This window comes from Ursus arctos, unplaced genomic scaffold, assembly GCF_023065955.2.
Source record: "Ursus arctos isolate Adak ecotype North America unplaced genomic scaffold, UrsArc2.0 scaffold_32, whole genome shotgun sequence".
Lineage (NCBI taxonomy): Eukaryota > Metazoa > Chordata > Mammalia > Carnivora > Ursidae > Ursus > Ursus arctos.
This window is the reverse complement of record NW_026623008.1, coordinates 26,947,379-27,081,016: the sequence shown is the minus strand read 5'-3', so window position 1 is coordinate 27,081,016 and position 133,638 is coordinate 26,947,379. Positions and strand designations below refer to the sequence as shown.

The window sequence follows — 133,638 nt, the reverse complement described above, 5'->3', positions numbered from 1 at the left end:
GTTTTCTAAATTTGTACGTGCACAGAAATTCTTTCCATTCCTCCCTGAAGGCTAGGCTTTTGGAATTCAGAAGCTAAAAATGAGCTCTGCATGCTGTTGTATCGTTTGTTTCCCGAAGTCACGAAGGAAGAGTAACCTAACTATCTGCATAAGGGAAGGGAGGGACACCAAGGAAAAGATGAAAAACATATTTCCAAATGGTATCGCCCCATCGGATTTGGTGTTTTGCTGCTCATTGCCGTGGCCTTTGTTCAAGCATGTGCACACACCAACATGGGGGGGCCCAGTTGATGACTGAGCCCCTGGAAATTCTGATTGCTCAGGTGGCCTGGTGGGTCCCCATCTTGCCCTGCCCTCCTGGAGAGAAGAGTGCAGGGGGTGTCTGTCATTCGGAGGAGGGGACTGCCAGGCTGGGCCATCCAGCTCCCTGAGCTCCAGTCTGGTATCCCCAGTTGAACAGCCCCTTCCCGAGGGCAACAGGGGTCCCTTGAGCTCCTGTCGATATTCCACAAAGGACCCAGAGAAACAGCACATAGTATGTGAGGGGTGACCAAGCTGGTGTGCTCACTGCTTCGGGCTGGAATTACACGAACAGAGCCGTGGTCACGCTGACTGGCTCCCCCTGATCACAAGCCCTAACGTCTGTAAGAGGCTTACGATCAATAAAAGGGAAGAAATGACTTGATGTAGGTTGTATGGGAGACAAAATCTTAACCAAATAAGAGGTTCGTGTGGAGGGAAAATACTAAGAGAAGCTTTGATGGCAAGAAGATTGGGAACCACTGATCCAATCCAACGCCATCATTTTACAGTTAAGGAAACGGAGGCCCAGCTTCTTCAGCGTGAAGGGGAAGGGCTCTCCCCAAGTCCCATGGTGAAGTTAATGGCTGAATGCCAAGACAGTCATCATAAATAGCTACCACTTGCTGACTCTGACCGTGGGCAAGGGCCTGTGCCAGGGGCGGCAGGAGGGCAGAGCCATGGTCTGTTTGGTCCCCCTGGGCCCCCACCGTCTAACTCAGGGCTCTGCACGTAGCAGGCACACCGTAAATCTTCACGGAATGGAAGAATCATCTCCTTTCATCACAACAACAAGCCTCATGTTCCAAGTGGGTCGACAGGCCCAGAGAGGTTCCGTGCTCAAGATCTCAGGATCGAGGAGCCAGGGAACAACACAGTGGGGATTTGAACTCAAGTCTGTATGACTCCAACTCCATGATCTTAACTACCACACCGTTCTGCTTCCCAGCACTCCTGACAGCACACCAACGGCAAAGAGAAGCAGTGCCTCTGCTCACCTCCATGGTGGCCCCCACCAAGCGTGGGGCTGGCCCTCGAAACTTTGCGTACCCAGGCCTTGGGGCTTGGCCACAAGGAGAAGCCTGAAGCCAGCAGGAAGTAGGGTGTGCTGGGTCACAGCAGCCTGAAGAAGTTCCTCAGGGTTGAAGGTTTCTTCCTCTCCTTCTGTGACAGGCAGACCTGCCTATGCCTCGTCAGGCAAGCATCTCTGCTGTTGTGACAGGCGTCGCTTTGTTATGGCAGTACCATCTGCCAGCGTGCCCAGAGTTGGAGAGCCAGCAGGAGCGTGTGTCACCGTGTGTGTGTGTGTGTGTGTGTGTGTGTGTGTGCGCGCGCGCGCACGCGCGGTATGACAGTCTCCTCATGTTGGTGTCCTGACAACAGTTTTGCATTTCCTCTGGCTGGCACCTTTCGTTTCTATTCATTACCTCTTCTCCCCTCTTTTTTCTTCCTCCTCCTCTTCTTTGTTAAAATGCTATATTGTGAAGCAACTGAAAGTCTCTGGGGGTTGGGGATGGTGGTGTCAGCTCCAAGTGATTCATCTAGCTGATAATTAGAGCTCTGGAAAACCCAAAACTCATTCCTGGCAGAGTCAGGGCTTCCGGAATCCCTAGGCTTTTCCCTTTGTCAGAGACAGAAGCTGCAGGGCCATGGCCTGGCTCCTTTGTGCCTGACTTTCAGGCCCCAACTTTACCGAAGTGAGCGTGAGCGCTCTCACTGGCCAGGTCCTGCGAGAAGCTGTTTCCATCTTCACCGAATCCTCTCCGTGAGCCCATGAAATGCGATCCCTATTCTGACAGAACGGTAAGGTCAGGGAACTCACACGGAGTCACTCAGCTTGTGAGAGACGCAGCAAGGACTCAAATCTAACCTTTCTGGAATCTGCCAGACTTGGTTCAAATCACAACCCTGCCATTATTAGCTGTGTGTCTTGGGAGAGGTTACTTCCCCTCTCAGAGCTCTAGCTGCTGCTTCTGTAAACAGACTCCCAACACTGTTGTCTCTCATTGCTTAACACAGCATGTGACACAACAGCAGGAGCTGTTTTGATTCCTGTTGTCACTTAGCCCTGTCAGCTCAGTGAGCTCACACCAGGCATTGAGAGAGACAAAGAGATGGACACAGGAGGAGGCGGCCAGACTCACTCACACCGACTCTCAGGTCCTGGCACTGCCTGTATGAAGACAACAAACGCACATACACGGAAGCGCCTGGCCACACGCCCCTCGGAAAACCCAGCAGTGCACACAGGCTTGGAGACGTGTGCCCGCACGTGGATACAGAGTGACGCAGGAGACAGCTGGAAAGACACCCGGGAGTTAGTCACATGCGGCCAGCACACTGGCTCACACCTCTGAGACAAAGGAGTGGGGCCACGGTCATTGGTGCGGCTGCCACTGAGCCCTTCTAGCCGCTTCTGGATGCCAGAGGAGGGAAGCCAGGTTCTCAGAGGGCCCCAGTGAGTCACCCGCCTGATGCAATCCCTTTAAAGGGCTCATCTGCTGGTGCAAGAAGCTGATTCATGGAGGGCGTGGTTGCTGGAGGAGGAGGAGGAGAAAGGGACCGAAACTGCAGCAGGAGGGACTGAGAGGTTAGATGGCTGGAATCGTTAGTAGGACCTCTTCACTGTAAACCTCCCTGGTCAAGGCTCCAGGGATCTTCAGGTTGAAGCAGGGTTTCTACAAAGGCGAGGGGCCCAGAGTGAAATAAATTGTGAGGGCTGAGACAGGAATTCCTGTCACTTTATTGAGCCCAACTGCAGCGCTTTCTGCACAGAGCTCCAGAAACCGAGAAATGGGGATCAAGGAAGAGCCATTTTTCTGACAAATACAAGGCAACTGGCCGATCTTCCAACTGCGGGAGACTTCTCCCAATCCGGCAGGGCGAGCGTAGGGCACGCGAGGTCCTGCGGAGTCGGGGCGGGGGCGGTGTGAGCGTCCCAGCCTCACCGCAGACGTAGATAAGCGGTAAGTACCGCCCCTTTAGGGTCTCAGCCTCCAATCGTTTCACAGGTTTCGGCCCAGACCCCACCCTGAGCCAATCCTCAATCGGATTCCGGCCTCCTGCCTGAAGGCTTCCGCCCATCCTCAAGATGGCGCCCCAATCCCGAGGCCGCGGGGCTGCAGACACAGGGGAGGGGCGGGGTCCGGGGAGAGGGGTGGGGCTGCGGCTCTGGCCCGAGAGGAGGGGGCGGTGCGTCACTTCCGTTGTCAGGTGGCGGCGCCGCAGCCATGGAGGGAGGCGGCGGCGGCGGCGGCGGCTCCGGTGGCTGCGCTGGGAGGCGGCGGTGAGCGGCTCCCACGCCCCCGGCCCGGCCCCGGCCCCCCGGGACGGAGCGCCGAGCAGTCCCGGCTCCGGGCTACGGACTATGGGCGAGCAGCGCTGAGCACCGGGGGAAGGTGAGGGCGAGGGTCCCGGAGCGGGGAGCCAGGCGGGGGGTGCGGGTTGGCGGGGCGGGCCTCAACGGCCGTGGCGGTGGGACCGGGTTGACAAACCCGGGGCCGTCCGGGTGCTACAGAAATGGCAACAGCGAACGCCCCCTCCTTTGCTGGGGTCTGCCCTTCCCGGGCGGTGGGGGCGGGGGCTGCTGTGCGCGGGGTGCTAGGCGGCCGCGGGGATCCTCCGTCCGGCCGCGGTTCCGGGAGGTGGGCATTGCCAGCCTTGCCCGGAGTCAATCGGCCAGTGAGTGAGGGCACCGGCGTTTGAACTCAGCCAGGTTTTCCCCCAGGAGTCACCCTCTGCCTCTCCATGCTTCCTTCCCGATCCCGAGAGGGACTTGAAAGTTAGAACGAGTCCCCAGGGCGGGCCAGCCTGGGCTTCCTCCAGGAGTTCTCACCCGTCGCAGCTGGGGAAATTTGGGCATCGCGGGAGATGTTCAGGTGCGGGTCAGAGCTACCTGGTTGCCAGTGCTACGTTTGGCCGGTCTTTTCCTAGGAGATAGCACGCTCCTGTGGTCAGTTTCACCTGCCGTGCCCGGTCAGGCCTGCCCATTCCCACGCCACTCGGCCACACCTTCCGGGCAGTAGGTAAGGGCTTTGAGATTTCCGACGCTGCGTTCTCTGCCAACCCCCACTCCCTAGGTTTGATGCCCGTTTGTTGGCGGAAGGAAGGTTGACAGCTGCCTTTGGTGGCAGGATAGACTTTGCTCTGTTTTAAGTCACGGGAGAAACCGGTTGGCTTTGCTTAGTTTTGAGAGCAGTGGAGAAGAAGGTAGTCACTCTGGGCTGGGCACATTTCCCTCTTGGCTTAGTTTTGCATGAGATAAGGCAGAGCAGAATATGTAACTGTATGGCCAAAGAATCCTTGTTTGTAAACAGTGCTTGTGAGTTGCTCCGGGACTCCCTGACGACCCTGCTGTGCCAGTGATTTGTGGAGGCCTTCATTTATTCATTCATTCCCCACATGACAACAACAGTGTCGTTGCCTGGAGAGGCAAGGAACCTCTGGTATAGTGGTGAAGAGTGGGCTGTGGAGCCAGACTCCCTGAGTTCAAATTCTGGCTCTGCAGCTTTCTAGCTGTGTGACAGTAGCCGAGTGGTATTAACCTCTCTGTGCCTCAGTGTCCTCATCTGTAAAACAGGGGTGATAACATAGAGTTGTGAAGATTAAGAGTTAATACATGTAGGGGCACGTGGCTGGCTTAGTCGGTGGAGCTTGCGACTTTTTTTTTTTTTTAAGATTGTATTTATTTATTAGAGAGAGAGAGAGCACCTGCTTGCGCGCACAGGTGGTGGGAGGGACAGAGGGAGAGGAAGAAGCAGGCTCCCCGCTGAGCCAGGAGCCCCATGCAGGGGCTTGATCCCAGAACGCTGAGATCATGACCTCAGCCGAAGGTAGATGCTTAATCAGCTAAGCCACCCAGGCGCCCTGAGCTTGTGACTCTTGATCTCAGGGTTGTGAGTTCGAGCCCCACACTGGGTGTAGAGATCCCTTAAAAATAAAATCTTAAAAAAAAATGTTAACACGTGTAAAACACACAGAACCATGTCTGTCACATGATAACATGTAGCTATTATTCTTATTTCAAGAAGGTGGTGGTCTGGTTAAGGGAGAATGACCTGTAAACAAGTAGTTGAAATAAGGTGTAAAAAAGCTAGTAGCAGCAGACACAGAGGGCTGTAGGAGCCCAGACTGGGTTGGGGGAGCCGGTCCTGGGAAGGCTTGGCCGAAGTGATGACAGTGGAGCTGTGTCTAGAAGGATGGGGAGGCTTAGCCAGTGAGAATGAGAGGGTAAGGTATTCTACTTAGAGATAAGTACATGCATAGTTTGTTTTTTAAATTGAAAGTTTTAATTAATTTATTCATTTAAGTAATCTCTACACCCAATATGGGGCTGGAACTCAGGACCCCAAGATCAAGAGTCACACGCTCCACTGACTGAGCCAGCCAGGCACCCCTGAGTACATGCATAGTTTATTCCAGAAAGCTCGGATTGTTCCATATGGTGGTATGAAAGTCAACATGGTGCAAGGTAAGGCAGTATAGGTTGACAAGGAAATGCCACGTTAACAAGTTAGGAGCTTATGCCAAGGGCAGTGAAAAGGGTTGTGGAGTGACATGATTGGATCTGTGTTTTAGAATGATCTGTCTGGAGTCAGTCCTAGCAAAGGAGGGCAGAGGAGGGGAGAACCTAAAGGACTGGATGCCTCTCAAGAGGCCACTACAGGCCTCTGAGCGGGGAGAGTTGGTGCCAGAGTGGGGAATCTCTGCTGAGAAAGTGCTGTAGGCAAAGGGTGGCAGGTGTCAAGCTTCCTGCCTTGCTCTGAGCTTCTCCGCCCAGCACAGAATTGCTTGGTGCATGAGCCCCTCTCTTCCTGGGGTCGCAAGTCACTTGAGCAGCTGGGGAGGTAAGGCTTCCCTCTCAGAAGGCCTGTCGTAGGGGTGCTGCTCTGACTCCCCTGTGTCTTCCATTCGACCTGGGAAGGCAGCAGCTTGTTGTCATGAAGCCGGTTTGGCTCTGCAGTAAGACAGGTCTGAGTTCCAAGCCCAGCCCTGCTGGTCACTAGAGGTAACTTATTCTCTTCATGACCAGCTTTGTCATCTGTAAAGTGGGGACAGCAAGGCCCCTCCCTAGGGGGGCAGTTGTGAGGATTAAGTAAGCTGTTGCGGATGGAACATTTAGCGCACACCGAGTGAGAAATACTTGGTAAGTGTTATTACAGACTGTGGGAGAGAACTTCCAAGAAAGAGTTGAAGCAATTAGTCTCCACTGGAACCGCGTCCCATGGAGCTGTCAGAAGTGTCCTGAGGGAACACAAGATCACAGAGTTGTATTGTGTTCTTTCTGAAAAGGCAATCTGGGGGGAGCTTACCCAGTCTGTATGGGTGCCCTGTGGATGATTCAGCTCAGCTCTTTGAAAGAACCTTTAAAAAAAAAAAAAATAGGAGTGCTGAGGGAAAAAAAAAAAATCATATTTTAAAGTATTCACGAGAGAAAAGGTAATTTAGCGTTTCTTCTGTGTGTGTCCCTCTTAGTGACCCTGGTCTGGTCTCTGAATTAGTACCCTCAAGAAGCATCGCATACACGGATGTGTGTAGTGGCTCAAAATCCAGAGCCCCAGTCGCACATCCACGAGCCCCTGTGCGGCAGGAGGAGGACAGAGAGCAGCGCCTGGCCGGGAGGAACCTGCGGGCGGCAGGGGCAAAGCGGGCCCCTGAGCAGTCAATACTTGCAGTTTGGCAAGTCTCTCACAGCAGGCTGGGTAGCGCGTAGTGGAGGAGGAGGAGATTGGGGAGAACTTGGGAGAGCCCTTAGAGCTTATCTGGCTCCCAAAGAGGGGGGAGAGTTTTCCGAGGGTTCACGAGGCACCCCGGCCGGCGAGCAGCGTGGCACAGGCCGGGATGCGTGCTGTTGTGGGTGCGACTTTAGAAACCACAGAGGCTCTGGCACAGGGCGTGAAGGGACCTAGCTGTGGCATGTGTTGGAGAGGTAGGCGCCAGCCTAAGATGATTGAACTTCTTATTCTCTTGCGATGGGATGCTTTGGTTTAAGTGGAGGAAGCACCGTTAGACCTGGAACTTCCCAAGAGCCCTCTAGCTGCAGGGAGAGAGTGGCATGGGGAGAGAGACTGAGGCTGGAGTCCCGTGGGAGGCTGCTGCAATCATCAGAGCGAGTGCTCGTGCGGGCCTGGATCAGAGCAGAGGCAGTTGGGATGGAGAGGAAGGCCGGAGATCAGAGCTGTTTGGGGAGAAACCAGTCAGACTCTGGGACTGTTTGGAAGTGATGGATGAGGGAGGAGCAGTGGTGGCAGGTGACCGGAAGGTTCCTGGTTTGGGTGACAGAGTGAATGACAGTGCAGAGATAGGGTGGCTTGGAAGACAATGGCTGGTGAAATCCACCAGCTCCATTCACAAAGACCCAAGCGCATCGCACGGGAGAGGACCAGTTACAAAGTCTGTGGCACCCTGTCCAGTGTCGGGCCAGGCTTCCCTCTGGTGGTGCCTGTGTCAGCACCTGGGAGAAAGGCATCTTCCCTCCCTTTACCTTTCCGCTGCCCAGATTTGCCCAGGAAGGTGACCTTGTACAGTGTTTCAGAAACTCAACTGACTGTGTGCAAAACTCCTATAATTTCTCCAACCTTCGGATGGCGCTACAGAGCAGCTCTTCTCCACGCTACTTCAGCTCATGGGGTCCTGGACAGCAGGGGAGAGGTATCTTTCCCAGTCCCCCCTGGAGATCTTATCTGGAAAGAGAACTTGAGATCGGATTTACTCCCTAGGCTGGGTTAGCAGACTCCGTCCCTCTTCTCAAGAAGGAGAGGTGTCTGCCAGAGGCCACCTAGGGCTCAGAGCCACCAGAGAGGTGAGAAGGAGCTGGCCCAATGCCCTTGTCCCTCTGAGCTCTACAGGAGTGAGCTAGACCAGAATCTGATTGTGCTATGGAGAGGGTGTGCTGGGGGACAGGGTTTCAAACAAGCCCTTTGGGACTGGGGAGATTTTTACAGGATTTGTCCTTGGGTTTGTGGGGGTTAGGAAGGTGGAAGAGAAAGTGGCCTGAAACAAGAGCATTTCTTCCTCCTCCATCTGCTCAGATGAGTCTGGAGCCTTGCGGTGGCGGGGGGGGGGGGGGGTGGCAGGTCCCACAGTAGCACTGCGTATCCTCTCAGGCTCTGTAATCAAGATCTGGGAGGGGAAGGGATGGAAGTGCTTGCTTTGATTTACTTATTGCCTTAGCGATGGTTCCATCCTGGCACGTGGATGTTTGGGTCATTTTTCATTACGCGTCTGTGTAATTTATTCAGCAAGCCCTGTGCTGATGAACTTAGGTGATTCTCTGTCTTTTGCTCTCCAAACAGAGCTGTAGTGACCGTCGGCATGCATACGATTTTTGCCCACCTTAGGAATCTGCAGGAATCCGCAGGTTTCTAGAAGAGAGGTTGCTGCTTCAAGGAGGACCATTTATTATTATTATTTTCTAAAGAATTTCTAAGCTCCCTTTTAATACACTGGAGCGGCCTGACGTTGCTGCAGCAAGCAAAGATATTCTTTTGGGTTGAGGGGCCCCTTCCTGAGGGGGCCCTGAGGACTCCTCCCCTTAAAGAGGCTGCAGCCCCGTGGTGGTCATTCTCTTCGGATTAATGGCAGTCTGCCTGGGGAGTGAGTTCAGGCTCCCCAGAGCTTACACAGTACAGTCACATACAGGCCTGACAATTTCAAAGAAACTCTAGTTGTTGGAAGGCCCCAGAGAAAACTGAGAAGGGCTCTTGTTATTCAGAACGAAGCTGTCCCCTCTAAATATGTTTACAGACTGCTACCTACTTGGCAAAAGAGGCAGAAGATGTTTAATGTTTAAAGAGTCTGTGACCCAAGCATCCAGGAGGAAGAAAAAGGGGCCTGGACGTTGTAGCGGGAATTGACAAGAGCAGGGCTGCTGTGCCTGTCATTTGTCTTTCAGTTTGGGGCAGAGCTAGTTTGAGGTTTGATAAGGCGACAGCAGGTACTTCTAGAGAGAAGCTCGGTTCCTCGGAAGACCTTAGGACTGGCTAGCCCGAAATTCTGTGGATCTTTTGGAACCCCGTTTCTGGCATCTTGCCAGCTCTAGAGAGCAAGAGTCCTGCTCCTTTTTGCAGTTGGCATGGAGCTCCTGGGGGTACTGCTTTTGGTGGGAGTTCCCAGGGTACATTCTCTTCTGGCTGCTCTCCCAACGTGGTCCCTCCTGAAGGAACAGAAAGGAGACCAGCCAGAAAAGGCAGATTACCACCACCTTCCAGGTCTTTTGCCAAGTGCTCCACAGTGCATATTGAATACTTCTCAGAATCTAAGGAAGGAGGGGCTGTCTCTGTTTTATAGAGGAGAATCCCCAGGCCCAGAGGGGCTAAGTAACCTGTTGACTGTTTCACAGCCAGTAGGAGCAGAGCCAGACTTCCGGCCTACACTTGTGTGACCTTAGGGCTCATGCCATGCCATTCATCCTGGGTCGGCTCTGGCCCCAGGGAGTCCAGCCCACATGGAATCTTGGACTTGTGGAGTTGTAGAGCTGGAAGGGTCTTTGGCAAAGCTGAAGCAGTCCCTTCTTTGCCAGAAGAATGGAAATGCCACTTCCTGGAGGCAGGTCCCTCCCCCTCCTGCCCTGTGGGTAGTGGGTAAGAAGACTTCCAGCCATATCACCTATAAGTTAAGGGCCTAGGCTCAGATCAGACCTGGCTTCAAAACCTGGTTCTGCCACTCGCTAGCTGAGTGACCTCGAACTGCCTAGCTTCAGCCTCATTTCCTCTGTAAAATGGACACAATGCTGCTTGCTCCTAAGATAGTGATGGGGATTAGACACGAAGTGCTGCTGTCTGTAGCAGGTTCAGCCTAGTGCCTGGCCTGCAGTCAGGACCCAGGGGCCAGCTCTGGTGAGGTCCAGGCAAGCTGTTCGCTAGCAGGTCTGGAGTGTTCCGAAAGAGGTGTCCTGAGCCAGCTCCCAGGTCTCCAGTTTGAACGTTTTGGTGGTCTTCCCAGCCTGTCTGGATGCCAGCTGGCGAGCAGGAAGTTGCTTATGGGCATGTGTGCAAGCTGCCTGAGCGAGCCTAAGTGTACCAGGAGCGGTGGTTCTGTCCCTTCTGCCCGACTGTCCTGATGCAGCCTAGCAGCAGCCCACAGGCTGGTATGCTTGGGACACTTCCACACGCAGCCCGTGCCGTACTCCCTCAAGTGTGCCTTCTCTGAGGCCCGGCCTCCCTTGAGCCCATTACTCCTCTTTTTTTTTTTTTTTTTTTTTAAGATTTTATTTATTTATTTGACAGAGATAGAGACAGCCAGCGAGAGAGGGAACACAAGCAGGGGGAGTGGGAGAGGAAGAACCAGGCTCAAAGCGGAGGAGCCTGATGTGGGGCTCGATCCCATAATGCCGGGATCACGCCCTGAGCCGAAGGCAGACGCTTAACCCAGGTGCCCCCCATTACTCCTCTTAACAATTCTAACGGGTTAAAGAAAAGTTTAGATTTTAAAAAAATTATTATTATAGTAGTGTATGGTAAAAGAGTTAAGCAATATGAAAGAATATAAAATAAAACTCTCCCTCCCCTCCCTGGGCCCCTCATCCTGCCTGGAAGTATCCACGTTGAGTTTCTTCTAGAAATTTCCTGTGCATATTCAAGGGTGTGTATAATCTTTTTTTCTTTACCCAAATGGGATCATATTATACAAATAGTATAATATGTTGTTTGTTGTTTTTTAATGTCGTAGACCGTAGGCATCCTTATCAGCAGGTGTGGGCCTAGTGTTATAGGCCGCACAGTATCCCATAGAACGGAACGTGATGTAGCGAACCAGTCCTTTCTTGGTGGACATTTAGAGTGTTTCTGTCTGGATATCTGTGCGCATGCATGTTGTGATTTTGTGGTTTTATCTTTTGTGGTCTTCTGCGGCTTCGTACGGTTCTGCAGGGGACCTTGTTTGTGAACTCGTGTGGGTATGCGTGTAGGATAAATCCCTAGAACTGAGGGGCTGGGCCCGAGGTGTGCCTTTTTTTTTTCTTTGTTGGCTGTGGTTTCAACACATACTTTCTGTGCACCTGCCAAGCCTGAGCCAGGGATTCTGAAGTGGCCGAGGCCCAGGCCTTGCTCCTAGGAGCTCACCCTCTCAAGAGACAGATGGGCAAGCAGACGTGATGAGCGTGTTCCCACCATTGCATGCACTGAGAGTCTGTCGGTGGCGGCTCATGGATCTCAGCATTGGCCCTGGCTGGCCTCTCGTTGGCTCAGAACAGGTGAGATTCTCGTGCAGGCCTACCCTCTGAATGGCTCGCCAGGCAACACTCTGATGGCCCCCCTGCCATCAGCCTCTGGAGTCCTGCCCCTCTGGGTAGCCACAGCCAGCAGTATTTTCGAATTGTATTGTTCGTTGTGAAAGTTGTAAAATTTAATTGACTTTAATTTTTGATAGAGGCAGTTAAGGCAAGGCAGTTTGCTGACCCCGGGCCAAATTGCCTGTCTTACAGGATGATGGTATAGTGATTTTGGCTGTTAGAAACAGTATAAAGAAAGGGGCGCCTGGGTGGCTCAGTCGGTTGAGCATCCAACTCTTGATTTCAGCTCAGGGCATGATCTCAGGGTCATGAGATCAAGCCCCGAGTTGGGCTCTGCGATGGGCATGGAGTCTGCTTAAGATTCTCTCTCTCCCTCTGCTCCTTTCCCCTACCAAAAAAGCAACAACAACAACAGTATAAAGAGAGAGCATCACATGTAACTGGGCCTGGCGCAGGCTTTCCCGTCTGTCGCTCTGGAAATCTGGGGTGGAAGGAAGGAAACTTAACATTTGTCTAGCGCCTCCCCCACGCCGGCTCCCAGCAGTCCTCAGGGAACCCTGTGCAGGGGCGGTGCCTTCCCTCTCCTCTAGGTGAGCCGAGGGCGGCCCGAGAAACATGCTCGGGTTGCCCCGTGGACCCGAAGTTGGCTCTCAGACCGAGCCGGCCTTCCTTCAGCCACTTGCTCTTTTCTCCTGGCGTGATTTGGGCCATTGTGGGCGGCAAGAACCCGAACTCCACGTGGGACTCCGTGGCAGGCCTGGTTTCCTGGCTGAGTCAGCGCACAAGGCTGTCATCGATGGTTTGTGCTGACGAAGGGTCCCCTTAGTAGCAGAGCAGGCTGGCATGAAAGGGGAGGGCTGTCAGTGACCTGGTCCGGCCTCGCTGCACAAGGCAGAAGGCCCCCCGCAGAGCCAGGAGGCCACCAGGAAGTCCCCGGAGCCAGTGTGCTTGGCTGCTTCCCCAGGCTCCCTCTCTGGATGGGAGATACCAGAGCAGCACGGCCCCAGTCTGTCCCTTCCTCCTCTGACACCCACACACAGTGACGGATTATTTGTTGTCACATCAGCTGCTTCCGGAGGCCCTTGGGAGGGGCGAGCTGGTGGCAGGGCTGGCGTGGCTGCCCTTGATTCTGCTCTGGGAGCTCTCAGAGTGGCTGCCAGTGAAGCCCTCTGCCCCATCTGCAGGGACTGGTCTCTCTTCCATTTGTCTTTTCCCCGGAGGGGCCCACAGGTCCACATCCGCCTGTACAGCCCTGGAGCCCTTTCTCCCAGAATCGTTCGGGAACACATCCTTCTGGCCAGAGGCCTCTCGCCTCCAGTCTCGCCGCCCCAGCCGTCATAGAGGCCGCAGAGGGGTCTGGTGGGGACTTCCTCAGGGCAGTGGGGTGAAGAGGGACATCACTGATTACGTAATCTCCTTGTATGGGACTCTGGCCTCCTAAAGGAGACCGGAGCTGGACCTCCGAACTGCAGACACTGGGCTTCCCTCGAGCAGTGGGGTCTTGGCCCCCAGGGCTGCCGCGCTGGCCACACTGTAGTCCTGCGAGGGAAAGGACAGAGGATGGGGCTGGTGCGGATGTGCTGGGAGAGAGCGGGCTGGGCGCAGGGCCCTCTCTCTGACCGCCCCTCCCACTTCCCACTGGGCTGAGTCACTTCCTCTCTGGCTGCCGCAGGTACTCTCCCACATGCCCGAGAGCAGAAGGGCTTCAGGGGGTGGGGTTCACCCTGGGCCACGAGAGGGAGCAGACGCTCGCCTTAGAAGCAGCCAGTTCGCTCGGTACCCCCGAGGCGGTAAAGCACGACGTTTAGGGAATGATGTGATGTTATGTGTTCTTGACAAATCGGAGCTATACATATCCTGCATTTTAAAAATGAGCAAAATCATCACACTGTTTTGGAACAGTGAAGATGACAGCGCATGCATGAGTCTTTGTCGGCAGGGAGTCCTGGCTGAAGCCAAGGGATTACTAATCTGCCTCCCCATCCCCCCGCTCCATCCTGAGCTCCAAAGCAAATGGCTTCCAGTGGGTTCCTGGAGAGGTTCCTTATAGTCTTCAGGCTCCCAGGGAGAGGGTTCATGCCTACTTCACGGGTGGCTGTCATTAAAACTCAAAGGAAAAGCTGACAAACAGAGCCCCCTTCCCTCCAGCTAGCAGGAGATGAGGAGAGCAGGCCTCAGGCAGCCTCCTGGGGGCCTGGTAAGCTGGCCAGGGTCTCTAGGCTTCACCCTCACAGAGGGTAGGTGACTAGTTCAGGGAAACAAAGCAAGCGAGTGACGGAAGCTGGAATTTGAACCCGGACCTGCCTGACCTCAGACTCCATCTTGCTCTCCCAACTGGCATTTGAGTCGCTGGTCTATGGTTTGAAACACTTGGTTCCATGGGCTGTGAATTCCTCTTGGTTCCCTGAGTTGACGTTGTGGTTGGAGAGCAGGCCTGTGGGGAAGTTGGGAGCACTGGTAGAAACACCTACATGGGAGTGTTGGGGTGCAGTGGGGGTGGCTCCCAGAGTGTTTGGGTCACGGAGGGGTGGGGGGCACTAACTTGTTGGCTGGTTGGAGGATATCTCAGTAACCCCACCTCAACTCGGCCCCTCTCTCCAGAGAGACCTGCTTGGGGGCCGGAAACACCTTCTCTAGGGACAAGCACAGCTCCTCTCTCCCTGCACGCCTGCAGCTCCCCGATTCCAGGAGAATGATTGCTTATAAGGAATCCCAGAGGGTAGTGTCCTATCTCTGGTTGGCATTCCTAGGTCCGTAGCCATCATCAGGTGGGGAAGGAGCCGTCGAGAAGAACGAATATGGGATTCAGAGCTGGAAAACCTGCGTCCACATCCCCCCTCTTTGAGCAACCAGTCAGGTAACTTTAGGCAGGTCTCAGTATCTCTGAGTCTCGATTTCTTTTTCTAGAAAGTGCTGTGTTTGGTGGTAGTGGTGGTGTTGGGGGTCAGTTACAATCATGTGTTGGAAAGTGCTTTGTAAGCGACAGAGCCGTGTGCAAAAGTTAGTTGTTATGAGAGTTCATTGAGGGTGTGGGCCTCCCACGTGGGCTCTGAGTCCGAAACTCACCATCCAGGAATGAGCACGGGGAGTTTTCGAGGGAATTGGCAGACCTCTAGTGTGGAGGGGTCCGGTCAATAAAGCAGATCCACAGATCTTAGTTGGGTCACATTTCAGATTTACCACTGCTCACGTCAAGCTTTGGTATTTCTTTGCAGGTATGGTCAGATAAAATGCAGAGTCGAGCCTGGGGTTCTTTTCTCTGGGGGTAGCCAGAGTGCTAGGAATTTTTCTGACCAGTAGAAGGACCTTCACACTACGAGCCTAGAGTGACCCAGAGGACCTATCACTGGGGTGAGGGGGTAGGCCACGCCATCATTCACATGCGCCCACATCTTGCTACAGGAAAGCGGATCTTTTTGCTGGATTCAGCCAAAAGAGGACTAGTCTGTCCCTTTGCCAGTGATAGGTTGGGCCCAAGCTTCAGGCATGCTATGAATGAGTCCACTCCTCAGTGGGGGCTGCTCTTGGGCAGCAAACACTGTCTAAGCACAACACCTGGCGATCAGCCAGCCTGGCACCCTCCCTGCCCCAGGCATCCAGGCATTTCTGACATGGGACTTTGCCTGGACAGATAGTTTCCAGCACCCTTGCAGCCCAGTTACCTACAGCTGGGATCCCCTGTCTCTCTGATCCTGGATGCTGTCTCCTGCCATGAGCTGGTGGACCATCCGTCCCTACTTCTGGGTCCCACTCCAGCCCTGGCCTCCAGTTGGGTGATCTCTGTCCCCTGCCCCAATGTGGCTTTTTATGCATTCTGGATGCATAACAAACAGTTCTACGCTCCGTTCGCTCCGTTTTCTCATTCAGCGGTGTGCCAGGCCCTGGGCAGGGTGCAGGGAAGCAGCAGTGAGTGGGAGTTGCTCCCTCAGCAGTGGGAGGGAGTCAGACTGGACGGTGGGAGGGGACAGAGGTACGCTCAGGTGCTCTGGCAGCTGGAGGAGGAAAGGACTCGCTGCAGTGAGGACCGAGGGAGAAGGATGAGCCAACCAGGGAGAGGACGGCAGGGCAAGGGTGCTCACAGCACACTCAGGGGGTTGTGGGTCATTTGGTGTGGCTGGATTTAGGGGCCTACCAAGGCAGTGAAGCTAAACAGGTAGCTTGGGTCTGGCCAGACTCACCAAGGAGTTAGGGTTAAGGACAGAAGGGCATCAGAGGACCCCCAGAGCAGAGACAGACAGAAACACTGCAGGCCCAGGTCCCGGAGCAGAGGAGAAAGTGGACGGTGCTAGAATCTGTTACTCAAGGCCCCAGTGACCCAGGTAGCTGCGGTGGGGTCTTCTGTGGAGTCGTTCCTGCATCCTTCCTGAGGAGCCACGGAGAGCAGTGCCCAGCTGTCTGGCACCTGGCGCAGGGAGAAACCCTTTGAAGAGGCGCTGCAGGAAGACGCCACCAGGTGGCAGCCCTGGACGTGGCACCAGGGCCCCTTTCCTTCAGCACAGTGTTTGCAGGGGAGGAAGGGGGGCATTCAACACCTACCTCCTGTTCCTGCCAGCCTGCCTCTGCCCAACAAGGATGAGACCCCACGTCCTGCCACCGTGGACTGTGTTACCCACAAGGAGTCCCTTTGAATCTGTAAATCTGGACAACAGATTCTTCCAGAGCCTTGGGCGCTATTCCATCCAGCAGTTCTCACTTTCTCCTCTCTCTGACCTCAGAGTAAACTGCAGGCATGTGACCCTTCACCCCCAAACTCTTCAGCATCTCTCACCTAAGAGCAAGGATGTTCTCCCACGTAACCATAGTGCAGTTTTCAAATTCAGGAAATTTAACATCCATACAGTCCGTATTTAGATTTTGTCAGTTGCCCAGTCATATCCTTTATGCCTGCCCCCCACCCCCAGGATCATACACTGCATTTACTTATCTTGTGTCTTTAGTCTCCATTAATCTAGACTGGCTCCTCAGTCTTTATCCGTCACTGTGTTTTGTTTTGTTTTAAATTTTTTTTTTTTTTTTTTTAAGGTTTTATTTATTTGAGGGCATCCCCCTCGGGTCCCCGCCCTCCTTGGGAGCTTTGTACTATCACTTTGCTGTAGCTCAATAAACCTTGCTCTACTGCCCACCAAAAAAAAGGGGAGGGGACTTTATTTATTTGAGAGACAGAGCACAAGCAGGGGGAGGGGCAGAGGGAGAAGGAGAAGCGTATTCCCTGCTGAGCAGGGAGCCCAATATGGGGCTTCATCCCAGAACCCTGGGATCATGGCCTGGGCCGAAGGCAGATGTTCAACCGACTGAGCCACCCAGGTGCCCCGTCACTGTTTCTGAAGCATACAGGCCTGTTTGTGTTGAATGTCCCTCAGTTTGGGTTTGTCTCATGGTCACATTCAGGCTATACGTTTGGGGCAAAATAATAACCGTAAGTCGATGTTGCATCTGGAGTAATATGGTGTCAGTTCTGTTATTGGTGATATTAACGTTGACCGTTTGGTTAAGGTCACAGCTTGCTTTTTTAAAAAATAGAGGTGTATATACACACAGTGAGTTTCACAGATCCTTTAATTATACAATTCAGTCATTTTGACAAAAGCACATCCTGGACTGGAGGCACCAGGTCTTAATTCCAGACTCCTGGAGAGTCCCTTGCTGTGCCCCGGGTTGATAACTGCCAGCTGGTCCTCCAGCCTCTGCTTCCCCCTGGACCCATGAACAGAACAAGAGCCTGAGATGCTGTGCGCCTCTGCCCTCTCCTGCTGCCCAGCCCCCACTCCCCAACAGCTCCGCTAGCCCCGGGGTGCTTCCCCAGGCCAACAGCCCAGTGGCAGGTTCAAGGCCTCTTAAACTTTCCCTCTGGGTACCTGCTTTCTTCTACCCATCCCCTCCCCCCATTCAGTGCCTATTAAGTAACAATCCCTTTCTCTTTGGGCAGGAGAAGTACAAAGCTAGTATGCTTAAGCTAATAATAGCACAAGCTAGCAAATGCTTGCAATATGCTGGTAGGTACTCTGCTAAGCCTTTTGCATGGGTTCTCACTGAGTCCTTTGCCCGGCCTGGTAAGGTAGGTGGTGTGCTCTGTTTTGTAGCTGCTGACGAAGGAACTTGTCCAGGATCTTGTCGCTACTAAGTAATGGTGCTAGGGTGTGAAGCAGGACTGACTGAGTCCAGAACGCTTGCTCTGACTCAGAGGTCCCAGCCCCTGCGGGTTGTGTGGATCAAGATGGAGGTCCCTTCAGCCTGAGGGTGGCTGGGCACGGGACGGCTGGGGTCCCATGTTCTTTACCCCCAAGTGTCATACTGTGAAAAAGCCGGTGACCCATTGCTCTAACCATATGATTGTGCACCCTTAGTGTCCTCTCGGCTGAGACTCTGCTCCCTCCCTCCTGGGGTCCGGTGTGGGTCTAGACACCCAGACCCTTAACACATGTGTGGCCAATAGCGTTGAGGCCAGGGATGGGTGGGAGCTCTTCGCTCACTTGTAGTGCCACGTGAGCTGAACGAGAGCAGGACCCCTGCCTTCGTAGACACTGCCAAAGGTAAAGTCCGGAAGACAGAGGTCTGCACAACTCAGGGACTTTGTGTTTGGTTGGTTGGTTTGGTTTGGTTTGGTTTGGTTTGGTTTGGTTTGGTTTGGTTTGGTTTGGCTTGGTTTGGTTTGACAGAGCCGGAAAACATGGGGGTGGGTGTCGGGGCTGCTGACAGGGACAGCTTGAATCTTGACACCACTGGTTCAGCCTGACCCTGCAGTGTAGACGCAGTCCCTTGGCTCCTGGCAGGCAGGGGAAGCTGCTGACACACTGCAGCCACCAGCTGCCGTTGTCGTCATACACAGGCGGACACACAGCAAGCAGCGCACCGGGCCAGGGTCTGCTGCCGGCTCCTTGCAGAGACTGGCCTTCACTGGTTCGGTGTGCAGGGTCACCGTCTCTCCAGGAGCCCAGAGGTTGCAGCAAGAAGCCCAGGCAAGGTTGAGTGCAGAGCTTTCTGCACCGTGGGCAGGCTCCTTCGCTGCCCCTCATGCTTGTGGGGGATGGGAGGCTCGATCTGGCTCTGTGCACACGTGCGTGTCCGCTGCCTCGGGCGTCTGGGAACCTTCGTGGAGGAGATACTTCTGGGTGTGAGTGATGGGCCCCTCCTTGGTCCCGTCAGGCTTCAGCTGCTTTGTAGTGGGTGGAACTGAGGGAAGGCTGAGCTGGGGGAGCCTCAGCACCATCTCTTTGCAACCCACCTCCTTTTGTGGTTGATGGTATGTCCACCGTGTTGAACCATGTCCTCCTGTGGAGTGCCCTGCCTGGCCCTACCCTGCCCAGCTATCTTGTGTGTACACACTGCACCCCTGGATTTGGCATCATGGGCCTTAGAACCTTATGTGTTGCTAATGGCCCAGCCTTCATTGCCTCCGGGGAGAGTTGGGCTCCCATCATCAGCAGCTTTGGAGTGAAGTGACCTTAACCCCGAAGTGACAGGGTAGGGCAGGCATCCCCCTCCTCTGGACATGGCATGGTGGCTGTCACAGAGCTTCAGCCCTCCCACTCCCCAGGCTGGGCCAAGCAAGTGAACCCCCAGCCTTTAGGATTGAGGCATACAGCTGGCAGCTGGGGGATACCAGGCTGGTTCTCTTTCAGTGCCTGCCTCCTGGCCTCCTCCCTTCACCCCCATTGTTGCCTCACTGAGCTTCCCGGTGAATGCAGGTTCTAAGGGAACTGGTGCTAACCCAGGAGCGTAACACACGGAATAGTTGACAGATTTAAAGCCCCAGAGACTGTTAAGCTAGGACGGCTGAGTTCCTGGAGAGCTGAGCAGCAGTAGGCCCAGGAAACACCCAGACAAGTGGCTACCCCTTAGCCAGACTGGGCCTGGGCCCTTGACCCCAGACCAGGGTAGCTAGACCTTCCATTCGCAGATCTCACCATGAAGCCGGGATCCCTCAAAGCAGCGTCCCCCATGGGAGCATTGGTGGACCATTTGCAGGTGTGTCTCTGGGAGGGGACCCATCAGGATGATTTGAGGTTGGGGCACATCCTTCCTGTACCTCAGCAGGGGGATGGGGGACAGGCGGGTCTGTCCTAGGAGGTTTGTCTTTGCTCACCCCCCCCCCCCCCCGCCCCCAGCGAGCCTGAGGCAGCTTCCCATTTTCCAGGCCTGCCTATTCACACTGTTTCCCCTGCTCCCCAGCCCTGGGTGGCAGGAATGGATGTTCAGAAGGGAAACTGCCTTGCTACCACTTCCCCTGCCAGCATCTTTTCCCTCTCCCTGCCCGTCTGCTCCTATCCTTCTGTCAGCCTACATGTTGGAGCAGTTCCCAAGCCATTTGCTTGTGCTGAATCCTGAGTGGGGTGGGTGGGGTCAGGCTGAGCCCACTCAGTGTCTGTGCTGCAGCTGCTCCCCACAAACTGTTGTCTAGACCATGCCGGTGCGGAGGCGTCCAGGCGGTGTCTACACAGATACGAGGGAGCCTCCGTGCTGCTCTCCAGGGAACCAGCAAGAGAGGGGGGCTTAGTGCTGCAGGGAAGATGGCGAAGAGGGCCCGAAGGGAAGTGAAACCAGCTTATCTCCCGGGGTGGGAGCAGCTCCAGCACTGGGCTGCTGACCCAGGGAGAACCATCACCAACTGGTGGGAAGGCGTCCAGTCATTCCAGAGTATCTGCTGGGCCAGGAGCTGGGGGTGCAATGGTTTCATATATATATATATGGGGTGCAGTGGTTTCATACACACACACATATTTTTTTCCTTGTGTAATTTTTAGTCTAATGGTGGGGAAAGACATTAAGCATGTAAACACACAAATAACTACATAATCACAAAATATGGAAAGTGCTGTGAATGGGAAATTCCACCATAGGGTAACTGGGACCCAGTGGTGGGGGAGATATCAGGGAAGGCTTCTCTGAGGAGGTGATATCTAAATTGAGAAGGATGCATAGAAGTTAGCCTCACAAAGAGCAAGAACACTGTTCCAGACACATTACTGCCCAGCTTTTTATTTTTCTAGAAGCAGTTTCATTCCTCCCTGCTTTTGTATGAATGACTTTGAATCTGTTTCCACCATAAGCCTCTTTGGCAGAAGTCGTGGCCGAGCCTAACTGTGGCTTCTGCTCCATCTGGGGACTATCAAGGCCTACTGAGTTACATGGTCCTAGTTACTCTCAGAATGAAGTCATGGGTCTGCTCCTCCGTGGCACAGCTCTGAAAACAAACTGGGGCTTGATGGGAGGCAAGCCTGGTAGATTGGACTAGAGGTGTGCCAGGTCGTCTCTCCTGCTTTCCATCTCACTGCTAGAGTCAGTCTCCTGGGTCTAGAATAAGGGCCAGACAGGCAGCACGTGAAGGCCTAAGCTAACTGGTGAACATGCACCTGTCTCAGAGCAGAGGGGGCGGCCTTCCAGGATTAACAGCAAAACAAACTGAAGGAAAAGAGAACTATTTAACTACATCAACATTTAAACTTTTTTTTTTTTTTTTAAGATTTTTCTTTATTTATTTGTCAGAGAGAGAGAGAGTGCATGCTCGCAAGCACAAGCAGAGGGAGCAGCAGGCAGAGGGAGAAGCAGGCTCCCAGGACCCCAGGATCATGGCCTGAGCTGAAGGCAGACCCTTAACCGACTGAGCCGCCCAGGCGCCCCCTTTCGTACCGGGGAGACTGTGTAGATACTTCAAGTGGTGCTGTAGGGTACACTGTCAAGTAGGGATGTTCACATTTTTTTTTACAGCTTTCCTGAGATACATTTCACCTCCCATAAAATTCGCCCTCATCATGTATTTTAGGTGGGAGAAAAGGAGCTTACAAAATGGTACCACAGTGTGGTCCAAACGTTGGTGGTAATGAAAGCTAGAAGCGTGCTCACGTGGGCACATGGGGATTCTGCTTGAATGTTAACAGTGACTGCATCCGGATGCTGAGGTTATCGGTACCTTGTGTTCTTATTTCTGCACATCTGTATTTTCTAATGATTCTGCAGGGAATGCCAATGACTTTGGTATGAAGGAAAAGATTATAGAAGTTTAGGGTTCAGTGTCCCCAAGCCTTTCATGGAAGGATAAAGGCTGCAGTCCTAACTTGGCCATTAGGTCCCCTAGATCTGGCCCTTGTCTCTCCCTCTGGGTCACCTCTCGCCACCCCTTGCTTCATGCTGTACGCTCCGGCAACACGAACTCCTTGGTTGCTTATGTGCCATTTCTTACCTGTGTGGGTTTGCTCACTCGGGTCCTTCTGCCTGGAATGACCTTGCCCCTTGCCCAGCCCACTCCGGTATCACCTTGGCAGGGAAGATTTCCCTGAGCTGCCTGAGGGCCAAGGGCCCCTCCTCAGGGCTGGGCAGCTGGCCTTCCCTGGGCATCCCTGAGGCCCTCTGCCCTCCCTGTGAGGGACTCATCTGTGCACATCTGTGCCCTTGCCTCGTGTCCAGGACACTGCCTCCCCAAGCTGTTAACTGTAAGCAGCTGAAAGGAGCAAGTCTCTTGTCTTACTTAATCCACATCCAGAGGTTATATTCTAGAGTCTGGCTCCTGTGTCCCTCTTTCATCTTAACCCTGGAGGAGACAGGGATTTCCAGGTAGACCCAGGCGCTCAGTGACCTCCGTCTGCGTCCTTTCACTGGCCCTTAAATGCACCATCTATGTTTTCCTTAAAAGTAATCAAAGAAAAAATTGAAAATAGGATAAAGAGAAGAGAAAGTAGACCCCCCCCCCCGCCCATTGACAACTTTGGGTGTTGAGGACCTAAGAGCCAGGGGAGTTTGAGAGAGGAGATCCCCAGGGCAGCCATCTTCCCACTCGGCGGGCGTGAGAGTCCCCAGGCCCTCTCCCCACCGTGCCCCAGAGATCAGATCAGTGGCGGTGCAGGGGGACCCAGGATTCAGTACCTCTGGTCGCTGGGCTGCAGGTACTTGAGGGGAAGGCCTCACTTTGGAACCAGTCGCTTCTGGGCCATCTCTCCTCTCAGTCTCTGGGGTGGTCTCTTGGGGACCCCAGTTTGCATCTGCACAAAGCCAGTGTCCTCTTCTCTGCGTGTGACTGGCCCCTTGAGGCGGGCTGGCTGCCCACTCCATAGTATATGCTGCCTGGAAGGACATCCCGTTTGAGCCCCTGATTAATGCCAAGGAAAGGAGCTGTGATTCTTTGTCATGGGGAACCTTCGGTGCTCCTCCGGGAGGGGGAGGAGGTGGCAGCAGCAGCAGCGGGAGCAGCAGCAGCAGCTGTGTGACACATCCCCAAGTCAGAGACTTGCAGGCTGGGTTCGCCTGAGGAAACTCGCCGACTTGCTCAGCGAGGAGGGCTCTTCTCTGTCTTGTCTAGAGCTGAGAATGAAGCGGAGAGCATCAGACAGAGGAGTTGGGGAAACGTCGGCCAGGGCGAAGGCTCTAGGAGGTGGCATTTCTGGAAATAATGCAAAGAGAGCTGGACCATTCATCCTGGGTAAGCCTCTGACCGCCGGGTGGGCCGGGGTGCGGGGCGCAGGCGCAGTGCCACACCCACCGCAGCGCACGTGCGGGGCCCTCGCCTTGCGACTCTGAGGGCAGTCGCTTTGTGCCAGTGGAAGATCCAGAGCCTTGGGTCACGCCGTACCCGAGTTGTCATTTTTGTTGTAGCCTCACCAGCCTTTGATCAGCTCCAGCTGAGAGCTAGACTGTCTCTTCCCCCAGAGCACCCCATTTGCCCCCCACCCCATGTGTCCCCCAGGAGGCACACAAGCTGCATCAGAACCTGAGACCCATAATCCAGGGCACTTCTCTGACCTTTCTCGGAGGGCACAGTTCATTCCACACGGCGTCTGGTGTAGCCCCCCCGATTTCTTGTAAATTGGCACAGAAGTCGTGCAGAATTGGGTGTGCCCAGTGGTCCAGAAGAGCAGCAGGGCCTTTCTGCCTGATGTTGGAGGCCCAACAAATCAGGGGTGCTGTGCTCAGGGTTGCAGGGGTGAAGTGGGCACTGAGGACACCAGAGACTGGGTGTGAGTTTTGCTTTGGGGCAGCGTCTCGGACTTATGGGCCCAGGACAGCTCCAGCCCCAGTTGCTGGGCAGATGGCTCCCGGCGCCTACCACGTGCCAGGCCTGGGCTATTTGCTGGGGGCGCAGCAGTGAGCAGGGCAGACAAGTTCCGGCCCTCACAGAGCTTAACGTTAGTTGGAAACAGAAACCGAGTAAAGAGCACGCAAGATCATCAGTGGGGCGGTGGGGGCCGTGAAGGAAGTGAACAAGACAACGTGAGAGCGGGACGGCCTACAGGGAGCGTGTACCAGGAAGGTTCCTGATGAGGAAGTGATGTTTGGGCTGACCCCCGAAAAGGAGAAGGCTCCAACCATGTGAAACGCAGGGGAAAAGCATTCCAGACGGAAGAAACAGCAAATGCAAAGGCCCAGAGGCAGGAAAGGGCTTAACAAGTTAGTACATAAGAGCCCAGTGTAGCTGCAATATTGGCGAGGGGGTGGGGGAGCGTCATCAGTGAGGTGGGCAGGTACCAAACCATACAGGACCTCTGAAGCTAAGAAAGAAGTTTCGACTGTATGTTGAGAACAGTGACACACTGTGATGTGACACTGTGACCTTGTCTGACTTCTGCTCTGAACGCTCAGGCGGGATGCCAGCAGGGGACAGTGAGCAGTGTCCATCTCCAGGAGTACAGAAGTGCCCCAAACCTGGGCCCCAAGAGGGGCCAGGCGGTCACCGCCGCCGACCAGGGGAGCTCCCAAAGCTGTAGTTCCTCAGCCTGGAGATGCTGATTCGAGGCTCCAGGTTGCCGCAGGGACCTCTACTTTTACCACCGGCTCCTCAGAGGTCCCAGCACGCCCCCGCCGTTGAAAACCCCTCCGTCTGGGAGCCGGCCTAGAAGAGCCAGGTGTCCCTCAGGCACACGCGTACGTGCCCCTCCACTGTTGGAGGGAGACGGAACTCTCCACCAGGAGACGTGGGGGGGGCCGTGAACTGCAGAGAGACCACGTGGTGCCACGAGAGACAGGGCTCCAGAAAAGTCAGCCCCAGGCTCTGTGTGCCGTAGGTCCCCGTCTGGGCAACTCCCCGGTGCCGAGCATTGTGCAGTGTTTGGCGAGGAAAGACGGCACAGATGACTTCTATCAGCTGAAGGTGAGTGAGGCGCCCGGGGCGGGGAAGGCTCGGGCCCCAGGGGCTGGCCTGCCAGCCTGCTCTGCCCTCTTCTCTACCTTCACACCCGCACCTCCTGCGAACATGAGTAGCACCGTTTCTTCCCGGGAAGCGGTCGGGCTCACGCAGTCGCGCTCCGAACAGGCCTGATCTCAAGAGCGCGATCAGAGCAGAAGTCACACTGCCGTCACTTCGAGAAAAACCTCGCACGTCGTACGTGCCTGTGCGAGTGCGCGTGCCCGTGTTGCGGGCCCGACCGCAAGCCCCCTGCTCTTCCTGCTCGAGTCATTCTGCTTTGTAAAGTAAGGTTTATTTTTGGGTTTTTGGTCTTTTTATGTGTGTGTGCCTTCCTAAAGATCCTTACCCTTGAGGAGAGGGGGGACCAAGGAATAGAAAGCCAAGAGGAGAGGCAAGGCAAGATGCTGTTACACACCGAGTACTCTCTGCTTTCCCTCCTCCACACGCAGGACGGCGTGGTTCACCACCACGGGCTCTTCCAGGTGAGTGGCAGAGGGGGCTGCCTGTCCCCCCTTCCCCCGCCCCCCACTCCTGGCTGGCTCCTGGGGCCGGCCCCTGCTGGGGCCACGTCTGTACGTGGAGCAGCTCACCCACATGACTGCCTGGGACCCCTGCATGCTGGGTGTGCCAGGACTTGCCGGGGTGTGGGCTGGAGGTCAGGCTGTGGCCACACCAGCTGCTGCAGCGCCCCGGCCACGAGGCTCGCCGGCCTGTGGCAATGCCCCTTTCTTTGGAGAGCCACTTTTCCAAGAAGGGAGGAAGACATGAAGTCTTTTAAAGACGCCCAAGCTCTTTCCTGTTGTGTCGTGTCAAGAATTGGCCCAGGCCAGGGTGGAAGGAGGGCAACGAGGAGGGACAAGCCTTGTGGGCCACCTGTGGATCCCACGGTTGGTTTTGGTACCGACAGTCCTTTCGCCTGCCCCGGTGTCCCAGTTAGTTGAGGAAGTATCCCTGAGCCCCCCGTGCTCAGATGTTCCAGGTCCCTTAGGGAAGGTAGTAATGAGTAACTTGTACCCTGAACAGAGGCCTCCTCGAGGCCGAACCAAAATTGTGTCTCCAGAAACGCGGAAGGCCCGGCTCAGGGTACCCGGGAGGCCTCCTGCTCCACCCTCCAGCAGAGCTTCTGCAGGGCCCTCAGCTAGCCACGCTGGCCAGGGCCGCTCTTGCTGGATGGACCCGGCACCCGAGAGGCCATGTGCTGGCAGGGAGGCACAGAGGTTTTGGAGCCGGTGGTCCTGGAGTCAGGTTGTATGACCTTGGCCAAGTCACTTCCGGTCCCTACGCCTCAGGTTCCTCATCGGTTTAATGGAGGCGGCGATGGAGGCCGGCCTCGCAAGGTGGTCAGGACAGTGAGCGGGCGTGTGTGCGGCCACACTCATCACGGTTACTTCCTTGTCAGCTTGAGTTCTTGGATAGAATAAAGGGAAGATGCCCCCCCACCCCGCCACACACACACCCAAGGTCTTTTATTCTTAGATGTGCGATTAGAGGTGACTGAACGTCAGTTTCCCTTCCACGTGACACCAAACCGGGGGGTCGTGAGCGTCATCTCTGACAGCTACCAGAGCTCGGCCCTGCTTTATGTCCTCTTGGATAATAGAACCTGGGTGCTTAGAAACATTTCTAGGGTCCCCTGTGTGCCAGACACTGCTGGGCCTCTGGGGAGGAGAGAACAAGAGGTATGATCGCGCTTGGAAGGAGAAACGTGGCTCTTCAGTCCCCAGCAGTTCCCTGGGAGGCAGGCGTCAGTCTGCTGGGGCTGACACCGAGCATCTCCCCAAGCTGGCTCATCGGTAGAGCATGCAGCTCTTGATTTCGGGGTTGTAAGTTCAAGCCCCATGCTGGGTGTAGAGATTACTTAAAACAAAAATTAAAAAAAAAAAAAAAGAAAAACTTAAAAAAAAATAAAGGAAAAATGTCTTTTCGGCAAGGAACACAGGCCGGCACTTACTACCGCGCGCTGGTAGCAGGACGCACTCCCTGAGCGCCGGCATGGTTGCCGTGTTCTCTGAACAGCCTGTGAGGGAGGGTGCCAGCTCCCTTTGACAGATGCGGGACCAGAGACTGGGAGAAGTGAGGTGAACTGCCCCGCGTCCCACAGCTGGGATGAGCGGGACCTGGGGCCCGAAGCCCGCCTTTTCCACGGTTCCGTGGCTGCCCAGGAGTCTGGCTTCCATGGGAAAGCAGTTGTCTTGGACACACAGGACACCTCACTTCTACTGTCGCGGACCTTGGTCATGGCTGGAACCTCTGGGAGTGGCGTGGAGGGAAGATGCACCGGGGCCCCGGGTCTGCTGCCCGTACCCGGGGCCCAGAGGTCCCCTTGGCATTACTCGCTCAGCCCTGATACGAACCCTTTGCACTGGGATCAGAGCGAGAAGCCTTTAACATCAGCCCCTGGTCCCGGCTGCCCAGGCCTCAGGCCGCCACCCCGCACATGTGCAGCTCGGTCCAGGCTCTCCCCTTGGTGTGTGTCTCCGGCTCCAGAGGAGAGTCCCCGACCCGCGACCCTGGACCGGCAGGCCCACGACCAAGCCCTGGTCTGTCCCCTTGCCTCCCAGGACCGCACCTGTGAAATTGTCGAGGACGCGGAATCCAGCCGAATGGTGAAGAAGATGAAGAAGCGCATCTGCCTTGTCCTCGACTGCCTCTGCGCACACGACTTCAGCGACAAGACCGCCGACCTGATCAACCTGCAGCACTACGTCATCAAGGAGAAGAGGCTCAGCGAGCGGGAGACCGTGGTCATCTTTTACGACGTGGTGCGCGTCGTGGAAGCCCTGCACCAGGTGAGGCTCTGCCCCCCTGCCGGTCCCTCCTCCTCTAGCTGGCCCGTCCTGGGCTCCCGGTGACCAAGAAGCGTCCGGGCCCCACTGCCACGGAATGCCACCCTTCTTGCCGCTGCTCAGCGGAAGCAGCTCTGGTTCCCGCCCCCGCCACGCCCAGACGTGCTCTGCAGCTGGAATGTCCAGAAGGAAAGTGGCTAGATGACCTGTGTAGCCAGTGAGGCATGGGGCTGCAGGCCTCAGCCCAGGTTCCTGGGGAGGTGCTGCCCCGGCAGCCCAGCGGCACCCAGCGTAGCAGCTGCCTGTCTGTCGAGAGGCTAAGCTGTAGTCTCCCAGCAGAGGTGACAACGGTGAGATCCCCCCGGGGCAGCCGCAGCTTGTCTCTGAGCTCTCCCTAGGGTAGGGCTGTCTGGCACCCCGAGGTCCAGGTGAGGAGAGCCTGCGCCTCTTCCTGGCACACAGCGTCTGCGGACTGAGCCTGCGGTACCTGGTCCCCAGAACCGTGAGAGTTCACCTCTGACCGCAGATGTGGGCAGATGCTAGTGTTTTTCTCAGCGGGATATTACCTGGAGGTGGAGAGAGGAGTGGTGTTCCCCCTTGGCTCCTGTCCCGAGGGGAGAAAACTGGGGAGACCGCCCCTGGTAGGACAGAGACTGCCTGGGTCCACGTATTACCCCATCCCTACCGGTGGTTGATGAGGCCTTAGAACGGTCCTGATCTGTCTGTGGCTGGCAAATCAAGGCATGGGCCTAAAGCGACAGTCGTAGGGCTTTTTCCTGCCTCCCCAAACCCCTGGAGAGCCCACATCTTACAGGCTGGGCCCAACCCTGGCGCCATCCTTCATGGTCCAAACCACGTGCCTGTTGCTTTTCCAGAAAAACATTGTGCACAGAGACCTGAAGCTTGGGAACATGGTGCTCAACAAGAGGTAAGACCCTTCTCTGTCAGGACGTGACCTTGCGGCTGGCACGGGCTGCATGCTGCAGCGACCCCATGCCCTCCAGTGCCCCCCGTTTCTGACTCACAACAGCCCACTTCCCCAAGAATCCCGGGGATGCCTGCTTCTGCCTTTTGCTACGTGGGAATATGGTGCTTGCTCAGAAGGGGGGACTCTTAGGGGCGCCGGGGTAGCTCCGTCAGTTGAGTGTCTGACTCTTGATCTGAGTTCAGGTCTTGATCTCAGGGTTGTGAGTTCAAGCTCCACGTTCGGCTCCTCACTGGGCACGGAGCCTACTTAGAAGAAGAAGAAGGGGAGTCTAACAGGCCACAGGGCACGGAAAGGGAGCTCTGGGAAGGATTCCAAAGATCCTCCTTGGGCCATTCATTTGGTGTGTGTAGTGGTGCTCAGTAAATGACTATAAAACATGGGAGAAATGAGTGAAGGAATGACAGGTGAGCAAAATGAGGCCTCGTCTTAGGTCGGGTTCCCAGGAAACAGACTCTGAGATGCGTGTGCAGCAGGCTCACTGGGAAGTGCTCCTGGGGCAAAGGGCGGGACTGGGCAGAGGGAGAAGCTGAGCTGTGCTACAGTCACAACGGGGCCTCAGCCTGGAAAACTCAGGAGCCAGGGAGCTCTTCAGATGTCCCAAATTGAGGCAAGGGGGCGCATGGCCTTGGGTGCATGGCCCTGCCCTGGGCACAGCCTCAGAACGCTTCCTTTGGCTAAGGGGGTTTCACGGAAAAGGATGCAGCTACGAGTGGTCAGAAGCCGTCACTCAGCAGCAGGGGGAAAGTTCCTCGATCCTGGGGGGGTCTGGACGGCTCACCCTCGCACCCTTGGTCCATCTGTGGCAGAGGGAGATCACACAAGGCCCCTGCTACAGGCTATCACTCCCCCCACACCGGGTGGAGGGGCCCCAGCCTCATAGGGGCCCAGGACCACCGGCAGGCACTGCCACGACCATAGCAGTGCAGGGCTGAGAAGGGCTTGCCACCTCCCCTGCTCTCCCTGGGCCTCTCACCCTTGCCACCACCTCCAGGAGTTGAAGTGGGTCAGAGGGCTCGCAGATGGCAGGCACCAGTCTCACAGCAGAAGCGGTGTGGTCATGATTTGTTCCCTGATGTGGCCACCCACTCAAGAGGGGGCCCGCTGTCCCTATGAAGTGGCCAGAGCCACAGCAGTCACAGGAGAAGAAGCTGCAGGGAGCGAGGCCCCTGGGGAGGGCATGGGGGAACCAAACCCCCGCCCCACGCCATGAGGAGGTCACCGCCCTTCTGCCACCACCAACCGGCACCGGTGCTGCAGACGGGCAATCTCCCAGAGTCACCGTGCAATGGGGTGCTGACCAGAAAGCACTGGGTGGGGGCCTGTAGAGGAGGGCGGAGGCTCTGGCCATCTGAGTCAGTTCCCTGAGGGATGAGTAAAGATTGGCCAGCTGGAGAAAGTGAAGCCATGAAAACCTGACCCTGTCATGCTCCACAGTGAGGAGGGAAGGAAGCCGAAATTCCAGGGCTGCTGGAACGCTTGACGGGCCAAGTGAGAGAGCTGGGGAAGCTTGGGGTCAGACCAGGCTCTGAGCCCAGCACTGCCTCTTCATTCCCCTCGAGACCATGGGAGTTCATTTGATTATGTATTGGTTGATTGCTTCATCGTGTCTTGAGAGGCCGCTGTGGTAGCAAGCACTTCTCTGAGCTTCCGTGTCCTCGGCTGTGGCAGTGGAGGGGACTAAGCCTCCCTGCAGACATGGAACTGCCTCACGGGCTGGGTCCATCGCAAGCGCACCCCATGCTAGACGGCCCGTAGCTCGCTTCCCCGGGAGACGAGGCCTGCTGGGGGTTGAGCGGCTGGTGAGGGCACCAGCGGGGAGCCCAGGGGGCTCTGGCCCCAGCCCTGAGTTGCACTGGGGGGCAGGTGCTAGAGAACCCGGACCCTGCCAGCCCTGAGAGCGTGTTGTCTTATTTGGACTTGAGGCCCTGGCCTTCTGTGGGATGCTGGCCCGGTACCCTCCTGCTCTGGACAGCAGGCGTGCTGCTCACACAGAGGGGGCTTTTTTTGTTTGTTTGTTTGTTTGTTTAAAGACTTTATTTATTTATTTAACAGAGACACATCAAGAGAGGGAACACAAGCAGGGGGAGTGGGAGAGGGAGAAGCAGGCTTCCCGCTGAGCAGGGAGCCCGATGCGGGGCTCGATCCCAGGACCCCGGGTTCATGACCTGAGCCAAAGGCAGACGGTTAACGGCTGAGCCACGCAGGCGCCCCGCGGGGGCTTAGTTTTTGACCACCTAAGTGCGTCTGGCTGCAGAGCCCATGTGCCCTGAGGCCTTCTACGCAGCCACGCGCTGCCTCCGAGCAGCCTAGGGGTGCCTGTGGGAGCGCGCACTTGTACGCCTGTGCCGCTGAGCCCAGAATGCGCCCGGCCTCTGTGCGCCAGGCGGGTCTGCTCCCCTAACTCCAGGCCACTGCGGTTCTGGGAGTCTAGGCAGGAAGCCCGGCCGCTCTCGAGTAATGGCAGTGGAGCTACGGCCGTGGCTCCATGCGTGTCCGTCTGTCTGTCTGGGTGTGCATGTGCACGCGTGCCACATGTGTTTTCCTCAGATAGAGGAGCACCGGTACCTCACTCAGCCCCTGATCTTAGCTGCATCGCTTCTCATCTGATGATCCCCTTTTTGGGGTCTTGCGACAGACGGAGTGCTCCTGGAGGGGGCGGCGGTGCAGAGGGACCCAGTGCGAACGCCATGCCCTGCCCCGGGCGCGTCTGCAGCACACCCCTCCCTTCTCACTCGCACCCTTGCAAAGTTCGAAGGCGGGCCTGGAGGAGCGCCAGCCCCCGCCTGCCTGCCAGGCCGGGCCCTAACTCCAGCTGCAGAGGCAGGCAGCCGAGCTGGAGGCCGCCTCTGGGCCTCGAAGAACAGAGCGGCCCCAGGGGAGGACACAGGGAGAAGGGTTTGCTAGGCGGCTATCGTGCTGAGTTCACCCCACTTGGGAGAAAAGGCAAGGGTTGAAACCTGAAATACCCTTTGGGGTTATATGAGGTCTGCTGTGGGTTCTTTTTCCTTCCTCCTCTCTTTTTGGGTAAGCAAGTTGCACACCAAGTTCCTAGAAAAGGAGAAAAACGCTGGTAGCCCAAAGGGCCATAACTGAAGAGTGACTCACGCAGAGCGGGTTCTGCTGACGCAGAGCTGCCTCCCTTCACCCCCACTGCCCTCGCCTCCTGCCGCAGGACGAATCTGGGCGGTCTGGGGCTCCCAGGGATCTGGGCGCCACCCGCCAACTTGGGTGGTAGTGGCAGGGCAGGGGAGCGCGGCCAAGCTTCGGGAGGTCTCGGAGTTGACCGTGTGGTTTCCCGTGGGACAGCCTCCAGGATCGTCGGCGGTGTGGGCCGGCTCGGCCCTGCTGCCCGCCGCCCAGCCACACACAGCGTCCTCGAGCCCCCTGGCCCGGCCCAGGCCCAGAGGGCAGCACAGCCCGTGGCCTGCTCGCTCCCAGGCCTGTGGCCGCAGCGTGGTTCCCCTCGCCCGCCGCCTCAGGTTGGGTCTTTCCTGGGGTCTCCCGTTACTAGCCCTCGCCTGCTGTGCCCGCTGTGTGAGGAGGAGAGGATAATCCAAGCTAGCAGTCAGTTACCGGTCGCCAGGCCCCCGGCTCTGTGCCTTCCCTGGGCTTGTCTTCCTGTCACATCCTCACACAGTCTTGGGAATGGGGTGCTAATAGTCTCCATTTGACAGATGAGGATACAGGTTTAATGAGAGATTAAATGAGGCACCCACGGTCACACAGCCAGGGAATGGCCAAGCTGGGCCTGGGGCCTGGGACTCTAATGCCCAAGCCCCCCAGACCGCCCTGAGCAGTCCCTTCCCAATGTCTTGCGCCTCCGGGAACCCCTGCAGGACACACTGCCAGCCGCAGCAGCCATCTGATGTGGGGGGACAGACTGTGGGCCTTCAGCTCTGTGGATGCACAGTCCCACATTCAGGGCGGTGACGTGGGCGGCTCAGAGGGGGAGCAGTCCACTTCTTGACATGGTATCCTTGGCCAGACCCTTCGCCTGCTCTCTCAGGCCCTAGCTGCCCTGGGGGCCACCAGGCAGATTTCTGTGGCATCTGACGGGGCAGGCCTGTATGCAGAGCGAGAGTCGAGGCCTCCATCCGGAACGCAGAGGACAGACTGACCTTTGTTTTATACCGAGCCCTTTGCCAGCAGAATTCCCCGAGATAGCTGAAGGGCTCGCAGGGCCTGTTGGTCACAGCTCCTGGGGAATTCCATGCTCAGCCCCACACACCCTGTACCTCTGAGCCGACCCCCTCTTCAGCCTGGAGACTCAGCCAGTGAGAGGCGGCGGGGGACCCCTCACGGGGCTGCCCTTCCTGCCGTCCCCCTGCTTCTCTGCCCAGCCAGCTGACACGGAGCTGGGCAGGTGACCCCTGCCCCCTGTGGGTGGAGAGGCGCCCTTCCTCACTAGCCTTCCTCGACGGGGCCTCTTGGGGGGGCCTGCCCACCGCCACCGCCTGGGTGGGGGTAAGGCCCCCTCCCTCGGCCTCTTCCTTCTGTGCACACTGTGAGCGTCATGAAAGGATCCCAGCCCTAAGCGGCTCTCACCCACGATGCTCAGATGGGAGTCTGTGGTCTTCTAGGTCAGGGGGGAGTCTGAAGCCCAGGACAAGGGCTGAGTGAGCTGTGGTGGGATTGGAGGGAAATTCAGGGGCTGGGCACTGCCCAGGGACACGGGCACGAGCAGTGGCCATCCAGAGTACAGGCTTGGGGTCAGGCGGACCCAGGCCTGGGTCCTGCTCACTAGCCCCCTGACCCTGAGCAGGTCCCTTCGTTTCTCTGCACCCTAACTGCATCACCTGTGAGAACGGGGCAGCGAGAAGCCTCCCTCCTAGACTCCCGTGAGGGCGAGTGCGCACAGTCCGCTCGAGACAGAAGCCAGGGCCTCCGCCCGCTCGGTGCTCCGTCAGCGTTCGTGTTCAGTACTGTCCCCGGGACGCTGATCCACAGTGACCAGGGTCATGACCACAGGGATTGGCCGAGGGGAACAAAAGTGGCCCCCGTGGGTGGACTCCAGAGCCCTGCCGAACTTCCTTTTCTTTGTACGGAAGTGAGGGAGCTGAGCTCGATCTCCCGTCGTTCCAGATGTGCATGTTCTGTGAGGTGGTTTTGGGACATCGCCGCAAGTCGTCCTGAGTCCTGAGCTGCGGCCCCAAGGCTCAGCCTGGACGGCAGGTTCCGGGGAGCCCCTCTGGAGCACTCACTGGGTCGGAGGGACTCACATTCCTCTGGTCCCGGGTGCTGAGGGGACCGCTCAGCAGGTGCAAGCAAGGGTGAGCGGCCAGCGTGAGCGCCGCGATGGCACCGCTCACACAGCCGCGGGGGCCCAGGGAGCAGAGGAGGGTGTGGGTGTGATTCCTTTGCTCCCTGGGCGAGACGGGGGCAGCCGGGCGCGCGCGGGCACAGACACGACGTTTGTTCCTTCTCTGCCCCCTGCTCCCAGGACGCATCGGATAACCATCACCAACTTCTGCCTCGGGAAGCATCTCGTGAGCGAGGGGGACCTGCTGAAGGACCAGAGGGGGAGCCCTGCCTACATCAGCCCAGATGTGCTCAGCGGTACGTGCGGTGTCCAGGCAGCGGGCCCCAAGGGCTACGCGGCGCCGGGCTCCACCGCGGCTCACACCTTCAACAGAGCGTGTCTGGGGGCGGGCCTGGGCCAGGTGCCGGGACTTCAGTGGGGGTCCGAACCAGTACTGTCCGTCTGCGTACAAAATTTGGGGTCTTATGGGGGAGGAGGATGGTAACCCTCACCCTGGCTCAGGGTTAGTGGCTCTCTGAGATTGTTTCTCCAAGTGTGAACAATGGGCACTTGAAGGACTTTCCTGAGGAAGTGACATTTGAGCTGTGATTGCACGGACAGATAAGGACTTGAGGGGGCGGGACAGGGCAAGCTGTGGCTGCTGCCCAGCCAGACAGGGAGCCTGGGTCAAGGTGAGGCCAGAGAGGTGGGCAGCGGCCAGACCAGCAAGGCCCGAGGGAAGCCCCATTGAGAACACCATCCTGCGTTTCAAGTGCGCAGGCCGCCATGAGCAGGTCTTCCCCGGCTCTGGCACCGCGACAAAGACAGCTCTCCCTTTGTTCTGTTCCTTCAGTAGTTCCTCCTTCCTTCCCTCCTTCCATCTCCAAGCCCTCCCTCCCTCCCTTCTGCCTGAATTTTCCCAGCGCCTACCATGGAGAAGGCCCTGTTCTGGACGCTGGGGGTACGACAGCAAATAGGCACACAGACGTCCCTGCTTCCTGAGCGCTGAGCTGACCTTCTAGTGGGGAGGAGACAGCCAGCACCCAAAAGAAAAAGCCAGTTACACACTGATCACGCGCCGATCCCACCGCCGGGCATCCGGCGCCGTGCTGTGCACGTGACCTGCGTCATCTGCTTAGACCACATGGCGACCCTGGGGGGGAGATCCGAAGTCCCTTTGTCGTAGCTAATAGTGAACCTGAGAACTGAGGCTCACGTCCTGGCCAGCCTCCTGCCCAAGCCCACGTTCCCCGGGACACTTTCCTTTCCTTTCCCTTTTTCTTTGCCATCTTACCACACGTTGGCCGCCTCCCCCGGCTGAAGCTCTCCCAGGCCGTGCTGCCACTGTCCCCCCAGGACCTCGAGGTTTGGGTTGGAGTCGCCGTGGCCTCTGCTAGAGGGAGCCACGTGCCAGGGCTGCACCCCAGCTCCCCGGGGACCAGCCCAGGCTGGACACCCTCCATGAGATTCCCCAAAGCATCCTTGTGGGTGACAGAGCCAGGACGATGCACCGGGCTCTTCCCTCAGCGCAGGCCCATGAGGTGGGGCCTGTGACCGCATGGCGGGAATAGAAGGGCTGGCTCTGGTCAGGCCGCCTCAGCGATGCCAGGCCAGGGGGGCCTCCACGTGCACACACTTCCTGCTCCTGCCCGTGGCCTCTCTCTGGCTCTTCCAGATTCGTGCCGGTCTTAGAGGATGAAACAGAGGAACCCAGTGCTTCAGAGAGAGTCCTAGACCCGGAGGCTGGAGAGCCGGCTCTCATCCTGGCCTTCAGCCCCCTTCTCTGAGCCCCAGTCTCCTCCTGCGTTAAGAGCGGGACGCGTTACTGCCTCCCCACGTGGTTAAGAGGTTGAAGCGGGATTATTGACTATGAGTCCGGCCACGCGGGCTCCGAGTCGAGGTCTGCCACTTGGTTTATTCTGTGTTCCAAGCACAGCCTCCGGCATCTGGTCTGGAGCTGTGAAAAGGCAAACATGACCTTGCCCGCATAGGGTTTATAGACTGGTTAATAACTGTGTCACCTTGGAAAAGTTACTGACTTCTCTGGGCCTCAAGTTTCGCATCTATAAAACAGGGATGATAACAGCCCCTGCTTTATAAGGTCCTGTGCGATTAAAGAAGGCCTTTAACCTGCTGTCTGGTAATAAACATTAGCCGGCATTATCATTACGGGAAGGAAGGCTTGAAGTTCAGTCCTCTCCGAAGCCAAAGCTCAGGGAAGGGTCGCCGGCCCAGGCAGAGCTCCTGGGGGAGCTTGTTGGCTGGAGGGGGCTGTTCAACTCCCGTCCAGTCAGGGCAAAAGTCCTGGGGCTCAAGCTGAGGGAGCCCACACCACCTTGGCAGCGGGGCCCCTGCTGCGGGGGCCCCTGGTCCTGTCCTAGGCATCTCAGCAGGAACCGCGTGTGGCCACTGCAGCTTAGAGTCGTGGCACAGTGGGCTGCGATGATGACCCCACGTGGCAGAGCAGGGTCCAGGAGAACGGGGTTGCCCTGGCGTTGACCGTGGGGTCAGCTGCACAAGGTCACCCACGTGCTGCTCTTTGGCACTGGGGGTTAGACAGGGGCTGGGGTGACACAGCCTTGGAGAAAGCGTAGCAGAGACCGATCTCCACAAAACCGCCTACTGTAGCAGCCAGGGCGAAACCCTGCGAGGTCAGCATCCTGGCCCCATTTCACAGATGAAGTCATAGGCTAGGAGAGGGGGGCCCGTGGTACCTTCTGGAGGCACAGGCCGAGGCCTGTAAGGATACTTCCATGCACATGTGCAGTACACACCTGGTTAAGCTGCTTGACCTTCGGTGGGCCTGGAGAGCCTTCCAGAACCAGTATCCCCTGACCCAAAGGCATCTGTCGCCACCCATGCGGCTTCAGGACCCAGAGGAGGGATCCTGGTTGTCCAGGCGCTGCCTGGTGCCCGGGACAGGACATTGGAGTGCCCTTCCACACCCGTGGGGAAGCTGAGTCATAGTCTGTGAGCTGGGCTGCTGCTGGGTCTGCTGTCCCAGGGACGGGGCGGGCAGGGAATTTCCAAAGGCTTGAGGTGCTGGACTTGCGGGAACGGGCCAGGCAGCGGCCGGCGCACCGGAGGAGCTCTGGCGCGGGTGGTAGGCGATGGCCTTGCCCCGAGAGTGGGAGTAGCAGGGCTCCTCCAGTCAACTGTGTGGTGTTGGACCACTGACGTCCCTGCACCTCATTTTGGAAAAGGAGAGGAAATACCTAATTCACAGAGTTTGGCGGAGACGAAATGAGAACATCTCTTCCGGTGCCGTCACAGCGTGGCGCTCGCTTAAATGCTCGCTCCCTTCTGTTCTGCAGGGAGGGAAACAGCACGGAGGTCACTTAAATGGATGCTCATTCCTCTAGCAAACGTTGGGGTCCCTGCTGGGCACCGGGGCTCAGCAGTGCGCCAAGCAGAGCAGCACCTGCGTCTGAGAACTTACCTTCTCTCGGGGGAGATAGGAAGTAAACAGGGGAGGGGATCCTCACAGACGGGTCGAAGCGCTCTGGGGCGAGGGGACAGGGATTGGGCAGGGCTGGCCGACTAGCTCTTTGTCCCGCACACACGCTCCTGGCCACCTGCTCTGTGAGCTGCTTGGCTGGGCGCCGGGGCCGTAGACCCAGGCCGAGCCGCCAAGAGCTTGCGGTCCGGCAGAGCAGGGCTGGTGTGCCGGCAGGTGGCCTGCGCAAGGCCAAGGGTAGTCCCTTCTCCTCGGGGGTCACTCCTCGGTGGGGCATCGTCCTGGGAGGAGGTGCGGGGGGAGGGTCCCGCGGATAGGATGTCAGGCACGCAGCTGGTGAGCTGAGGGAAGCCCAGGCCGGGGCTGAGCGCGCCTGCGTCCATGTGCCCCCCAGGCCGGCCGTACCGGGGCAAGCCGAGCGACATGTGGGCCCTGGGCGTGGTGCTCTTCACCATGCTCTACGGTCAGTTCCCGTTCTACGACAGCATCCCCCAGGAGCTCTTCCGCAAGATCAAGGCCGCCGAGTACACCATCCCGGAGTGAGTCCCGCTGCCTGGGGAGGGGCGGAAGCGGCCACGCGAGGCTCGGAGTGGTGGGCTGGGGAGCGGGCAGCAGCCTGCCCCGCCTGAGCCCTGGTCCTCTCCCTCACCAGGGATGGGCGCGTGTCCGAGAACACCGTGTGCCTCATCCGGAAACTGCTGGTCCTCGACCCCCAGCAGCGCCTCGCCGCCACCGACGTCCTGGAGGCCCTCAGTGCCATCATCGCGTCGTGGTAAGTGGGCCGGTGCCGGCTGGTGGAAGTCTGCGTTCGGCCCGCGCTTAGGCCCTGCCCATCCCACCCAGCAAAGCAGCTTGAGATGGGGCCCGTTCCTTTGCCAGACAGAGTCTGATTTCCAGATATTCCCCCACGGGCGAGATGGGAAGGGTGCCGCCAGAACTCAGGGCCGAGCGTCCCCGGCGTGCCAGTTTTTGCCGACTGTGGGACTGGCATTAATTACCTCACCGATTTTCCACCACAGCCTGTGAGGTAGAAATGTCCCCCATTATCGGCTGAGAAAACCGAGGCTTGGGAGACAGAGTCATTCATGTCGAGAGGGGGCTGAGTCGGGACCCAGTGAGTGCAGCCAAGTCTTAGAGCCGTGGGGCTCCCGCCGGCCAGGCCTGGGGAGCCGGCCTGACTCGTCTGCCTTCCCGCAGGCAGTCCTTGTCATCGCTGAGCGGGCCTTTGCAAGTGGTTCCTGACATCGACGACCAGATGAGCAACGCAGACAGCTCCCAGGAGGTGAGTTGGGAAGGTCAGACCGGTCGTCACCCAGTCCCAAGGGACCAGCATCCAGGGACGGCAGGCAGGGCCGGGGCAGAGGGGGCAGCTCCCGGCAGGCTGCAAGGCCCCCTCCGTCTCAGCTGCCCGGGGCCTGCCTTGCCTCCGTAGCCTGCAAGAGGGGCCATGGGGCAGTGGAGGCGGGGCCCAGCCTGGGCCTCTCTCAGTTTCCTCCTCCTGCCCGAGGCCTGGTGCTGCCCTGTGCTGGTCCTTTAAACGGCCACATTGCTCTGCCTCTGACGCACTGGGTCTCTCTCAGCCTTTCTGCTCTCCTTTTCCAGATGATTCATTTTCTCCCAGTTTTCTCTCATTTCCTGTTCCCTGCACCGGAGAAAGTGCTGGGCCTGGCATGGAGGCAGACCCGGGGCCAGGCAGCAGCTGGCAGGCAATCTTAGGGTGCCCCCTGGAGGGCAGGGCTTGGCGAGCAGAACCATGGGAGGAATGCCATGAGGACCTTCCCTCCCTGTCCCTGCCCCTCCTCCCCCTGCCCCAGAGCTCCACAGCCTTCGCTGGGCAGGTGGGAGCAGGAGGAGCCTCCTGGCCCTGGGGAAGAGAGTCGGCAGGCCCTCCCTCGCCTCCGTGTCACCCGCAGTGCATCTGTCCGTCTGCACCACAGGCCTGTGTGGCCATGTTCTTCTCAAGAGAGGTGCAGTGAATTTGCTGGTCACATAGCCCAGACCCCAAGTCTGAGCGCAGAGCGCTGCTCTCCCCCATGACAATCAGCACAGGGACCTGCCACTTCCGAGCGGCCCTGCTGGGCTGCCCAGGCCCCCGCCCCCTCGGCTCCCTCCCAAGAACAGCTCTGAGGGGAGATTGCTGCCCCGGAAGCTAAGGCTTCCAAGGTCATGCGACCTCCCCCAAGGTCAGTGTGTTAGGAAGCAGGGGATCCGCTCCAATCCCAGGCCTGTCCCTCTGCTGGAGCGACCCCCGGGACAGGCCGCAGGCAAGGTCCAGGCTGGCGGGCGGGCTTCGGGACCGGGGAGGGCGGCCTCTGGAGTCTGGAGCCAGGTCACGTAACAGTGGTTCCCGGCTCTTCTCTGCAACCCCACCCCTCTCTCTCTCTCCCCCCTCTCTCCCGCCCTTCTCTCCCCCCCCCCCCCCCCCCCCCCCCGTCTGCTTGTCTCCTTGTCTCCCGAAGGCGAAGGTGACGGAGGAGTGCTCCCAGTACGAGTTCGAGAACTACATGCGGCAGCAGCTGCTGCTGGCCGAGGAGAAGAGCTCCGTGCACGAGGCCCGGAGCTGGGTGCCCAAGCGGCAGTTCGGCAGCGTGCCCCCCGTGCGGCGGCTGGGCCACGACGCGCAGCCCATGAACCCCCTGGACGCGGCCATCCTGGCGCAGCGCTACCTGCGCAAGTAGCCCCCTCGCCGGGGCTCCGGCCCCAGCGCCACCTCTTCCGACCCCCAGCCAGCGGCCCCAACGCTCCCCCACCGGCTGCGTCGGGCGGGGACGGGGCGGGGACAGCGCAGGGCACGCACGGGGTCAGCAGACGTACCACGAAGCTACCTTGAGAATGATCGCTTGATTGTTTGGTTTTTTAATCTGAGAAGCCTAGATAACTAATCTGCTTTTAATCATGACGTTTTAATCTACCTCTGGCTCTTTAACCGCGCTGTCTCCGGACTGAGTGAGAGGGAGGAGGAGGGAGCCCGCCCAGCGGCCCGGCCCAGGGCTGCGGCCCCCCCCCACGCCCCCCAGACAAATAAGCTGAACACGCAGCTCGCTGCTGGCTCCCAAAATGAACACCCACTGCCCACGGCCCTCCCCGGGCCCCTCCAGGCTGTCTGACCCTCCCCTTCTGACCCCAGGCCCCTCAGTCCAAGCTTTGGAAAACTTCACCTCATCTTAAGCAGAATTCAAATATATTTATTTTTGTACTGAAACCAACTTCTCTCCCATCTCTAGGTGGCTCGGCCTGTGGCCACTCCCTGCCCCCACCCGCACCCCCACCGACCTGGCTGGACAGCAGGGAGTCCACCGCCCACACGTGGACCCCCTCCTCGCCCCCAGGCTCAGAAGCCCCTTCTTGCCGGCCCCTCCACCTCCAGCCCACCAGTCCCTCCTGTTTCTGGTGATGGGGAGGCCTTTCTAGACTTGGTTCTCTTTCTCCCATCTCAGTAGCTTCTCTGAGGTGCTGCATCCTCGCATTAACCCTGGTTTCTTTCTGCACCCGCACCGTGGTACCGAGGTGACGCTGACGCAGATGTGAATGGGGTGCCTGGTGGTCAGGCGGGGAGGGGCGCGCTGGGCCGACCGTGAACGGGTGGGCCCTGCTCGCACGTCCTCTTGCTCCCCCCACCCCTCTGTGTTCACAGAATGGTGGAGGCATCTGCCCTCCTGTTCTTGCCTCATAATGGATGTGGTGTCTCTCCCAGCAGACCCTGGCCAGGGCCCTTCATCAGGGCTGTGGGGCTCGTGGGGAGTGCTGTAGGGACTGGGGGGTCTGCCTGGCTTGAGAACAGCCCTGCTGCCCTTTTTGAGCCGAGATTTTGAAGTGGATGCCCGTCTTGCCAGAAACACTGTTCTCACCAGAATGCCCTTCTTTCCCACTCTCCCTCACTGGACTTGGCCTTGCCCGGTGCCAAGCAAAGACCCCTCCTCTGGCCTATCCCCCCAGGCCCCCCTGGAAAGGCTGAGTGTTCCCCTCCAGGCAGCCCTGGGCCCTCAGGCCCTGTCTGTTCTTGCTCCCCAGTGGGGAGGTGACTGAGGCCTGTGTGACCTTGTTTCCCAAAGTGTGAGCTGCCCCCTCCCCAAAAGCTGACTCACTGTGAGTGACTTGGGCAAGTTCCCAAACCTCCTTGTGCCTCAGTTTCCCCATCTGGAAAAAAATGGGGCCACCTCTTGCCAGCAGTAGCAGGGCCGCCCATGCCCCTTCCTCCCCATGCCCCCATCCCAGCACTTGGGCGCCTCATGCCTCTGCCTCAGTGGGTCTGTGGGAGCCCACCGGAGCCCAGCACTTATCCCCCTGAGCACCAAGCCCTGCCTCTACCAGCGGCCAGCCGCCGAGGGCCAGGGTGTCGTGCTGCGGGGTGGGGGATGGCCTCTTTTCTATATTTATTTCAAAAAGAAGTCTCCCAAGGGAGTAGAAATGCAGTCTGGCCCAGGGCTCCCAGCCCCTGTGACTGTCCTCCCGTGAGGGTCTCGGCCGTGCCCCTGTCCAGCGGCCTGCCGGACCCTCTGGGCCTGCTTGCCACAGGGGGGCTTTCTCCTCCTTTTCAGAGCAATACCCTCGGGGGTCTGCGGAGCCTTATCAGACAGGCTGCGCCCTCCAAGGTCAGCCCTGCGTCTGACGTTTGTGGCAAAGCAAAGGGGAGGAGGCTGGGCCCGCCCTCACCGGGTGTCACACGCTGAGAGGTCCTGTTGTAAAGAAACAAAACAGAAAAAGTCACAAAAAAGTTTGTATAAAGACATATTTTTGTACTACATGGGGACTCTTCCTGCATGTCAGCAATAAAACTTCTGACCTGGAGCCAGTGTGGCCTGTCCCGTCTGCTGTTCTTGCCCTTCTCCCCGTGTCTCTGTCTCTCCAGCCCCCGCCGGCCAGGGCAGGCTTCCTGCAGCTCTGGGCTCTGCAGCGGACAGCCCCCCACCCCGCAGCCCCGGCCCCACCAGCGCCACTGCCTGGGTGGAGGGGGGACAGAGCTGCCGGCATTCTCCTGACCCAGTAGTGCACCCCCCCCCTCCGGTGCAGGCAGGAGGCATCCCAGAGCGGCTGCAGCCCGAGTGTCGGTCCTCCCTGCCAAACCCCCATCTGGGGTCGGGGGATCCGGGCCGGCCAGAGGCTGCCCGTGTGCCCACACGCCCACCCAGGGCAGCTGGCGTAAGAGGGGCGGGCAGGCCTTTCCTGAACTCGCCTCCCCCTCGCTCCCCTCCATAGGAAGCCAAACGGCTTCCTTCCTTCCCTTCCTCTTTCCTTCCTTCCTTCACCTAAATTTAGACGTTGCGGAGCACTGGAGCAGTGAAGCTGCAGGTAGGCCGGCCCCGCCCTCAGCACCCCACGGAGCCCCGACAGACCCACTCCTCTGTTCCGGACCCACACACAGCCCCAGGTCAGCGAAGGAGCAGTGCCCGCACGCGGGAGGCCCTTCACAGGCAAGTCGCACACAGCAAGAGTGAGGCGGCCCTGGGGCTCTGCGAATTCTCCAGAGCTGGCCCGACCCCTCGCCCCCAACCTTCACACCACACCTACCCAGCGGCCAAGTGGCCGCCACCTCCCTGGCCACCCCCAGTCTACACACACTGCGCGTTTCACTTACCCGGCCCTCGTCGGCAGAGCTGTCTCCCAGCGCACCTGCTGCGGCGCCTGGCCTCATCTCCACGGCCGCCCCCCTCCCGTCCCCCACCCGATCGGCCTCGGGTCCGTGCCCGGGTGTCTCCCGGGAACACGCAGGGGGCAGCCTTACCAGTCACCAACACCCAAGACAGCCGCACGCGGGCAGGGACTCGCTCGGCCGACTCGCTTGTCCACACCTAGGACAGGCACGCAGCTCACACTCCAGAACTGTTGCTCTCTTGACCTCGACGTACCAGATCGCTCTTCAGTGTTTATTGTGAGCCCCGGAAGCCATGGAAGGAGAAAGTACCAGAAAGGTGGGGGGTGACCAACAGCCTCCCATGTCCTGAGAAGTCAAAGAGGAACTGAGACGTCCCCCCCCTCCCCGTTTTAGCCACGTCCGGGCCTCCAGCGGCCTCAGGGGGAGCGGTCTCAGAGAAGCCGGACTGGAGCTGCCCAGCTAAGTGGGGGAGGGAGGAAATGGAGTCTCAGTGGCTCAGGCTGCTGAGCCCAGCTTACCTGGACTTCCTGCCCACCCCCCCCCATGTCTAACCCACTGCTGATCCTGTCACCCGCCAGGCAGAATCTGACCGCTTCTCGAGGCTCCCTGTGAACACCCTGTCTGAGCCCCCACCCCTTGCTTCCTGGCCTCCCTGCTCCTACCCTTCCCCTACAACCGCCCAGGGGCCACATGGCAGCCAGAATGAGCCTTTTACATGCCCCATTTTGTCCCTCTCCTGCTTACGCACCTCTGATGGCTTCTGTCCCATACAGAGTAACGTCCAGAGGTCTGTCTGTGGTTTGGAAAAGTCCACAAACAGAGCTCTACACCTGGCCTCCTCTCTAACTTATGGGCCCCCCCACCCTCCTCACTCCCTGTGCCAGCCACACTGGGCTCCTTGCTGATCCTGAGGGAGCTGAGCAGGCTTCCACCTCAGGGCTTTAGCCTGGCCTATTATTTCTGGAAGCCTCTTCCCCCAGATTATTTGCATGGCTGCCTCCCTGACTTCCCTCTGCTCAAAATGTCACCTCAGAGAGGCTGTCCCTGAACACCCGGCCTTCTCTAACCCCTTAAGGTTTCCGCTTTATGTTTCTTCATTGTGCTTATCACAGCCTGGTATGATAGCATATGTCCGATTACTGATTCTCTCCGCCTTCCCGACTCCGATGCTGAGCTCCGTGAGGGCCGGCCTCTTTTTTGTGCGTCCATGTGGGAGGGGGTGTCAGAATGACGGGGGTGCTGCTGGCATTGAGAGGGTGGGGCCAGAGACAGCCCCACAAGGACGGTGGATCCTACATCCTGCACGACAGGAGTGGAAATGTGTTTACAATGACCAGAGCCAAGAAGCCAACTGCCTTTTATACATAAACACAAAGGACTGGAGGATATCACGTCCGCCGACCCTTCGGGGAACGCGACTACTGTGAAAAGTGGAGGGACTCTGTACTTTGTGTCGTTCAGAACTTTACCAAGAGTTCCTCCCCATTTCCGACGCTGTCACTAGCGCGAGGTCCCAGCGCCAGTCTGCACTCGGAGCTGCCACGTTCCCAGCGAGTGACCACATCACAAATACATACCATTACCTTTAATTTCTTTATATTTTTAATTAGATATGGAGGTGGGTATTTTAGCCATAAAATTTCACTTCAGGAGCATAAAAGGACCAATACAGAGTATCACAAAGAGGCAGCTTTGGGTCTGACTGGGTGGGGAGCTGTGACCTAGAACCGCCCCGTGGAAGACAAGTTCCAATCCAGGCCCCCCCTTACATCCAATGTGACCACACATCCAGGCTTCCCCTGAGCCTCACCTCCCTCCTCGTTAGATGGGAGTCCCGCTACGAACCGCACAGGGTTACTGGAAGGATCTAAAGGTGAAGCGCACGTAGCAATTAGCCAAGCAAGTACCGGGGGCCGGGACGGCACTCCGTAGCCCCAACTCTTACTGTTTACTCTGCAAATGTCACTGTGCCCTCTTTCCAGAAGCTGTCCCAGGGGCTGAGGGGCATCCAGAGGACTGGACAGGTCTAAGGAGGCCACGAGTGGGTCACCTTCTTCTCTCCATCTAAGACTTAGCCCCTGAACCCCTCCGTGGGGAGGCCCCAGTGTCAGGAATAGACCCGCAGCTTGGCCGCTGAGGAAGGGAGCAGAGCTGGGTTTCGCACTGGGCCCTGAATATGCCAGCCCCCCTGAGAACCCTCCCAGAGGTTCTGGATGCCTCAGCCCCCGACTCCCATCAAGACCTGTCTCAATTTCCTTCATTAAAAAAGGCCTGTCTTTCCCGAGTTTCATCTTAGGGTCACTCTCTGTGCCTCCCAAGGTGACAAATGTCTATAGTCTCACAGGCTGACAGGAGAGCAGAGAGGCAGCCAACCAGTGGGCAGGTGGACGGGCGGCAGGTCGGTCATAGGTCTGCAGACAGGGAGGAAATTAGCAGGTGGAGAGATGGGACACAAGCCAGGCAGGCCAGTGAGAGCTATGCAGAGATCCCAGCCAGCACAACCGGAAGCAGGTGGCTGGGATACCTACAGACCGGCTGGCGGCAGAGCGGGCCGAGCCAGGCAGGCAGAAAAGCAGACAGGCAGGTGGTCAGGCAGCCATGAGGGCTGGGGGGACCGCCCACCTGAGCCAAAGGCACATCCTCCAGGGCCTCCAGGAGTAGACCTCAGCCTCTTCGGAACCTTCCAGGGCAAGGCTGCTACTCCTACCACCCAGCCTAGCTTGGCCTTGTGCATCCCCCTAGGGGAAGGCAACAGTCAGGGTAGCACCATGTGTCCCTGTGCCTGAAGGGACCAGAAAGCATCTCAAGCCCCACTCTGCTCAGCATGCCCCCCCCTTCACCGGGGCCGAGTCACACCTGACCCTCTCCAAACACACATGTCACACACCAAGGCACAGACCTGGGTCAGCAGGTTAGCAATACCCAGACAGGTGCATAGCTCGGCAGCAGCCAAACACCGATCCAAAAGCTCGTCTGCTCTCGCGAGTACAGAGAGGCGCGCCTGGGGCCCCTGGGGAAGCGCAGGTCTGCGCCCTACGAACCGAGAACACCCTCCAGACACAAGGGCGCTCAGAGCACAGCGGCAGCACACACCGAGGTCCGCGTGGAGCGAAGGCATTCAGGGAACCCACGCGCCCACGAAAACCCACGGAAACCACGGCCCGTGGCTAGCCTCTGGCCTCCCGTTCGCCTCTCCACGCAGGGTGAGGGGCCCAACGCGGCTCACCCCAGCCGGCTCTTCCTCCCGCCCCATGGGAGTCTCCGGACCCCTCCTCCACCTGCACGAGGACCGCGAGGTTGAGCAGCCCCAGGTCGGCTTTGGCGGCTTCTCTCCCCTGTCTGTCCCGAAGGTGACCTCACCCACTCCCGGGGGTTCCCTCCATCTTACGTGTCCAGCCGGGACGCCTCCCGGGGTCCCCTGCCCGGCACTGCCCCCGGGGTATCGAATGCACATCTCTAACCATCTCAAAGGAAACCCTGACCCCCCCCTCCAACCAGCACCCCACATACGCTTCGCTCAGGTGCTCAGGCCCAGCGTCAAGCGGGGGTCCTCCGTCCTCTTTCCCTCCCAGCCACGGGCAAGGCGGGAGTTGCGGACGCGTCGGAAGGTGACCCTGACCCACCTGCCCCGCGGGGCTTCCGGGACCAAACCCCCGGCGCGGCCCTGCCGCCCCCACCGCCCTCCCGGCCTCCGTTCCCGGCCTGCCACCCCCCCCCAGCTGCCCCGAGCCCCCACCCCCCAGACTCTCGGGGTTCCCTAGCAGGCGGAGAGTACCGTCCGAGCTCTCCCGCGGACCCCCGACGCCCCTCCGCTGCACCGGGGAGAGAGGCGCCTGCCCTCACTCCCCCGCCGCAGCCGGGCTTGGCAGGATCCGGGGTCACCTACCCGGCCCCCTTGAGGGCGGCCTGCAGGTGTGTGCCCTCACCCCCGAGGCTACGTTCCTCGGGGCATGTTTGTCTCCGCGCCCTGGACTGGGCCTCATGAGGGCAGGGGTTTGGAGCCCCCACTCCCAGGAGGTCCCAGGCAGGCAGCACCTGCTGACCAGCGGCTGGCGGGGTTCACGGGCTGCGGCACCCGCCCCACACAAATGCTCAGGCCGATACAACGCGGGGATAGACACACAAATACACAGAGGCAGAAATGCCTCCACACACGCTCACGAAGCAGACTCAAAAATCACAGAGACACCCAGGAGTCCTTTCCCATCCCCGTCTGTCCCGTCTCCATCTAGCTCTGCCCTCTGCTTGACCCCCGTCTCAGGACTGGGATTGGGGGTCTCCAGCCTGGACACACAGGGGGGTCACTGGCCCACAGGCCGCAGGCTGCGCCTTCAGCTATGTCTGCAATTTCCTCTCCCCCTTCCTTCCCTCCTCCTCTCTGAGGCTCCCGCCAAGAAGGCCTCCCCCTCACCCAAGCCCCAGCGCAGGAAGGGGGGCCCAGAAGCGGGGGCCGAGAGCCTGAGCCGGAGAAGACCCAGGCGGCACACAAGGATCACACAACACACTGGGCACACAAGCCCGAGCCCAGGTGGAAAGGGATGCGTGCGCACCGGCAGGTTTAGCCCGAGCGACGTGGCTCAGCCGCAGGCCCCGGTGCAGAAGAGCACAGGGCCCCGCAGAAGTTCCAGGCTGGGTTCTGCAAGGCTGGCCTGCTCCGGCTCTAAGCTCCAGTCCAATATTCATTAACCCTGTGTGACAAGAGCTCTGCCAGCTGGACACGCTCTCCCAGCCTGAGCCCTGCGAGGAGGGGATGACAGCCCCCTCTTGTAAACGGACCATCTGGGGGAGGACTGGAGAAGAGGGGCAGTCTTCCCTGGGTGAGGGGGCTTCCTGGGAGGAAGAGCAGAGAAGGGGTTAAGAGCCCCGGGCTCTGGGGCAGAGAGCGGTGGGTTCACCTCCTGACCATTTGGTCAAGTTATTCCATCTCTCCGTTACTCAGTTTACTTATCTGCCAAGGGCTACAATGGTACTCACTTTATAGGGTTGTTAGAATTAAATGACAGAATATTACAAAGGGTGCGCGCACACACGCACACACGCGCACGCACACACAGACTGCCTGGCACCTATGCAGAACTTCATCCTTATTATTATTTTTGTTATTAGTAGCTTGGGGGCGGGACCCTGCCACCGGCCTCCCCAGCGGTTTCCTGTGGGAGAGCAGACGGCCCCGCCGGCCTCGCTCCCCCTCCTCCCCGTCGCTCGCTCCTCTCCCCTTCCTCTCCCGGCCCTTTTCCTCCCCGCCTCCCCCCGCCCCGCCTCGCCCCGCCCCTCCTCTTTCCTCGGAGGAAACTTTCCGTCGGCTGGTCCATCGGCCCGTGTCCGGCCGCCGCTGCCGCGGCCTGGGAGCCGAGCGTGGCAGGCGGGGCAGACGGGACCGGACGGGGCGGGAGCGGCCGGGTCCCGGGTGTATGCGGCCGCCGGACGCGCCGGGGCCGGCAGCGGGGAAGCGGGGCGCTGACGGTGAGTGAGCCCGGGCCTCCGGGCCGGTGGATCCCAGTGGGGCGGGCAAGATGGGAGAGGGAGGCGGCTTCCCCTCCCCGGAGCCCGCCCTGCGAGTGGGGAAGGCACTCGCCTCTCGCGCCTCCATCCCACGACCGGGACGGCGAAACCGGGCGTCATGTGGGGACCCCACAAGGGGGCGGAGCCTCCTGCGGCCCACTTCCCTGACCTCTCAAGTTGGAGGGGCGTCTGCGTCCAGGGAAAGGATCCCCCAGGCAGGGCCCGGGTCTGTAACAAAGTTAGGGAGCTGCTCACTCCAGGGCGGACCCTGGGGCTGCTCTTCCAGCGAGGGGAGCTACCGGAGGAAGCGGGGTCAGGATCTACTCTGGGCTGGGAATTGGGATCTGACCTTGCTGACCTCGCAGGCTGACAGGGGGGCTGCCCCTCCGCCCCCAGAGCAGCATGGATGCCCCACGGAGGGACATGGAGTTGCTGAGCAACAGCCTGGCGGCCTACGCACACATCCGCGGTGAGGGCGGGCCCCGGGGGGCACGGGCCCCTCCCTGCCCCTCCGAGGCCCCACTCCACCCCTTCCCTCCCCACCTCCCTGCCCCATCCTCCCTGCCCAATGGCGGCTACCTAATGTCTTTCAAATAAGGAGTACCGCCCTTGCCCCCCAAACTTAGAACCTGGAGTCCTTCCGAAATCGAGTAACTCCCACCCGCCAGGGAGCCAGGGCTCCTCCATGACTTCTGCCCTCTGACCCCCAGCTAACCCCGAGAGCTTTGGCCTCTACTTCGTGCTGGGAATCTGCTTTGGCCTGCTGCTAACCCTGTGCCTACTAGTCATCAGTATCTCCTGTGCGCCCCGCCCGCGGCCCCGGGCCCCTGCTCCGCGCCGGGACCCCCGCAGCAGCACCCTGGAGCCCGAGGACGACGATGACGACGACGACGACACGGTGACGCGGCTGGGCCCCGACGACACGCTGCCGGGCCCAGAGCTGACCACGGAGCCAGACGGGCCGCTGAGCGTCAACGTCTTCACGTCGGCGGAAGAGCTGGAGCGGGCGCAGCGCCTGGAGGAGCGGGAACGGATCCTGAGGGAGATTTGGCGCACCGGGCAGCCAGACCTGCTAGGCACTGGCACTCTGGGGCCCAGCCCCACGGCGACAGGCACCCTGGGTCGAATGCACTATTACTGACGGGCCCCTTCCGGCTGCCAGGAGCTCTGCGTACTGGACATGTGCATGAACTCACAGCTGCCCCAGGACATTGGGACTGCCCCTGCCCACGGTGCTATGGAGGCCCCGCCCCCACGGCTCCCCCAGTGCTACTGGGCCTGGATCCCCACCTTCTGGGGTCCCCAGTCCTGCCAGAAAGCCCGTGGGGGAGGACAGGATACAGGGTCCCCAGCCCCTTTCCTGGGATCCCTTAAGAGATTAAGTGACCAATGAAAACTGCATTCTTAGTGACTCAGTCTCCCTCTGTTACTTCTGTCCCCAATGTCCTCCAGGTTCCTGCCGCGCAGGGGGCCCCAGATTGAGACCCCACTCGACTCTTTTAACCAGGCTGACCACCCAACACCTCAGCATACATGCTTGCATTCAGTTCACAGGCTGAAAAAACACTCACTCCACCACCTCACAGCCTCACGCACAGAACAAGTTATCACTCGCACTCCGTCCTCACAAATGCATTCCTTCCCCGCGAAGGCCTGGGCGCACTTTGCCCCCGTTTCTACAAATGCTTTAGGATCCTGCATCATAGCAATCGCGCGCACACACACGCACGCGCGCGCCAGGGCCCGGGACGCTGCCCTTGACGCTAAGGCACTCTTAGCCCGTATTAACCGTGTGTGCCTGAGCGCGGCTACGGAGTTCGTGTCCGAGAAGAGGCGCGTTCCAGCGAGTCCTTCCGAGCGGACCGTGGGCCAACTGGGAGGGGTCCCGGCCCGAGAGCCGGCCCGCCCACCTCCTCTGGCGCACAGCTGGATTCCGGAATCCGGGCCCGCGGGCTGAGCCCGACCCGGCCTGGGCCCCTCCTGCCGGCCATTTCTCCAGCACCCGGCAGACGACCGAAGGAGACACCCCCCACCCGCCCCCTCCATCCGGTGGATAAAAATAGCCGCGCGCAGGCCTTGGGAACGGTAATGGGAGCCACATGTTGGCCAGATGTGCCCGGGAGAGACCGCCAGGAATGCGGAGGGCCCGGAGCGCCCGGCCGGCCCCGCCCCCGCCACGCAGGCCCCGCCCCCGCCACGCAGGCCCCGCCCCCGCACGGACCAGGCAGGCGCGGCGAGCGCGTACACTGCAGTTTACTTTCTGGCGTTTTCAAAGTCGTGTGCAAGGACGTGGGTGGCCGGAGCCTGACTTGCCCCCAGGTCCCGCCGTAGTCCCTGCCGGGCCCACCCTCAGTGCGTCTGCGTCTGCGCGTGGATGGAGCCCGGGGTCCGGGACTCCTGAGTCCCCTGCTTCATCTGCACCTAGTCGGGAGAGGGCGTCAGGACAGGCCGTCAGGGGAGGCCAGCCTCCAACCCCCTGGGATCCGCACCCCACCCACCTCCAGCAACAGGCGCTTCTCCTTCTCGCTCTTCAGCTCCTCCCAGATGTCGGTCAGCTTCCTCCTGCGGACGGGAGGCCGAGGGGGAGGGGTGGGCTGGGCAGGCTCAGAGCCGCCACCCCCTCCCTCCCGTCCCCGTCCCCACTTACTCCAGCTGCACCCCCATCCGCTCCAGCGACCTCCTTAAAGTCTCCATCTCGTCCTGTAGCCTCATGATATCACCTCTGTCACTTTTACTGTCCGCGAGATTTTGCGGGACCAGGGAAAGTAGGGTGGGAGTCTCTTGGTCTGGAATCGACTTGATAGAATGAGGATTCTTTTGAGCAGAGGCTACCTCTTTGGGGGACACCTGCTCTTTGGGGGACACCTGCTCTTCGGGGGGCACCTCCTCTTTGGGGAGTGCTGCCTCTTCTGGGGTGCCCTCATGCTTCCCAGGTGCCTCCTCGAGGAGGGTTGTAGCCTTCTCCACGGCAGGCATGGACCCTGGCTTGGACTCAGACTGGAATGGGGAGCTGTCCCTCTGATCCAGAGGGTGTGCTGTCATGCAGAGATCGGGCTCCTCTGGCATGTGGGCCTCCCGGGATTGAGCCTCACTGGCCACAAGAGACTTGAACTTCGGCAGGGCTTGTTCCGGAGAGAAGTGATGGAACTCAGTGTTGTCTCTAGCGGAGGCCTCTTCAGAGAGCACCTGCTCAGGGGTCAAGACCTTTTCTAGGGTGGGCGCCTCATCCCCAGAAGGGACCATCTTTGGGCCGAGGACTTCATCCTCTGGCGGGACTTCTGGGGCAGGGGCCTCATCCACAGAAATGAGGCTGTCTGGGCTGGGGGCCTTGTCTAGAGTCAGGCCGTCCTGGGGGGTGGGGTTCTCTAGGACTGGGGCCTTGAACTCTAGAGTCAGGGCCCCCTCTGAGATGGGGACCTTATCCGGAGTCAGGGTTTCCTCTGGAGTGGGGGCCTTATCTGGAGACAGAGTCTTCTCTGGGCTGGGGGTCTTGTCCAGAGTGGGGGTTTTATTCACAGGAGAAGCCTTGGCCAGGCTGTTCTGCTCTTCCTCCTGTGGTGATGGGGGTGAGGTCTCAGCTGAGGGATGGGTACCTTGACATTTTGAGTCAGGTTCCCCTTGGCCTGGGATCCTTTACCCTTCACAACCGTACCCCTGGGAACCAAATTCTGCCCTGTAGTCCCAGTGTCTCAGGGCCTCTTACCTGACTGGTTGCCGAGCGCTGCCGGGAAGCCTGGGTTTTTGATCCCTTTCTCCCAGAGTGGCCTGGACCCCCGCTGAGGAAGCTGCCACCGGAGCCTATGAGAGCAGAACCTCAGGGATCCTGGCTACTCTGACCCAGAGTCTCTCCCCATCTCTCTCCTTCAGCACAGCCAACTCTATCCTTGTCCCCCATTCTTTCCCCGCTGGAGGGAGACCTACCCGAGTCTCGGGAGGGGCGCTTCTGACTGTCTCCGCTGGGTGTCCAAGAAGGCCTGGAACATATCCCCATCAGACCAGGAGGGGGGGGACAGGGAACAGCATTTCCTTTGTACCCTCCTCCTTCCCCCACCCCCACCCTGCTCCTTACTTGGCTTTGCTGGGCCCAGTGGGGGCTGTCACCAGCTTCCTGACTGTAGGGAGGGCCGATTTGGGCATCATCTTTTTTGGTTCCTTAATAGGAGCTGGGAGGGGAGAAGGGACACTCCCTTGTCCATCCATCCAACAGTTGCTGGCCCTGTCCTCTGCATAGGGGACTAGGGACAGGAGATGAACATTTGACTCTGCCTCTTCAGAACTCTGGGGAAGCCGACCACCCTCATGCCACATGAGCACAGGGAACTGTGGGAGCAACCGAAGGGACACCTAACAGGAGACAGTTGTCAGGGAAGGCTTTGGAAACTGGCTCATATCCTGCCAGGTTTTTATCCATACTTTTTTTAAAAAGTAATCTCTGTGCCCAACATGTGTCTCAAACTCACAACCCCGAGATCAAGAGTTGCACGCTCTACGGACTGAGCCAGCCAAGCGCTCCTATCCACACTTTTCTACAACCTGTCCCCTGCTCAGTGCCCATGGCTGCCTCCCTGGTTCAGACTTCGTCGTTTTCCAAGGCCACAGCAATAACCTTCCCCAATCCAATCCACCCTCCCTAGAACTCCTTGGTCTTCTCTATCTCATTTACTCCCCAAGAGATCTCACCTAGGTTTATGGGTTTAATTGGCATCAATAGGCCAACGACTCCCACATTTTCATCTCTGGCCCCTGAACTCCAGATTCCTATCCAATCGTCCCGTTTCCAGTTGGGGAGCTAACTGGCATCACACACTTAGCATATCCAAAACTGAGCTCTCACTTCCCATCCCCCAAAGCTGCCTCTTTTCCAGCGTTCCCCACCTCACCCACTTACCCACTCGCTCAGATGACAAAATGAGTCATCCTTGACCTCTTTCATTCCCTTATGCTGCACTCCCAAACCAGCAGTCAATCCTGATCGCTCCGCCTTCACAACAGGTCCTGAACGCAACCACTTGTCACCACCAGTGCCACCAAGCACTTGAGACCAAGGTGCCACCATCTTCACCTGGACGAGGGCCGCAGCCCCCGACCTGCCTACAGCCGTCAGAGTGAGCTCGGCTTCCATTGGGGAAGCAGACAGAAGCAGAAGTCGAGTATATCGTGTGTGAGAGAGTTCTTGGGTGTTACTGAGGAAGGATAAGCAGGGGAATGTCAATTTTCGATGGGGTGCTCAGAGAAGGCCACGCTGAGAGGTGACAGAGTGAACAGTCACACGCGGTGACGTTCAGATTTGTGGACGCACAAGCAGCCACTCCGGCCTAGGCACGCACACCTGCTGGCGTTTAGACACACACACACACACACGGTATCACGCGCAGACATGCACACGAGTCCCCTGACGGCTCTGACGTCCTGCTCCACTCCGCGCCAGCTGTGTGAGGACCTGGCTGTGTCACTTAACCGCCCTGTGCCCTGGTATCCTCATCCGTAAAGCCCGGGGAACGACAGTATACACCTGGTAGGGCTACTGTGAGGTCCGAGGGACCTCACTCGTGGGAGATGCTTAGAAGAGTCTGGGGCATAGAGTCAAAGCTCAGGAAATGTTCACTATGACTTCAGCTTCTCGTACTTTGGCTGACTGGGGGCTCGGTAGGGCCCTCCCACTAGAGAGCAAGTCTATCCTCTGGAAGATACAATTTTGAGGCACTGTTGGATCTCAAAGAAGTGGGGGAGGCCCACAGAAAAGGGAGGCGCTGAGGCCAGAAAGGTAGCAGGAGGGCCACAGTCCTGTGGCTCCTGAGCCTGGACCTGTGATGAGGAGCCTGTACCCAGGGTGCGCTCCCTCAGCCCCCCACAGGCCCCAAGCGTGGCAGCTACGTGGCAGGGCCACCCCTGCACACCCCTTTCTTCTAGAGGGCTCTGGTGGTTGGTGCCCTTTGGCTCTCGGGGGAAGTAGACCCAAGTCCTGTCTGGAAGAAGTCTTCCCCTCCCGAGGCGGGAACTCCCTCAGGCTGGGATCAAGTCCTGAGCTCACACACAGAGATCACAAAGCACACGGGAAGGCAGGCCACGCGGGCCACGGAGAATGGGAATCAGCAGACACGACGCACGGCAGGGACGGAATTGTCAGAGAACATAGCTGTGCCACAGCAGCGTGCAACAAAGGGGCCATCGGGAATAAACAGGCAAATCTGGGGGGAGGGGGAAGAAAACTGAGCGACTAGGGCTAAAAAATAGCATTCTTGAAATAAATCAAATACAATATACATTAAATAGCAGGTAAAACACAGCCAAAAAGCCAGAGAGAGAACTAGTAAGCTGGAAGCATAGTGAGACAAGGAGCAGAACATTTGAAAGCAGTGGTAAAAAGAACGGAAAATGAAAGGGGGTTTGGCTACAGCTGAATGACGCGCTAGGCAAATCCTCACCTCACAAGGCAACTAGAAAGCTGGACAAAGCCACCATTTCCGTGCTCTGGAAATTGACCAAAGGCATAAGATAACCTGAGACGCATTTCCTCTTGATGGCATCCTGGCCCGCGCCTGCCCCCATCCGTGCCCCTGCCCCCGCCAGCCTGGTCTATGCAGACTGCTCTGCAGTGTAGGGCCAGCTGCAAGGACCGGCAGCTTCACTGCCACAGTGGAAGGGAGGTCACTCAATTTGGGGGGATGTAGCCTTGGAATTGGCACTGGTTTCATAGCTAGGACACCAAAAGCATGAGCAACCAAAGAGAAAATAGAGAAATGAGACTTACTTCCGACGTAAAACTTTCGTGCATTAGAGGACAGCAGAAAGAAAGTAAAAAGACAACAGGATGGGAGAAAATATTTCCAAAGTCTGTGCCTGATAAAGGACATTTCTCAAGACCTATACAAAAAACTCTAGAAGTCAATAGTCAAAAGTCAAATAACCCAATTAAAAAATAGGCCAAAGATCCAAATAGACATTTCTCTGAAAGATACACAAACTGGCAATAAACCTATGAAAAGATGCGCAACGTTGACGTGGGCAGAGGAAGGTGGAGCAGAGCCGTGAGATGCCACCACACACTGACAAGGATGGTTATAATAAAAAAGAGAGGAACAGGGGGCGCCTGCGTGGCACAGCGGTTAAGCGTCTGCCTTCGGCTCAGGGCGTGATCCCGGCGTTATGGGATCGAGCCCCACATCAGGCTCCTCCGCTATGAGCCTGCTTCTTCCTCTCCCACTCCCCCTGCTTGTGTTCCCTCTCTTGCTGGCTGTCTCTATCTCTGTCAAATAAATAAATAAAATCTTTAAAAAAAAAAGAGAGAGAGAGGAACAAACGTCGTGAGGATGTGGGAAACGGTAGAACCGTCATGCATTGCTGGTGAAAACAGTGCGACAGTTCGTCCCAAAGCTAAACACAGAGCAGTCACAACACCCAGAAACCCCTTTCCTAGGCATACACCCGAGAGAAATGGAAACAGGTCAACACAAAAGCTTGTACACAAATGCCCATACCCCAAAAAGTAAAAACAACCCAATGTCCACCTGCAAACAGATGGATAAAATGTCATAACTCACACAACGGAATCTTATTGGGCAATGACAAGGAATGAAGTACAACACATACTAGAAAATGGATGAACTTGAAAACATGAGGTATAATAGAAAAGGTTTTTCTCCTGGTCATGAGATGGAGCCTCGCATGGGGCTCGTGGAGCCTGCTTGGGATGCTTTTTCTCTCTCTCCCTCTGCCCCTTCTTTCTCTCTCTCTTCCTCACTCTAAAAAAAGTTTTCTTTTAAGTATTTGAATACATTAACTCTCTGATGAGACTGAACAAGAAAAAAGAGGAAAAAATAATTATGAGAAATGAAAAAAGACTAAGTGCAGATATAGATTATAAGAGAATATTATGAATAACTTTACACAAATAATTAGAAAACACTGATGAAATGGTAACTACAAATATAATTCATTAGGGGCGCCCGGCCAGCTCAGTCAGGGCAACGTGAGACTCTTGATATCAGGGTTGTGAATTTGAGCCCCACGCTGGGTGTAGAGATTACTTTAAAAATCAAATAATTAAAAAAATAAAAATGAAAATAAAACCGATGCAAGAATTTTAGATCTCTGGCCAGCCATGGTTACCCAGGGACCAGGAGACTGTTCCAAGGTGAAGCCAATTGAACAGCAGTTGTAAAGGGGTCTTTGCAAATGTAATCAAGTTAAAAGGAGGTCACACTCTATCAGGGCCCTAAACCAATGACTGGTGGCCTTATTAGAAGAGGAAAATTTGGACACACATACAGCGCAGACCACAATGTGAAGACAGGCAGAGAAGAGTGGTAGATATATCCATAAGCCAAGGATTGCCAGCGACTACCAGAAGCTAAGGACAAGGAAAGAGATGCTTCCCCTAGACTCTTCACAGAAAACATAGCTATGCCGACTCTTGATTTCGGATTTCCAGCACCCAAAACTATGAGAGATTAAATTTCTGTTCATTTAAGCCAAACAAAACAAAGAAGAGAAAGAAAAAGAATTTCAGCCAAATATTAAAGAAATTAAAAAAAAAAAGGGAAGGAAAAAAGAAATTGAAGTGGTTTAAAATCTTCCCAAGAGTCGTACACTCTATGGACTGAACCAGCCACGCGCCCCTACAATGATTCCCATCTTTTTAGGATCTACCAGATAATTAAAAAACAAAATGTATACCCCTTAACTCATTTATGGGGCCGGTATGATATTCATAATCAGAGGACAGCAAAATAAATGCAAAAATCTTAAGAAAAACTGGAAAAATATTCCAACAGTATATGAAAAGAAAATAAAACCATGATCAATTTGAATTTAACCCAAGAATGCAAGGGTGGTTTAATATTAGAAAATTCTACAAATGTCATTTATCACATTGACAGATTAAAGGAGAAAACCAAGGGAAATCATTTCAAAAGGTTCATATAAACAATTTGAAAAAATTCAGCACACACTCTTGATAAAAGTTCTAAATAAACTAGAAATAGAAAGGCCCTTTCTTAATCTGACAAAAAATGTATCTAAGAAAGGATCTAGAGGTACCAGGGTGGCTCTGTCAGTTAAGTGTCTGCCCTCGGCTCAGGTCAAGATCTCAGGTTCCTGGGATCGAGCCCCATGTCGGGCTCCCTGCTCAGCAGGGAGTCTGCTTCTCCCTCTCTCCACTCATGCTCTCTCCCCCCTCTCTCTGTCTCTCTCAAATAAATAAATAAAATCGTTAAAAAAAAAAAAGGTCTAAGTAAGTCTCACTGTTAAAGAAGAAAAGGTGGAAACATCCCACTTAAAATCAGGAACACGGTAATGATGTTGGTAATGATGTTGTCATGGTAATGACAACTTCTATCAATAGTGTGTTGAGCCCCTAGCCACTATAGAAAAATAAGAAAATAAAATGAAAAGACATAAAAAGTGGAAAATATAGAGCAAAATTGTCCTTAGTCACAGATGACATGACTGTCTCCATAGAAACCTTATTAAGAAGCTAAAGATAGGGGCAGCTGGGTGGCTCAGTCGGTTAAGCATCTCACTCTTGCTTTCAGCTCAGGTCATGATAACGAGCCCCACACTGGGTTCCACATTCAGCAAGGAGTCTGCTTGAGATTCTCTCTCCCTCTCCCTCTGCCCCTCCCACCCGTGCTCTCTCTCTGAAAGAAATAAATAAATCTTAAAAAGCTGGGGGGGGGGGGCGCACCTGGCTGGCTCAGTTGGTTAAGCGTCTGCCTTCGGCTCAGGTCACGATCCCGGAGTCCTGGGACCCAGCTCCACGTTGGGCTGACTCCCTGCTCAGCGGGGAGCCTGCTTCTCCCTCTGCCCCTCACCCCACTCATGCTCTCTCTTGCTCTCTCTCTAGCTCTCTCTCAAATAAATAAAAATTTTTAAAGGTTTATTTATTTATTTGACAGAGAGAGAGAGAGCACAAGGAGGGGGAATGGCAGGCAGAGGGAGAGGGAGAAGCAGGGTCCCCACCGAGCAAGGAGACTGATGCGGGGTTCGATCCCGCAACCCTGGGACTGAAGGCAGATGCTCAACCACTGAGCCACCAGGCGCCCCTCAAATAAATAAAATTTTTAAAGAAGTATCTACAGATAAATTATTAGAAATAATCAGTTTTGGGGTGCCTCGGTGGCACAGCGGTTGGGCGTCTGCCTTCGGCTCAGGGCGTGATCCCAGCGTTATGGGATCGAGCCCCACATCAGGCTCCTCCGCTATGAGCCTGCTTCTTCCTCTCCCACTCCCCCTGCTTGTGTTCCCTCTCTCGCTGGCTGTCTCTCTGTCAAATAAATAAAATCTTAAAAAAAAAAAAATCAGATTTTAGCACCATGACTGGCTATAAAATCAATATATAAAAATCAATGCATTTCTACATTCCTGAAATAAACAGAAGGATATTTTTAAATAAAATTTAACAAATTATTAATTAATTAATTAATTTTTTAAGATTTTATTTTTAAGTAATCTTTACACCCAACACGGGGCTTGAACTCACAACCCCGAGATCAAGAGTGGCACGCTCCACCAATGGAGCCAGCCAGATGCCCCTATCTAATTTTTTAAAAGACACAAGAAAAAAATCTGAGGTATCTAGAAATAAATCTTGAAAAAGTTGTGTAAAACTCACAAGCAGAAAGTAATATGTGGTGCTGGAACAATTCATTGCCCATATGGAAAAAGGTATAATTGGGTCACTCATTAAAAATCAATGCCATTGAAGATAAAGGCACTTAAAAACAAAAGGCAACACTTCAAAAGTTTTAAGAAAATATAAATGACTTTTTCTGAATTGGAGTAGGAAGGATTTCTTAGACAAGGAAAAACCTGCTAACCATGAAAGATCGATGTCTACACTAAAATTAAGAACTCCTGTTCATCACAGAACGCCATCATACAAAAATCAATGTCAAGCCGCAATGAGAGAAAATATTTGTAAGGCGTATAACTTGCAAGGGATTGGCATTCAGTATATATAAAGAACTCCAACTAATTATAAGTAACCAGGGAAATGCAAATGAAGTCACAATGAGATGCTATTTTGTACCCAGTAGATTCACACGCAAAAAAGTAAATTCTGATAAAACCCAGTGTTGACAAGGATTTGGAATAACAGGATCTCCTACACCGATGGAAGAACGTTAAAGTGTACAGTCACTTTGTTTTTTTTTGTTTTTTTTTTTTTAAAGATTTTATTTATTTATTCGACAGAGAGACAGCCAGCGAGAGAGGGAACACAAGCAGGGGGAGTGGGAGAGGAAGAAGCAGGCTCATAGCGGAGGAGCCTGATGTGGGGCTCGATCCCATAACGCCGGGATCACGCCCTGAGCCGAAGGCAGACGCTTAACCGCTGTGCCACCCAGGCGCCCCTAAGTGTACAGTCACTTTGAAAACCCAACTGACTTTATCTCATAAAAGTTGAACATTCACATACCCTACAATCTAGATGCCACTCCTAGGATTATATCTTAGGGATGATCGGACCTGCACACCAGAACACAGACTCAGAAATGGTCATGGCAGCAGTATTGGTTGTAACGAAACTAGTAACGAAACTAGAAACCATGAGAATGGCTAACATCAGGAGGAGACCAGATACATACATAAACTGTGGTAAATTCCCTACAAGGAATATTATTCAGCAGAGAAAAAGTAATGAACTTACATCTAGACACAACATGGATTAATCTTAGAAATATAATGATGATGATTGGAAACAGAAAGTCCCAAAGACTATAAACATGATATCATTCTTATCAAGCTCAAAAACAAGCAAAAATTAATCGGTACATTATTTAGGCACACATATAGGTAAATAAACTTAAAAATTCAAGGGAATTATAAAAACAAAATTCAGGATAGCGGTTATCTTTTGGGGAGGAGGATAGGGAGCAGATTGGGAAGGAAAAGAAGCACACAAACCATTAGCAATACTCTAGTTTTTGGGTTTGGTGACAGATCGTGAATGTTCACGGGTCTCCATTATTAAGTTTTAAAGCACATTATGTGCGGTTTTGGCGTGTGTGAAACATTACATTAAAAGATAAATAAAACATCCCCACAGAACTATTCACTGACACATTTACATGATATGCAAGCAAACACACAACACAGTCTGAAAGACACAGACACATTGACCCATATATTTCCTTACAAAATGAAACAAATTTCAACACATTGATAGCCATATTCTCAAAACACACAAAGAAATATGAAAACACACAAACTGACCCAGTCCTGCACAATGACCCACATATTTACCTGCCAGGTTCTTAACCCAGGGAGGCAGCTCCTATGGGACTATAATACTGCACCACTGGGGAGCTGTGGGTGTTCATGGGCAACTGAACTAGTGGGGCCCCAGAGAACAAAATCCCACCCCCAACCCCCGCCCAGATCCCAGGCTTCCCAGGCGTCCTGGGCACCCACCTGATTCCCGAGACACCACTTTCCGTGGGGTCAGCTTCTTGATCTGTGAAGAAGAAAGTTATCGGAATCTGAAGAGTCCCCACATTTCTAGATCGACCCTCATTTAGAGGTAGCCTAAATGTCCACTGAGCACCACCCCCCCAACTTTGTCCACAGTAGCCTGCCCGCCCCCCACCCCCAACCTCAGTGCCTGGCTCCATACTCACTGGGGGTGGGGGGAGCACAAAGTTGTCGGGGAAAACTCCTCTTCTGCCTTGAGATTCTCCTTCCCACCAGCCCTTATCCTCTGTGGTCTGGGAGAAAAAGACACCATGGCAGGTGAGCCGGATCCCCAAGCTCCCTCCTTCCCAGGTCCCACAGCTTCTCATCGTGCCCTTCCTGGCCACCTCCCCTGCCCTGTGCTTTCATACCTTCCTCAGTACTTTCACCTCGTCCCCCCTCCGCAGCGCCAGCTCATCCGGGGCCTCAGGCTGGTAGTCGAACAGGACCCTGTAGATCTCAGGGCGGGAGACTGTGGGGGAGGGAAGGGTCAGTCCGGTGAAGCCAACTCCTCTCCCCAGATCAATCAGGCATTCCACCCCCCATCAGCTTAGTTGGGTGTCCCCCTTCCCCAAGTCACGTAGGCTTGAAGGAGGGTGTTCCGAGGAAACCTTTGGCTGGGTGCTCACCTGTCCGCAGGTAGTCTGGAGGGCTGTCATAGGTCAGACTGCTCAGCTAGTGGGGGCAGGGGGAGGGAGGAATAAGCTGAGCCCCCACCCCGCCAAGAGGAACTCACCGCAACCAGGCCCACCACACCCAATTTACCTTGGGAGGCCGCTGGGTACCAGGGCTGACTGAAGGCATGTCTGGGTTCCCGAGGCCTGGTGGGGACAGTGAGGTTAGGGGGTGTGCTAATTCAGTTTAGATCATGGGAGAGGTCAAAGGGGTCACAGGGTCAGGATGTGTGGATAACAGGCTCAGGCCACTGGGAGGGTCACTGGAGAATGCAGAGTCTGGTCACAGGGGTTCACGGGGTCACAGGGTGCAGGTCTCACTTGGGGGCCCACTGTCCAGCAACTCCACAAAGTTGGATGGCAAGGCTCCCAGCTGCCCGTTCTTCTTCCCCAGCCACCAGCCGTCCTCAATCTGGGGAGGAGGAGGACGCAGGGCCATCTGGTTCTGCCCCAAGGGTTTCTCGAGAACTCTTCCACCCTTGTTTCTGCCCCGATTCCGCCCGAGGCCCCCCTCCTCCCTTGCTCCTTCACTTTCCCATCTCTGCGCCCCTCACCATCCCCAAGGCCCGCACCCTCTCTTCACACACCCCTCATTCCACCCAAAGCCTCTCATCACTTCGTCTCCGCACCTCCTTTATCACTTCCACAATCTCCCCAGCTTGCAGCTTCAGCTCGTCCGCCTGCTCCGGGCTGTAGTTGAAGTTCACCTTGCACCATCTTTGGGGGCCCCGAGATTTGGCGGGGCGACCTGGGGTCAGACGAGAGAGAGAGACAGAGAGAGACAGAGGCCGCTGGAGCCGCGCGCCCCCAGTCCTCTGAGCTGGGAGAGAAGGGGGCCGGGAGCGCCCCTGCAGCAGCTCCAGGCCCCGCCCTAAGGCGGAGCATTGTACCCAAGAACCAATCACAGACCGCGGAGTGCCCGAGCGGCCCCACCCAGAGCCGCGCCCGACACGGCCTGCTGGGGGCGGCCGGAGCCACACAGGCTCCGCGCGCCCGTCCACCGGCCTGGCGCTCACCTCGGCGGCGCGCACAGCGCGGGCTCGGCGCCTCCCCGGCGCCGCACAGAGACTCCGGGATCTCCTGTAAATGAACGCAACGAGACGGGGGAACAGCTCTAAGCTCCTGGGAGCACGCATTGAGACCCTCCTCCACCCGACCTGCGGCCCGGCCTCACCTGCACCAAGCGCTCGGGAAAGAGACCGCAACGACCCCCCAGCTCTCCGCGCAGCCAGCCCCGTGCGGGCCCCTGGCACACCTGCCGGACCACGTCCCCGGGCGCCAGACTCAGCTCGTCCTCCTTCTGCGCGCGGTATCCGGCCAGGACCAGCACCTCTGCGGGCGGAGGACGGGGCGGGGGGGGGGGCGCAGCTCAGAAGGGACCGGTCTGGCCACACTGGCTTAGGCGCGAGTCCCGGGCTCCGCATAAAGGACAGCGGGAGAGCGGGGTGGTGGTGCAGTTTTCTGTTGCCTTTTCCGCCACCCCAAACCCTCTGCACATACCCATAGCTTCCGGGTCTCGATCCAGAGCGGGACTGGGAGTATAGTGGTGTCCCGCAGGCAGCCGAGTACTGGGCTCGGGTGGGGTGGGACGAGCTGCGTGGTTGTGAAGCAAAGGAGGCGGGGACGCTAGCGGATAGGTCGGCCCCAGGTGCTGGGAGTGGGTGTGGGAGAGGGGGTGGCCCGGCTCAGCAGGTTCGGCCCCCAACCCTGGGGTGAAGACTCCAGGGTCTCTGGCTAGTGCTGGGGCCACAGCTCCCGCACATGCTCTTCCTGGCCTAGTCACTTAACTTCCAGTCTAGCCGCCTCTCCTCTCTCTGTCGTAGCCGTAGGCCCTGAGGCTCCCACCCACCCCTGCCACAAAGCCTTTCCCAGTCTACCTTCTCCCCGCTGGCAAGCTTTGAGCTGCAGGGGAAGAGGCGGGAGAGGCACATACCAGGGTGGGGCCCCCAGCAGGCAGCGACTGCTCTGAGGCAGGCCCTGGGTGGAGGGGGTGGCTGCTCTTGTGCGCACAAGACTACTACTGATTCCAAATCTCTGCTTTCCCTGGAAGGCAGGTTCTCCCCATAACCCCACCCCAGGTCAGAGGAGGAGTGCAAGGACTCCTGCTTCCGGCCATAAAACACATCCAGATTCTCCTTGGGAAAGGGCAAGAGAAAAGGAACTTCAGGAGCTTTTGAGGCTTCTGCTCACAGCCAAGGCCAGAGCCAGCAAGTTGGCCTGAAGTTTAGGGCCCATCTGGTGCCAGTCCCATCCTGGCTGGGCTTTCTGCTCAGTGGTGAACACAGAAGGCCCAGCTTGTTATCCACGACCCTTGACCCCTGCCCCACCACTTTGGAAACCAAAGTCCTTGTCCGTAACACCACAGTGAAAGAATGTGGTTCTCTCGGGGTGTCCAAGGTACAAGATGAGGCAAACCCACAAGGGTGGCAATGAGTTATTAGCCAGCAAAGGGTGGCTCAGTCTCCTCCCAGAACAACTGAACATGGCACTGACGAGGATAGGACTAAGCGACGGGCTCAGAGGCAGCCCTGAGAGGCATTTTGTCTTTCAGTTTCCCTGAAGCTGCTACAGTAGGTACCTACCCCCCAAACACACACACACACACACACACACACACACACACACACACTAAGGGTGACAATGACCAGAGTCCATTTACATCTGCCTTCTTCATTTATTTTTTTATTTGCAGGAGGAGTTGAAACAAATTTTAAGGGTATTTTCATTTTTTCCCCTAAACATGAATCATTCAAGTAAAACCAACTTAACTATAGAAATGTAGCAAAGTAAGGGGAAAGAAGCACAACAACCCAAGAGGCAAAGGTTGGGGGGGAGAAGAGGTGGGTGCAGTCCGCATATAACATATGCATAAACGCCATGAGTCACCTGCTCAGGACCGCCCCCCAGAAGGCAAGCACAAGGACCCATTTTAAGAGGATGTTTTCCCCCCAAACATCCAAGAATGTTTCAACTTAAAGCTTAAGGTTAAAAAAATAAAGGAAAAGAAAAAACAAACCCCCACAAACCACCCAGCCATAACCACCTTCCTTAATCGATCATAGGAGTTTCTTTCATTTTATAAAAAGATTAATAAAAAATATTGAAAAAATTATTTTCTCATCTTATATTTGTAAAGATAATAGAATTCAGAAGTTTCTTAGAAAACAGACCAGAAACTGCCATCCAGTTTCCACCCCTGTTGCTGAGAGGATCAGCAGGACTACAAAGTTTGGGATACTGGAGCTGCTGGTGGAGAATGGGATGCCCAGCCCAGAAGAAATCAGAAAATATTGGGGTGGGGGGCACGTGGGGTGTGGTTAGCAGCACACCATGGGACACATGGCTGTGCAGAAAAGGGGAACACAAGGTGGTCAGAAAGGCCTTGAACTCCTCCTCGACATACAAAACCGATTTTTACAAAGATCCAAGCAGTTTGGTCCCAAACTGAGGTGAACACTTCAATGTTTATTCACATGCTTTGTTTTCTCTTTGAAGAATCAAAGTTGCCCAAATTAAATCTTTCTATTATTACTACATATGCCTAAAAAAAAAAAAAAAAAAAGAAGAAGAAGAAGGGCTTTTAAAATCAGGATAAGGGAGAAGAGATTGAAAATCATCAAATTAGTCCTCTTAGCTCCAAATGAAAGTAAGAACAAAACTGTTGGTTTCTAATAGGGAACAAACCAAAATCCAAGTATCGCTCTCCCCTCCCTACCCCAGCCCCCACCCCACACACCAACAACAAATGAGAAACACAGCTAAAGCCCAATGTGTTGTGTTCTGCTCAAGGGCCGGGCCTGACCCCAGCTCCTCGGCCGGCCGCCTCTGTCCAGTGGGACGCAGCGCCAGGGATGCTTTCGGCTGTAGTAGGATTCTGCGTGGCTGGCTGGTGGGGGGTAGGGGTGGGATTTTTGCAATCTTGAGGCTCCTCTGCTTTGCTCCTCACCAGCCATCTTCCCAGCGCCCTCTCTCCCCTGGGCAGGGGCTCCCATCAGAGTGGCCCCTACTCAGTTGTGGGCTGTAAATTGTCCTTCTCTTCTCGGTTCTCTGTCCCACTCTCGTCGTCTTCAATCTCCCCTTCCTCCCCACTAAACTTGTCGTGGGCCCATTTGGGGCTGGTGCTGGATTTCCGGAACATGAACCGGCCTCGACCCCGGGGGAAGGCTCCTCGGCCCCGGCCCCGGCTCACCCACTTCTCACTGCCTTCACCTTCGCGGTCATCGTGCTGAGAGAAAAGAAAACTGCCATCAATCCCGGAGTGAACGAGAGTAGCCAGAACCCTCTTCTCATGCAAACATGACTTTCTCAAACCAGCCTTTTGCCCCATCCCACCTTTTGTTCCTTTTCCGTCCTCCTCCCAGTCCCCTATTCCAAAAACGCTACTGATTCAGATCAGAGAGAATATTCCACTGGGTGCCTTAGGAACTCTGAGGCAGTAGCTAGTCATTACAATAACGATGATAAAACCTTCACTGAGCCCTGACAGACCTTCACCTGCATTATCTCATTTAATCCTCACATCCTACCCGATCAGCAAAGGAACTGTAGGGGATTCCAGCTCTCAAAAGACGGGTCTGAGAAAGCCAAGCACACACCAAAACACGAAACTATGTCTGGTCTGGGATGTCAGGTGGCTCACTGGGGCGCAAGCTCCCACCCCCCAGCCAAGAACAGGCAGCGAGACCAAGGGCAAAATGACCTGGTCATGGTCTCAGACCTGTGAGCGGCAAAGGCAGGACCTGGAACCCAGCCTCCCACCTTCCATCTCCCCTCTGTCATTTCATGCAAAGAGGCAGCGTGGCAGAGCAGGAAAAAACCCCAGCCTGCATCTCAACCCTGCTCTGATGACCACACGAGAGAGAAGGGCTCCACACAAAGAATGAGTGAGAAAGCACTCTGAAAACTAGAAGCTGCTGTTGTTACACCTCATCAGCCCCATGGCTTCAAAAACTCTAAACCGTCCCAAGTAGGACCTTAGGCTCCGGGGGTCAACTCATCGAGAGGGCCAGCTGCTTCCTGCCAGGGCTGCTCGTTCAACAGCCTAAATGCAGGAGGCCAACAATCCTCCTTCAGGCGGCAGATGGGGAGAGGGAGGAGGACTCGGATGGCCTTTACCTTCCCCCCGTAGCAGTGCCACTCCAGTACCTACACTCGAGACGCAGGGCCAAGGGCCCCCTCGGAGTCTCAACGCAGCTCCCAGCCTCCCCAGCGAAGCAAAGGTGGCTATGCAGTCATCTACAAAACCTGTTTCCCCAGCCATGCAGCTGACCGCACAGACCAGCGCCAGCCCTTCTTGTGGGGGATGAAGTCTCAGGTGCAAGTTTACCTTGGTGACAACACTCAGAGTCCCATCTGCTTGCACCTGAGCCTGCTGCTGACAGAGCAAGGCTGAGAGACCTTACTCCCTGGCAAGGTAATCCAGCCTAGAGGAGCCCCAACGTGAGGGAGGAAAGGAGACCCAGAAAGTTCCTGCTACCTAGGAGTGACCAACAGAAGCCCCAGGGACATTTCCTTCTGGAGACAGATTCCCCTCCCTCCAAGAGATTCTGAGCTGTCTTTTCTGTCTATCTTGCACTAGGGACTGACAGACTGAACTGCGGACTTGGGGGAGAGTTAGGACTCCATCCCTGGAGAGTTAGGACTCCATCCCTGGATGAAGGCTGGAGGGCGGCCGAGGGTGGGTTGGCAATCAGACAAGCTCATAGACTCGAAAGGCCAGAGCAACCGTTCTTGCTTCTCCTGGAATCCATACACCTCCTAGATGAGGCCAGGATACCATCTCACAGGAGAACACTCCTCTTGCCAGCACCTCACGGTCCCACAAGTACCCCCCACCCCCGCCCAGTACGCCTGCACACACATCTAATCACAGTCCTGGACAGACCAATTAAGCCTTGGTATCAGCCACGGTGTGCGCTGGAGGCCCTCTGGCCCTTCCTGCTTATCCCAGACACATACCAGGTAATACTTCTTGCTTTTAGGCGTGTACTCGGGGTCCCACTCCTCCTCCCGGTTTCTCTTCTGAAAATCGTTGTTGCTGTTGTTGTTGTTGTTACCGGAGTAGGTGCCTCTGCCCCAGCCTCTGCCTCTGGCTCGAAATTGCTGTGGCATCAATGGGGGAAAGGAACAAAGGACTGCGTCAGGAGTGGAGAAAAACCACTCCCTGCCTTCTGCCCACACACTTTTCTGGCACAGAGCAGACAGCAGTCCTCTAGTCAATCTGCTGGTCAGCTGGTTTCTAGCCATTCTGCTACAAACCCTTTCTGCTCAAGTCTGCAGCCCAGGCAGAGGACTACACGGCACAAGGCCCTCCCTACAGATGCAGCAGCAGTCAAGGTAAGTGGGGAAATTCGGAAGCCAGAAGCCCCGAGTGGCTTTCTAGGTAAGTGATTACAAACAGAATAATAACTAAAAACAGAAAGCTTGGGGACGAGGGGCACCACAGACTCGGGGACGTAGAGCCTGGATTACCTGCAGCAAGGGCAAGAAAACTAGTAATCTCATCATCACATAACTAGAATTGGGAGCAGGGAGAGGGGGCAGGATCTTACGAAGGTCCCTCGAGCTCTGCCGCCTCTCTCACTTGGGCCCACGAAGTCTTTGGTCCCTAGTCTTGACTTGTCAAAGCCCGTGGTGCTCTCTTCCCTCTCCTCCGTCTCTTCAGTGTACTCTTCCGCTTTGTAGGAGTGGGATGACTGGGAGGAGGAGGAGGAAGACCTGGACCGGTCTCGTGCTCTCCGGTGCTTCCTACGAAAACAGAAGAGGCAGCAATTTAAATCACTCGGTGCCAGGGGACAGCCCTTGGCTGGGGCCTCACTGGTAAGATGCACAGGACAATCAGGAGCGTTATCTGTGATAAAGACACTGAAGACAGGTAACCTCAAAACTTGCCCCCAACTTACCCACCCAGGGTACCCAGGGCGCTTCCTCTCAATTCTGAGAGTCACGGTCAGTGACACATCTATGTCTTAGCCTGTGATGAACATGGGACATATACAGCAGGAGGAAGAGAGCATGGCCTGTATAATCCATACGCACGAACTAGAAAGGCAGAAGGAAGCTAACACTGCACTGGAAGCCATGATGTACTGGGTACCGGGACGGAGGCTTCACCCCTTACCATTTGTTTTGTGCTTTACATTACTTTCATTTCTCGTAGGAGGAACAAGACCTGCCTAATGGGCCTGTTCTACAGACCGAACGAACAACATGCCTAAACACTTTACGGTGACAAAGCAGGCATGCAGTAAACGGCAACCCTGATTATTTAGTAGTATTCCCCCATTTCATAGGCAGAGGAGATTCAGGGTGACCGAGCTGAGCAGAACCTGGGCTCAAACCTAGCTCTAATTATACCACTACTCCACATACCACCTCTCACTGAGCTCAAACAGGGTGAGTTATTAAGCACAGGATCTGGCAAAACTCTTCCCAGAGTGATTTCCCGCCCTTCCCTTCATCTGAGAGAAATTACAGACTAGGGCAAATGAGCATACTACAATGAGTCACTGTCTATGTACTGGAAGTCAGTGCCAGCCCCGCCATGTGCTCATGGAGGTTACTGGCTGCCTGTAAGGTGGCGGAAAGGCCAGGCTCCCAGGAGCAGAAGATGACTTATGGGGAGAAGCCGGCCAAGTGCCAGGAACCTCTCACTGTCCTCCTCCATTATGCAAAGCAGCCTGCCCCCTCTCCCACCACACTCCCCGACATTTAAGAAGCTCAAGAACTTAATCCTAGTGGCTCTTTCTAGCATTTACTCACAAACAGGGCAAGTCTAAGTTATTGTCATAGGATTTTTATAACTCAGATGTGTAACTCTTTTTTTTTTTTTTTTAAAGGGATGGTGTTTAATTGTATAGACGGGATGGAATCAAATCCTATATATTAGGTCTTCCCATTCTTTTTTTTTTTTTTTTTAAAGATTTTATTTATTTATTTGACAGAGAGAGAGACAGCCAGTGAGAGAGGGAACACAAGCAGGGGGAGTGGGAGAGGGAGAAGCAGGCTCCCAGCGGAGCAGGGAGCCTGATGCGGGGCTCACGCCCTGAGCCGAAGGCAGACGCCTAACGACTGAGCCGCCCAGGCGCCCCGAGATGTGTAACTCTTGACTCCTGTAGTCAGTGCTATTTTAAGAGGTTTTAAAAAATAAGATTCCAAAAGGCCCCAGATTTGAGTCCCAGCACCACCTTTTATTACTTTTGTAACCTTGGGTGAGTTGTCCTTCAGCCCTATGAGAAACAGCCCTTGTAACTGAGGTGTGATGCCGAATGAGAATCACCATCTTTCTTCTGGTCCCAATCACAGAACACTAGGGTTGCGAAGGTTACGCAGCGAGTCAGAGGAAAAGGCATGTGTTCCGGGGAAAGCAATCAGGATCAATAATCCAAACCCAACCCTGAAACGTTTGAGGGGTTCCGCTTCCTCTCCACCAGCAGCAGCGCTGAGGACTGCTGTGCCACCACCTCCACTCTCTGCTGAGAGTGGGATCAGGTCCCTTATCAACAGGCAGCCCTGAAAGCTGCCAGGGCTCCCCAGGCGTAAGTGGAGGGGGACACAAGTGGCACAGAACATCTGGGTTTTGATGTCAGCTGGTAACTGTGTCATCTTAGACAAATCATTATGAGCTTAGCTGATCTTTCAAAATGGGCAAAACGGGTACCACACCAAGTGTCCAACTTATCTCAAAGGACTGTTATCAGAAAATGGATATGAAAATGTTTGCCGGCCGAAGTTCACGAACAGCAAAAGCGGTGTTGCTTCACAGAGGAGAGTGTGGGCTTCAACTCTTCTGTGTTTAATGAGACGTGACTGAAAAGTCGTGGAACTTTCACAGATGTAAATAGAAACGACAGGACCTTGGCATGAATGCTGCCCTATGTAGTTCAACAATGCTACCTTTGTTTAAAGAATATATGGAACACCTCACTTGGAAGTGTCTGCAAAACTAGTTCCTAAAAGGCATTTAAAGATCCAACAATCTTGTCCTATCTAGTTTCACTCTATTTCTTTGACAAAACAATTAACCAGCCAACAAACTTTGAGCCATTTCTAAAACATAACCTCCCCATGAAGATTTGCAACGAAAAAGAACGTATCAAAGAAAACGACTACACACAACCCAAAAGGAATTCCTGAGTGATTTTCCACTCTGTCCCTACAGCCAAATTAAATGTCCATCTCTCAGGAGGCCTTCTTTGGACAAGGATCACACCTACTTTGATGCAGAAGTTCTGTTTTCAGCCAGGGGCCTTACCTGACGGTTACATGGTATAAAGTAAGAACCTGCGATCATCCCTAACCCTGCACTTCTAGTATACAGCCCAGGAAGGGCAGACAAGAGATCCCACTCAGGAGTCTGAATGAGGGAACAGGGGCTTACGTACTTCTGCTTCTTTGATCCTTTATGAGTTTTCTCTGTTTTCTCAGCTGATCTTTCCCTCGAGTGGCTTGAGTCTCTGGAATCCACTGATTCTCTTGATTTACCTCGTTTCAGATCTCTCTCCTTATGTTTTTTACGACGTTCAATATCAAGGCGCAGATCGACAGGCTCGTCCTTGTACTTCCCCTCAGCCTGCCAAAAGAGACAGCAAAATTAAGGTTTTTGGGATTCAGGGCTGTCAACGCAACCACCCCACAAACTGTGGTTTCTACTCCAATGGAGCGGTGCAGAGGAAGCACTGGGAGTATGAGGCACATCACCCAAGCTTGGAGGGATACAGGACGTCCCACAGAAATCCCTTCCTGAGGGTCCCTCACAGAACCCAAACCAGTTCTCTAAAATGATGATGACTGCTTTCTGAAAACGCTAGACATTGATCTCGCCTTGTTTGTTTCCTCTGTGGCCCAGCAATAACTTTGGCTAGCCTACACGCTGAGTAGGCCAAAATCAGCTTTAGAAGGTGGCCGGTTAGGCTGGCTCGGGCCTAGTCACCACCAAGAGTGGAAATGCTGGTGTCGTGTCATCCTTCCCTACCTACACTGTGGCAGCCACCACGGGTTTACCCTCTCCTTGGAATCAGCTCTGAGTGCGGAGCCCAACAACAGACTGTGGGACACTTCAGGAGGCCTTCCAAAATGCTTACATTGAGAAATTACTTTAAAGAGGGAATATCAAAAATCACAATGGAGAATTCACAAAGTGGCAATACCAGGTCAAAATTTATTTTAAAAAGGGAAAAAAGCAGCAGCAAAAAAGGAAAGCAAACTCTTTTTTGCTGACTTCTTCATTAAATCGAGCCCCCCAGGGCATGTGTGCTGCGGATACCGCAGTGGCAGCAGCGCTGTGTGCCCCAAACCAGGGCAAGGGCTTTCGACAGCTCTTGGGACACTCAGAGCACAGAGGGCCAGGCGGATTCAGGGACATTAAGCACTAGGACTTGCCTCATGGGAAGTAAAACCTCTCTAGAAGGGGAAGGAATGGGCAGTTCACTTCGTATTAACATCTCACACAAACTACTAAGCTTTTTTGGTGAAAGAAAGTTTAAGTAGGTTTATTTTTATCCTGTTTGGTTTTGAGAGGGAATGGAGTCTCTGTACCCTCCAAAGACCCAAAAAAAGGCAGATGCTGCTCCCTGAGGCCATGCATCCATAGCACCTCTATGGAGTGGGCCTGAGAGGCCTGGAGGGTGAGTGCTCTTCTGCTGTCTCAAAGCCTTGCATCTCACAGGGTCAGTGCCAAGCTGGTGGGTACATGGAGAAAAAGAAAAGGGGGCTGGGAGAGAAGAGAGACTGTGCGCGGAGGGCCTCTCGTCCCATTTGACTATTACGACAAATTCATTTGGAAGACCTGAAGAGGAGTATCTTTAGAAAAGGTTTCAGCAGCACTGGAAGAGCCATCTTTAATTTTAAATTTCAACTGTACTATGTGAATGAAGGTCAATATATACTAAGAGACTTAAAAAACAAAAAACAAAAAACAAAAGCAAATCTACTATTTCATAGTAAAAGATTGCATACAAGCTTTAACCTCTTCATAACTGTCTGCGTGCACATCATTGCAAATGTAGCTGGGCTATCAAAATAATGTTTAGCTTTAAAGTAACAGTAACCGACAGATGATAAATATGGCACAATGTTAGAAAAAAAACTGGACTAGCTGTTTAAAACAGTCTACCATGTTAAGATATGAATATTTCACTCTCCTCTGACATGCATGTCTTTTTGAAATCATGGTTGGAAATAGTGCATGTAATATAATTGATTTGATAATACTTACAAGCAGAAAAATATCACAAAAAGTTTCTTCTCTCATCATGGGCACTTGTTCCAAAACTCCTCTCTTTTTTTTCTCAAGCTCACCTCAATAGACTTTGGGGTCATTTACCATATTCTAACCACTTCACAAAGGTTGTTGATACATTTAATAAAAATTAACCCTTTGTAGTTCATTTTTAGAATTATGCCCATCCTTAAAAGAAAAACACAAACTTAAGTAGAGAGTAATTTAAACAAACACATTTCTGTCAAGTTCATGCCCAACGCACTCATTTTGTTGGAATTACGATCAAAGCAACAGTTCACCTTGTAGCCAGGTTCCCGTGGACTTTTCATTTCATCATGAGCCAAACCATGTTTTCTGAATGTACTGGGAGAAATGTCTATCCTCCTAAAAATTGAGAACAGAAAAATTGTTTAATATCCCCATAATGTGAATATACTATCGGTAATATTTTAGTTCCTCAGTTGGGTAATAGAATCCTAGACGTTCCTACTAATTATGTTTCATAACTTACATATACGTATTACTTGTACTCTTTGCTTATATATTTATACTCTCCCACAGGTGTGTCTGTGTGTGTGTCACACACACATCCCAACTTCTCAAACTGAGGAAGCTTCTTATTCCTTCCCAGTACTGTTACAGCCAGGAAGAAAGACTCACCTACACCCACGCCTATAATCTCAAGTTCACATCAAGACTATCCATGCCCTGCTAACCTCAAAGAGCAGTATTTGTCTTGGGAATAAGAATATAATGGCCCATTATTGACCTGTGACATAAGGTCTAGGTGAGAAAACTGCCTAGCACATACACACATCCCAAAGACCCCAGCTCCCAGACTGCGGCAGAAACACGGTTCTCCTCCCTACTGCCACAGAGCGGACTAGTAAGAAATTAAAGCTACAGCCAAGTTGGTTTCTAGACATAGCCCCTATTTGCTGAAATGCTCCCACAACCGAATGTGATAGTCTTTAAACCTGCTGGGCTTTTAAACCCTTTGACATAATCCTACAAGCTCTCACACCCACTGGAAATTCTTCCAAAAGAACTGCTACATGGAACACACGCGTTCCACATAGCGGTTTTGGAAAGAAACTTAACATTTACTCCCCATGCAGAAAGTTCACAGTACTCTCAGGTTACCATCTGCCAGCTCCCAAGAACACAAGGATTCGTCTATATCAAAAGGCTGGTCTTCCTCAGGCCCAAAGTGAGAAACTGTAGTCATCAAGGCATGTCCTTTCCACTCAAACTACAAACGCCCACTGCCATCCAAGCGTCTGGAGAACGTTTACCCTAAACTCTGCCGCTATGGCACCCACCTAACGTTGACAAGAACAAGATGGGTTTATCATCTGATGCGCAAGCTTTTATGGCCACCTCAGTGCAAGGCCAAAGTCCTCACCTGTGTATCTCCGGGCTTTTCTTGTTTTTAGCTGCCTCCTGCTCAGTTCCTCTCTTTAGGTATTTAGTAAAGCGCTCATGCAATGTCATTCCTGAGGACCCAAAATGATGCTCTGTGGGAATTCAAAGAAAAACACATTATGCTCCCAAAGGCAGACCCAATATTCAACTCTCCTGCATGAGCCTGCAGCCACAGAGGTGTGACTCAAGTAGTCAGATCCATATAACAGACGCGCTGAGAGGAGGAAGGAAAAACAGCTGGCTGAGACACAATCCAGTGCTGGTCACTGGACTTCCACCATGCCTCCCTTGTCTCAGGATGTGGATACCAGGAAACCCAGAGCTCACTTCTCTGTGAATCACAGCACCAACTCCCACTGGAGTTTAAGTTTCAGGTAGAACCTGTAACTGGCCCAACCCAGCTGCTGTATCATTTCTCTCTACCACTCCCCAACCTGCCCACCTCCGTTTGCCCAGGACACGGTAGAGTAATGTGGAGAAGACATTCACACCACAAGGTCTCTGAGAGACCTCTAGAGGCGTCCACCTGCTAGACAGGAAAAAAGAGGTGCTGGAAAAGCCACTCTTTATACTTCCTTCTTCAAGCATTTTAAACCTTATGTGAAGGATTTTACCTATTCTCATGATCACAGGTTACTAGCATTTCGAAATCTTCAACTCTATAATTAAAAAATGGAAACTCCTCCTTGGAAGGAATTTCCTTCAAGCCAGTCCCTAGCTTCAAAGGCCCTTTTGATGAGATAAAGGGCCCCGAAAGGCTCCCTTATGCACCCACTCATCCTTCTGCTTGTGGCGGAGGAAGCGAAGCACACAGAAAGGGAGCCCACAGCAGGCTGGGGTCTGCACTCACCTTTCACATGGTGAACAATGGTCACTATATGCTGGGCAAACAGTTCAGAGGGGCTCCGCTGAGACTGAGCTGACTGTATGTGCTGGAAAATGGAACGAAATTCCTGTTCCTTTTTGTTGCTATGGACTAGATCCCGACAAAGCTTGCGTTCCTGAGCCAATAAGCCACTGGGTCTGGGAAAGAAACACAGGGAGGCCCAGTGTAACAAGATATACAGAAAGTCAAAACATTTAAAGGCTAAAAAAGCAATGCTCTTTTCCCCCAAGAGTTTTAAATTGATCTACAAAGTTGCTTTTTGCTTCCCACCCACATTCAAAGTAACCTCAATGGACCATAAAGATAGAAAAAGGCATTCAAAATCTCCCTTTTTCTCACTAGGAGTCCTTAACAGGAACAAATGGGCAGGGTGAAGTACTGAACCTCAATGACTGTTTTTGGAGTCACTGCGGTTTTAACGCACACAACAAATGGAAAGTATCACTCCGTGGTACTCCGTGAAGCCAGGATCACTCCGTGAAGTGGGATGTGGCCGGAAAGCTGCTCAGGTGGCCTTCCCACTGGCGGTGTGGTTTTTAGCCCAGGTATAAAACAGCCTGGGCCTCGCCACTCCCCTCAAGTTCCGCCATGCACCCCTCTCCCCAGCCCCAACTTTAAAACTGCTACACTATTTGATAGAAGTCTGTAATAACAGACTTTGGTGACCTAGCTAAGAATGGAAAAATGGGTTCTGGACGGCTCCACAGGCAAATCATCTTAAGCATGTTTAAGGGAAATATGGGGTGATGGGGGATAGGAGGTGGGGTAATGGATAGAGGTCAAGAGGAGAGGGGACCCAAGACCTAGAAAGCCAGTCACTGAAGACTGAAAGATGCTTTATCACCCGTGATACTGCCCCCAACATATAACTGCTCAGTGACACGCACTGCTCCACTGAAAACAGGTGGATGTATCAGCACTGAACTTGGACAGCAGGGGAAATACAGGAGGGGCCTGTCCTGCTTCCAGAATATCCTCTGGGAGGGGGGGTTAGAAGATGCCCCTTAGACCACTAAAGCCCTGAGGTTCAAGGACTACAGCTCACCTTGCAAGGTCCTCATCGAAAGAGTCCATCCGGACATTGACCTGGGCCTCTCGAGTAATGGAAAAGGAAGACTTCCCTGTGGAAAAGTCTCCTTTGGCTCCTAGCTTCTCTCGGCTCTCAGAGGTCTTTCTCGGGGGAGGTGATGAGCTTTTCTCCTGGACTGCTTTGTAAGCGGTCACTCGGAAATTCTTTTCAGGCACAAACCCCCTGTGCCCACTTTCGGTTCTCTTAGGCCCTCCCCGATCCTCCTTCTTGGATCTCTCTGAGAAAGATTCCTCCTCCAGCTCCTCTGTTTTCCTCTGCTTTTCCTTCCCTGGAGGTGCATACACCAGGCCCTCCCACTTGCCTGACTTCTCCTCCTCCTGGTTTTTGTTTGCACCTGCTAGGGCTTTCGACATAAATTTGGGTTCATCATCAAACTCCGATTCCTTCCTTCCCTTAGCTTTGTCCTTATCTTGGTCATCCATGTCCTCCTTATGGAAGTCAGCCATCTTCTTCTCAAAGTCATCTCGAAGCTTATACCTTTTGGGAGACTGGCTACCCCGAAAAGACTTCTCAGTATCAGTTTTGGGAGCAAACGGATCAGATTTCATTTTCGCATCACCTAAGCCCGTGTCAGAGAAACTCCCTTTCTCTTTCATTTTCTCTTTATCGGTATTTGTTTGTTTCTGTTCCTTATCTTTTCCATTCTCTGTCTTCTGCTCATCTAGGTACCTAGTTATAAAAACACAAGGGAGACACAAAAGAGGCCCTTTAAGAACGTGATCTAGAACAGCACCATCTGGTCTTGTGTTTTTGATTCTTTGAACAAACATGTCTTGTGGATTCCAGTGTTACCAAAGGACTTTCTACTTGGTCACTTTCTAGTAATTTCTGAGAAGTGGCCTTTCACAGATCTATGAACTTGGGTGCCATTTAAGAGAAAAATACATGGTCCACGGAGTTGTGTCTTACAAGAGCAACCAAAAAGAAAACAGCAAAGGTAATTTTTAGGATACTAAAAAACAAAAACCTACTTACCTGTAAGTGGTCTAGGAAAAAAAAAATTAAGGTCTTATCCAACCTTCACTCAGTCACTTAAAATCTGCTTTCAGCAAAGTTAACATAGAATGTTCAACCTTGGACTGTTTTGCTTTTATACAACTCACATTTGGAAATACAAGTCTCAAAAGAGACTTCGTGTTTGCTTCAAGTCACCTAGAAGATCTAAATATGAAATATACTGTGAACACAAATAAAAACAAAATACAAGTTAATTGGGGGAAGGGGGCAGAAACCATCCTACTCGTTCTTATGGAAAAGCAGAGCTCATGCCCGAGTCTCCTAATGAGACTCCCAGTCCTGGCAAGGAACCTAACTTAGACTTTAAAGCAGAGTCACAGAAGGCTGGAAAGTACAGAGGCTGAATATATCATTTGTACCATTAATGAAGAAAGTCTAATCAAGTTATACTGGCATTACTATTGCAAAGAAGAATCAAAGGACAGCAGGGCATCAAAGAATATGCTAATAAGAAAGGGGGAGATGGGGGGGGGGGGTGGAACCACCTGCCCAGTAAGTCCCTCTTGACAACCTGGCCCCAATACAACTTCTCTGTTACGTCTCTGCCATCCCAATGCATCCAACCACACAAACAAAGATTCAGGTTCCAACTCACCATGTCCCCCAGAGCAGAAAGACAGAAGCATGGTCACGTCCTCTCCTAACAAGCAGCCAGGGTGGCTTCTACTGGGACACACACCCACCTTGTGATTTTAAAACAAGGGCTTCCTGGACTAAGCCTCGGGCTTTCCCACTCTGCCCAGTCTCCTCCACTGGAGGGTGTGAGGGTACGAGGTGTAGCTCTTCACCATGATGGGATGATGCAGATCGATCAGAGTAGATGGTGGGTCCTACGGGGTCTAACAGCTCCAATGGCCATTCATTTTGGCAAAGACCATATTTTTTTGATAGCTGACCCACAAATCTCTACTGTTCTCTGGCTTACATTGGTAGAATCCAAGGCAAATTTTAAATGTGAAAACATCACTGAAGAGCAGTCTAAAGCAACTTTATGCTGCAATACAAATTCAGGAAGGTAGGAAAGCTAGAGTTAAGCTAAAGGTTTCCTTGGGTGGTGCTTTTCAAGTTTGCTAACGCAAAGTTTAGGAAACAGGGATTACCGTATTACCATTAATCAGAGCTCTGAGATCACATTACAATTAAACTGCCTGCTGGTGAGATAAAAATACAACCGGGGAGAGGAAACGAGATACTTGCCTCTTTGTATAGGCCGCTCCTCCTGAAGCAGCAGCCTCCTCCTTCTGAGACGAGCCATATGTGGAGCCAGTGGCCGGAGGACTCTTACCGACAGGGCTCTTTTTGGATGGACTCAAGGACCCAGAGCCATGATCGAATGGACCCTGGTGTGTCCCAGCCTGGTACCCAGCACCACTCTGCAGAGTTGAGCCCATCTGGGATGTGTTGGAAAGTGGAGGGCTAGGTTTTGGCACAGGGCTAGGACGGGGTGAGCGCCGCCTCACCACCACAGACTGGAGTGGGCTTTTGAGAGCAGGGCTTCGCTCCCGGGGGCTCAACTCAGAAACTGCGGAGGCCCGTGATGTAGAACCAGCACTGTATGTGGTGGCATCTGGCCATGGTTTCGAGCTATCAGACGCTTTTGTATCTTGAGAGGTGCCTCCAGAAAACGTCTGTTCCTTGGCCTCGTCTCCTTGGTTATCCCCGGTGGCCTGAGATGGCCGGCTATCCTTGGAAGAGGACTTTTTCTCCTTTGCAGACTTGCGCTTAGAAGATTCCACTCGGCTGTGGTTGGAGGAAGAACGAGAGGACGAGGAGCGCCTTGACCTGTCAGAGGAAGACTTATCGGAGTTTCTAGAATGGCTCCTGGATCTTGGTGAAGGGGACCTTCTCTTTGGGGACCGGGATCGGGAGCGGCCCCGACGAGGACTGTATGCTTGCCGGTAATTCTGCCAATTTGAGCGGTAGTTTCCATAGCCACCTCGGTTATACTGGCCCCACGGATAAAAGCCTCTGTTGCGCCCTCGGAAATAATAGGGCCTTCTATAGCCTCTGTTGTGACCTCGGAAATCCCGGTTCTGATATACTCTTGGGTGATTTCTCTCTCTGTTATGAGCTGGAGAATATGATCTGGAACGAGACCTAGAACTGAAAAGGGGGATGGGGGAAATATTTGAATTTTTGACACAAGCCTTTTTATTCAAGAAATACCTGCCAACAAAGAGGTAACAGTTTGAAATCTTGTTCTAGGTATTTTATTTTCAGTTTTATTCTCAAAGAAACAAACTTAAAATATTTAATCCTAATGCTGACCCATGTTAACTCCAAATATATAGGTAAGAATCACTTTCACAAATGATCCACTGAGATTGCTTCACTAATACTGCAGCACATTTTAAACAGAAACGTAATTTCTACAGTGACTAAAAGAATATCAAATGTTCTTAATGTAGTAAACTAAACGAAACCATTTTAATTAAAGTACACAAACTGCTTAGGGTTTCACAGGGGATTTTACAAGTCCCTGCGTCATTGGAAGTCAGAAGAATACAAGCTCGGGTTCAGACTCAGGTACAGACTATGCAGGTCCTTTGGCCCCTACACTGGTAGAACATTCTACTCCTCATCCCATTCAGCCCCCTCTATCTGTGCAGGGCTACTTTCTTAGATTCCACCAGGACCTGGGACTGTAAATACACAGTCCCAAGCAAAGAACACTTAAATAGGAACTTGGAGAATGCAATCGCCAAAGCTTAAAAGAATTCACTGAAATCAGGTCAGCAAATATAAATAATGGGTTTTTACTGAGGACCTGGAAAGGGTCTCACTACTCAGGTCAAGTTTCTGTTGCTTAACTACAAGATCCTACCTGGGTGCCACAAGAGGGCACCATCTGATCATGAGACACCCAAGTACACGGATTACCCAAAGAAAACTACAAAATCAGCCCTCTTCCTTCATTATCACCCAGATTTCTTTCGTGCCAACCTAAAGCCTAGTGTCGTGTTCTTCTTCATTCAACAGTATGGAACTCTAACTGAGCAAAGGCACATTTCCAGAACTACAGGGATTCAACAGTGACCTAACTTTGTAAAAATTACATGTTTATGAATGCTAGGCTTGTCAAGGACAGGGAGCTTTGTTTCCACCAAAAAGCCAAAAACTGTTATCTGTTGGTGTAAAAATCCATCCACTGGGGTCCTTGGATACCTGATGTGCCTTGTCAACTAAGATACAGATCATTCACATTAACCACTACTCCTAAATAGTTACATAAAAATATGTAAAATTATTAGGAAAGTCCAAAAATACTTTCTTCATATAGTAGGAAAGAAACCCCTTTGGTTAATCAATAGAACCTTTCATATTAGACTTAACTAGGAACTGATACATTTTGTTTGCTTGTTTTATAAATAACTCCACTTACCAAATGTGACAGGTCTTAACTAAACAAATGGTGTTTTTAAAAAGAAACTTACATTTTATTTAATCTAAAGACGATAAAGTGGGACTGGTCTTCCAATCCTTATTACCCCTGGTGTTCAGACTCTTTATCTACCCCAAGAACAACAGCGACGGGCAAAAATGCATCATATTGCTGCTTGTTAACAGTTGCTATGTAAGTACAATTAAAAAACAAAAACAAAAACTTACCTTCCATACTTTTCATTCGAAAACAGTAACAATATAAGAAAAGAAGGAAGAGGCAGCTGCAGGCTATGAAACTGAACATGACCCGATTAAATGGCTACACTTGAGGGAGGTGATGCACCACCAGCACTAAGGAGGGTTTAATTCATGTTCCCATCCTCAGAGGCTACTGCTGCTTCTGTCACCAATTACTAGTGAGGGCCCTGTGGCATACTGCATCCAAAACCCGCAGTCACTGCACAGATGCAGGAACATGAGTCGCTGCAGATTGCAAAGAAGTTATTTACGAGAAGTCACTTAAAAGGATACAGTCTGTGAAATACAAGGAAACAATCAATTTTCTCCAATTCTGTAGAATTCAGCAGTTAAGTTAATTTAAAGGCATGGTTTCTCAAACTCTCTGGATAGTATACTTTCCTTGTAGGAGAGGGAAAACAAAAGAAAAAAAATCATGGAATAGATAAGCCAGAAATAAAAACTGAACATCCAGCGGCAAATTTATCTGTTTCTAAAAAAACAGAGATTTCAGACTAGAATCGAGTATAAAAACATGTTTTCCAGTGGAGAAATTCCTCCAAAATAACAATCTTCTCAGTATAAGACAGCACATAGCGTGGCTCTAGACCTACCCCAGCACATATTGCCCAAGATATTTTTCTCTCATTGGCCAAGTCAATGACCATGCCAAATAATCTGTAGAGTAAGGAGAAGAGATCTGTCTAAACAGATCTGCCCAGAATCCCAGTTATCACAGATACTTCAGAGCTGGTTAGCATTTCTCACATCGGTTGTCAGTTCGATTCTGTCACTCAGCTTTGGTTGTATAGCCTCTTGTTTTTGAGCCAATTACTTAATTTTCCATTTACTCGATTAGGTTTTAAAGTGTTACCTTTCAGAACCAACTGAGCTAAATGAAATTTAAATGGCCCAAATCCAAAGACTCTGGGCCAAGGCAGGAGTTACTAGAAGTCGCTGCTCAATCCCATATCTTGATAGCAACTTCCTAAGGTAGACAGAAATATATTTAGTGAGTTTCCCTCTTCTTTTTTTCAGAGATGAAAAGTGGGATAGAATTTTACTTATATGGACTCTCACACAATTGGGCAACAATCTCTAGCCTATGGCTTGAACTAAGTTTGGTATAAAAATGCATGCCCAAAACACAAAGAGGAGAAGAAAGGCTAGGACTCATTACCCTTAAGCTGTAATGTTATCTTTAAAAATAAAAATAAAATTATCTACTGTTTCTTTTGCTTGAGGGAGAGATTCACTATATTCCACTCTGTATCAGAATTCTCGGTATTTATGGACGCCAACTTTTTATTCACCCTCTAGTTTGAAATTAATTTTCAGGCAGGTCTCTTACAGATTCCACTTAAGAATTAACTTGTTCTCATCGCTTCTTGGCCTTTTGGCTAAGATCAAGTGAAGAATTAACTTGTTATTGTTGGGAGGGGAAAAAAAGAATCCCACCAACCATCTCTTTAAGACATTTTAGGAATACTACAGGACTATGGGAATAAAGAATGCAGCTTAATCATTACTTTTCCTGAGGTTTATTTTAAATTTCATTATCAGCTCATTTAACAAAAGAATTCTAGAAATTCATGTGAAATAAAGAGCATGGGGGGACGGGTTCCAAGTGGTGAGACTGAGAAATTATCTCCTTGCCTGGTGCAACTCTGACAAAAAGAACAAAACTGTTCACATTATCCCCCTTTGGTAGTTAAATACACCGACATTCACATGTAGAAACCTGTATATACTAAAAGGTTCTCGTCTACTCACAAAAGAAAATTAAAACAGTTTTAAAGAGTGAAAAACCCAACTCCCAACACATCAAAAAAGGAGAGGCGCTGGAGGGTTAGCATCCTAGTCTAAGGCATAACTGAAATAGGCAAATCTACCTAAAGATGTGAATACTGGCTGAATTAAAGAATACTGGCAACAAACTCAAAAGAATTATTTGTACACTTAGGCACAGTGATGTCTGCAAGAGCGATTTCTGGATGGCTCTGCTGTGTTTTACTAGACAGACACAGCTTGTTAGCAAGCGGCACATCAGGTGGACACACACGATTCCCGTGAAGTTTTTAAGGTTTAATTCGCTTAGAGTTAATAAGGCTTCTTCCCTCCCAATGTCGGTCATACTATTAATCCTCTCAGCTATCCTTTCTTTGCCGATGATGCATACACACTTTGGTCCAAAGCCTCCAAAAATACTCCAGGAAAAAACAACCAGGTGTAGAGATTTCATTGAAGCAAGCAGCTCAGATAAAAACAAAATGCTCTTTCTTCCAAAGTAGATGAGAAACAGTACACGCTGGCAGAGGAGAAAAGGAATTAGGCAAACAGCATTGCAATCAAAGGTGATTTGGATTCACAGCGCTTCAAGAGACCTGTAATATCTTGCAGCCCAACCCTCCACCTTAAGCTAACCCACTCTAACTGACCCTCACAGAAAAGAGTCTAGCAAAAGATCTTCAGAGACCCACAATGACCAATGGCATGGTTATCCTGATACACAATCACGTCCCCTTACCTCAGCCTGCGCTTCCTCGAACGAGACACAGATCGACTTCGGGACCGAGACTTCGAAAATGAACGAGAACGAGATCTCGATGCAGATCTTGAGCGAGAAGAGCGAGATCCAGACTTGGATTTGTTTGTTTTTGACATCTCTGAAGAGAAGGTCACTTTTCAATTACACCTAAAGTAAGAAAACAGAGTCAAACAATGAGGGAATACCTTTGCAAACTTGAACTTCTCTGGAGACTTAGAAACAACAACAAAAACACACACAGATAAAATGACTGATTAAAAACACTTGCCCTTTTACCAAGAGGGATTTCTATGTTAATCATACTTCAATTAAAAAAAAAAAAAAGTTTTTAGGGGCACCTGGCTGGCTCAGTTCGTAGAACACACAACTCATGATCTCAGGGTTCTGAGTTTGAGTCCCATGTTGGGTATGGAGCTTACTTTATTTAAAAAAAAAAAAAAATTTTTTTAAAGGAGGGATTGCTAAGCAGTACAGTCCCAAACAGTCCAAGCCACAGTAGCAAATGGAAAATCTGACCTGTAGCCCTGATTTGGGAACACAACAAAACACTGATAAAAGTGAGGGGAGCTACCAATGATTTGGTGCATACAGTCTTTTTTCAATAAGCAATTTTTTCAGACTAAGTCAGCTGTTAAAAGTATTGAGACCTGGGGCGCCTGGGTGGCACAGCGGTTGAGCGTCTGCCTTCGGCTCAGGGCGTGATCCTGGCGTTATGGGATCGAGCCCCACATCAGGCTCCTCCCCTGGGAGCCTGCTTCTTCCTCTCCCACTGCCCCTGCTTGTGCTCCCTCTCTCACTGGCTGTCTCTCTCTCTGTCGAATAAATAAATAAAATCTTAAAAAAAAAGAAAAAGTATTGAGACCTGGGACAGGTTTCCCAATTCTAAGAAAGGAAACTCTATGCAATGGTATCTTGGTTACTGAGTATATGGCAACATCTGACCATTTTCTACTGCTTGGGCCTTAAAGTCATGAGGCAAATCCTATTAATATTTAATTCCAAGAAAAAGGTTAAAAAAAGTGTGACAGAACAACAAACGGGGCTGGGAAAACTGGACGGCTACAGGCAAAAGAATGAAACTGGATGACTTTCTTACACCACACACAAAAATAAACTCAAAACGGATTAAGGACCTAAATGTGAGACCTGAAACCATGAAAATCCTAGGAGAGAGCAAAGACAGTAGTAATTTCTTTGATGTTGGCTATAGGAACATTTTTCTAGATAGGCCTCCTGAGGTGAGGGAAACAAAAGCAAAAATAAACTACTGGGACTTCATAAAAACAAAAAAGTTTCTGCACATTGAAGGAAACAACCAACAGAACAAAAAGACAACCTACTGAATGGGAGAAGATATTTGCAAATAATATGTGATAAGAAGTTAGTATCCAAAATATATAAAGAACTCATACAACTCAACACACAAACAGAACCATTAAAAAAATGAGCAGAAGACACGAACAGACATTTCTCCAAAGACATCCAGGTGGCTAACAGACACAGGAAAAGATGTTCACCATCACTCATCATCAGGGAAATGCAAATCAAAAACCACAGTGAGGTACCACCTCACACCTGTCAGAACAGCTAAAATAAAAAACACCAGAAACAACAAGGGCTGGTGAGGATGTGAAGAAAAAGGAACCCTTGTGCACTGTTGGTGGGAATGCAAGCTGGTGCAGCCACTGTGGAAAACAGCATGGATGTTCCTCAAAAAATTAAAAATAGAATTACCATATGATCCAGTAATTCCAATACTGGGTATTTACCCAAAGAATATGAAAACACTAATTCAAAAAAGATGTATGTACCCCTATGTTTACTGCAGCATTTACAACAGCCATCATACGAAGGTAACCCAAGTGTCCATCGACAGATGGATAACAAAGATGTGGATGGGGCACCTGGGGGCTGAGCATCCGACCCTTGATTTCCGCTCAGGTCACGATCTCAGGGTCCCAGGCTCTGCGTTCAGCGGAGAGTCTGCTCGAGATTCCCTCTCCCTCTCCCTCTCCCCCTGCCCCACACCCACCCACCTTCTCTCTCAAATAAATAAATCCCTAAACAAAATGTATTATCAAATACGCGGTGGCACATACTACGTCCTGTAAAATACAGGACAGCAATCCATAAACACAGTACTAAGGTAATTTATAAAGCGAAGAACTGTCTCTGTCCTTTAGCTCTTCTTTAGCATCAAGGGACAACCTTTTTTCAGGTTTCCCACGAAAAAACAAAATTGTCTTTTTCCTTTTCTTTCCTCCCCTGCAGGAATGAATAGAGAGCCTCAGAGTTGCCCTGACAAGTTTGCTGGGTTTGGTCTGCAAGGTACGCTACATCAAGCCAACTCATTTATTCTCCTTTATACCCTACAACTTTGGGCGTCTTCCAAGCAGCAAGAAGTTGAAGTGCTATAGCACGTGTCTATCAAAGACCAGGAAGAACAAGGGATCTGTCAAAACCCACAAAGCTAGTTAACAGGCAAACCAGGCCAAAATTCCAGAGCTTATTCCACCACACATCGCTGCCTCACCGCTTTGCTGAAGAGTCTTTTATGGTGCTGCCCCTGGCTTGGGAAGGGAAAATGATAATCAGCCAACACTTCACCCTCCCCTACCTCTTGGATTTTGTTCTCAGCTCAAAAGCCATCACCTCAGAGGTTCGCCTGGCCACACAAAAAAGTAGCCACCGGGTCCTTCTCTAGGGTGCTCCATAGGGGAAATAACCACAACCACGAAAGAGAGACCTGATTTAGAGGAGGAGAAACTGCCAGGAAGCCAGAGACAAAGGGTAATGAGCAGAACATTGCTAAAGGAGGATGCCGAGACCTAGAGGCTAGACCCTGCCAAGGGCACTGAACTGTGTGTGCTTCAGCAAGGTCAAAGAGATTTCCATTTGAAGCCGATTTTTGGCAGTAGCGTCATTACGCAAAGCCAGGATAGAGGACTAAGTTATTCAGGGATAGGAGGTGGGGGTGTAACTGAGCAATTTATAAAAACTGAGTATGGAAAATGCATTTTGTTTTTCTGCTTGGCCTTCAGCATGTTTTGGGGTTTCTGGGTTAAGTTTTGCTGAATGGCTGTTTTCTGTCACATGTTTAGGGCTATCTTTGTCTGCCTCATAACATCTCTGCCCAATCTTCAATTTTAGCTTGAGCCAGAATGGAAAACCCTTTTAGATCATTCACACAACAGGTGGACAATATCAGATTTTATTTATTTATTTTTTTAAAGATTTCATTTATTTATTCGACAGAGATAGAGACAGCCAGCGAGAGAGGGAACACGGGCAGGGGGAGTGGGAGAGGAAGAAGCAGGCTCATAGAGGAGGAGCCCGACGTGGGGCTCGATCCCATAACGCCAGGATCACGCCCTGAGCCGAAGGCAGGCGCTTAACCGTTGTGCCACCCAGGTGCCCCGACAATATCAGATTTTAAAAAGAAAAAGGGGGAGGAAACGTGGCAAGTTAGTGTCAACCCCCAGAAATTGGAAAATTAAGAAGCTAATTTTCAGGGGCACCTGGGTGGCTCAAATGGTTAAGCATCTGCCTTCAGCTCAGGTCATGGTCTCCAGGTCCTGGGATCGAGCCCCACGTTGGGCTCCCTGCTTGGTGGGGAGTCTGCTTCCCCCTCTCCCTTGGCCTCTGTTTCTCCCCTATGCTTGTGGCTCCCTCTCTCAAATGAATAAATAAAATCTTTTTTAAAAAAAGCTAATTTTCATTAAGAGGAAGAAAACGTTGTCACCTAAATACAGAGACAAACTTAACATTTCTAAGTATATTAAACTTACTAGAACTGACCAGTATGCTTAAGAGTCACGATACTGTAATACCACCCTTATTCCTACTCCTTGAACGTTTTAAATGTGAACTGAAACTAATTTTAAAAACATCATTATAGGGGCGCCTGGGTGGCGCAGTCGTTAAGCGTCTGCCTTCGGCTCAGGGCGTGATCCCGGCGTTGTGGGATCGAGCCCCACATCGGGCTCCTCCGCTATGAGCCTGCTTCTTCCTCTCCCACTCCCCCTGCTTGTGTTCTCTCTCTCTCGCTGGCTGTCTCTATCTCTGTTAAATAAATAAATAAAATCTTTAAAAAAAAACAAAAACATCATCATACCCTGAGAAGTAAGCAGAATAACTTTCGATGATACAAAACCACAGATGGAAATAAATCAATAAATCATTTAACTCACTCAAGAAGATGCTAGCTAGTGGATAAACACTTAAAATTAAAGAGGATTTGGGGTGACTGGGTGGCTGAGTCAGTTAAGCGTCAGTCATGATTTCAGCTCAGGCCATGATCTCACAACTGTGAGACTGACGGGACTAGGTGTGGAGCCTACTTAAGATTCTCTCCCCCTCTGCCCCACCCCCCCTCCTTAAAAAAAAAAAAATTTAAACCAGATTTGATCCTTGCCTTCATGGAGCTCATAGTCTATAGGTGCTGAGAGACAACAAATAAGCAACCAAACAAAAACGTAATTACAAATTCTGGTAGGTACCAGAAGACAAAGACCATGTAATGTTAACAAATTTATACAATGTAGTAGTGACTTACTTAGATAAGATGGTCAAGAGGTGGCATTTAGGCTGTCACCTGAAGACTAACAAAGAGCAAGTTACATGAAGAAAAAGGGAAAGGAAGTGTTCGAAAGGCATTAATTTTTTTCTCTTGATATACATACATATACTTCTTAGTATAAGGTAGGGACAACCATATGTAAAGCCATTTGGTCAAATAAGCAAGTCCATTCAAAACAACTCTCAATTCTCTTTTTTGAAGACTCTTAGCCATCACTGTGATTACACACACCTTTTCCTCTTTCTACCATTTCTTCCATGTCCATGTTCCACAAATATATTGGGAGGTGAGAAAGACAAATACCACCTTGGAAATCAATTTGGCACCTTTTTACATGTTCCGAGTACCTAGCATTTGATTTCTGTTCAAACCAGAATTTCCCCCAAAAAGAAGTTTTGCTTCTTCAACAAAGCCCACCCTTCCTGGGGAGGCTGTTTCATTTAGATTATAAAAAAGTCCAGCCCCTACAGAAGAACTGTGGCATAATAGGAGGGCTCGCGACTATGAAGTGTGCTTCAGGTAAGAACATGTTCCATCAAACACAATTTGGGTAAAAACTTCTCACAATTAAGGTAAGGTAGTTATGCTCCTACACCAGCATTATAAAAGAATCCACCAGCGGAACAAGTAGCAATCAATAGTTACTATTAAGTGCCTGGCATGTTACGGATGCAGAAATATAGGACCTGATTCCTCAATTCCTATAGTTAAGGGTCTGGTAGGATCCAAACAGTCTCAACTCTCCGACATTCTTCAGACAATGTGGTATCATATACACATTATTACCTTGTTTGCCCCTGAATCAATTCGTTTGTCTTTCTTTGTTGGGATACTCAGAACTTAGAGTCATGCTACAAACATGGTCTAATACAGAATATTACTGCATCCAAAAATTTCTCTTTCTGGAAAGCCATTCCATGCACACGTTGGAGTGAGTCTCAAGTCACTAAACCCAGATGTCTTTTCTCACACACCCTTCTGCAGCTCCAAGATATCCTCCTTCTCCATCTTGTATTTATACAACTATTGCTCTAGTTCTTTTTTCCTCCTACCTTTAATTTAAAACCCAAGAGAAGAATTTCAAACAGCCTTTTGGAATCACTTCAGATCAGATTCTGTCACTTGGAGCAAGGGTTTTCAAACTGTTCCCGCGGAGCCACTTGAGAGCACTTCCCAGAGCCATTAGCTTTTTCAAAGCCCAAGCCTTCTCCACCAGAACCATTCCTCTAATTACTAAGCAGATCATCCGGCCTTGGGAGAACAGATGCATTTTACAAAAATGAAGGTCTTAAGATACATAATTATATGGCTTTTATATCATTAAAAACACATCTTATTTTTCAACTCCAAAGAAAGAAATAATACTGGCAAAGCCAAAGTGAACTTCTCTAAATCAAAAACTCTCAAAGATAAGGAAGAATTAAATTATTCCCTTTCCCTTCTCACCCCAGATGAAGTCTCTTCTCCTTGTCCCTAGTGATTATGCCAGCATTATCTTAGCAACTGTTAGGTATCTGCTGAATTCACCAGAATAAACATTTATGGGCGTATTTACCCCAGGGCTAGAACCCTGCAGGAAGCCTACTGAGAGGCTGTACGTCAGGAGATTGGGTTCCTAAAACTAAGTAGCACCAACTACAAACTGAAAAGGCCACGCTGGGGTTCCAACCTTAGCACCAAATAACCAAACCACATATTAACCACACAACTATCCTTCAGTCCAAAAATATTCGGTTCGTATTTTATTTTATTTTTGGTTCATATTTTAAAAGGTCTTCTTAGACTTCATCTTTATAGAAAAAGGATTTACTAGTCAAGCAAACAAAAAAAGGCAAACATACTACAACCTGAAAACAAAATGGTAACATCAAGCAGACCCAAAGCCTTCCTGACATGTGAGATCAATTCAAACCTAAGTCCTTTTTTTTTTTAATGATTTTTTATTATATTATGTTAGTCATACCTAAGTCCTTTAAAGCTTTCTAACCCGTGGAAGATAACAGAAATGGAGTTGGGCGGGGGACTAACGCCTATGATGAATAGTTTGATCTCCGGATATCTGCGTCTAAACTGCTTCAATGGCTCCCCTGCTGCAGCTGAACGTCTCTAGAGGGCTTTGCTGAGCAGACTACACTTTTTTTTTTCCTTTTCTCATTCCCATATCAACGTATCTCACAGAATATTCAATTTCTTCAAGAGATCTCACGTACTTTAAAGAGCGTATTCACAACATTTCACATGTTGTTGAACTCTCATTTCAATGTACACATTACAACCAACTTAAGACCAAAGTACGAGCCATTCTCTTGATAAACACCAGGCTCTTCTAGCGCCAGCAGCTTCCCTGCAGCAATGACGCATATTTTCCTAGGTTATTAGAATGTATTAACATCATGAAGCTTTCATTACTAATTCTTACTCCAAGGACTCATGACAGAAAAGCCAAGTTTTAATTCAAGAAAGCAAGAGCGTTACTAAGGAACAACACTTATTTTAATGTTTAATTTGGGTTACAGGACCCAAGTAAGCTCTAAACACCTAGACAATTTCAGGACAGGAAATATCACCCTCTAAGTGGAAACGAACAGAAAATTAATGTCAAAACAATAAATAAGAACAATCACCTATGGAAATCTCCCCCAAAACCAGTCCTCCAAAAAGAAATGCAAGAATCTTATTAGCGTTGGGGCGCCTGAGTGGTGCAGTCGTTAAGCGTCTGCCTTCAGCTCAGGGCGTGATCCCGGCGTTCTGGGATCGAGCCCCACATCAGGCTCCTCCACTATGAGCCTGCTTCTTCCTCTCCCACTCCCCCTGCTTGTGTTCCCTCTCTCGCTGGCTGTCTCTATCTCTGTCAAATAAATAAATAAAATCTTTAAAAAGAAAAAGAATCTTATTAGCGTAAAGCTATTATTAGAATTCTTTTACTTAAGTCCCTAGTTTAAAATATAAATACCGGGACATCTGGGTGGCTCAGTCAGTTGGGCATCTGTTTTCGGCTTAGGGCATGATCCCAGGGTTCTGGGATCAAGTCCCCCCCTCCCCGCACAGGGCTCCCTGCTCAGCAGGGAGCCTGCTCCTCTGCCTCCAACCTCCCCCCCTTGTGCTGTATGGCTCTCAGTCAAATAAATAAAATAAAATCTTTAATAAAATAAAATGTAAATACCCTATGATACCCTGAAATATTGAAATGCATAAAACATATGAGACATACGTTTATAAACACACAAGTTTTAGTCATGAATAAATACTGAAAGCGGGAAATTGAAGCATAAGAATTTGCATCTTCCTGAAGTTCAAAGAAAGAGAAAGCTATGATTTAATGACCCATAACAGTCATCTAAAGAAACCTAAAAGTATGGGACCACAGAGTTCAAACCTGAGAGTCAGTAAATAACCCAATGAAAGTTTCTGCCTTGGGCAACCCTCTCGGTCCCCTTCCTCTTTGGGAGCTTTGTACTAACGCCTCACTATCACTCAATAAATCTTGCTTTGCTGCCCACCACCACCACCAACAAAAAGTTTCTGCCTTGCTTCTGGCCAAGACCAGCTGGGGTGGGGATATATCTGTCTCTAGCAAGATAAAGTTTACAGGATATTTAGGCTGACAATGGTGAAAAAGATTTTAAACTGGGACTATCCTGAAGGGCTAGGATACATCATTCCCTCAACTAGGGCCATTCAGCTAGGCTGATGTGAAGGGCTTACTACTGAAGAACATCTAGCTCCTGGGGCGCCTGGCTGGCTCAAGTCAGTAGAGCGTGGTGATTCTTGATTTCCCTCAGGGTTATAAGTTCAAGCCCCATGTTGGGTGTAGAGCTTACTTGGGAGTTTAAAAAAAAAAAAAAAAAAAAAGAGCATCACAAGCTCCTCCTGCTCTATATCTAGAATACATTCATCGAACATCCTTCTAACTCAAGAGTTCAGTCTTTGAATGCACCTGCCTACCAGAAAAGACAGCCCTAGACAAAAACTGGCTTTCTTGCTAGGAACGTTATCTACTGAAAACCGATTCCCGGGGCGCCTGGGTGGCTTAGTCAGTTAAGCATCTGCCTTCTGCTCAGGCCATAATCCCAGGGTTCTGGGATGGAGTCCCATATCCGGCTCCCTGCTCAGCAGCACCCCCCCGGCCCCGGTCAAATAAATAAAATCTTAACAAAAAAAAAAAAAAAGGAAAAGGAAAATTGATTCCCTGGCACTTTGATTTATCAATAACAACTGCTAATGTTTACCAAGATACGCTAGATAAGGAGCTACGAACCACCTCATTTTGTACACCCAAACCTCACTAACTACTATGTTCTGTACCTGTTCTAGAGAACACAACACAAGGACTTAAGGAGTCAGGTAACCTGCCCCCAAAGTTCCGAAGCTAAATAGGTCCAGAATTCAAACACGAATTTTTCCAACATTGTGACTCACCATCACCTTACAGGTTAGCTACTCCATTTTCCTATTTCACCCATCAGTCTCGTGAATCTGATCAGTTAAAAAAAACAATCTCTTGAAGCATAATGATCTCTGAAAGAATTTAGTTCTTATACCAGCAAAGCTGAAATGCTAACTAAAGCAGAAAACAGCTTTCTTCCTCCACCCCTATCTCTAACTTGTAACATTCCAAAATATGGAAACATATTCTGCTTGAAACCGGTCTCAGAACTTCCAGCACAAAAAGAAAGTCTCTTGCCAAAGGCCGGAGGAACGTTTCTGCTGTAGATCATTTGAGAGAGCCTAAACAGGAAAAGTACAGCCAAGTGTAGAGAACGAAGGGCTTCATGTAACAAGAGACTACTTATAAGAAACACAAATATAACCACCTAGAACTTAAAAAATGGTTCTTGCTTGGGAAGGGGCAACACCAGCCTCTTCCTGGGAAGATTCTCTGCCATAGGGCTTCCGTCCGTCTTTAAGTATGATGATAGCTGCAGGTTTTCCATAGAGGTCTATCAGACTGAAGAAGTCTCTACTCCTAGTGTGTTGAACATTTTTATTATGAGAGTGTGTTGGGATTTTTTCCCAAATGTTTTTATTGTGTCACTGAGATCACGTCGTTTATTCTACTTATATGATTTATTACATTAATTGGTTTTCAACTGTTATTGTAGAACACCTGTTTTTAAAACAGGTCTTAAAATTATTTGCAGCTGTTTATGGATCTCTACCATAACCCTAGAAGAATGGGAAAAGTTCCTGAGGACTGATCCAACATGGGCCTGCACTGGCTGTCCCTTGCCCAGGCCCCACTACTATGTCTGCTCTGCCAAGAGGACAGCACACTTTCCCAGATCATACGGCACTACATCTGATGACCGTAAGGTAACACGAGAGTGCTAACCAAATTAGTTTAACAATTCGGGATACCAAAACCAGGAGGCTACAAAATGAACTGGCCAGAGATCACCGTACCCACAGCGATCCACTGTATCTTCAGCACTTTGCACGGTGCTTAGCCACAGAGTGGACACTTCACATCTGCTAAATGAACTGGCTCTTTCAAACTTCCTCTTCATTCTCCATGCTCCCCACCCACACTAGCACAAATAATAAAAGACCAGTTCATCAAATATTAACAATACAATCCGGGAATAGAATTCAGTCTGTACCACAGCCGTAATCACGCCTGCTAAACTGGAAGTTGTATCATTCATGTCCGTTCTACATCTTACACCAACACACACAAGGTCAAACTGACCTAACTGTTAGGGAGACAATTTCTTAGTGCCAGGTTAGAGTAAAACTCCACTGCCACCAAGTCCACTCAAGGCAGCCATGCTTTCAATAGTCACTAGGGTAAGAAGTGAACAAGACACAAAATGACCAAGATAAAGAAAAGATAGATGCAAAAATACCGAGACAGAAATTCAGCATTCATAAAAGATTGTGGACAAAGCAATGGCCTGATTTGTGCTCTGTATGCCTCTGGATAGTTCACGGTAGGAAAGCAGAGCTCAGGTGAAATATTAAACATGTTTACTATTTTATGCTTTTCTCTGGAGATTATCCCTCTCCTGAGTAAAAGAGGGAAACAGCATCAAGAGCAGCTGGGGGTATCTCTGGGGTAACATTCTGCCAAGGCTTCACACCCCACCTGTATCCCTGAAGAAACTGAAATCAGGTGGAGGAGGGGGAATGACAATGAAGCTCTGATTTCAATTCAGAACTGAAATTAGTATATTTATGGATTTATTTAATAATTCACTCTATTAAGTGGCTCTCTTAAATTATTAAGTCAATCAGTATAATATAAGTAAATTAGCATAATACTAATTTTAATTCTCAGGCCCTGAAATTTATAGAGAAGAATACTCACATGTGCATTAAACACCTTCCTAAAGGTGGGGAATGGCCTGTAGGGAGAATGGCAATTACTGCCTGAATAATTTAAAGATACAATAAAAGGCTTGGCCTTGCCTAGGTTATAAAATCAAAATTATTCTGGGGGCATCTGGCTGGCTCAGTCGATAGAGCACAAGACTCTTGATCTTGGGGTCATGAGTTCAAGCCCCACATTGGGCATAGAGCTTACTTAACTAAAAAAAAAAATCTATTCTGAAGTTTAGTACTAAAATTCTTAAAATATTGAATTCTGTGGGATTTGGCAGAACTGCTTTAAAATGTGTAATATGTAGGTACAGACGTACACATAATACATACCTATAAGCATACGCAGCCAACTGTTAACAATGGCTACCTCTGCGGAGCAGGAAGGAAGATGCAAAGAGGAAGGGGGCAGGAGAAGGGAGACACACAAAATGAGGTAGACAGGATGACAGCTTCTTACTGGACATGTAATTCTCTTAGCTGGTCATTTTACAGATGACTTCCCCCCATATTCTAAAAATAAAAATTGTTGACATTCCAGAGTTAATGGGTTGATTCTTTTATCTTTACTGTGGAATCAAACCTCTATGCACCTTCTTCTGAGATATTTTTAAAAATCCAAAATAGTAATTTCCATGATCCTAAATAAATGAACCTGCATTGTAATTACTCAAAGTCCATTTGGGGAAACCTTATTACAACGGGATTGTTTTACTCTTTTATGACTTTAAGGAGAGTTAAGAAAGGCCAGCCTTATAGCCAACTGGGCTTTTTTTTTTTTTTTAAGATTTTATTTATTTGACAGAGATAGAGACAGCCAGCGAGAGAGAGAACACAAGCAGGGGGAGTGGGAGAGGAAGAAGCAGGCTCCCAGCGGAGGAGCCTGATGTGGGGCTCGATCCCATAACGCCGGGATCACGCCCTGAGCCAAAGGCAGACGCTGAACCGCTGTGCCACCCAGGCGCCCCTGGGCTCTATTTCTTTAAAATGTTTTTATTATGGAAGTGTTGATTCATACACAAAACTGGAAAGAACAGTGTAAAGAACCCGAGTGTACCCACCATCCAGCTTCAAAAACTTTCAATTCTCTGCAGGTGGACTCTATTTATAGTCAAAATCCTAACAAGTTTGGATGGACATAGCCAGCCTCTGCAGCTATTTTCCTGTATCTTTTCCCTTAAAAAACGAACAAAAAACCCATAAAAAAAATAGATTCCTTATACTAAACAAACCGAGAAACACAAATATCAAATCATTATGTTGTACATCTGAATCCAGTATGTCAATTATACCTCAATAAAAAAAAAAAAAAAAAAAAACAACCAGGGGTGCCTGGCTGGCTCAGTCAGTAGAGCATGCCACTCTTAACCTCGGGGGTTACTTATACTAAACAAACCGAGAAACACAAATATCAAATCATTATGTTGTACATCTGAATCCAGTATGTCAATTATACCTCAATAAAAAAAAAAAAAAAAAAAAAAAACAACCAGGGGTGCCTGGCTGGCTCAGTCAGTAGAGCATGCCACTCTTAACCTCGGGGGTTGTGAGTTCAAGCCTCACGATGGGTGTAGAGATCACTTAAAAAGTAGAGATCACTTAAAAAATAAAACCGTAGGGGCGCCTGGGTGGCTCGGATGGTTGAGCGTCTGCCTTTGGCTCAGGTCATGATCGACAGGTCCTGGGATGGAGCCCCATGTCGGGCTCCCAGCTCAGCGGGGAGTCTGCTTCTCCCTCTCCCTCTCCCCCTGCTTGTTCTCTCTCTCTCTCTCTAATGAATAAATAAAATCTTAAAAATAAATAAATAAATAAAGTCTTTAAAAAAATGCAATGAAGAGACCCAAATCGCTCACCTCTACGTGCTTTTCCATGTGTGCATGCAAGTAAGTCCACAAGGAGAATCATTTATCAGCAAATAACAATCACTCTGACTTAAGTCCAAACACATTTAAAGCAAATTCCAAAGTGCAACCCTACCCTAAACTATCTCCTAATTCCAGGACATGAGTAATCCAAAATACCATTCCCATTGCGGGCTGTTTCATCAACTTGTTTTTAGAAGTGTGAATACTTCGTAACAGTTGAAAAAATCACTATGAGAGAGTAAAAAATATTAACAAACTACATGTGTGATTAGCAACCCAAAAAGCTAAAAGGCTTCTAATTCTACAGAGTCCAAAATCCACTGTAAAAACTGGCCTTTAGGGAAATATCTGACACTCATTTTTTCCCCAGTGTGTGTTTTTGTTTTTTAAGATTTACTTATTTATGGGGCACCTGGGTGGCTCAGTCGGGTAAGCATCTGCCTTCAGCTCAGGTCATGACCTCCAGGTCCTGGGTTCCAGCCCTGCATCAGGCTCCCTGCTCAGCGCAGAGCCTGCTTCTCCCTCTCCCTCTGCCTCTGCCTCTCTGCCCTGCTTGTGCTCTCTCGCTCTGTCTCAAATAAATAAATTTGAAAATCTAAAAAAAAAAAAAAAAAAAAAAAAAAGATTTACTTATTTATTTGAGCTGGGGTGGGGGGAGAGTGGAGGCAGAAGAAGAGAAAATCTCAAGCAGACTCCCTGCTGAGTGCAGAGCCAGACCTCACAACCCTGAGATCAGGACCTGAGCCAAAATCAAGAGTCTTGACGCTCAGCTGCCTGAGCCACCCAGGCACCCCTCCAATGTGCTTTTTGTTAGCCTTACTATCAACTTCCCTCAAAATAACACTTTTATTAATGAACGCCTATACTTTAGTTCACTTATGCTAACAATAGACCTGTTTATAAAACAAATTGCCAACTATCCTTCCTAACAGTTGTTGTTGGGCTAGAAAGAGAATTCAAAGGAGGAACCAGCTTGGCAACCTTCACAGAAACAGTACAGCACAGGGACCCCTCTGTGCCCTGAAACTGGAGGGGTAAGGGGCAGCCAGCAAAGCTCACACCCTCAAAGAAACAGTATCTGGCCCCTGGTTTTTGTGTCAGGGTTAACTGCAGAAACAAAAGACCCAATTCCATTGTATTGTTTTCACTAGATAAAAAAATAACTCTTTATCCATAGACACATAGATAATTTTTCTGAGTATTAAGAAGTTTCCCTGAGGGTGAGCTCTGAAGTAGTTTAAAAGTAGAGCAATTAAGGAATGGCAAGCCTGGCATAAAAGTACATGCGGATTATTTGTAATAATAAAACCTTTTTTTCTCCCTAAGTCAAGAACATTGTCTACATGGGAAATACTAGGCCAGCTTTTACGCACAGAAGTTCAATTCCAAGTCCTCCAAAGTCAGTCTCTGCCTCTCTTTTCTAGCGCAGTATCTCTCTCAAACAGGAACTCCAATTCTCTCAGAAAATCCATACCAAACTGAGTAGCAACAAAAAGAAGAAGGGGGCGGGGGTTCTGCTGTCACTTCAAACTTGAGGGAAATTCCAGGGAAAGGGGTAATCCCTTTCTAATTAATAGTACTGCTACTTACTCTGGACGCTTTGGCCTGTCCTGATCTGTCCGACAAAGCTCGTCTCCCAAAGCCACCAGATGATCTGTTACAGATTCTCTTGGTGTATCCAGCAGGGATCCCAGCCTGCCTCCGAAAGAAAGTCTTCCTGACTTCCCTCCTTTCAAGCCCAAGCGCCAGTCATCAGCTAGTAAACAACAGACTGTCGCTCTAGCCTCCTGCTTGGCTATTTGCAAACTCCTTTCTTCCCTCCTTGCCCCCAAAAATCAAGACCCTCAGGGGAGGGCAGAACTGATCTGTTTCACTGACACTGGTGAGCAATGAAAAGCTGAAAAAAAATTAGTAACTGGCACCAAGCAAGTATGCAAGCACCTTAAATGAGAGAAATTTACCAAAACCAAAATAATGCTCCTGATAACCCCAGAAACTCTTACATGTGCCAAGTGTTTTTGTTTTTACCTCTATTTTTCATTAATAAAATGAGGACCTGAACAGCTCACCAAATAGTCAAAAAACTTGAAAATTTACACAAACTTAGCAGGATATTCCTCGTCCTTACTTCAGACATGTAATAAAACTGCAATTAAACAGAATGGCTTAAACTTTTTGTTTAAAAAAAAAAAAATCCTGGGGCGCCTGGGTGGTTCAGTTGGTTAAGCGGCTGCCTTCAGCTCAAGTCATGATTTCAGGGTCCTGGGATTGAGTCCCATGTGGGGCTCCCTGCTCAGCAGCGAGTCTGTTTCTCTCTTTCCCTCTACCCTTCCCCTTCCCCCCCCACCTCACTCATGCGCTCGCTCTCGCTCTCTCTCAAATGAAATCATTTTTTAAAAGATTTTATTTATTTATTTTAGAGAGAGAGTGGACCAGCGGGGAGAGGGGCAGAGAGAAGCAGACCACCCACTGGGTAGGGAGCCCAATGCTGGACTTAATCCTAGGACTCTGGGATCATGACCTGAGCTGAAGGCTGACGCTTAACTGACTGAGCCACCCAGGTGCCCCTCAAATAAATAAAATCTTAAAAAAAAAAAAAAAAAAAAAATCATCCTCCACCCCCAGCCAATTAATGCAGAAATTTACTGTAGAAGAAATCATTTAAGATTCACATCACATTCTACTTCTTAATAAAGACCAACCAATCTGCCCCAAAATACATATTAGCTGACCAGGGACTTCACCACTTACCTTCTTACTGTACTTAAAAACTTAGCACTTGGGGCACCAGAGCGGCTCAGTCGGCTGATCACGTGACTTGATTTCAGCTCAGGTCGTGATCGTGAGATGGAGCCCCTCTCCCTCTGCCTCTACACAACTCCCCCTCACTCTCGTGCTCTCTTAAAACAACAAACCTTATCAACTTGCACCGGGGACAAGCTACCTGTACCACATTCAGGCAGCACCAACCTCACCTGGTAAAGATGAGGCCCCAGAACAAGTCAGGGCTCTACTACAGACCCCTGTCAGGATGTGCGACACTGCTTCTAGCTTCTTTCCATCACAGAGCCAGCAAGAAGTCTCATTTCCTTCTTGCTCTTCAGTGACTGAATTCATTTCTTGTCCCAATGACATGGCAAACCCCAACCCTTCCATCTTTCACTTTTTAAAGGAATGGGACCATATTACAATTCTTCTTTTTTTTTAATAAAGAAAATTTTTTTAACTAGGCACCACACCCAACATGGAGCTTGAATTCACCACCCTGAGATCAAGAGTCACAGACTCCACCCAACTTAGCCAGCCAGGCACCTGAGGGCCATATTACTTCTGAATACTTGGAAAGGTAGGAAAAATTCAGTGATACGTATTCTCCCTATGGCACAGAAGATGGCACGCAGAAAGGCACTAATTATTTCAAGACTGATTTCCACACAGCAGTCAGAGTTCCCTAAAGCCTGCTTACTTCCCTGCTTTGACATTAGAGAAAATATTAAGATCCCAACGATAAATCTTTGCTGGGAAACACCTTTATTCACTCTTTTAATCAAACTATTTCACCCTCGATCAGAAACTAAAACATGGAAGTCTTGGGGCGCCTGGGTGGCTCAGCTGGTTAAGCCTCTGCCTTCCTCAGGTCATGATCCCAGTGTCCTGGGATCGAGTCACATGTCAGGCTCTCTGCTCAGTGGAGCCTGCTTCTCCCTCTCCCTGCCACTCCCCCTGCTTGCACTCTGTCAAATAAATAAATAAAATATTAAAAAAATAAAATAAAAAACATATGAAGTCTTAACTGGTGGAGTACTATATAACATTCACAGAAGAAACATAATTTCAAAATCAGTCAGTGCCTGGAAAGTCTAAAAAATGCACAAAAATAATGAACTAGGTAAAAATACACATAAATAATGAACTAGGTCCCAAGTCACCAGCTTGAAAGAAGCTAAGTAAAATAAAAGGCATGCAAAAAATTTTACACACCAATTTCTTTTATTGTAAGTATGCCTTTTAGAGGTATTCTGAAGGAATAACAAGTGGTAAAGAACTTTATTTGCCTGAACCCTGTGTAGTAAGTACAGTCTATCGTTTATCTAATAATGTCATAACGAAAGGCAGTGACTTGGAATAAGAGAGGAGTCTGGGGAACTTCAAGAAAGTAATAATCTCTGTAGATTTGTTTATTCTTTTGTTAAATGTGGATAATACGGGACATACAACTTCTAGGGTTTCAGGATAGGCAGTAAATCGGGCTTTACAAACAGGACACTGCATTAGAAATGCTTAATGGAAAGGTAAATATCCAATCATTTCTCATTTTAAAAAAGTTTTGCTCTCTCATTAAAGCAAGTTTCACAATCTCTGTATACAGGCACACACTGGAGATATTGGCAGATTCGGTTCCAGAACACTGCAATAATGCCAGTCAAATGAATTTTTTGGTTTAAAACTTGTATTTACACTATACTGTAGTCTATTAAGTGTGCAACAGTATTATATCTAAAAAAAATTTATCTTAATGAAAAAATACTTTATTGCTAAAAAATGCTAACCATCATCTAAGCTTTCAGCAAGTTGTAATCCCTCATCATAAATCACCATAACATAATAAAAAAGTTTTACATACTGCAAGAATCACCAAAATGTGACAGAGAGACATGAAGTGAGCAAAAACTGCTGCAAATACACACCAACAGACTTGCTTGAGATGTAGGGTTGCCACAAGCATTCAATTTGTCAAAACCAAAACAAAACCAAAACATAGCATCTACAAAGCACAATAAAGCGAAGTGCATGAATAGTAGGTAGGCCTACAGTTACTTTAGTAAGACTGACAGGAGTATATTCTCCAAAAACACCATGGTCCAGCAAGAATCAGGAGCATGCTTCTGTTCAGTCTATGAGAATTTATTGAACACTAACTCCCATGTGATACATTATGTTAGATGCCGCAAACAAGACAGACAAGTTCCTTGTCCTACTGCAATTACACACAGAAAAGTATCTTTCATTATCTCTTCAGGTTCATAATGTGACTTTGGGAGTTTTCTCTTGCATGCACCAGAGTAAAGTCAGAAAGGAGGTCACCACTTGTGGGATCTTTTCCTAGTCTCTCTCTGAAGTTTTCTCATGTGTTGAAACAGAGATAATGCTTTAGTTAACAATAACGTATCAGTATTGGTTCATTAATTCTGCCAAATGTACCATACCGATATAAGGTGTTAATAACAGGGGAAACTGGGCATGCGGAATATAGGAACTATTATGGGTTGAACTGTTCCCCCCTAGCCCCCAGAATTTATATGTTGAAGTCCTAACCCCAAGTACCTCAGAATGTGACCTCATTTGGAGACAGGCTCTCTACCGAGATACAGGACTGGTTATCCTTATAAAAAGAGGACATCTGGACACAGGGATATGTGGAAGAAAGACAATATGAAGAGACACAGGAAGAAGAGAGCAATCTATATGCCAAGGAACCAATCCTGCCAACACCTTGATTTTTTATCTCTGAGCCTCCAGATGTGTGAGACAAGAAACTGCTCTGTTGAAGCCACCCAGTTTGTACTGTCTCTCAGCAGCCCTAGCAAGCTAATCCAGGGGTTTGGTACCATCCTTGCAGTGGTGTGTAAACCTGTTCTCAAACAAAAAAGTCTATTAAACAAACAAACAAAAGGCAAGGGGTTTGGTGTCCATCTCTCACAGTTACGAAGACCAAAGCAGACAGATGGCTGGGAAATCCTGCTCAGGGGCAAAGGGAGCCGTAATAATCCGTGACAAATGGTAAACAACCAAGCTAGACTGGAACCCAGGTTTCATTCAGTCTTCTCCACAATCAGGTTACTTCAAGACGGGCATAAAGGTGGTTGTAAGGGAGGGAATATGCTGAAGTAAATTATCAATCTAAAACGCCCCGTCTCCAGGAGCCCGGCTGGCTCAGTCAGTGGAGTGTGAGACTCTTCATCTCAGGGTGGTGAGTTTCAGCCCCACGGTGGGTGCAGAGATTATTTAAAAAAAAAAAAAAAAAAAAGTCTTTAAAAATAAATAAAATGCCATCTCAAATGGACAACACCTCTGAGAGTCACTTACTTTTTTTTTTTGAGGATTTTATTTGTCAGAAAGAGAAAGAGCACAAGCAGGAGAAGCAGCAGAGGGAGAGGGAGAAGCAGGCTCCCCGCTGAGCAAGAAGCCCAACATGGGGCTCGATCCCAGGACCCCGGGATCATGACCTGAGCCAAAGGCAGAGGTTAAACCGACTGAGCCACCCAGGCGTCCCTGAGGGTCACTTTGTAATACTGGACCAGGTTCTGCAGTGAGTAGTGGCTTCGGCACCAAAGAAGAACTAGGTTCTTGGCTCCCGCGCTCATCAGCTGGGTAAGCTACTTTCCCAGTCTTCCAGAAGGGACCTACCACTCATAAAACCACCCTGGGAATTAAGTGAGTGCACATAACCTGCCCGGCATATAACACGTTTAGCTACAGCCTCAGAGTGGTGAGAGGGAGATACCGAGGAACCTCTCTAAGAGCAAACAGAATTTCACCAGTGAATTCTATTTTCTTGCCATCAGTAGTAAGTAATCGCAGAATACAGTGTTTTATACCTTTACTAGCTAAATCAGCATGTGTTACACTGACAGGTATACAGAAGCAAGAAATGGTCATATTCTAAGGTCATGACCTTTGGAGAACAAATCCCTTTGCTGCTAGGTGTTAGCAGGGAACATCAACAGCAAGTTGAGGGGCCATTCATTTGGAACTTGTTCATCACAATATCCCCAGTGTAAGCAACTTGTAGCATCTTCTCTTGAGAAATTACTCAGTGGGGGTCTACTAAACTCAGAATCATCTATGCAATTAATCTCTCATCATCAGAGAAACAGAATGAACAGCACAGCATAGTCAGCAGCTTAAATAATCTTCAATTCACCCCAGAGGCTGTTCTCCTCTATCCCTAGGGTGGGTAACAGCAATTTTAGTTCCAGTTTTAAATGAGTATGTGTTACCGCTGGGGAGTGTCTTTCTATTTTTTAGAGGAACTCTCGGCTCTTCTAACTTAATAAAGACACTATAGCCTATGTTAACTAACGACCTATGGCCTCCTTCCAGCTCTCGTTACGGTAAACCTAAAAACTAAACAGCCAACTGTGACACGTAACTATTTTTTAAAATGAAATTATTATTGCTAATATACCTTGGGCTGAACCAGTGGTGTATACTGCAATCACCTTTACAGCTTTAAAAGAAGTCCATTTATCAAAGACTCTTATTGAGGAAACCTGGAAAGGGATTCAGAACCAGTGGCATATGGACACTGTCTGCAGATTCCAAGGAGTAGGACGACTACGGTCTCCCTTCACCAAGTTATCATCCCACCCCTGATGCACAAGACAGCCACTGTTTACACAGAGTTCTACTTGATAACTCTATTAGGAGAAATAAGTTGTTTGACATCTTTTATAGACACTGACCAAATCATCTTCTCCAAACAAGTCTGTCACACAGAAGTTTAGAGGGAAAAAAGTGTGTAAGTTTATTTTACTGTATGTTATTCTTTCACTGCTTTAAATTATATTTGGAAGACAGGAATGTATCATTCAGTAACTAAATCATATTAATTTTTCTATTCCTTCAGATGTATGAGCCCTCAGACTGCACTGTCCACTACACATGTGGCTACCAAGCAGCTGAAAGGTTAACTGGTCTGGACCCGGATGAGCCATAGGTAGAAAACACAGTATTTCAAAGACTCAGTACAAAAATCAAAACGTAAACTACTTTTTATATTGATCACATGTTGAAATGAGAATGTGCTGGATATATTACATAAATTATATCATTAAAATTACTTTCATTTGCTTTCTTTTGTAATGTGGCTGCTAGAAATAATCCAAAATTACAAATGGTTCAGATTGGACTTCTCTACAACGATTACGTTGTTTTGAATGCTCAAGTTTTAAATCTGATCCAATATTATTATTTGGTCACTTTTATTTATTAATTTTTTAAAAGTAATCTTTACACCCAACATGGGACTCCAACTCACAACCCAAAGATCAAGAGCGGCATGCTCCACTGACTGAGCCAGCCAGGCGCCCCTATTTAGTCCCTTTTAAGTTCATCTTTTATTTTTACAGCTTATAGTTTCTATCCACTAAGATTTTCCTGTTGATATAACCACCTGATGGCTTTCCATTTATATCTGCACTTCACCAGATATACCGAGGGGGAAAAAAGAGAAATGTCTTAAATAAACACACAACTCTACATAAAAAAACCAAAAATGATTTCAAGATCTGCTATCATTTTGGATTTTATCCTGAGTCTACAAAAAAAACCAAGAAGAATCCAACCCCTTGCTTCCATTTAAAATGAATTCAGGTACTATTCAAAGCTATCTACATTTAAAGACAACACAACTACCCAACTCCAGTTAGATCCAAATACCCAACCAGAACTTACTTCAGATATATGTGAGCAATGCAGCTCCTCTCTCTGCGCTTTCCTTCAGGAACAGCATATAAACTGCCTATACAAACAGATCTACTGGGACGCCTGGGTGGCTCCATCAGTTAGGCGTCTGCCTTCGGGTTGGGTCATGATCCCAGGATCCTGGGGTTGAGTCCTGCATCAGGCTCCTTGTTCAGTGGGGAGCCTGCTTCTCCCTCTGCCTGCCACTCCCCCTGCTTGTGCACTTGCCTCTCTCTCTGATAAATAAATAAAACATTTTTAAAAATTTTAAGTAAAATAAAATAAAAAGAAATAGATTTATCTCCTAGAACATCTTACATATATTCCTTAATAAAGGAACAAAAGTGAATTCATCAGGTTTATATAGGAAAGATCTGGCTTGCCACAGCTTCAAAATACAAAGTGATGTGGCCCTAGCCTACTTGTCCAACACCATCTCAAACCACTCTCTCCAAGCCACAATGGCCTTCTTTCTGTTCCTCAAACAAGGCAGGCATTTATAGTCTCAGCACCTTTCCACTTGCCATTGTCTCCAAATACACTCTTCTGCAGTCTGGAGCATGGCTGGCTCCTTTCTCATCCTGACCATCTCAGCTCTTTAAAAAGGCCTTCCTGTAGCGTATTACCTAATAATGAAACCTCTCTGCTCCATCACCCCCCAGTTATCTGGTAGTCCTACTTCGTTCCTATCACTTAGGAAAATCTGAAATTATCTTATCTGCCTCCCCAAACTAGAAAAGTAAGCTCCCGGAGAACACGAATCCTTCCAGTCTTGCTCACTGCTGGTATCCCCAGCACACAGAGCAGGCACAGTAACGACTCAAGTGTCTACTGACTGAATGAATCAAAAAAATAAAAAACAGGGGCGCCTGGGTGGCTCAGTCGTTAAGCGTCTGCCTTTGGCTCAGGGTGTGATCCCAGCGTTCTGGGATCGAGCCCCACATCAGGCTCCTCCGCTATGAGCCTGCTTCTTCCTCTCCCACTCCCCCTGCTTGTGTTCCCTCTCTCGCTGGCTGTCTCTCTCTGTCAAATTAATAAATAAAATCTTAAAAAAAAAAAAAAATCAAAAACAGCCTTAAAAGACAAAGATAATAACCTTAAGAGGTTAAAATCCAGTATGCTTATTTTTAAAATTATGCAACTGGTTTCCTATGTACATATCCTTCTAGTCTTTTATTTTCTAATTACCAATACTTAAGTCTCTTGAAGAACTGACATATTTCTCTATGGATAAAAATATGAAGTATGGATATAATTATATTTTGCTTCCTGAGGGTGGAGAGGAAAGAAAGGCTTGCATCACTAAGTAAAAGATGAAATAAGGCTACAATAAAAACACTGAGTATTAATACAAGATTAGAGAAATAAATGGAACAAAATATAAAGTTTAGAAATATACCCTCCCCCCAGATGCCTGGGTGACTCAGTCAGTTAAGCATCTGCCTTCGGCTCAGGTCATGATCCCAGGGTCCTGGGATCGAGCCCCACACTGGGTTCCCTGCTGAACGGACAGCCTGCTTTTCTCTCACCCTCTGCTGTTTCCCCTGCTTGTGTGCTCTCTCTCTCCCTCTACGTTTATCAAATAAATTAATTTTTAAAAACTATTTATTTAAGGGTCACCTGGGTGGCTCAGTCAGTTAAGCGGCTGCCTTCAGCTCAGGTCATGATCTCGGAGTCCTGAGATCGAGCCCCACATCGGGCTCCCTGTTCAGCAGGAAGCCTGCCTCTCCCTCTGCCCCTCCTGCTCCCCACTCGTGTGCTGTCTCTCTCTCAAATAAATAAATAAAATCTTAAAAAAAAAAAAAAAGATTTATTTATTTGAGAGAGAGAGAATGTGCGTGTGGTGGGGGAGCAGAGGGAGAGAATCTTCAAGCAGACTCCCCGCTGAGCCTGGAGCCTGATGACCCATGAGATCATGACCTGAGCTGAAACCAAGAGTCAGACACTTAACCAACTGAGCCACCCAGGCGCCCCCAAAGGTGGCTTTCCAAATCACCAGATAAAAGGATAAATCAGTAGTCAGGACAACCAATTAACAACTTGGCACAAAAAGTTAGATTCCTTCTTCCTACCGTAAACAAAAATAAAACTCAGAGATAAAAGATACTGTATCCATCATAAAAGAACAGGAATGTAATAATAATAAAGTAATACCAGGCACTTCTCCAAATGCTTCACGTACATTAATTCACTTAAATTACAACACCGCTATGAGGTACACACTATTTATTATTACTCTCATTTTACACATGAGGAAACTATCCACGATCTTACTTTACTATTTCACCTCTCTGCTTCAGAGAACAAAAGGAAGCTCCTGCAAATTAAAAATATAAGAATATATATCCAGGGGCGCCTGGGCGGCTCAGTTGTTAAGCAGCTGCCTTCGGCTCAGGGCGTGATCCCGGCGTTGTGGGATCGAGCCCCGCATCAGGCTCCTCCTCTGGGAGCCTGCTTCTTCCTCTCCCACTCCCCCTGCTTGTGTTCCCTCTCTCGCTGGCTGTCTCTCTCTCTGTCAAATAAATAAATAAAATCTTAAAAAAAAAAAAAAAAAAAAATATATATATATATATACACACACACACACATTATATATATATATCTCTCCAGCAATTCCACTTCTGGGTATTTATCTAAAAGAAATGAAATCGGATCTCAAAGAGATATTAGTATTCCCATGTTCATTGCACCACTATTCACAATAGCCAAGACGTGGAAAGAACCTAAATGTTCATCAACAGAAGAATGGATAAAGAAAATGTGGTGTATACATACAATGGACTACTATTCAGCCTTAGAAAAAAAAAAAAAAGGAATTGTGCAACATGCAACAACACTAATGAACCTAGAAGGCGTGATGCTAAGTGAAATAAGCCCGTCACAAAAAGGCAAATACTGCATGATTCCACTTATATGAGGCACCTCAAATAGACAATCTCACAGATTCAGAGTGGAATGGTGGTTGTCATGGGACTGGAGGTAGGGGGAAATGGGCAGTTACTAATCAAGTGCGTCAAGTTTCAGTTAAATAAGACGAATAAAGTTTTAAAGATCTGCTGTCCAACGCTGTATCTATAGTCAACCGTAATATACACTTAAACATTTGTTAAGAGGACAGATCTCATCTTAAATGTTCTTACCACAATAACGTAAATAAATAAATCCTATCTTCCATGATGTCAGTAAACTGAAAAGCCTTCATGAGAGGTGGGAAGGAAGGGGTTTGTAATTTACTGCGATTGGAATCCCTGACTCACATGAGAAAATTTAAGAACTACTGCCAGCGTGTCCTGGCAGCCACAGAAGGTGCAAGTTTTCTGCATACGTATGAAGAGCATAACTATATTCTTGTCGGGACTGCGGCTGTTTATAGATTGTATGCAGAAGAAGAATGGAGTAAATAAAAATATTGATGAATGTGGGGTGCCTGGCTGGCTCAGTCAGTAGAGCATGTGACTCTTGATCTTGGGAGTCATGAGTTCGAGCCCCACGCTGGGTGAGATTACTTAAAAGAAAGAGTTGACGGGGTGCCTGGGTGGCTCAGTTGGGTTAATCATCTGCTTTTGGCTCAGGTTATGATCTCAGGGTCCTGGGATCGAGTCCCACATCGGGCTCTCTGCTCAGCAGCTAGTCTGCTTCTCCCTCTCTGCTCTCCCTCTCTCTCTCAAATAAATAAATAAAATCTTAAAAAAAAAAAAGAAAAAGCTAATGAATATGAAAAAAAAAAATATATATATATATATGAACATAAGTGGGGGAAAAAAACAGCAAACACTAGAAAATGCAATTAAGGAAATCTCCCACAAAGTAAACAGAGATTGAACAGCAGAAAAAAGATGAATTTACAGGATCCGTTCAAAAGATCCAACATCCAATTAACAATTCCACAAAAAGAGTAGAAAAAATAAAGGGGAGAAAAATCAAGGACATAATTCTAGTACATTTCCCAGAACTGAGGGACATTAAGTTTCAGTCCATTAAGTGACCAACACATTAGATGAAAACAACCACACGAAGAACATCATTATAAAATTTCAGAATGCTGGGAAAGAGAAGTTCTAAAGTTTCAGAGGTCAAAGGTAACGGACATCTCATAAACAGTGAAAGCCAAAGGGCAATAGAGCACATCTGGTCAAAGGTAACGGACATCTCATAAACAGTGAAAGCCAAAGGGCAATAGAGCACATCTGGTCAAAGGTAACGGACATCTCATAAACAGTGAAAGCCAAAGGGCAATAGAGCACATCTTCAAAACTCTAAAGGAAAATTATGTCCAAACTAGACTTCTATACCCAGCCAAACTAACAATCAATATGAAAGCAGAATAAAGGCATTTTTAGACATACATGTCTAAAAAATTTACCTCTTGTGTACCCTTTTCTCAGGAAGCCAATGGAGAAAGGTGCTCTTTCAAAATAAGAGATTCAATCAAGAAGGAAAGGATATGGGAAAAAGATAACGGGATCCAGAACAATAGACATAAGAAAAGCCATGAGGATGATGATGTTGAGATAGCAAGCATGACAGCTGGGCAGCTGCCTAAAGAACATCCAAAATGGAGCAGATCAGACGGTATCTCCAGGAAGATAAAACTTGTAATATAGCTAAAATGTTAAAAATAGTGAGGAAGAATTACACTTCCAGGTAGAGTTTAAAGATAAGTTACTTATAAGAAACAGAAATTAAACAAAACAGACCAAAAAAAAAAAAAAAGAATTAACAGAGAAAATAAAAGCTATGCAAAACAGGAAAATTAACCATAGCATGTAAAATGATTTGGCTGTAAGTTCTACAAAGCCATAAACCTCCAATACTGAATACTGCTCCAACCAAAATTACATTATAACCAGAGTGACAATAAATGTGAATGTGTGAAGTGGTCAGGGAACTCTACCAGAAACCACCACCATTCAAGGTGGGAAATTAACAGATAATACCAAAAACCAGAAAATCAGTAAGTAGCAAAATAAGCTTATTGCGTAGAAGCAACAGCAAAAGAAACAGCAGAGTTGGAAATGATTGCTTCTAGGGACTAGGAAGGATTTTTATACATGTATTAATAAGTAAAACAAAAAAATACAATAAATATATAAAATGCTTTTTAAAGTTAAGAAAATATACTGTGAGGGAATATCAAACATATACATAAATGTATTCATGTCTAACACATAGTTATCAGACAGGGAAAAATGCTGAAGAGCCTAAATGTCTACCAAAAAGGAACTAGTTAGATAATTTTAAATTACGTGGCACACCCATGATGAAATGCCATGAGTCATTTAAAAATGCAACAGGGAATGTTAACAAGAACCAGGTGAGACAAGAAAGTCTAGCCCCGATACTGACTAAACACACACATATCCAAGTAACACATGCTTGAAAAGAGACTATTCACCAAAATATTAACAATTATATATATGCCAAGTTTATGATCTTATCAATACTTCCTAATGAATAAACATGTGTTAGTTAGTTAACATAAAAAAGGTAACTGCTGATTCTACAACTTAGAATCAGAGAAGAGAGCAGACCTACTTTATCATCTTGTTTCAGTTTATTATAAAGGTGAAAACTAAACACTACTTAATAAGAACCCAGAATTCCACTAAGGAATCTTCTAGGTGACTCTTTAACGTAAGGCTGGTTTTATAAGCCAATGAAGTTATTATTAGTTCCTTTTAGCACCACGCATTTACCTTATTTGAACAATGATTCAACTTGCACCGGATCCCAGACAGACACTACTGCAAAAGAACACCGGCAGTGTCACTGGCTTCTCCAATTTACAAAGTCAGGATACAATTCTGGAACGAGAGGAAACAAGCAGCAATAAGACAACTACCCAAACCTTGCACATTATATCGTGAAATAGAGATGCCTGAAATCCCTAAGCAAAAACTCTACTTTAACCCTCAACTTTACTCCAAGTGGACACAGGCTTCTCTCTCAAAGCATGCTGGCCTGAGGGTCTTCTCTCCCACACATATTTTCATCCATCCAACCCCCTACATACAGTAAGGCTGCAGAATTGAAAGCTAAAACCCTCCTCTTACAACCTGATACTCTCACTGGCAATATTTCAGGTGCTATGGTTTGCATTATGCAAGACTAATTCACAAACTCCATAATTTAACCTGGACAATTACTTCAGAAGAATTAGATACCTGAAACAAAAATGTAACTAAGGTATGCCGAACTGATTTTAACAGACACATTTCAAGTTAAAACAACTTCCCGTCCTCATCCCTCAAAGCACAAAATAATCCTTCTGATCCAGTTTTAAACATTACTAACATGGCCAATACATCAAAGCTATGTAGTATTATCCAAAACAAATAGGAAAACAAAGTTCCAAGATCAGCAACTATGTAATGTCCTTACTGCTAGCTTATTAAAACTTTATCATTCATTCATACTGCTACAGAGTAGGAAGGCACCCAAGATTCAAATAATCTGAAGATGCAGTCTGAATCTCTTCTTTTTTCACTTAATCAGCATTCACTCAATTAAAGACACCCACCTTAGCTTTCTCTGAAATCTGTAGTTTGCACATAGCTGACCTCTGCCTACATAGCCAGGAAAAGAAAGGAACGTATTTTCTTAAGCTATGGTCTCTTGGTACATGTCAACCCTCAGCCTAGAATGCCTCCTCCCCTCCCACCAACCAAACTCCTTCTCACTCCTACAAGGGTCTCCTTCGCCAGCAAGGGGTCCCTGGTGCACACAGGCTGAGTTCGGTACTGCTTCTTGGTGTTACCCTAGACATGTCTCTCCTTACACTCATCTCATTATACCCATTAATGTCGATTCCCCTCAAAGGACTGCAAACTCTATCTCCCTAACACTGATATGTGTTTGCTGAGTAAACTGGAAACCCAAGCAATAAAATCTTGACTTATACCAAAGGTCATCAGGTAATTAACATCAGGAAGAGGCCATAAGGGGCGCCTGGGTGGCTCAGTCGGTTAAGCAACCGACTCTTTGTTTCGGCCCCCAGTCAGACTCTGCACTCGGCAAGGGAGTTTGATTGTCCCTCTCCCTCTGCTCCTCCTCCAGTGTGTGTTCTCGCTCTCTCACTCTTTCTCTCCCTCGAATAAATACAATCTTTAAAAAAAATATTTAACCTTAGCTACTTCCCGTCAGAAAAAAAAAAACCAAACAAACTAGGGATTGAGGAGATTATGACAGCTGGGCAAACAAACCTGTAGTGTTTTACACCACAGAAAACCGTGCGCTGTCTGTTCTAAGCCCCTTCCTTCCACGGCATCAGCAGGCACTGAGACTGAATCCAAGGCTGGCGACAGTACTCCAAGTGGCTTTGGAGAGAAAGATACTTCCCATATGGGTCATGAATACAGGGCCCTCTACATTAAGGGATCAGCAAGTGATGCACACAGGCCAAATCTAGCCCAACCTATTTTTTCCTTTTTCCCACCCATGAGCTAAGAATTGTTTCTACATTTTTAAATGGTTGAAAAAAATCGAGAGTATTTCAGGATGGGTGAGAATTCTATGAAAATTCCAACGTCAACATCTATGAACAGTTTTACTGGAACACAGACGGGTCCGTGGTTCACAGAGAGCGGCTCTCACACACCAGCAGAGTGGAGCGGCTGCAAACGAGACCGCGCGTGCGCTCTCACCGCTCCGAGCGGCCGCGGACCGCAGCCAAGCAGTCACGGCTGGGCCCTTCAAGTACCACGCGTTCTGTCGTTTTATTATCAGTTTTAAATTACCAGTGTATCTTCGTATGTTAAAACAAGAAGACAAAAGTGGACTTTAAACGTTACCCATTTAAGGGACAGTGTGGAGTGTGGATTATTTTGTAATGATTTAGATGGCAAAATTCTCTTATGAACAAACACCGTAACTGTGCCAAGAATACAATATATGTCAATATTACCAAACTAAGCACGCATCACAGTGTTCATACCTAACAGCATTCTGTTAGAAAATTAGAAAATTTAAAACAGAATATCTCATTACAACTGAAAATCTTCACCAAAAAAATAATAAAAATGAAGTTTCTGACTGGTTCATCTGTTAGCTTAACAGGGAAAGCCATTTATTTACAAAGAGCTGATTACATCATGTTTGTAGCAGCCAAACGAATGTGTCCAGAAAAAATCATTTTGTTTAAGACTATTAGCCTTTTGGCTGGAAAAGCTGAGGACAATGGGAGCAACAACAGTAGCCAATTAAAAAATAAGGCAGGGATGCCTGAGTGGCGCAGTCGGGTAAGCGTCGGTGCATGGGACTCTTGGTTTCAGCTCAGGTCCTGTTCTCAGGGTCACGAGATGGAGCCCGCATCGGGATCTGCACTCAGTGGGGAGTCTGCTTGAGATTCTCTCTCCCTCTCCCTTTGCCCCTCCCACTTGTGCGCTGGTGTTGTCTCTCTCTCTCAAATAATTTTTTTTTTAAGATTTTATTTATTTATTTGACAGAGAAAGAGAGAGCCAGTGAGAGAGGGAACACAAGCAGGGGGAGCGGGAGAGGAAGAAGCAGGCTCCCAGAGGAGGAGCCTGATGCGGGCTCGATCCCAGAACACCGGGATCACGCCCTGAGCCGAAGGCAGACGCTTAACGACTGAGCCACCCAGGCGCCCCTCAAATAAATCTTTTTAAAAAGGTAAGGCAGGTGGAAGGGAAAGGAGTTGACCTAAAGTAACTATGGAAATGAGTAGAACAGGGAAGACAGCAAAACGAACTGCATTCTAGATGTTAAAGTTGCTTCCCATGGGGGTATGGGTTAACAATTCTGAAACCATTATACATGTATACTGGAATTAATAAGTAAATGGACAGCAAACGGTGAGAGCCAAATTTCTCACTGTTGGAGTGTGAGGCCACAAACGACAGACAGAAAGGCTAGAACGATCCAGGTGGTACTGGATTAGAAGTGGAGCTACCAGTATAAGCTCCTGCTGAGCTTAATACAGATAGACACAAATGGATACACACAGATACATCAGAAATATTTACAAATATTTCTATATGTATATAAAATGTTATTATACATATATTTCCTATATGTACACACACATATATTTCCTTGCTTTGTCATCTGAGAAGACCTATAAGCAGTAACATTCCAGCAGCAATAAGCACACCTAGCACCCACACCTTGATTTCTAGTAATATTCTCCAAAAAAAGAAACCAAGGCTCCTTGGAAAAATGACTGACTCCAGGGCTGAGGCCAGCAATACACTGCATAAGCCTTAATATCTTGTAGTGCCAGAAAGAAGTACAACAAACAAACAAAAACCACCACAATGAAGGGAATATGTCAAAAGGACACTCCTGTCCAACTGAAAGAACTCAAGAACCAAAATGAAAAAAAAAATTGAAATGAATGGATAATTCAAAGTATAAAATACCTATGAGACTAAACTGATATAAATGTATAAATGGATAAGAAGAAACCAATTTCCCATGTCGAAGACTTCCAAATAATTTATGCATATATTCCACCCTCCAGAACGTAAAACATAGCTCTCCATTTCGTAAGTGGAGTGAGCCCAGTAATTTCCTCCCAAAAAGTACAGTATGGAGGGGAGGGAATAATTTACACCGGAGAAACCTAGCCAGGTGATCAAAGTTAACATCAACCATTAATCATGTCGGTAACATGTATTCCTTGATATGATGTGATGGAAATGATACCTTACTTCTGTGGTCTTTCTCACTAAAATCTGTTAACACCAGTCTAATCGTGAGAAAAATCCCAACTGAGGAACATTCTACAAAATATCTAACCAGCACTCCTCAAAACTGTCAGTCACCAAAAATAAGAAAAGTCTGAAAAGGTGTCACAGCCAAGCCTAAGGAGACATAACAACTAACTGTATATCCTAGATAGGATCCTGGAACAGAAAAGGGGTATTAGGTAAAAATTAAGAAAATATTTATGAAGTAAGGACTTTAGTTAACAAGAATGCATCAACATTGGTTCATTAGCTAGGTAGGACCAATGTACTACATACTAACTCGTTAACAGGGGAAAAGGGCATGAGGTATACAGGAGAACACTCTGTACTATCTTCTCAGATTTTCTATAAATCTGAAACTGGTCAACAACCACATATTTGTTAAGGGGGGGAAAATTTTCAGTGGTGTTCCTTGCCTCTTGATTCAACAGATATTATAGGTACTGCATAACTGTTTACTGGAGAAGTCAACGCTGGCTTTGAAATGACTGAAGAGTCAGCTTCTATGAATAGTCTATATGAACAACTGTAGGTGAGACTCCTTCAAAGACGCTTGAGAGGACACTTATACAACCTGAACCTGAATCTGCATTTTTATGGGAAATCTATATTATGGCAAATTAATCTGAACAACAGTAAACACTGTTTGAACCTCAGGTAATGTCAAGTTACGTTATTCACTTCCTCTACTACCAAAGTAGTAGAATGAATGAAATCCCTGTTCACACAAAACTTTGAAAGACCTATTTCCTTAATTCAAACTACACTTCCAGCATATTTCCAGTCTTAATGAAAGTGCAAAGTAAATCTCCATCTTTCAAAATCCATCTAGCGGTGCAACTGAGAAGCTTCCACCTAGGGGTGCCTGGCTGGCTCAGTCAGGTGAGTGTGTGGCTCTTGACCTCGGGGTTCTGAGTTTGGGCCCCACATTGGGTGTGGAGATTACTTAAAAATAAAATCTTTAAAAAAAAGAAACCCAAAAAACTTCCATCTAATATTCCATTGGAAAGAATTACTCTGCAGCGTAATGGAACCCCAAAAGGCAAATATCAAGAAATGAATCTAACAGAATTCTATAAATGCCTTCCAAGTGATGAATGTGCTCAAATAAAACATATGCTCAAAAAAATCATATGCTCATGGATTACTATTAGTATTTGGCAGTACCTGTCTGTGTAAAGACATTTTCAAAGATGACATATGTGCAATCGCACTACAGATTTCAGCATAGGTAAAACTAACTCTGAACCCCAGTAATGTGAAATGTTATCTCCCAAAGTGAATTCCACTCTTGTAACACACCTGCCTTACAAAAACTGTATTCAACTATTACATTTTGAATTCTGCCAATAAAATATTTGTTTTCTTGGGGTGCCTGGCTGGCTCAGTCAGTAGAACATGCAACTCTTAATTAATCTCAGGGTAGTGAGTTCAAGCCCCACGTTGGGTGTGTAGATTACTTAAAAAGATAAAAATTCTAAAAATTTTAAATATTTGTTTTCTTCACTGTTATTTAAGTACCTATGTAATATCCTCAGTTTTGCCTCTTGGCCCCCAAAGCCTAAAGTATCATCTGGACCCACAGAGAAAAAGTCAGCCAACTCTGGCTCTACACCATTTGCTTTACAAAGGCATTTAGTGCAAATGACCATGTAATAAGAATAAACCCTTAATGAGCCAGCAGTAATTCTCAAAACTGCAGGGGTCTCAAATGGTAGAAACTGTCACTGTTTAATCCTCATACCCAACAAATTACAGTAAGACAAATAAAATTAGTAATCAATCATCCCAAAACAATTTCCCAAGCACTGGCCCAATAAATAGTACGAAACAATACACGCTCTAAAGGCTTTGATTCCCAGCACCACCAACTAGTAGTTTTGAAACGTGTGGTAAGTTACTTTATTAAATCCCACTATCTGTCTCATCTGTAAAACCGATTCCCACTACATAGAGCTGTTATTAAAACTGAATGAGTTAATACGTATGTGAAGCACCTGAAACAATACTTACTAGCACACATTTAGCATCAATAGCATTATTAATCAGGTCAACGTCGAAATCACAGTTAAGAGACAAGACTTCCACCGGCTAGTATGGGTAATCACACGGTCATTGAACAATTACTCTTTCTCCTGAGAATTCCGAATTTGTCTTTATGGTAGACTCAGAATGTAAGACACTGAGCTTACTCAAAAATAACAATTTTAAACAAACAAATAAATAAATCATTCTTAATTTCCTTCACTGGGCACCATGTAAAGCACAAAGACGAATCACAAACTCTGTATCCTTCCCCGCGCTTATAATACAACACAGGAGTTCTCTCTGCTCAGTATATATTATCATTATTCTGATATCATTATGCTGAGAACCTGGTTAATAAAACTTCCAACCAGCCCACACTTATAATGTTTATGGATCTATTTCTAAATGTCACTGAAAGAGTTATCTGAAAAAATGACTGTGACTTGAAGTGCTAGGAGAATAAAGAGAAAATCTGCCACCATCAGACCCTGTATAGGGTGTGTCAGCCTCAAGGCAGTCTAGAGCTGGCTTTACTCAAAGAGCAGAGAGTCCCGTGATTAAGAGACCACAATCCACTCTAATCTACAGGCAAAAATACTACCTGGACAAATAGGACTACAATTAAGAGTCACAGAGCAGTAAGAACTGGAAGCACTCCTAGAGATCATATCTAGTATAACCCTAGGTTTACAGAAGGGAAACTGAGCCCAGAGAAAGGAAGGATTTCACCCAAGGTGACCTAAAACTGGAGCCTAAAGGCCGTTGGCCATCAGTGTCCCAATTCTTTCACGTCATCGTGCTAATGGTTTACCTGTTCAAGAACCTTAAGCTACAAACTTCATCCAGTTGGCTTGGATTCCTCACTTTTCTTCCATTACTTGCTATCTAAGGAAAAAATTTCTTTAATATGCTTTATGAAATCAATCTTAGAAAACATTTCTAAATCATCCTAAAATGTGCTCTACTGGAAGCCACAGGGGATGCTAAGAATAAATCTAATTCACTAAAGCCCTATTTGAAAGGAAATTTCAGTAAACAAGAAACTATTAATTTTAGAGTTGGAAAAGTAGATGGTACATTCAGAGTCTATCTTCTGCAACTGCTTAGCTTTATTAAAAAAATTTCAACCAAAACAGTAATTTAATTAACCACCCACTTAAACCAGGGCATTAGACCAAGACAACCAACTTTTAGATGAATCACATTTGCTATCATTTGTAAACAAGCAACAGAAAAGAGACCAAATTTCATGACAGAATAATATCATAAACAAGAAGATCTGATCATATGCTGGAAAAGCCATTAAAACATAATTGCCTTTGGAGATATTTTTCTTCGTTTTTCCTTTTTTAAATTACAAATCAGGAGTAGTTACTAGGTGTGACATGAAAGTCAATAACTACTCAGAATACCGCCAAATTAACTTATCTTCAACTAAACTTACTATTAGAAAGAACCTCATCAGCAATTTTGGAAATCTATCCCAAAATGTCCATATCCTCTGGTTCTAATTCTAGAAAATAAATCTGCAGCCAATATTAACCCAACAGCAATTTACACACTATCTAGGGAAGCCCAAGACTCCTCTTCCCACAAAATACCAATTCCCAAGGCCACTGAACCATTCTCCTTATCAGAAGGTTCCTCACAAAACACATCTCATTCCAAAGCATTTACAGGTAATGTAACAGCTCATCAGAATCAGTCCTATATTCTTAAGTTTAACTAGGAAAATAGATTGCTATAAAAACTGGTATAATCACTAAGAGAATTATATCATCTGTCAGATTTTTTTTAAAGATTTGAGAGAGAGCGGGGGAGGGGCAGGAGAGGGAAAAATCTCAAGGAGACTACCTGCTGAGTGGGGAGCCCAGTGTGTTGACTCGGGGCTCCATCTCACAACCCTGACATCATGACCTGAGCCAAAATCAAGTTGGACGCTTAACCCGGTGAGCCACCCAGGCGCCCCTGTCAAATTGATTCTTGTAAATGGAGTTATCCCCCTAAAAGGGACTCATGCCATCCCTGATTTAGCAATCCTGCTTTCTATTTCTTGGAAATTTGGTTTTAGATTACATGAATGTTTTTCCAACTTCTCATACATAAAGTTAAGAAGATTTAAGCCCTGAAAAAAGGGTAAAGGCCACTATACACAACCCAAAAACAAATCAGGACTTGAGATTCAAAATATTGAGAAATAACTAAAATAGGGGACACCTGGCTGGTTCAGTCAGTGAAGCATGTGACCCCTGATCTCAGGGTTGTAGGTTTGAGCTCCGCATTGGGTGCAGAGATTACTTAACAATAGACAAAATCTTAAAAACCAAAAAACAGGGGCGCCTGGGTGGCACAGCGGTTAAGCGTCTGCCTTCGGCTCAGGGCGTGATCCGGCGGTATGGGATCGAGCCCCACATCAGGCTCCTCTGCTGTGAGCCTGCTTCTTCCTCTCCCACTCCCCCTGCTTGTGTTCCCTCTCTCGCTGGCTGTCTCTATCTCTGTCGAATAAATAAATAAAATCTTTAAAAAAAAAAAAAAAAAAAACACCAAAAAACAAAACAAAACACCTACAACCAATCTTATGGGAAAAGTAAAATTAGATCCCTACCTACCGTCACAAACAAAATAAACTCTAAGTTTATTTGGACTGAAAATACATAAAATTTTGAAAAAAATACGAATCATTAAATATGAAAAGCTTTGAAACTTTTAGAAGAAAATATAGGGGGGGGGTGCCTGGGTGGCTCAGTCAGTTAAGCATCTGACTCTTGATTTCAGCTCAGGTCATGATCTCAGGGTCATAAAATCAAGCCCTGCTTCAGGCTCTGCTCTGTGGGAAGTCTGCTTCCTCCTCCCTATGCCTCCCTCACACTCTCACACTCTCTAAAAACCATTTCTATAAAAAAGAAAATAGAGCAATCTATAGAACTTAAGAAAAAGGATTACGAACAAAATATTCTAATTATAAACCATAAAGGCAGAGATTGATAAATGTCTTTATGTTTTAGAAAAACAAAACGAGGGACGCCTGGGTGGCTCAGTCAGTTAAGCATCTGCCTTCAGCGCAGGTCATGATCCCAGCGTCCTCCTGCTGAGCAAGGAGCCTGCTTCTCCCACTCCCTCTGCCTGCCGCTCCCCCTGCTTATCCTCGCTCTGTCAAATGATTAAATATTTTTGGGAAAAAAAAGTGTATCCAGGATTTATATATTTGAACAATGCTTCCTTGTTCACTAAAAGGAATAAAGGAAGGTAGATGAACAATCTACAAGACAAAGCCTGTATCCTTATAGCTTTGCTGTGATACTTAACACCCAAAAAGGAAACCAAAGATCCTCTCCTCAGAAAGTACCATCTATTTCTTGTTAGCAGCTCTCAGATAAGTTACCAGAATAAGATGAGCTGAGAAGGGCAAGGTCAAAATTCTAGCCGGAATAACATATTGTACATAAAGTTACAGTTTATGTATACTTTTGACTAGCACATAAAATCTTAATTTCCAAACAGCAACAGCAATAATTCAGCTGACAACTTTGAAACTCAGTGTTACCTTTCACTTACATTCATGGTTCATGTATGCAAATACACAACTCATTAATGATGAGTGGTTATCAGGTTTCATTAGGAAGCTGGCGCTTTGGGGGCGCCTGGGTGGCACAGCGGTTAAGCGTCTGCCTTCGGCTCAGGGCGTGGTCCTGGCGTTGTGGGATCGAGCCCCACATCAGGCTCCTCCGCTATGAGCCTGCTTCTTCCTCTCCCACTCCCCCTGCTTGTGTTCCCTCTCTCGCTGGCTGTCTCTATCTCTGTCAAATAAATAAATAAAATCTTCAAAAAAAAAAAAAAAAAAAGGAAGCTGGCGCTTTGGATGAACCGTATTAAAAATTTTTTCATTAAAAAAACTTCAAGGGTGCCTGGATGGCTCAGTTGGTTAAGCCTCTGACTCTTGATTTCGGCTCAGGTTATGATTTTAGGGTTGTGAGATCAAGTCCCACCTCCGGCTCCATGCTTGGTGGGGAGTCTACTAAAGATTCTCTCTCCCTTTCCCTCCAACCCTGCTCATGCGGGCTCTCTCTCTCATATAAATAAATCTTTAAAAATTTTCATTAAACTTTCTTTTGTAAAAGAAGAACTATTTGGGATGCCTGGGTGACTCAGGTGGATGGGTGTCTGCCTTCAGCTCAGGTCATGATCGCAGGGTCCTGGGATCAAGTCCCACATAGGGCTCCTTGCACAGCAGGGAGCCTGCTGCTCCCCCTGCTTGTTCTCTCAGACAAATAAATAAATAAAATCTTAGAAAAGGAAAAGAAAAGAAAAGAAAAGAAAAGAAAAGAAAAGAAAAAAAAGAAAAGAAAAAGAAAATCTTAGGGTGCCTGGCTGCCTCAGTCAGTACAGCATCTGACTCTTGATCTTGTGGCTGTTAGCTGAGGGGGAGCGGGGAGCAGCAGGCAGAGGGAGAGGGAGAGGGAGAAGCAGACTCCCCACTGAGCAAAGAGCCTGATGCCAGCTCGACCTCACAACTCTGTGCCCAACTGAGCCACCCAGGCGCCCCTAGAGATTACTTCAAAAATACATTTCAGGGCGCCTGGCTAGCACAGCAAGCGAATCTTAATCTCAGGGTCGTGAGTTTAAGCCCCAAGTTGGATACGGAGCCTACTTAAAATAAAAAATAAGGGATTGCAAAGGGGCAGCTGGGTGGCTCAGGTCATGATCTCAGGGTCCTGGGATGGAGCCCTACATCGGGCTCTCTGCTCCGCGGGGAATCTGCTTCTCCCTCTCATTCCCCCTCTGTGCCCTCCCTCTCTCTCAAATAAATAAAATCTTAAAAAAAAAAAAAAAAATACGGGACACCTAGGTGGCTCAGTAAGTTAAGCATCTGCCTTCGGCTCAGGTCATGATCCCAGGGTCCTGGGATCAAGTCCCGTATCAGGTTCCTTGCTCGGCAGGAGCCTGCTTCTCCCTCTGCCTGCTGCTCCCCCTGCTTGAGCAAAGCACTCACACTCTCTCTGACAAATAAATAAAAACTTAAAAATAGATCAATAAAATACATAAATTTCTTTAAAGAAAAAAATCTTTCAGTAAGTAAAAATGAAATGTTAAGCAGAACCCCTAAGTAAAAAATTATCAATGCAGAAATGGGAGTGGGCTGCTCAGAGTCCTGCCAGCTCAGTCTCTTCCCTCAAAAGCTCCTGAGGCACCCTCCTCACTCCAAGAAGTATTTTAAAATCTCCTGTCCAATCCATACTTGGCTAAACTTACTAAAAATTCAAGAAAAACAATCATCACCACAACTTACTTATACAGTTACCTCAGTTTCACAGAACAGCCTTTAGAGAATAGCTTTTGAAAACAAACTTTTATAAACCAACTTCATAATCCACTTACAAAAGATGTACACATTATAACAATAGTTCGGTCAGTTTTGACAAAATAAACTGTGAAACACTACCCCAACCAAAATATGGAATATTTCAGGGACGCCTGGGTGGCTCAGTCGTGAAGCATCTGCCTTCGGCTCAGGGCGTGATCCCGGAGTCCTGGGATCGAGCCCCACATCAGGCTCCTCCGCTGGGAGCCTGCTTCCTCCTCTCCCACTCCCCCTGCCTGTGTTCCCTCTCTCGCTGGCTGTCTCTGTTAAATAAATAAATAAAATCTTTAAAAAATATATATATATGGAATATTTCAGGGGCACCTGGGTCGCTCAGTCAGTTAAGCGTCCGACTCTCAATCTTAGCTCAGGTCTTAATCTCAGGTCTTTGAGTTCAAGCCCCGCGTTGAACTTTAAAATATATAAATATAAATAAATATATATATATATATATATAAACTTTAACTTTACATATATAATATATAACTTAATACATTAATACTGTAATTAATATTTTATATTATAATTACAATCAACATTTATATTAATGTTATAAAAACATTTTATATTAACTTAATTATTATAACTTAATAATTATATATATTATCTATAACTTTAAAATATACACACACACACACATATATATGTATATAGGATATTTCTATCACTTCAGAAAGCACCTTCCTGCCCCTTTGAAATCTCCTCACCTACCACCATACAAATCAGTTTCAACTGGTAGATTTCTTTTTTTTTCATCAGTCCGCAAAAAATAAGGCAACAAGACATAAAACAAATTTTAATGGTGATACAACGTTAAGACAGAAAAAAGAGTTAAGTGGAGGCATCAGAGACCTGATTCATATATCTAAAACAGGCAGACCAAATTAAAGTGCCTACAAACAGACATGTAATATAAGGTGTAAGATAATATCTAGTGACACTCCACTCCATGTCAGGCTGTAGGGAGGTCTCTAACAAACTGGAGAGGACATGCCCAACTACAAAAGATGGCTGCTATGAAGCAGAAACACAGGTCCATGGCTGCCAGAACGGATTTTTCGAAAGCAATCCAAGTCCAAATTTTTACTTAAAATCTCCTTGTTTTTTAACGTTGACAACCAATTCAAATTTACAAGACTGTATGAGCCAATCAAAACACATCTGGAGATTGGATCCGGTCCATAAGCCTTCAGTTTCCAACCTCTGCCGTAAAAAGAAAAATACCTGGTTCTTTCAGTACAGCTCTAACTCTGGGGTACAAAGTACACCCAAGCTTCCAGGAACACAATGTCATGTACAAATATACTCAAAAAATATCAATATACATCTGAAACCCCTAACTGCTGAAGGAAAGCAAGAAGAAAATGATCTTGCTCTTCATCAACTGAAGCGCTCCATTTGTACCACTTCAAATAGGAACGGTTTCTTCCAGTGGAAGCAAACATTAGGAAACGGATTTTCATGAAACTGAGCTCACTAATGTTTAGCTTCCTCAGTATGTGCATCAGCCCGTAACTCACACACAAAAAGAAACTAAAAGATGATCTATGGCACAGCATTTAACCTTGATTTAAAAAAAAAAAGGTCCCATGAAAGACTAAGCAATGGGGTGCCTGGCTGGCTCAGCTCTCCGGGCAACTCCTGATTTTGGAGTTTTGAGTTTGAGCCCCATGTGGGGTGTAGAGATTACTTAAAAAAAAAAAAAAGAAAAAGATGAAAGAAAGCCATCTTTTAGAAGGGTACCCATGACTCAACTCTCCTGATAAGCTGCGGGCAACTACTTTTTTATGGGTTATAAACCTGCATTACAGGCTCTAGAGCAGTGGTTCTTAAATTTTGAGACTAATGAATAAGACGGAAGGTATCAAACCTCTGAGAAAATGCACTCCCTCACAAAAATTTTACAGTTCGTGGGCTCCCTACATGGACCAAAGATTATGAATGGCCTGCTCCAAAGAATATTAAACCTATGTCATCTCCAAACCCCCCGCTTCTTCCCACCAGTACATCTCCATTCCATCTACTTTGGACAACTCCCATGTCCAGCCTGGACCAGTACAGCAGCCTTAAATGAGATCCCCCCCCCCCATCTTCCATACCTCTGCAAAAGTTACTTTAAAATATAAATCAGAAGGCTTCGAAGGCTTCCCCAAACAACCTTACCTGTCCATGTATTCTGTAACCACTCTCCTCACTGTGTGTGTCAGCTACTCTGGGCCTCTTTTCAGTGCTGAAAGCACACTGAATTCTCCCCATCTTCAAGTTCTGGCACTTGCTGTTCCCTCCACACAGAATGCTCTCTCCTACAAAACACTCTCCTCACTCGCGCCCGAAAGAACTTCTCTGACCACCCTTAGGTTTCCCTTGTTAGTGTCTATTAGAGTCCCTGCTTGGGATCTCCACATCACTTTTCTCGATTTGTCATTTATTTGCTTACCTGTTGTTGTCTTCCCCCACTCTACTGGAAGTTCTCCAAAAGCGAGACCCCTTCTGTCTCATACCCCCCTGTACTCCCAGAGCCTAGCACGGGAGCCAGAAGATGGTACGTCCTCAGGCACTATTTGTTGAATCAATCAGTCAAATACTGAACTGACTCAATCTTAGATGTTTACAGAATGCGTATGTGAAGCAATTCATCAAAATCTAATATCTGAGAGAACAGCATTAACCTCACTGCCTTCAATTCAGGATGTCACTGTGCCCAAGAGAAACAGGCTAGCATCTTAAGATTCTTAGTCGTTGAGACTAGCCATTCGAAATAAATAAATAATAGTCGTTGTCTTCTGCTCTCTCTGGGTCAGCCTCATCTCTTCCCACCTCTGCGCTAATTTCAGCAATATTCCAAGCTTCCTCATCCCAATTTCTCAGGACAAAACAGGACACTCTTTTTGGCACCCACAATTTCAGTGGCTAAATCAAATTCAAAAAGTGCCTGTAGGTGGTGTTTATGCCAACGAAACAGCTCAAGAACTGCTGCGGCTATTACTACTCTCACTACCACCACTAAAATGGGACTGTACTTCTGCAGACTAAAAACACCAGTCTCCAAAATCGGAGACCTGTCACTGGCGCCAAAAGGGTTAAAGAACAAAGCTGTATTTAGACATAAAGATTTTTAGTTAAACGACTTCTTCTGAAAACTTCAATTCACCTTTTACAAGATACAATCAAGCCTAAGAGGCTGCAGAATACACTTGTTTTGGATTATTGCTGAAGTGTGTGCACCAGTTTACAAAACATAATGCCCAGCGCAGAGCAAACTAAGGCGGATTTACTCCACAAGTTGTTCATAGCAGGAATCGCTGCTGACTCTTTAACAAGCTTCTACCTAATGATACACATTATCAAGCTGTCCAGATAACCGAACAGACAATATTCCCACAAATAAAAAAAGGGAGGGCCATCTGCAAGGAAAGGAAAATGCTGGTGTGATACCTGCGCTTCCACTCTGGGCCCACCATCTAGAAATCCTATAAACGATGATAATAATGATGTCGTTTAATACATGTCAGGTAATGAGCTAAGCGGTTCTCAATTTAATCTCATTAAATCTTCACAATCACTCTATAAAGTAGCCACTGTTACTTACCGCTATTCTGCAGATAAGGAAACTGAGGCACCCGGAAGCGACGCCCCATGACCTAAAATCAAAAGCTAACAGAGCCAAAATTTGAACCCAGGCAAGCTGGCTCCGGGATCCATCTGTTATGTTGCCACCAGAAGCTTCACTGGCTCTCGCCCGCCGGGCTCTACCACTCTCTGAGGCTTCTTCTTCAATCCAATTAACCACCTCCCCGTAAACACCCTACTACCACTGACGGCTTCGAACTTCTGGGCACCAGCGCTACTTGCCAGCTTCTGCCGCCATGCTCCACCCCTTAGATTTAGAAAGGCAATGAGAAGAGCTGATAAAAGTTGCTGAGGTGCTAAAGGAGGCAAAGAAAATAGCCTCCTACAAGCAGAACACACGCCGATTACCACTGGAATGCAAGTCGGCCTCACCTCCAACCCAAGAGACTGAAATAAAAGTGGGCGCACAAATGTTCCCGGAGCAGATAAATTTGGACTATGCCTCCTCTGGCCGCAAGGCAGAAAAGAAGGACTAACGTTTACAGAGCGCCAGCCACATGCGCCCTAGGAGAAGACAGAACCAGGCCAATGGAGACCGGGGGGGGGGGGGGGGTAGCACTCGAAGAGTTCCGGGAAAAGAAAAAATCCAAATAATGGGGTTCCTACGGCTAAAGAGAGAAACGAAGAGGTGGAGGCCTCTTCCTCGCAGCTTGCAAGGAGGAGAGAAAAGGGTAGGAGCTGCTCGGGAGAAAAGGCGGCCCAGAGCGTCGGGAGCTAGGCCGGAGCGAGGGGAAGCCCTGAAGGGCGGGGAGGGGGAGGAGCCGGAGAGAGCGGGGCCCGCTCACAGGAGGCCTGGGAGTAGGCGCGGGGGAGCGGCTCCGCGCCGGGCCTGCCGGGGACCCTGACCCAGCCGCCGCCGAGGAAAGATAAAAGACAAAACGACTGGAGCCGATGGAACTGCCCTAATCCCCATCAAAGGCCTTAACTCACCTGGGCCCACCGCAGCGATCGCAGCTGCAACCTCGCAACGGCACAACCGGCCCGAACCTCGCCCCCGCCCGACAGCGCGCCCCGCGTCCCCGCTCTCCGACGGCGGCAGCGGCGGCGTCGCCCGCTGACTCCTGGGAAATGTAGTGCTAAGCCCGTCTCTCCTTGCCAACTTGATAGTCGGTTGAACTACATTTCCCACAAGGCAAGGCGAGCGTTGAGCCCGCCGCTTTGCGTCACGCGCCAGGTTGTCGGCAGTCACGTGGGTTGCTCCGTTCCATCCCCTCCCCCCGCCTGGGTGGCCTGGGGAAGAAGGAGGGTGGTGGACGGAAGGGGCGGGGGCGTTGCTGACGCCACTACCCCCACCATTTTGGAACCAGCCTGGAGGGAGGGCCTGAGCCCCACCCACTGGCGGCCTTCCCCCGTTGTCGCAAAGTCTCTGAGCTGGGAATCCGCGCGCCTGGTTTTCAGTCTCTGCCCTGCCACCTCTCGCTTTGTGACCTTGAGCAAAACGTCTCCCCTCTGTGAGCCTCGGTTTCCTCCCCTATGGTATGACACTGGTAATTTCTATCCCATAGAGTTGTTGCGAGAGTCCGACAAAGTAAAACACATGAAAGCGGCTTGTACCCTGAAAGCGCGACTCAAAATGGAGTTTTTATTGTGATAGCGTGACCTCTTTCGGAGATCCAGGAGCCCCATGGGTCAAGCTCTGATCGGCCTCATCTCCCGGCACCTCCCCCTCCCCCGCCCATGACCATGGACGCACAGAAAGAGATTTCCTGAAAGTGTCCTGTGAAGCTTGTTAAAATGGTTGCCACTCACCTCTTAAACCAGAAGTTTCCCGGGAAGTATAGTCTTGGAATATGCATTATCAACACTTCTCCAGTGATTCTTATGCATCTACAAGTTCGAGAACCATTGCATTTATCAGGGTTTTGCTCAAGCAAGTTTTCGCTGGCATTACTGCCCTAACGAATTCCAACCTTGAAGACTGAGCTTAAATGTCACCTCTTCTATGAAGCCTTCCAAGTTCATTAGCTCCCCCCTATGTCTACTCCCACAGTATCTTTGCACCTTATTCTATAATTATCAGGACCTCTGTTTTGCCCACCAGACTGCGAGCTCATTGAGAACAGAGATCAGTTTTGGTGGATTTCTGCATCCCCAGGGCAAAGTAAAAAAAAAAAAATAAACATGAATAAATATTAAAGAAATCTGTCCTTCCTGCAAGAAAAGCTCACCAGGCTCAACTCAAGTCTCAGACCATGCCACATCAGCCCTCACCCTTACTGACCTCAGTGGCATTCCTTCCAGGCTACTTACTCTTTCTTCTTTCTTTGAGCACTTCCCTGCATGCCATGCAGTGCTTGTTAGGTTCTGATGCAACTTAATTTTCTTTTCTTTTTTTTAAGTGGGGGTGGGGGGTCTTGAATTCATGACCCTGAGATCAAGACCTGAGCTGAGATCAAGAGTGGGATGCTGGGGCACCTGGGTGGCTCAGTCGTTAAGCCTCTGCCTTCCGCTCGGGTCATGATCCCAGAATCTTGGGATCGAGCCCCAAGTCGGGCTTCCTGCTCAGCAGAGAGCCTGCTTCTCCCTCTCCCTCTCCTTCTGCCTGCTGCTCTGCCTACTTGTGTTCTCTCTCTAGCTCTGTCAAATAAATAAAATCTTAAAAAAAAAAAAAAAAGTGGGATGCTTAACCAACTGACCCACCCAGGTGCCCTTCAACTTAATTTTCAACTCACAGATTTTCTGAGTGCTATGTGCCATGCCCAGCGCAAAATACTAGGAACACAATAGTAAACTAGAGGGAAACAAAAATATATAGTCATTCCTCCTGTTTCTGAAATACCCTATGCTGGATCTCTTCTTACCTCTCTCCCATCTCCACCCCCCTTGCCTGGCCCAAAACCTACCCCACAGTTCCAACGTCCTCCCTCTCTTCTCATTCAGTCTCTCTCCCTGAGTTACCGCTCTCCCTGAGTAACCTCGCTCCTTGAGGGCTGGCATACTCAGGTAGTTTCTCCATCTCTTCTGTGCGTTTTACTCCCTTCACAACATCTTAATATCAACTCGGATCATTCCAGATGGTTAGGGGTTGCCATACCCTGATTATCCACTGGTATCTCAAACTAATCCTGCTGAAATCTGAACTCTTTTTCTCTCCAATACATTACCTAATTGTGTAGTTAATTGTTTATATGTCTGCATTCTCCACTAAGCTTTGAGCTCCTCTCAAGAAAATCTTACCACTACATTAATTTATTGAGCACTTACTATGGGCCAGGTCTTGCTCTAGAAGCTCAGGAGGAATATGGTAAGCAAAACAAATGTGTTCCGTGCCTTCACAGAGCTTACTTCTAACTGGAGAGATAACATTAAGAAATCTGTTGCTGGGGTGCCTTGCTGGCTCAGTTGATAGAGCACGTGACTCCCGAGCTCAAGGTTGTGAGTTCAAGTCCCATGTTGGGCATAGAGATTCTTAATTAAAAAAAAAAATTTCTTAAGGACACCTGAGTGGCTCAGCCGGTTAAGCTTCTGCCTTCGGCTCAGATCATGATCTCAGGGTCCTGGGATCGAGTCCCAGGCTCCCTGCTCAGTGGGGAGTTTGCTTCTCCCTCTCCCTTTGCCCCTCCCCCAACTCACTGCCACTTGTGTGTGCTCTCTCTGTCTCTGTCTCCCTCTATCTCAAATAAAAATAAAATCTTATTAAAAATGTTTAAGTCTATTGCAAAAAAAAAAATAACTCTATTGCATGCATGATTAATTACCAGTGTGGTAAGGGCAACACAGGAAAGTATGTGTTACGTGCTATGGTAACATAGAACAGGGGTTGGCAAACTATATCCTACAAGCCAATCCTAGCCCTCCTCCTGGTTTTGTATGGTCAGAAGCAAGGAACTGTTTTTATATTTTTAAATGGTTGGGAAAAAAATCAAAAGAAGAGTAATATTTCATGACGTGAAAAGTACATATGAAATTCAAGGTTCAACATTCATAAATTCATCTACGGCTGCCATGACACAGAATTGAGTAGCTGTGGGATGGGCGCCATGGTGGCTCGGTCAGTTAAGAGTCCCACTCTAGGTTTCTGCTCAGGTCATGATGTGAAGGTTGTGGGATAGAGCCCCTCGTTGGGCTTAGCACTCAGTGGGGAGTCGGCTTCTCTCCCTTTCCCTCTGCCCCTCCCCTCGCTCACCCCGTCTGTGTGTGCCTGTGCATGCACGCGCTCTCCCTCTCTCTCTCCCTCTCTCTCTAAAATAAATAAGTGGAGCACATGGGTGGCTCAGTCGGTTGAGCGTCTGACTTCTGCTCAGGTTGTGATCTTGGGGTCCTGGGATCAAGCCCCGTGTCGGGCTCCCTGCTCAGCAAGGAATCTGCTTATCCATCTGCCTCTCCCCCCTCCCCGACTCATGCACTAGCTCAGGCTCTCTCTCTCTCTCAAATTAAATAAATAAATAAATAAATACCTTAAAAAAAAAAAAAAAGAATTGAGTAGCCGTGATCTGCAAAGCCCGAAATCTTTACTATCTATCTGTCCTTTCTAGAAAAAGTTTGCTGACTCTTGACATGGGATCTAAAGATTCTGACCTAGGCTAGGAGGTAAAAGGAGGCTTCACTGTGGAAGTGACCCATAAACTTGCTGTCAACCAGGCCAAGAACTAGCGAAATGTATTCCAGGCCAAAGGAACAACACATGGGAAAGCCCTGTGGCCAGAGGGAACTTGGCACATCCTAAATAATGTTAGGCCTGCCATTGACTCTTTAGCTCCTAAAGCACAATGAGCCTGGTGAGGTTCTAACAGAGCCAGATCCTGCTGGGTCTGATAGTCCTGGTGGAGGTTATTCGATTTTACTCCGAGAGCAATGGGGAGTCATTGAAAGATTTACAAGCAGGGGAGGAATTCAGATTTCCTTTTGTAAAGGATTATTCTGGCACAGTGTTAGAATGGATTAGGGCAAACCAGAATGAAAGTACAGAGACCAATTAGGAAGTTATACTGTAGTTCAAATGAGAAGACACAATATCTTGATCCAATGTGTTTTCAGTGGGGATGAAGAAAAAGTAAGCAGATTCAAGAGATGCTCAAAAGATATTTAGGAGATCAGATCTACTGATCTTGATGACTGACTGGATGAGAGAGAGAGGGAGGGAGGAGTCAAGCCTCCGTTTCCGGCTTGAGCAGCTGTGTGGATGGAAGTGCTATTACTGCCTCCCTCCCACTCTGCTTGTGCAAGTCTGCCCACACTCATCACAATATATTGGAATCCATTACATGCCCGTGTCTCCTGCAGAGAGCCGTCTCCTGGAAGGAGACCATGAGCTTGTTCTTTGTCTTCCTAGAGCCCCGCAGTCTAGGCGGAGAATGCGCAGCAGTAAATGTGTATGGACTTCCCTTTTTTTTTTTTTTTTTTTGAATAAAGATTTTATTTATTTGTCAGAGAGAGAGAGAGAGAGCACAAGCAGGGGGAGTAGCAGGCAGAGGGAGAAGCAGGCTCCCTGCTGAGCAAAGAGCCTGATGCAGGACTCGATTCCAGGACCCTGGGATTATGACCTGAGCTGAAAGCAGATGTTTAACCCACTGAGCCACCCAGGTGCCCTGTGTGCGGAGTTTTCTTAGTACTTCTTTCTCTGTTTCTTATAGGGGCTCCTCTATCCTTCTGATCAGGCAGGTTAAAAATCTTTTTTTTTCTAAAGATTTTATTCATTTATTTGACAGAGATGGAGACAGCCAGCGAGAGAGGGAACACAAGCAGGGGGAGTGGGAGAGGAAGAAGCAGGCTCCCAGCGGAGGAGCCTGATGTGGGGCTCGATCCCACAACGCCAGGATCACGCCCTGAGCCGAAGGCAGACGCTTAACGACTGAGCCACCCAGGTGCCCCAGGTTAAAAGTCTTCGAGGAATCCTGGCTTTCTCCTTCTACCTCATCCACCATATGGCATCAGTCGGAGTCCAGGTTATTCTGCCCCCAAAATACCTTGTGAACCTCCTATCACCCTGTTCCAGGCCTTGACATGTCCTAACACCTGTGAAGTGATTAGAACAGTGCCTGGGCGTCGCCTGGATGGCTCAGTCGGTTGAGTATCCGCCTCTTGATTTTGGCTCAGATTATGATCTCAGGCTCATGGGATCAAGCCCCATGTTGGGCTCTGCAGTGAGCAGGGAGTCTGCTTGAGATTCTCTCTCTCCGTCCCTCCCCCACCCCTCTAAAATAAGTAAATAAATCTTTTAAAACAAACAAACAGAAAAACAAAAACAAAACAAAAAAAAACCAGTGCCTGGGCCAGAATATATAAGTGTTGGCTATGATTAAGAGCTCTTCCCCGGCCTCTCCGCCTCCCGCCTCTTTCCATCCAGGCCCTGCTCCAGAAGGTAGTCAGACTGCTGTCTCTCAAGCCCAACTCTGGTCATGCTGTTCTCTCGCTTTAGTGCTCTCAATATCAAACCCTAAATCCTTAATGTGGTCTACAAGGCCCCACATGGTCTAACCTCCTACCATCTCTCCAGCTTCACCTTCGCCTTCAAAGGCTCTCCATTGCCATTGGGAGGAAGGGCAAGCTCAAGGTTTTCCACTACCTGGCCTCCATGTCCTCACTGGCCTCAGCTTTGACACACAATGTCCTAGTCATGTGTGCTTGTCTTGACCATTCTCTGGGCTTCCTGTCTCCTTGCGCGAGTTCATGCCCTTCTTCCTCAATGGCCCCGGCTATCAAAAGCCCGTCTCATCAGTTCCGGGTCCCCCTCCATCAGGAGTATCCCAACACCTGTTCTGCATTTGTCAGATTCTGTCTTACATTGTTGTGATTTCTGCACACCTCGTTCCTCCACTAACCGGGGAGGATATAGAGTGACCATCTGTTGCTATGCCGGCCCAGCACCCTTCCATTGCTCCTCCTCTGGGAATAGCACTGTGGTAATCCTTTGAGAAGCCTTCCCACCCCCACTCTGGCTCCACGAAGAGCAGGTGACTCTGGCTGATCAGCACATCTCATTCCTTTAGCCACAGCGACTGGCAGGTGGCTCAGACCAGGCTAGCAGAGGGAATTAACATCCGCCTGAGACCTACGCTGGAACACTGGGAAAAGAGCCCTCTTTCTTCTGGGATTGCCTGACTAGAAGAGGAGCAGCTGGACTTGTGAATGGTCATCGTCGCCACCCTTTGGAGAGAGCCTTCCTGAGAAGGAAGCCAACACCGTTGGAAAGCAGAACCATGAGCTGAGAAAGACATATTCCAGATGGAACTGACTAGACCAGTTGAGCCCTTGAATTCAGCCATGCCTGAAGTTAGCACTTCTGGACGTTTCCATGCATGAGCCAAGAAATGAGTTTGTTTGAGTTGGGTTCTAAGCTGGAGTCGTGACTAACTGAGAGAAGCTATTGGAGCTAGCTTTTGTACACAAGAGGCTTTCAGAGCAGGAAGGAGGGTGGGAAGGGAAAGCAGAAGAGACCAGCACCGGTGTGTGACCCTGTAAGCTTGAAGGGCCACCTGCGGAACAGAGGAGCACTTACCTTTGCTCTTGTTCAGACCAACCAAAGCGCCTCCACCTCCATCTCTGTTTTGCAGAACTGAACCAAACATTGTGCTCGGGGTAACAGTTGCTTGTTTTTCTGTTGATCATTGGCAAAAGGAAGCTCTTCATGGCTGAGCTTAAGCAGATGGTTAGTCTTAAGCCAACTGGCTAGCATCTACCATCAGGGAATATTCTAGTCCAGTGGTTCCCAAACTTGTCTGCACATTGGAATCATCTCAGGATGTTTGAAAAATTCCAACACCCAGACCACATCCCAGACCAAGTAAACACAATCTTTGGAGGTGGGACACAGGCATCATGAGTTCTGAAGTTTCCACAGCTGATTCCAACATGCAGACAAATTTGAGAGCCACTAACGAAGGCTCCCATCCTCCTGTTTCCAAGGCTTACACTTCTATAAAGCAGAGGTTCTCCACCTACTTGACATTCAACCACCTAGGGATTTGTTTTTGTTTTTTTGTTTTTTCATGTCCAAGTCTAGGCCTTACCTCCCAGAGATTCCGATTCAGTTGTTGGAGGGTGGGGCCTTCATACCTGCTGCTACAGACTGAGTGTGCCCGCCCATTCATATGTCGAAACCTAATCCCCAATGTGCTAGTGTCTGGAAGTGAAGTCTTTGGGAGATAATTAGGTCATGATGGTGGAGGGGCGCCTGGGTGGCACAGCGGTTAAGCGTCTGCCTTTGGCTCAGGGCGTGATCCCGGTGTTATGGGATCGAGCCCCACATCAGGCTCCTCCGCTATGAGCCTGCTTCTTCCTCTCCCACTCCCCCTGCTTGTGTTCCTTCTCTCGCTGGCTGCCTCTATCTCTGTTGAATAGATAAATAAAATTAAAAAAAAAAAAAAAGGTCATGATGGTGGAGCCTTCACGAATCTCCCTTATAAGAGAGACCACAGAGAACTCCTATCTCTACCCCCTCACCATTCCCTTTCTCAATCGCTTGCTCTTCCTCTGAAGAGAAGCAATGTGTTATGGGATGGTTGAAACTGAGAGAAGTTTCAACAGGCAAATAAAACCTAGGCTCCCCTCCCTCTTCAGACCCTCCTACTTCTGTCCTTCATGCGGTGAACACAGGCCAGGGCTCGAG

The 133,638-nt window shown here is 49.8% G+C and overlaps 4 protein-coding genes across 22 annotated transcripts; 2 read left to right on the top strand and 2 right to left on the bottom strand.

Moving 5' to 3' along the window:
* Positions 1–3,521: 3,521 nt before the first annotated feature.
* STK40 (serine/threonine kinase 40) lies at positions 3,522–41,904 on the top strand. Of its 6 annotated transcripts, none has more exons than XM_026516661.4 (11): positions 3,522–3,698; positions 22,821–22,940; positions 24,520–24,605; positions 24,980–25,123; positions 27,203–27,430; positions 28,303–28,355; positions 33,856–33,971; positions 37,506–37,650; positions 37,764–37,883; positions 38,309–38,393; positions 39,571–41,904. In XM_026516661.4, the coding sequence occupies exons 2-11, from the start codon at positions 22,829–22,831 to the stop codon at positions 39,787–39,789; spliced, it is 1,308 nt and encodes a 435-aa protein (XP_026372446.1). In that variant the 5' UTR covers positions 3,522–3,698; positions 22,821–22,828; the 3' UTR covers positions 39,790–41,904. The 6 variants fall into 6 exon arrangements, with proteins under 6 accessions (XP_026372446.1, XP_044246348.1, XP_048078013.1 ...); XM_044390413.2 differs by lacking the exon at positions 3,522–3,698 and adding an exon at positions 17,497–17,523; XM_048222056.2 differs by lacking the exon at positions 3,522–3,698 and adding an exon at positions 18,308–18,639.
* Positions 41,905–47,962: 6,058 nt separating this feature from the next.
* On the top strand, positions 47,963–49,644 carry EVA1B (eva-1 homolog B). 2 transcript variants are annotated; one of them, XM_026516673.4, is made up of 3 exons: positions 47,963–48,167; positions 48,603–48,675; positions 48,917–49,644. In XM_026516673.4, exons 2-3 carry the CDS (start codon positions 48,609–48,611, stop codon positions 49,345–49,347), a joined length of 498 nt encoding a protein of 165 aa, XP_026372458.1. In that variant the 5' UTR covers positions 47,963–48,167; positions 48,603–48,608; the 3' UTR covers positions 49,348–49,644. The 2 variants fall into 2 exon arrangements, with proteins under 2 accessions (XP_026372458.1, XP_026372457.1); XM_026516672.4 differs by having other exon boundaries at positions 47,964–48,167; positions 48,572–48,675.
* A 796-nt stretch (positions 49,645–50,440) lies between these two features.
* Positions 50,441–63,892, bottom strand: SH3D21 (SH3 domain containing 21). Of its 8 annotated transcripts, none has more exons than XM_044390531.3 (16): positions 62,831–63,892; positions 62,505–62,662; positions 62,347–62,410; positions 61,960–62,078; positions 61,652–61,742; positions 61,422–61,477; positions 61,286–61,331; positions 61,028–61,128; positions 60,824–60,910; positions 60,618–60,660; positions 52,276–52,441; positions 52,128–52,180; positions 51,910–52,004; positions 50,854–51,758; positions 50,705–50,768; positions 50,441–50,627 (listed from the first exon to the last, which is right to left on the bottom strand). In XM_044390531.3, the coding sequence occupies exons 1-16, from the start codon at positions 62,832–62,834 to the stop codon at positions 50,556–50,558; spliced, it is 2,124 nt and encodes a 707-aa protein (XP_044246466.2). In that variant the 5' UTR covers positions 62,835–63,892; the 3' UTR covers positions 50,441–50,555. The 8 variants fall into 8 exon arrangements, with proteins under 8 accessions (XP_044246466.2, XP_057161382.1, XP_026372456.2 ...); XM_057305399.1 differs by having other exon boundaries at positions 50,441–50,621; XM_026516671.4 differs by having other exon boundaries at positions 52,276–52,369.
* Positions 63,893–63,984: 92 nt separating this feature from the next.
* Positions 63,985–132,794, bottom strand: THRAP3 (thyroid hormone receptor associated protein 3). 6 transcript variants are annotated; one of them, XM_044390529.3, is made up of 13 exons: positions 132,529–132,643; positions 126,840–126,917; positions 110,063–110,170; positions 83,118–83,285; positions 78,167–79,072; positions 75,908–76,621; positions 74,827–74,999; positions 73,957–74,068; positions 72,851–72,935; positions 70,714–70,901; positions 67,882–68,077; positions 67,289–67,432; positions 63,985–65,555 (listed from the first exon to the last, which is right to left on the bottom strand). In XM_044390529.3, exons 4-13 carry the CDS (start codon positions 83,252–83,254, stop codon positions 65,334–65,336), a joined length of 2,877 nt encoding a protein of 958 aa, XP_044246464.2. In that variant the 5' UTR covers positions 83,255–83,285; positions 110,063–110,170; positions 126,840–126,917; positions 132,529–132,643; the 3' UTR covers positions 63,985–65,333. The 6 variants fall into 6 exon arrangements, with proteins under 6 accessions (XP_044246464.2, XP_044246465.2, XP_026372449.2 ...); XM_044390530.3 differs by lacking the exon at positions 126,840–126,917 and having other exon boundaries at positions 132,529–132,794; XM_026516664.4 differs by lacking the exons at positions 126,840–126,917; positions 132,529–132,643 and adding an exon at positions 126,021–126,148.
* Positions 132,795–133,638: the final 844 nt, after the last annotated feature.

Bases quoted from the DNA above. Each gene is read 5' to 3' on its own strand.
- STK40 (XM_048222056.2), top strand. From the start codon at position 18,555: ATGGGAGGCTCGATCTGGCTCTGTGCACACGTGCGTGTCCGCTGCCTC. The intron at 18,640-22,820 runs GTGTGAGTGATG...TGTCTTGTCTAG, and splicing joins CGTGGAGGAGATACTTCTGG to AGCTGAGAATGAAGCGGAGA. The intron at 38,394-39,570 runs GTGAGTTGGGAA...TGTCTCCCGAAG, and splicing joins ACGCAGACAGCTCCCAGGAG to GCGAAGGTGACGGAGGAGTG.
- EVA1B (XM_026516673.4), top strand. From the start codon at position 48,609: ATGGATGCCCCACGGAGGGACATGGAGTTGCTGAGCAACAGCCTGGCG. The intron at 48,676-48,916 runs GTGAGGGCGGGC...TCTGACCCCCAG, and splicing joins GGCCTACGCACACATCCGCG to CTAACCCCGAGAGCTTTGGC.
- SH3D21 (XM_044390531.3), bottom strand. The intron at 61,478-61,651 runs GTGAGACCTGCA...TGTCCCCACCAG, and splicing joins GCTGGACAGTGGGCCCCCAA to GCCTCGGGAACCCAGACATG. The intron at 60,661-60,823 runs GTGAGTATGGAG...TCTTCTTCACAG, and splicing joins TTGTGCTCCCCCCACCCCCA to ATCAAGAAGCTGACCCCACG.
- THRAP3 (XM_044390530.3), bottom strand. From the start codon at position 83,254: ATGTCAAAAACAAACAAATCCAAGTCTGGATCTCGCTCTTCTCGCTCA. The intron at 76,622-78,166 runs GCAAGTATCTCG...TTTTATAACTAG, and splicing joins GGAGCGGCCTATACAAAGAG to GTACCTAGATGAGCAGAAGA. The intron at 67,433-67,881 runs GTAAGATCCTGC...TTGATGCCACAG, and splicing joins GCAGAGCTCGAGGGACCTTC to CAATTTCGAGCCAGAGGCAG.